Source organism: Oryza sativa, chromosome 1 (assembly GCF_034140825.1).
Source record: "Oryza sativa Japonica Group chromosome 1, ASM3414082v1".
Taxonomy (NCBI): Eukaryota; Viridiplantae; Streptophyta; class Magnoliopsida; order Poales; family Poaceae; genus Oryza; species Oryza sativa.
The window spans coordinates 7,240,891-7,350,849 of NC_089035.1; the positions used below are offsets into that span (position 1 = coordinate 7,240,891).

Sequence of the window (109,959 nt, forward strand, 5' to 3'; positions counted from 1 at the left end):
ATAAGTGAGTCAGTGTAGGGACAGAGGAGCTGTAACACCAGTTGGTCGTTTTCTGGACAGGCTATGACACCACTTGGTCTTTTTCTGGACAAGTTGTTTTCAGCGGAGAGTTATTTTTTGAGGAAAGTTATAAAATAAATTGACGCCGTTGACTTTTTTTAAAAATGTTTGACCGTTCATCTTATACAAAAACTTTTGTGAAATATGTAAAACTATATATATACATAAAAGTATATTTAACAATAAATCAAATTATAGGAAAAGATATAATAATTACTTATTTTTTAAATAAGGAAAAAGTTAATGGCGTTAAATATTTAGAGACGAGGGAGTATTTCCATTCTCAAAGTGCCAAAGTGGAAGCTGGCATGAATTGCAGCAAATCCTGTCGATCGAACTCGAAGCCCACTAGTGGCTACACTAATAATTTTGGGACAATTACATCCATACCCCTACTTTCAAACACAATTATTGTTTTACCCTTACTTTTTAGGGTTTGCAGTTTTACCCCCCCACTTTTTAAATCCGAACCAGCCTTATGCCCCTACTTGTATCAGTCGGTTTGACGGTGTTAGTTGTAGAGCAAAAGGACATTTATATCCTTGGTGGTTATTGTAATTTTTGCTCCTATTTTTTTCAGCTGGTGTGATTTTGCCCCCATTGTATGATTTTAGCTTGTGTGATTAACAGAACAGCAAGCATTACAAAGTGTCCCCATACAAATATAGTACATTAGCTACTTTCTCAATAAACGTCAATTATCAAATACATATTGTTGGGTCTATGTACTCCATTCAAGTGATGCTAATATAGTTAATTGGAGGAGTTAGGAAGGAAATGGTAGTTACTAGTTCGCATCCAGCCACCACCTACCTCGTCGCATCCTGTGGCCGTCGCCTGCCTCGTCGCCTGCCGCACCTGGGAGTGGCCGCCACCGCGTGGAAGCCTGGGAAAGGCATCACGTGAATGGCTCGCCGGCTGGCTACCCACTGGCCGCGGCGCCTAGCTACCGCCGGCCCGCCCTCGCCGCGGCGGCCGCCGCCGGGCGCACACCCTCGCTGCGGCTGCCGCCATAGCGCGCACGCCCTCGCCGCGTACGCCGCCGCCGGGCGCCCTCGCCGACCCCCGCCCTCGCCGCGTCCCCTTTCGATTTCGATTCATGCACGGGGTGGGAGGACCTTATCCATTCCCTCAGGGGCATAAAGGTAAATTCATATTTTCTAAAACCTTTTTTTATTTCCTTTTGTATTTCTTTAACACAAAACATGGGACCCACCAAACGGCCGTTACAAGTGAGGATAGACGGATGATTCAGATTCAAAAGGTGAGGGTAAAACTACAAACCCTAAAAAGTGGGGGTAAAACAGTAATTGGGTTTAAAACTGGGGGCATGGATGCAATTGTCCCAATAATTTTCTTCGCAATCTCTCAAAGAAACTCCTCTTCAATTTATGCGGTTCTTCTCGTGATATCTGTCGCTCGCCAACTTTGTTTCAACTATGATCATCAGTATTTCTGGATTATATCCCTGTTTTCTAAGCGAGAAATTATATGGTTATATATTTAACACATGATATCATTTGACAATATGTTATATTTCAAATATTTGTAAATTTGTTGCTAAAATAAGAGTGACAAAAAAATTGCATATGAATAATGTCTGGTACCCAGTATTTAGGAAAGGATGAGTGTATATCAACACTGGGTGCACAGCTCATCCTTTACTTATTAGCTTATCAGCTACAACTAAAATTTAAATTTTAAAACTTAATTCTAAGAATTTTTTTATCTTAGTCTATTTTCAACACTGACTTTTAAATCATAAATAATATATAATATAGATATAAAAAATGTACCTATAAATTATTTTGTATTGATTCGTTTTTTTTCTTACGACTTATCAACCGTACGTCAAGCAATTAGACTTTTAATGCTGTCATTATTACAGTCACATATGGACTCATATCATTATGTCCAATTAATATACTACCTCCGTCCCCTAACATAAGAGATATTCACTATTTTCTCGTCACGTTTGATTACTCGTCTTATTCAAAAAATTTGTGCAAATATAAAAAGCGAAAAGTTATGCTTAAAATACTTTAGATAATAAAGTAAGTCACAAATAAAATAAATAATAATTTCATATTTTTTTAATAAAACGAATGGTCAAATAGTGCAAGCAAAATGTCGAAATCCCTTATATGACGGAGGGAGTATATATATATATATATATATATATATACATAGGTTGTTACTGTGAAATTTATAGGTTGTTATTGCGGTTTTTTGCAGTAACATCATGATGAAATTATAGTAACAGAGAACATATGTTAGTAACAGTACTACTACAGTACCACTACTTGTGCATAGCTTTTTTAAATCTCAATCTTGTACAAAATAATGCATGTGCATATGCATAGTCACAAGTTAACACAAAGTGCTAAAAGTACTTTTATTTGTCCATACAAAAATACATAGTAGCAAGTTTAGTACAAGTAAACTTTTAGAATTCTAATCTTTAAACAATAATTCAATTGGCTTGTTACTACACGATTATCGAGACAACATACTTAACGAAAGTAGATCCATCATGACTATTTTATAACACTGTTACTACGAAAAGTAGTCGTATTACTACATATTGATTATCGCGTTACTAGGCCGTACCCGCGAGACGAGAACTAAAATAAATAAATCTCAATCTTTAGAGAGCAATATCTCTCACGTTATATATTATTTTTCTAATCCGTCTGCACCATAATGTTCATAAAAAAGTGCTTAACAAAACTAGATCCATCATGACTATTTTTCGATATTGTTACTGCGAGAAAGTTGTCATGTTACTACACGATGACTGCTATGTTACTGCGAAATTCCTGCGAGACGTGAACAACCAAGTGGTGAGCGGGGGAGGGAGTCAATGGGCGGTTTGACTCGAGTTTGACCGGTGGGAGAGGGCTTTGACCAGCCTTTGACTGAGGTGGGAGGGGGGATTTAGGTCCTAGAAAGGGTGGGGGAGGTGGGATTGGCCCATGGGAGAGGGGGGTGTATAATAGTTATTCTAGGGGAGGAGTGTATCCTCCACATTCTATTGTCGGGAACAAGTTTCCGGCGGTCAACTTATCCACTCCTCTTTTCGTCATTCCCTCTATTGGCCTTTTGTTTCACTTTTCTCCTATCATGCATCTCATTTATTTATTTATCTATTCACTTCTCACTAGCAATTGATTAATAAAGCACTTTGCTCCATCTTAGTAATTCTCAACTGAAGGAACATACCTACCCATAATGCAGTAGTAAGATTTGAGAAATGCTAGCTGCAAAGTGACTTTAAACAAGTAGCTAGTAATCCACTAGCTATATATACTAGCAATGTGTGCAGAACTGCAGATCACACAGTGCATGAACTGCTTGCATCTAGAAGGTGTAAAATGTGCCGGCAGGCCGCACATGGCGAGGCTCTTTTTTGTATCAGAAAAATGCAGTGATCTTATAGATAGATGTTGTAGCACCGACATTCTTCAGATATCCATCTCGACGATCGGCGACGGACGACCGTTTTTCAACACCTGCAAGATTCGACTGATCATGTTCATATCGAGGCCCATCGTCCATCGATCAGTGCTAGCTGGGCCACACGAGCAACCCTAGCTTGTCGATCAATGGGTACAGAGGCTCCAATGCCATGTTGCATTGTACACCAACAGTGGTGGTACTGGAGGAGCTGCAGCTGCAGGAACATGATCTGCAGCTAGTGCAGCTTGCCTACTCTCATGCAGTGATTGAAATTTTGGAGTGAAATTTCAGAAATCCCCCCCCCCCCACTGGCAAGCGTATATTTCGCCTGAAATTTTGGGGTTTTTCTAAATTTTTTGAATTTGATCAAAGTTTATTCAAATCCATTTAAAATTTGTGAAATTTTCAAATAATTTCGGTTCTTTCGGCTCTCTCCAGCAAAAAAACATAGTTTCGAAATTGCAATCCCTGCTCTCAAAGCATGTTCCTTGTTACTACTTGACACTGCTGATCAAGGTGATTTTACCTTTTTTTTTTCTTTTTGGAGAAGGGTATTTTTTTTACCTAGTCTCTATATCCAACCGGATATATGCAACATTTTTAAATTAGGAACTTAGCCTTTAAATAACCCAATCTGAAATTTGCTCTTATGAAGATTTTAACTTAGGACTTTAGGGTACTACTAAGGAGGTCACTGTAACCACTAAGTTACACCTCCTTTCACTTGTGATTTTACCTTATACCAATAAAGACTTTTAAAACTACGATGTTTTGGTGAATCCGTGAATGTAAGTGTAATAGTTTTATGTAGCATGCAAAACACGTTGGAAAAGATGATCCTTCAAAGTTTTATATCCGGTGTCAAGTTAAAAAGGAAACAGAGAAAGTAGCCAGCATCTCGGCTGCACGCCATGATCGACCAGGTGCTCTCTGATAAGGACGTGTACTAGCTTGTGCTGTGCACTGAACCAAAGCCCATTTGTAGCTAGGCCGGCGTCCCAAAATCATGGCGACGACGGTGTCGCCTGGATGGATGGCTTCCGAGTTCCGACGCCGGCGCCGACGATGGTGGTGCGGCGAGCTCGATCTGCTCGGATCGCCCGGTGGAGGAGATACCATCCATCTAGGTCCATTTGAATTCACAAAGGTGAAGTTAGGGCATGTAAAACAATAAAGATATTAGTGTGTGATTAATTGAGTTTCAATTATTGTAGACTTATAAAATTGATTTATTTGATATTTTAAAACAATTTTTACATAAAAAATTTCCGTATAAAACACATCGTTAAACAGTTTGAAAAGCAAATACTAACAAAAATCAAGGTAAAATCTATATTGTAATAATATCCGTAAAGACGTGGGATGCAAATTCTCTGCACTTTTTTCGCAGAGGTGTACAGCAGAAGTAAATATATTTTTGGGAGGGATGGAGGAAATATCAACAATAATCTAATCAATATATGCACCGCAACAAATTTACTGTAGCATAGATAGGAGTGTTTCATCAGTCGGATGGCTATGTGATACTTTCAGTATAGATTCTAGAGGATTTTTTTTTTCTAAAAAAAGTGATATTTGTAGGGAAAGATGTTCCTCTAAACATTTTTAAGAAGAAATTATGAGTGTGTTAGATATTGAACACTTAACTTAATTTAGAGTTGAGACCACACATTCCTTATCACTGCACTTGAAAGTGCATCTCTAGAGGATTATTTTTTCCTCAAAAGAAAATGTAGAGGATTGTTCATTCTCTGCATCAAACCTCTATTGCAGTGAGACGATTATACATGTCATCGTTTGATCAGATATCAGCCGCCGTGCATGATAGATCGATCAGAACGAACGACGTGGACGTTGAAAAAGATAAGGATTTCCCCTCATATATATACTCTCGTGAAGTGCTAAATTTCTTTTCGTTGACTTCCAAGTCTCTCGCTACCACTACCCTGATTCTCCGGCTGCTGCCGCCGCTAATTCCAACTTGCAATCGGTTGAAATTTAACCACAATCAAGTGAACCAACTAGGCATGACTTTCCACTCAAAAAAAAGGAAAAAAAACTAGGCATAATTTGATCGTTAATACCGCCTCGTGCGTTGATCCTGGCATGCAGTTGGGGAATGTTCAGAGAGCTGATTAAGGGTTTCTTTTTGGTTTGTGGCCAAACTCAACCAAACTAAAAAAAATTGGCACGCTAAAAATGTAGCCATCTATCTATCTAGTTGTAGCAAAAAAAGGCATTGTAAAATTATTTGGCTTAGTTCTACTACCTAAAATATAACATTGATAGCAAACCAAAAGAAAAAAAGTCTAGCCAAATTTTTGTACCAAAAAGAAAATAATTCCAATTTTAGCCATTGTAAAAAAACAAGAAGAAAAAAGAAGAAGAAGAGAGCTGAGACAAGGTTACAAATGGCAAAGAACTCAAATGGCCCATATATATATGTTTTTTAGATAATGAAAACTACATGCCCCATAAACATGTCGTCAAGTTTGACTTGTCACAAATTAGTGTCAAGTTTACATATGATGGATTGTATGGTGATTTGGTCTTAATTTGTTGGATCAAACGGTAAGGTTTGATTATATTGTAAAGTCTTTACTCTTTCCGTCCTAAAATAAGTATATTTTAGTAAGAAAAAATTCTTTTTAGACGGATCAAAAGTGGTTTTCGCGTTCGGACCTTCAGCCCATCTGCCTGGAAGGATCTGTGAAAATCCCAATTTTTCTATGCGGGTGGCGCACCCGCACGGAAAAATCGGTTTTCCGCGTGCGGGTGCTTATGTCGTCCGCACGCGAAAAAAATCTGAAAAAAAGAGAGTAAAAATCACACCCATCGGCCGCCAGATCCACGCGGGGGATGGCTGCCGCCGCCGCCTCCTCCCGCCATCGCCAAACTCCTCTCGCCACCACCTCCGCTATGCTCCTACCGCCACCGGCCTCTGGGTGGAGGACGGCCGCCACCGTCGGATCTGCGCAGGGGACGGCCATCGCGCCACTCGCCCACCACCGCGCACCCCAGCCCCGCCGCTTTTGACTCCTGCCGCGCCACGCTGGATCCACTGCCACCCGCCCGCCCGCTCGCCACCGCCACCGAATCCGCGCAGATTTGGGCGGGGGAGGGCCGCCGCTGCCGCCATCGCCCCTAGCCACCTTCGCCCCACGCCCGCCGGCCGCCGCCACTCGGTCGACCGGGAGAGAGTTTGAGAGAGAGGGGGGAGTATGAGGAGAGGAGAGGAGATAAAGATGAGGTAAGGAGAGATGCTGTGAGTTGAAAAATCTTGAAGTGTTAAGGAGGGAAAGAGGAGGTAACTCAGACTTTTGGGTAGACCTTTAAGATACCCGTATGTGAAAAAAATATTTTTCCCTCCAGCCACTTAAGAGGCCCGTCTGGAAAAATAGCCCTATTTTTGCATACGACTTCTTAAGAGGGCCGACTGCGAAAATAGATTTTCTTGTGCGAGTCTCTTAAGAAGTCATATGCGAAAATAGAGTTCGATTTTTGCAGACGCGGTCACATGTGATCCGTATGCAACCTATTGAGGTGCTTGTATTAGAAAATTATTTGTGTAGTAGTGTACGTCAGTCCGGTTGTTTTGACTTTTTTCCTAATCAGACATTTTTAAGTTTGTCTAAATTTGTAAAAAAAAGAGTATAGCAATATTTTTAACACAAAACAAATATATATTGTCAAAATATAGTAAACATTGGTTTTAATAAAACTAAGTTGTTGTTATAGACGTTGCTAAAATTTTTTACATATTAGGTGAATCTTAGAAATTTTTTATTAGAAAAAAGTCAAAACAACTTATATATTATAAAACGAAGGTAGTAGTATATTTCCCCGAATCTAGCCTTCATCGTTTCGACTCGACGGCGATGTCTCTGGAGCAACATTTTCTTCTTAAAAGACGTTGCTCCACAAAACCCATACTTTGAAATCCGACCTAAAATCCTTTGGTTTGATCTTTAGGGCCTGTTTGGCACAGCTCCAAGCTCAGCCAAACAGTTTCAGCTCCACCAAAACTGGGAGTGGAGTTGGGTGGAGCTCTCTCACAAAATGTACTAGAGTTGTGGAGCTGGGTTTAGGCAGCTCCACAACTCCACTCCAGACTCAACTCCTGGAGTTATATATAGAAGTTGGAGCTGTACCAAACAGGCCCTTACTGATTGGATCCGGCGACAACATAGAGCTCCTCTTTCAGGTTGAGATTGACAACCATGATCAGCACCAGAGCGCCGGCCGAGATGCATCGAATCGTATGCATGGGCGTCGCTTGGATTCATCCGCGGATGAACAGCTTCACTCCATGTGCGCCACATGCGGTGCTAGCTGTAGCTGCAGCTATCTAGGAGGGCATATATATCTGAATATGTTCATGGTCATGGCTGCAGTTGCTTGAAGGGCTGGACGAACTGCTAGTCTCTGGAGTTTCTCGCGTCAGGTATGGGGATGATTTAATTTGGGATCACGCCAAGCTATAGCTACTACTGTACTATCAAGCATATATCCACAGTGTTCTAGACGCTGACCGTGATGAACGTGCTGATGACGATCGGTTGGGTTGGTCAGGGAAATGACGAAATGAAACAGAAGTTCAGGAAGTTGCAGAGAAAATTAACTGACGAAACTGATCGAGATATGCAATCGCCGTTGCGTGTTAAGTGGGCTGTTTCTCAGATCTGTACATGAATCTTATCACATTACTAACCATTAGAACTCCAAATGTTCCATGTCATACGACACTGCGTTTCTATTAAATACGGCTATATCTACAATTCCAACAAATTAATTTCATATATTAGACCCACTATTAAATGTACATATTCAATATATTTTGTATTCTGATGAAAATTTTGCTATATTTTTATATAAATTTAGCAAAACTTAAAAGAAGTTTAACTTCAAAAAAAACTAATTAAAATAACTTATAGAGGGTGTAGAAACTGAAAACTTGGCAGGAAAGCACTAGCAGTGGTGGTGACCTGGTGGGTGCACTTAACATGTCGGGAAATTAAAATGGAATAGTGTGGTCTAGCTTATCAGTCCAAATCTGGACAAACACTGACAGTTACTTATCAGGGAGACGATGAGCTAATCCTTCCATGGACAGTCATCAAGAAATGTCAAAAAAAATAAAGCAGTGGTTTATCTCGACCGAGCAATTTTTTTCCCACAGATTACTAGCGATCGACATGTCACGCAGATGCATATCATCCTCAGGGAGAAATCGGGGTGGGAAGTGTTTATCGATCGTGCAGTGGTGGCAAAGCTAAGATGAATAGGACATACATATATTTGGTCACGTTTAATTTTCTTCAGGGTTCTATGATCAAGTTCAGTGTACTTTGGCGCCATTGGTTGTCAACGTACGTGTTGGGGGTTTGCACATCAGTTTCTGATGTTGCATCAAGTGAAATTAACTTGTCTTAAAAAAAGAGAGGTGGAATTAACTTGGATCGTGCATGCATACCGGCTGTAGAGATTAGAGAGGGTGGCTTGGCTGTGGCCTGTGGACTGCTACGGTGCTACCACATGTTGGGAAGGACTGGCAGATGCTGTAATCCTTCTCTACAAATTTCTCTCCGTCCTATAATAAATCAATCTATCATCTCTATCTAAAATATAAGATTTTTTTAGATTAAACATGTTAATTAAAAAGTATGTAGAATTAAATATATGAATGTTATAATGGGATGAGAAATGAAGGTAGGTACGAAAAATGAATAATGCATGGTTATAATTTATTGGAAAGAAAATGTTGGTGGAAAAGTTACTTATATTTTTGAACAAATCCTGAAGACCGAAAAAATTATTATATTTTAGAAAGAAATGAGTAATACAAAAATGTAACAAAGAGCTTAAAATGTACTCACATCTCATATAGAGGAGTGTTTGGATTCAGGGTGTAAAGTTTTGGCGTGTTACATCAGATATTATATATATGGTGTCGCATGGGGTGTTCGGGCACTAATAAAAAAACTAATTACAAAATCTATGAGTAAACCGCGAAACAAATTTATTAAACCTAATTAATCCGTCATTAGCAAATGATTATTGTAGCACCACATTGTCAAATCATAGAGCAATTAGGCTTAAAAGATTCATCTCGCAAATTAGTCACAATCTGTATAATTAGTTGTTTTTAGCCTATATTTAATACTTTATGTATGTGTTTAAACGTTCGATGTGAAAGAATGAAAAATTTCAGGGTGGAATAGGATTATCTTTTCGCTCTCGTCTCACCTATACATGTCGTAATGGGAACAGAAGAGAAGAAGCATCGGCAACAGAGCAGAAGCAGAAGCAGAAGGAAGGACGTGACAGGCAAAGGCAGCAGATGCGAGGTCGCAAGTAAAGCAAGCGAGGACGGAAGGGTGCAGAAGAGACACAAGCAGGGATACACACGAACAACCCTTCCTTCTTTTCCTTTGCTTTATGTCCTCGATCGGCCGACGCTGCAGCCTGACGCTTCGCTTGCCGCTGCCTTCCACCCGTGCCTGCCTGCCTGCACGCGATCGAGTGCGAGATCCTCGGAACTCATCGCACGCTGCTGCTGTGCTTGCGGTTTCGGCGGAGTTGGTCAAGTAGGGGAGTACGAGCGCTGCCACAGCGTACGTACGCTTCTGCCGGATTTGTGTTTTCTGCCGGCCGGCCGGCCGGCCAGCCGTACGGGAGGGGTATCGATGGATAGGAGTGCTCCAAGGTGGAATTGAAGTAATGATACTTCTACTTCCGCTGCTACATAGGGCGTGTTTAGTTCACGTTAAAATTAGAATTTTCTTTGAAATTGAAACGATGTGATAGAAAAGTTGGGAGTTTGTGTGTGTAAGAAAGTTTTAATCGCAAATGGGATCGCAGACGGGATATAAGTGCTCCGGCATACAAAAATCGTTCCTTAGGATCGGTTCAAGGGCCACATATAAAAATGTGTATTCGAGGTCCTGTGAAAATAGATTTATTTTTCCGAACAGACATCTTAAGCGGCATATAAATATGATCGACCATGTCTCCTCCCTTTCATCATCTTAAAATTTTCTCAAGTCGTTATCCTTATCTCCGCACCTTCTCTCTCACCTCATCTCCTCCTCGTACTTATCTCTCTCACTCGACTCTCCCTCCCATGCAGCGGGCGGTGGGCTCGAGCTCGGCGATACAAATCCACCAACTAGGACCTTGGCGATGGTAGGGACATCGAGCGGGAACGGGCTTAGCAACGGAGACGACAACTACGGCAGCTCTATATTCTCTCTCAAATCCCCTTTGGCGTGGACCCAGCCGCCGCCTTCCCTCCGCACAGGATCATCTACCATGCGGCGCTGCGACGGGATCGATCTGCCCCCAGGTGACCCTACGACAGACAGATCCACCGCCACCATCGGGGTGTGGAGGGGCAGTGCTAGAGGTGGTGGAGGCGCGAGAAGAGGCAACGACAGCCTCGATGATGATGAGCTATTGGGCCTCGGTGATGGAGCCACCGCTGATGAGCGGCGATAAGTCGCCGATGGATGGGAGCTAGGCAGGGGCGTACCTATGTGTAGTTTATAGGTGTCCTAGTACCCCGGGTAGACTATCTAGCTAATTTATGTTATGCTAATTAGTATAATCGGTCAATAATTAAATAATTAGTATGTTTGGGACCCCCGGTAAATTTTGTTATGGGTTCGCCACTGGAGCTAGGTAGGGTTTTGATTTTGGGATTTTCTTTTTTGTGATTTTTCTTGTCGCAGGCGGATGACATAAGCACCTGCCCATAAAAAGCTCGATACCGCGATTTTTACAGACAATTTCGGGCACACGGACGGTCTAACCACATGCAAAAATTGGTTTTAACCATTTGGGAAAATGTTTTTAAAGTAGTGTTCCTACTATTTCGTTTTTCCGAAAATAAATAAATTTAATATAAAATATGATACATCTTAATATCATGTATTCAAATAGAAACATATATAATACTCCCTCCGTCATAAGTGATTTTGACATTTTACTTACACTGTTTGACCACTTGTCTTATTTTAAAAAATTATGCAAATATAAAAAATGAAAAGTTGTGCTTAAATACTTTGGATAATAAAGTAAGTAAAAAAATAATAATTATAAATTTTTTTTGAATAAGACGAGTGGTTAAACAGTGCAAGCAAAATGTAAAAATCTCTTATATTAGGGGACAGAAAGAGTATTCGTGGTATTATAATATATATGGGTGTGTTTAGTTCATGCTAAAATTGGAAGTTTGGTTATGTGACGGAAAAATTGGAAGTTTATATGTGTATAAAAGTTTTGATGTGATGAAAAAGTTAAAAGATTGAAGAAAAAGTTTGTAACTAAACTCGGCCGTACTATCAATCTTGTTTATTTTACTATACGTGATGTGTACCAGTAAGTGCAGACTGTACTAACTAGGGAGAGTACAGACAGTGTTACTGGTGTTAATGGATGCTTGCCGGCCGGTAGAGCTACTAGCTAGTACTACTACTCCTAGGTGCGGGGAAAGGCTCGTCTTTTCAAGCGAGCGATCCTAGCGCGAGGCGCGTACTACGTACGTACATTACGTGTCGACCTGCTGGTCGATCGATCGATGCTGCCCCGTGCTGTACTACACGTGACGTCCCGCGCGCGTATGGTTATGAACGACCGTCTCCGGCAATGGAACATACCCTCTCCTTAAAAAAATCAGCAAAGTACTACTATGGAAAACGATTTTTTATGGCGTATGTCACCCTAAAATTTTCGCTGACGGCCGTATGCGAAACCGTCGGAAACAACGTAAAGAGGGTGTGGGGCTACGGACCGCCAGCAAAAACTGATCTAGCAAAGATGCTGCAGTTTTTGCTAGCGGCGCACTTTAAGACACCGCTAGCGAAGATTTAGCGGACGGGTGATGTGGGCCACTAGCGAAGATGAAAAACACTATTAGTCACCCGGGCTTCGCGACATCGCTAGCTCCACCACTGCCGCTAAGGTAGAGTTTTTTTAGATAAGTGTCAAAATACACTAGTCCTGTTAGGTTAGAATTGACTTTTAAGTTACATTAGGTTGTAGGGGTGAAGTTAGAGTTGAACTATATCTGTAACCTGACAACCCTTTAAATATAAAATAGAGGGACGTAATAATGTAACTATGTTGATGAAATGCAGTCCAGGCGTGCATGACGAAGAGGATGACGATGATACCATAGATTCTTAGTGGCTAGGTGTGCTCTATTGATTAGGAATGAATGTTTATAATCAAACTTCTGGGAATGTAGGTTTCGACTGAATCTCGTTAACAAATGCCGTATGTTCTTATGTCATCATTTAATATGTATGAGTTGATCCATGGTAGAAGTGATAAAAAAAAGGGCATGTTCACTTTGATGCCATTTTTAACCATACTATTTTTTAGCAAAATTAAAAAAAAATGGTTGCCAAATTTTGTCAATACATAAGAAATTCTGTTAAAATTTTGGCAATATTATCATCTTGCTAAAATTTTAACATTGCCAAAATTTGGTAAGATTTATTTTGGATATAATCTGAACAGGTCCAAAGTCACCGTTTTGTTATATAGGTAACTTTTATAAGTGGGGTTAAAGTACAGAACAAAACAACTCGTTACATCACGGATCTCAACGTGGATCCAACGGCAACTAGGCTAGGACCACATACACCTAGATGCAAAAAAGTCCTCCATGTTACAACACCATCCACACAAATAAGTATACTCCAGCAGCAGTAACATTTTGATTAGCAGTGCCACTAACCTTGATGATTACACAAAGACTTTCCATGCATGCATTGGCAGTAATTAAGTGAGTTTTTGCTAGCTAATCTTTCCCCACACGGAGCAACAAACACACACGCACGCACCGGAGATGAAAAGGTGTTTTGCAACAGCCAACATCTTATATAGTCTTTCTACATACTATGAGTATTATAATGGCAGACAACAACACACGCATGCATCTGCATGGGAGAGGTTAAAAAAAAGAAAAAAAGGAGCATGTACTCACTCTAGGTTTTGCTTTATCATAACTTTAATCCTTAAGATAAAAAAAAAGGCTAATCGTCTTATAGCAGGTACAGTAGACTATAAGCCAACTATAAACATATTTTGAGATAATAAAAGAGCAGTGGGCTACAGATTTATAGCCAGCTGTAGCATGAACTTTAAGATACATATGTGTATGGCAGGTGTAACCAGATATTGATTGTGTAGTATATATTGATAGGTAACTATTATATGAATTAGCTATTAAATTGACTAAAGATAATTTGAAGCCAATAGTTGGCTATAGTATTAAACTTTCTCCTAGGTATGTAGAAGGGCAAAAGAGGAAGCACTTTTCACTCTTCAAAGGCGTGCTGTTTTTACTGGCAATAGCTAGCAAGGCAGCATCCAACAACGACAGTATATTGTCGTTGTAAAGTTGTCAAGGGACTACTCGAGCAAGCTAATGCTCTCTCTCTCTCTCTCTCTCTCTCTCTCTTAAAGTGAGTGAGCAACACCGCATTTTGATGTTGTCTACTATACCCCTGCAGGAAGCATGAAGGAGAAATATAGTGTAAATTAAGTATTGTATCCGAAGGAGAAATGCTGTAATGTTGTATCTTGGATGCATGCATTGATGCATATGCGCACTAACCAACAATATGTGTGATTTATGTGCAACATGTGAGAATGTTATATGAAGCTCAATAATTAGTCAATTAGTTTTTCTTTTATGTCATGATAACCATGTTCGTTACATAATGGAATAAGAAGTTAATTACTTCTTTCGGCTCTTGGAGGTCGATTAGATTGGACAGGTGTTGCTGGTTAGACTGTTGGTGATTCGGTCTGACTGGGTAGCCTGACGGTTAGACCAACAGACTTTGGGTTGAAGTCAATTTCGGGTTGTTTTCATGGAATTTCTAGATTGCTTCATGCTTATGACTTTTAGATGGTTTCTATACATATGCGATACTATTGTGTGCTGATGTGAGTCAAATTGGTATGAACTTGTACTTGGATTTGGATTGGAGTCCAAGTTTAAAAAGATTGGAGTATAGAGTTTTATGGGGATTTATCCGCCGCTGTCGTCACAAAGACGTCGATGTCCTGCGCTCGCACTGCTAGCACTGCCATCATCAAGCAAGAAGATGGGAAGAGGGAAGGAATAAGATGGAAAAGGAAGGAGATGGAGGAAAACGTGATGGCAGTGGCCCAATTTTACAAAATTTCAATAGCACAAATACGAATATAATAACATTTATCTCAATAGCCACACATTTACAATGGTATGGATCCAATTAACCTATGAGAAAAAAATACTTAAATTGACAAACATCTTTGTTCCATGGGAAAAAAAAAAAGAAAAAAAAAGTACGAATTAACCCCCTGAACTATCGCGGTCGGCCGAATTACCCCCTAAACCTAAAAATCAGACATTATTTACCCTAAGCTTTCAATACCAGACGAATTACCCCCCTCGATCCAATCCAGAGCGGTTTTGGCCTATGTGGCGTACGCGTGGCAATCCAGTCAGCATTTTCTTTTTTTTAATGGTAGGGCCCACCTGTCATGTATACTCTCTCATCTCCACTTTCCCCTTTTCCCCACTTCCTCTCTCTCGGCGCACACGGCGGCGTGCTGGGGCGGGTGGTGGGCGGCGGCGCGCGGCCCACTGCAGCGGCACGCGACGCAGGTCAAGCGGCAGCGGGTGGTCGTGAGGGGACGCGGGAAGACGGCGCGGGCGCGGTCCTAGTGCGGAAGGGCGTCGCTCGGCCGTGCAGCGGTGGAAGGCGAGCGTCGCGTGGCGCGGCCGGGCGTCGGTGCAGTCGGCGGTGGCGATGCACGGCGGATGGTGCGGTGGCTGGCGACGGACGACCTTGTGTCGGTCGACGCGGCAGACGGCTGGGCTCCTGTGGCGCTAGGCGCGGACGCACGGCGACGGGCACTGACTGCCTCCCCGCTTTTCCCCTTTTTATTTCATATTCTTTTTCTGGTTCTTGTTCCTTTCCTCCCCCGGCTTGACGGTGGTGGTGCCGCCGGATGGCGCTTGGCACGGCCGTGCATCGGCGAGGCGTGGTTGAGCGACGGCGAGACGCAGCCAGGACGGCATGCGGTGCGGCAGCCGGACGGCATGCACAGCGGTCATGTCGATGTAGCGGACCAAAATGACGGCTTGTGCTGCTGCTCATTGGTTCTTTCGTTTTTTTCCTCCTTTTCTTCTTTCTTCTACTTCTGCTCGTTTTCTTCCTTCTCTCTTGCTAGCGCTCCACGGTATGGTGGCGTGGCTGCCAGTGCCGTGGTCGTGCAGGCGGGCGGGCACATGGCGGGGGGCCGCCGTGGACGCAGGCTACGACCATCTCGCGGGGGGCACATGGAGGGGCCGCCGTCGACGCAGCCTCCGTGTCCAGCACCGCCGCGGCCTCCGCGTCCCTCGCCGCCGCCGGCTCTTCCCACGCCACCGCCGCCGCCGCGGCCTCCGTGTCCAGCGCGACGACGACGACCTGTAGCCGCCGCGCTGTGTCCTCGCCGAGAGAGGGAGAGAGAGAGCGCGAGAAGGGGAAGAGAAGAGAGAGTATATGACAGGTGGGCCCCAGCATCTTTTAAGAAAAGAAAATGCTGACTGGGTTGCCACGCGTACGCCACATAGGATAAAACCGCTCTTGATTGGGTCGAGGGGGGTAATTCGTCCGGTATTGAAAGTTCATGGTGAGTTATGTCTGGTTTCTGGGTTCAGGGGGGAAATTTGGCTGACCACGATACTTAGATGGGTAATCCGTACTTTTTCAAAAAAAAAAAGAGAGATAGCGGATGGACTGTCGCGCGACCGACCGGCCATAACGTCGCCGTCAGTCGGTGCGTCGTTGTGATCTTCTCCGGCCGGTGAGGGACGACATTGCCTGCCCATCCCTACCAGCGCGTGTCCTTCGTCTTCTATACGCGATCGATTAATTATATACGTTATTACACGTACGTGACTCTGTATTTCTGATGCCACGTATACTGTACCGTGACAAAAAAAAAAAGGGAATGAACATTGTCGAGTTAGATCATCTCATTCCAGCCATGAATAGACAGGATTTGGATCGGGTGCAGTCGCAATAGTTGCGACTGCAACCTAAGCAGTAGCAGTTTCATCGTCGGATACATATCGGACGGCCTGGATCGAGCATAGCACTGTTCATGGTTACTGTAGCAGTAACACTGTAGCGCAGGTACTATTCACATAGCTACTGTAGCTTAGATCTGGACCGTTGATCATAAAAATAGACGCTCCACGTTGTGTGCAGTTGCTAATGTACAGTGACTGTACCTGATCGCAATTCGAATAGACACTGGTCGATCGATCACCACTAAATTTCAGTTGATATATTCTAGGTGTGTCATCTCTGTTGGAACTTGGAAAGCCAGCCCACACACACAGTTGTGTTAGCTACGAAAAGCCTCTGCAGTGTCTTTTGTTTGCTAGTTAGCTTATCAATGACTACCAAAAATTTAAATTTAAAACTTATTTTTTTTAATTTGAGTTTGGGAATTTTTTTCGTTCATTGCTTTATTCTTCAACCCGAGCTTTCAAACAATTATTTAATATATCTATTTAAAAAAAATATTGTACGTATAAATTATCTTTGGTTGCTTCATTCGTATCCTGATACCGTTACGCCTATTCAGTAGTGGGGCTATTTTGTCAGTATGGCCTTCAGTAGTGGGGCTATATATATATATATATATATATATATATATATATATATATATATATATATATCCCTTTGTTGTCTACTAGCTAGTTGTACTGCAACGAAATCAAGTTCATCAAGGCCTGATCAAGAAGCTGCACATATGTCCTATTGTTGGCGAGAGGGTCGATCCAATGTCCCCCTCCTTGTGAATTCTTATCAAATGGACAATGCCCAGTCGCATTCATCTACCAAATCTTCAGTACTTTCAGTACCAAACAATGTAGGCTGGGGGCTTTACAAGTTGTCAAGCCGAATGGGGCCAAAGCTGAATTTTGCATTGGCCTTGTTGCTTGTTTCGACCAAACCAGCCTGCAACATGCATTCATATGGTCATATAAAGGGAAATTGGAAGCCTACCTGTCTTGGTTACATCTACATGCATTTAATTGAGGCTGGAAAACCAGTACCAGTAGTAGCTAGAGAGCATCATGTGAACATGCTCTATCCGTTTTTCTATGTTTAACACAGTTGACCTTTCGACATATATTTGATCATTCATTTTGTTTAAAACTTTTATATATTTGTAAGTCATGCTCAAAGTACTCATGATGAGAAAACAAATCACAACACAATAAATAATACTTAGATAAATTTTTAATAAGACTAATAATCAAGATGTTAAACATTTAAAAGGAGAAAGTATGTAGCAAAAGATGGGGAAAAGATAAATAATATCTTTTGTCATGAAATTAATTCCTGTCGATCATATCTTAAAACCCAATAAATGAAACTATATTAACATATTTTGTATGTTGTCCAGACAGTTGCGGATCTATTGATACCAAAAAGAAATGGGTCTCCATACCGTGAGTTCTGATCTCTGGTATATAGGAATGTAATTCATATTTTCAAACAACCTTTGATATAAACTTGTTAAACAAGAGATGATGCAGGGAAAAAAACTATAAAATTAAACGAACATTTTATTTTGTTAACTTAATTAGGGGTGTTCGGCTGTTGATTATATTGCAGCGCTGTTTCACAGCTAGTGCTGCTTAGAAGCTACTCCCTCCATCCTATAAAAAACCAACCTACGAATCTGGACATACATCTGTCCAGAGTCGTTGTAATGTGTCACATCCAGTCTTAAATTCACTTTTATGGAGGCGGATGGAGTACATTCCAGCAACTGGCCGCCGAACAAGTCCTTAATTAAACAACTTCTAAGTAATAAATCTAAAATCCTCAAAATATATCTAGTTTCCCGACCACCGTGGATCATTTAATAATTAATATCACACTTAGGTTTATTTATTTGATCATGTTTCGATGATTTAGAATTAAGCATCCAACAAGTGCTCTATTTTTCTTTAAAAAAAAAGATTGTCAAGAAATGTGGGTAGCATAATTGAACTAGCATTGCCACGCTTGGCATGATTAGTTAATGTCACGACATATATTTACCCACGCCTATATTAAAAGAGTACTACCAGTTTGCCTTGCGGTCGGGTCACTGCCTCACTGGCCACATAAATTAGTTTTATAAAATAGTAAGCTGTCAAAGAGTATCTTATAATAATGTTCTAGAAACAATTATAAACATGCCACACCTATCTTGTACACCATCATTTCGAAAAGATATCTTATACTTCCTCCGTTTCATATTATAAAACTTTTTAGCATTGTTCATATTTATATATATGTTAATTAATCTAGACATATATGTGTGTCTAGATTCATTAACATCTATATGAATGTGAGTAATACTAGAAAGTCTTACAACCTGAAACAGAATGAGTAATTGTGATGACGATGAATCTTTCACCTAAAGAACTGTATTATAAATACATTTTCATTTACTAATTCTTTATTTATTTTAATATTATAAAACAGTCCTTTCTTTATTATTTCATCACTAAAATACAGCTTATTATGTAAAGACATATCTACATAGACGGATTGATTAAAAACCTCACAATTATTTCTTTTCAAACATTATTCTCCCTCTATTGTAAAATATAACAAATTTTAGCTATGTATATGTATATAATTTTTTAAGGAAGCGTAAAAGAATTTATCTAATCATATTTATTTGGACAACGATATGTCCAGATACATAATTAGAAATTGCTATATTAGAGAGTAATTCATATGTATCAAAGCAAAGGTATTGAGATAAGTAAATTGGACACATAAAAATAGTAAGGGACCCTTTTAAATCAACAAAGGATTAACGAAGGAATTTCATAGGATTAAATTAAATCATATATGATCTTTTTCTATTTGGACCTTTGATTCAAAAGATTAGAGTTTTCTAAATCCTATAGAATTCCAACGAAATGGTTCATTGCATGTAGGAGAGAGTTTAGGAAGAGGTTCAACATCTTGAAAAATTTAGTTGAGTCTAACTCTCATTCAATTCTTGTGTTTTTCCTATGACCTAATCTAACGATCATTCATATATTTCTCCTCTCTTTTTCAATATTTTGTTTTACACTTACATTTCTATCAGAATCATGTGTTTTTTTAATTCTTTTATTTTTTTTTATTTGTACGATTCAAAAGACACTGGAAGGATGTACACTGGTAAAAGATTAAACAACAGTGAACAACGAGCAACAGAAGCATCAAGTAGGCAGCACAGCAGCAGCAACCTCTCCACTGTCCACTCTACTCTAGCCTCTCCCACCACCACCACCACCACCACCACTACACACTTTGCTCATCTCATCTCCCTCCTTCCCTCCTATAGGAATCCAAACCCGCCGCATCCCGGTTCATGTCCTGCCGCTCCCCATGTCGCCGCCCCTCGAGCTCGACTACATAGGCCTCTCGCCTCCGCCGCCGCCGCCCTCCTCCTCCTCCGCCGCCGCCGCCCGCGCGGACGACGTCGACCTGAAGGGCACCGAGCTCCGCCTCGGCCTCCCTGGCTCCGAGTCGCCGGACCGCCGCCCTGCGGCTATTGCCGCTGCCGCTGCCACTGCCACCACCCTTGAGCTGCTGCCCGCCAAGGGTGCCAAGCGCGTGTTCCCCGACGAGGCCGCGCTGACGCCGCCCACTGCCGCCGCCGGGAAGGGCAAGGCGGCGAGGGAGGGGGAGGAGGTGGGGGCTGAGGAGGAGGACAAGAAGGTCGCCGCGCCGCCGCAGCCGGCTGCGAAGTAGGTGCCCTTTGCTCCTGCGGATTCCGTCGATTCTTCATGTGTTTTTTCTTGGTGCCATGTCGTGTTCTTGGTGGTGGTGGTGGTGGTGGTGGTGGATGCTGCCTTGCTGCTGGTCGGTGTGGTTGGAGCGCGAATGGGTGATGAGTTTGAAGGATTTTTTTTCCTTACATAAAGAGATTTTTTTTGTGGGGGATTTAGTTAGGCCTGCCTGCGAGAAGGTGAAATTTGCAATCTGTGCCATGTTTATTTGAGGCAGCTCTTTTGTGGATTCGCAAAAGAGACTTTTTCCGTGGAAATTGGGTGGCAAAATTCGCATTTTTTTTTGCTTTTTTCATTTGTTTCTTTTTTAACTTTGTGGCGCGTTTTGGATTTAGCTTGATCTCTTGTGTTTAGAACCGTTCAAAAGTTTTTTTTTTCAGCTTTGCGTAGTTCCTTTTCTAGTTCCCTCTAAAATTTATACTCCTTTGCCCCCAAAGATTAATTGTGAGTGCGTGCTCTTCCTCTCTTTTTTTTTCTCATTTGAAGGATTAAAATACTTGCGATAACCTGATATTTGAAAGTTTGAGCTGGCTACCTTTGAAATGGTCAAATTTCTTCCTCCCCTATTAGATCAAAGTTCACAGAAAAATCAGTTGTGTGGTCGTTTTCAGTTTTTTTTGTCGACCCACCGTTGAACAATTATTGCTGATTCTTCTTTCTGGTATTGATTTTTTTCTCTTGTTCTTATACATTTATACTGAATTATTACTTTGCAATGATGTGCTTGTGCAGGGCTCAGGTGGTGGGATGGCCACCAATCCGCAGCTACCGCAAGAACACGATGGCAACCAACCAGATAAAGAGCAACAAGGAGGATGTTGATGCTAAGCAGGGTCAGGGTTTCCTGTACGTCAAGGTTAGCATGGATGGTGCACCATATCTGAGGAAGGTGGACCTCAAAACTTACAAGAACTACAAGGACATGTCTTTGGGTCTCGAGAAAATGTTCATTGGCTTCAGCACCGGTGAGGTTTCTCGGGTGCTATTTTGTTTAAGCTGCAACATAATTTAATCTTGATGGGCTGAAACTCACCTCCACACATCATGTTAGATGGAAAAAACAGTGGGGCTTTCGTTAGTATATTTCGAGTAAATTTCAGGTTTATTAGAGCACATGAGGATTGTTTTCAGTGGCATGCCAAACATTTGACTGAACCTGATTTTGTTTATTAAAGCAACCAGCCAACCATTATGTAGGGAATCCCTCCAAAGTTTGACCTTGCTAGTTATCTACGAATATAATTTGCATGAGATTTGTAGCATATTACGTATAATGTGGCCCTTTTAGGATCTTTTCTAGTGATCAGGTGGTGCAAACTAACCACCGGAGTACTAATTCTGCATATTTTGTAGACGAAATACTTACGCAGATATGCTTCTATTCTAGTTTTCATGATTTATTTTGTTTTTCTGTGATATTGTAGACTAGAGTTTGTATCTGGATTCATGTACCATAAGCTGATCAGATCTTGATGCAGACAACCTGTTTTATTAATATGATACTTGCTGTTAGATTTCTCGTTTAACTTATCTATCTTAGAGTTATACAAAGTGCATTTCCTCACAGAATAAAAAGTACTGAGGTGCATAGGATGCATTACCTGTATTTTCAGCATAATCATCAATGAAGGGTAAAACATTATCTCAGTTTATTAATGGTAAATTCTGCATGAGCAGTTGTATCATACCATCACAAATCATGAATATGCAGGTAAATAACAACGCTATGTAGGTTTTGGTGGATTTTAGCATGAAGGAGCCTTTGTGCTATTTGTTTATTTGGACTGACAGGTAGTAGTTGGTCTAATGTGATACCAGGTAAGGAAGGTGCTGAGAACCAGAAAGATGGTGAATATGTGTTAACCTACGAAGACAAGGATGGTGACTGGATGCTGGTTGGTGATGTTCCATGGGAGTAAGTACACCTGTACCATCTAACTAAAATAGCAATTCTGGCTGTGAATATGATTGTTAGTGTTGCTCTTCTCACTGAATTTATCATTTATCTGTTGTCTTACTTTTGGTGCAATCACAGGATGTTCACCGACTCTTGCCGGAGGCTCAGAATCATGAAAGGCTCAGATGCAATTGGACTTGGTAAGTTCAAATTGCTATGTAGATTTCCTCCCTTGCTCTTAGGGAGTTAATTATTTTTTATCATTTCATTTTTTTACTTTCTTTCTGTCTTTAGGCTGTTCTCAACTAAGGCTTGTTCCATTATTTGTGCCAAAGCTTTAGACCAGAAAATTTTACTCTCGAAAATAACCCTTGGTTGGACTTAAGATGTTCTAGTAAGGCTTAAATATTTTAAGCAGAAAAACATTAATCGGTGAGCACTAGTTTCCTTGTGTTTCTTTTTTGTAAAGTTATAAATGTTTCCAAGGTTTTATAAAAACAGTAAAACTCTCTTAATATTTTTTCCATTTTCATTAGGGTTTTCCCCTCGTTCTAAAAATAAAGTGAGGCAAATATGCTCTGGAACATTGCTGGGCTAAAATCCTAGATAGCCATGGATTTGCTGTTATTATACTGGATGCGAGTAATACCATGGCTGCCAGCTCTAGTTGAGAAAGCATGTCTTGCGAAAATGTTTGATACAATCTAAGATTTTATCAGCAACTGAACAATGCCATGAAAAGAACAGAGTGGCATGCAAACAGTGGTTATCAATATTTCAGTTGTAAATCAAGACGATGGAGCCAAATAGTGCCTTTGCTTGTTCCACTCTGATCATTTAATGGAGTCTCATTGACTGCAACCTAAATAGACACAGTTTATCAGTATTAGGATAAAACAAAGTAGTACATATAATCTGGTTTTTATTAGGGAGGGGGGGGGGGGCAAAAACCATGATTAACAATCTGGAATGGGAAAAGCTTTCTGAACATCATCCTTTTTTTACCAGATAATAGCAATAATGATAATTTACCTTGAGATACATAATTTATTTTGTGCCTTTTGTCTTTCCTTTTTTCAGCCCCAAGAGCAGGGGAAAAGTCCAAGAACAGGAACTAGAATGGTTATTGCCCACAGTTGAAAGCAAAACGGAGATATTAATTAACTGCAGGGCAGTTCCTCAAAACCATAATTTAATAGTTTTACAGGATCACCATATGATCTGTATTACATGGTTTGCTATTCTGCAAGTAAAAAAAAAAACTCTTTTAAGACTCTGTTATGTTAGGTTTGCAACATCTCCTAGAGATGTACGCTCTATTCGGTTGCACGTGTCTTTGTATGTGTAGTATTTCCATCCATGTAAATGGTTGGTATGCAGTGCGCTACCGCTATTATTGAGCACTCCTACCTATCCTGCAAGTGTTGTCCTGAAACGTATGTTCCCGTCACGTAAGTGTTTAAATGTTTTTAAGAGGTTCCTGAAGATGTATTATTTATATGACTTCATTTGGAGCACACTTATGCTAGTTTGTTTTTGCACCACACCTCAATCATACATCCCTATTTCGTTGATCATGATGTTATGTGAAACTGATGAACTAGTCCAAGTTTAGCAAACCTTATGGTTACTTTACATTTCAAAACTAGGCATTAGATGGTAAAGCAATGATTATTTGCCAGCTTTGATGTGTTGTTGCTGAGTAGGGACATACATGCACGGGCTCATATCATTATCTTTTGAAGGTTATGATGGTTGCTCTATACTATGGTTTAAAAGGGCTTCCTCAACCATCATTCAGGTTGTATAAAAATACCATAGCTCAATGGTTAATGATGGCTTATGATCCCTTAGAATCAGGCTTTCTTTCCCCCCTCTCCTTGCCTGCAGTATCTGCTGTTTCTGCTTCCCTCCTATAGAATTGATGCTCCACTCTGTCCTTTCTTTGTGTTCCTTTTCCCCTTTCCCATTGCTAGTGTCTGCTAGTTGGTGTGCATGTAAAGCTGGGCAGAATGTATTCCATGAAACACATTTTGAGATTTAATTATAGTGATCATGCCTTAGTTTTAACTCCAAGTGCCCATATCTGAATTTTTCCTATCCTCCTTGTAGTAGATTGCAAGATGTTGCAATTTCTAGTGCTGAATTTATTCCATGCAGAGATGGTGGTGACTACCCCTCCTAGGGTTTACCATCTGTTCATTCCAAGTGGCTGGTGTGAGAGAAGATGGATGTGGAGCATTGCATATCATTCATTCAGTTAATCTGCTAGTGTGTGTGGCAATGTCAATTCTTTCCTTATCCTGCCTGCCCCTGGTATTGCTGTGTAGTACTTGTTGACATAATACCAAGCAGAGCAGCATCCACTACTAGTAGTACCTAGTGATGCCTACCAAGGCACTGGAATAATAATCCTTTTGATGAAAGGTCAGTTTGCTTGCTTGCTTCCTCTATGTGGTCCTGCCCTGGCACTATCAATGCTATGCTTTAGCCTGCTGGATTTACAATTCCAAGCCAGCTTGTGATCATGTTAGCATGTTGTGAGTGTATAGTACTCTCTGTTTTAGTGTTTTTGACTAAATATACGACATTGACTTCTGGATATGTGTTTAACCCATTCTTATTTTTAAAAAAACCATTGTAATTATCGTGACTTGTTTTATCATCAAAGATACTTTAACCATAATTTATTTCTCCATATGTTCATGCATGCATATGAGTCAACCACCTCTTCTGCACCTGCAAAGTTTTTCTCTCCTGCAAAGCACAGAGTTTCCTTCAGTGTTCAGAGTATTCTCTAACCATGTGTTTCTGTACTTTTATTTATTCTATTTTTTATACTGCCAAAGATTTGGCCGTGTTATTTGAATGAAGTTTCTGCTAGTGCTAGGTACAACTACATACTCCTGGAACTGGAATCTACATAGCCTCTCCTCAACAGTTCAAATTCCTATTCTTGGTACATATAATTTTTTTTGAGGGAATGGTACATATAAAATTTAGAAATAAACTAGAACGAACTCCAATTTTTTCATGTTCTCACCAGCTAGATACTCATCTCTCCGCTTATATCTTACCTGATCCTCCCTACCACACACGAACATATAAACTTTCACATATGGCTTAAATTTCAGAGCTACTCGACTACTCCCTATGTCTCATATTAAATCAAACCCTAGCATCCCAATGCAAAAATAGTGGGGAGTGAAAATGACTAAAATGTTTCTCATTATTGAAAAAAGTAGTAATGGTGATAGGTAGGTAGAGGGTATTAAAGGAATAAACTTCTCGTTTTACGTGCTGAGGGTATGTAACAAAATTTAAACTCTAGAAGTTGAGTTTTTTTTTGAACGGAGGGAGTAGAGGCTAATAATAACTTTACCACAACTCAATTTACCGTGAGTTGACGAGTAACATAAAGTTGGTCGATAACTTATAAGCCATAAATGTAGCAAGCTTTGGCTAAATTTTTGGAGCATGACATGTGGGACCAATGTACTACTATCTTCATCTCAAAATAAGTTTATTTTTCATCCATCTTATACATACCAATACAAAACAAAAGGATCAGAATACTCATATTTTATCAAATCTCAATGCAACTATTTATCACTTTATTTACTCCAATATAGTTATTTCATACTTTTGCAAACTCTGATGCAATGATTACCTTAAAAATAAACTTATTTTAGGATAAATTGAAGAAGTTAAAAATGAACTTATTACAGGATAGAGAAAGTAATAAAAATATGGTATGGCCCGCCAATGATATTTAGGTTGAGTTCAATACGGATGATTTGTTAGGATTTCTACTGGTGCACGAAAACAGAAGCCATTTAGTGTATGATTAATCAAGTATTACTTATTACAATGATACAAAATGGATTTATTTGAATTTTTTTAAAGAAAACTTTCATATAAATTTTTTTTACAGAAAATGAGCCGTGTATCGGTTCAAATAACTCGAAATTGCCATTTGGAATCGTCCTTTAGAACTCAGCAGCAGCGTGATAAACTGTTGGCTGCCAACCAAAACAGTTCCTAGCAGCAATTCTCAAACTGGAACACAAAATGCAGCTCGCACTGAATTCTCCAAGTCAAACGAAAACATAACAACAGAAAAAAGAAAAAGAGAAAAAAAAAACAAAGAAGCAAAGATCGATCAGGGAAGGAGGCAAGAAATTATGAGCCGGGCCCACCACCCAGGGCCCTCGACAGCATCATAGAGCATGGCTTGCCCAGTGCCCCATTGTTTGCCTCCGACAGCCACCCTGGTGGGCCCCCACGCTAAAGGGACCCTGCCTCCCCTACCCCTACCCCCACGCACACGCCATGGCCCCACCCACGCGTCACTGACAGTGGGCCCGACAGAACTCCGGTCCCGTACGTCAGCCCCCCAGCTGCACGTACCCATGCCTAGGCTAACCACGCGCACCACTGTTCGTGGGCCCGACGTGAGGGCGAAAATGGGCGGGGTACACCTGCAGGTGGGCCCTACTCATCAGTAGCTCAGGAAGTACGGAGTAGTAGTACACCTGGTTCGGCGGGAACAGCGGGGTGGATTGAACTGAACGTGGGCCCCAGCGATGCCGACGTGGGAGCTTGTACCGCTGACTTGGCGAGCGAATCTGACCTGTGTGGGGCCCACACATTCTACTGTGCCACTAGGCCCCAGCTGGCGCCTGGCTGGAGCTTCCTCTCTCTCTCTCTTTTTTTTTTCCTTTTCCTGACAGAGAGAGAGATCTGAAGCCCAATTCGAGGCGAGGAGGCCCATCGTGATGAAATGTATCCGGAATCGGGCTGTTTTGCATGATGCAGAAGGAATAAGTCCACTTACCGTCCCTCATCTTCACATCGAACTTAATTGGCATCCCTAAATCGCAATACGGACGGATTTGAAAAGATGAGAGGTTTAAGGATGCTGATTAAACTCGATGTAAAGTTGAGGGAAGGTAACTGGACTTGTTCCGATGCAGAATCCACTACGTGGGCCAAATGTGTAGCTATCTTCCTGTGGTTTCGTTGCTAGTTCGGCCAAGAAGCCCATCAATTTCCACGCGAAAGAAAGCAGGAAAAGCCCGTCATTTGCCCACTCTAGTTATTCCAAAGTAACTATATTTATCACAATCTTATTTGTCCCAAAATAAGTTAACGTAACCATTTTATTAGAGTTTGTGAAAGTGAGAACAAATTAAATACATTGGAACTAAATAAGGTAAAAAATTAATTTTATTAAAGTTCGATAAAGCAAAAGATATTATTTTTGCTTTTGCATTGGTATATGTGAGATGGGTGAAAAATAAAGTTATTTTGTCCAGTTTTATATGGAATGTGATTTAGCAATACCCTTATATATATGTCGTTGGGTTCGGGGCTGTTTGGTTCCCAGCCACACTTTACCATTACTTGCCAATAAAAGTTGCCACACCTTGCCTAAGGTGAGGTGATCAAATTGTTAGCCACAACTTACTAAGCCTAAGGGAATCTTGCCACACTTTTTTGAGCCATTGACACGTGGGACCCAATTTGTTGGAGGGGAATCTTGCCACAACTGTGGCTACAACCAAACACCTGTCAAATTTGCCTAACCTTAGGCGTGGCAAACTGTGGCAAAGTGTGGCTTGCAACCAAACACACCCTTCATCTAGTTGGAGTATATTCTTGGGGGATAATGTACGTGTTCCGCCCCAGTTGGCTATAAGCCTATATAAGGCACTGTACTGATCGCATGGGCTAATCAAACAACTTGAATGAAAAGAAAAAGGCGAAACGAACTGAATTATCAGGTCAGAGAGCAAATACTACATACACACACCAGCAAAAACCACACTATACATAAATATATCGTTGTCATCTCTGAGTTGGATCGATCTACCAGAGATCTTCCAAAAATCGGCGCCCCAACCTGTAAACATCCTGAACTATCCCAGCACGCAATTAACAAAGGGTTCTTGATATCTGAACAGTGCTGCGAGATGCATGTTAAGTGGTTAATTAACAAATTCAGACAGCGGTAAACGTGCGAGGTAGCTAGCAGATCACATCGATCTCCCTCCCGTGTCCTAGGAAGATCACGTCTCGATCAAAACCATTCGATCATCCACCCAGTCGTCGTCGTTGCTTAATTAGAAAAATCGTCGCATATCAGTTTGAGATCAGCGAAGATCTCTGCCATAATACCAGCGAGATTACCAGTTGAATTAGTTTCCCGGACACACTTGCTTAATTTGTAGTAATCCGATGCTGATTTGCATTTGGCAGCACAAGCAAATTAAAGTTCAGTAGTTAACCTACAACGAGGCTGCAGCTAGTAGCTAGCTAAGCCAAGCTGCCACCGGGAAGCTTCGATTTGCTCTAATCACACACAATAATCATCATCGATCGAACGATCAGATGCTTCCGACTAACTGCAAAATTAAAATATATCCCGGTCAATCCCACGCGTATCTCTCCGGTCCTTGCATGAAATATTAGAAAATTAGCATTATATATCATGCATGCCCTGTAAGGATCTAGATACGATTTCATTTGCTTCATATATTCCCATTAATTATTTCTGGTTCAGAGCAGTGTACTATATATATTACGCAGTTGTTGCGTCAACTACACGAGTTGCCAATTGTTTAATGCCTGTGTGATTAGCAGTCTGAAAAAGGCCAAGACATGAGAGAGGCACGCACACACACACGCATGATTGATTGGATCGATCGATATCACCAAATTGATGATCCAGTTTAATTTGATCGATCGTTAGATCGAGAGATCCAATCCGTGCTGGATTTATACGCAGTTGGGGCTGCAATTTGCATTCCCGCGACATGCGTGGCCTCCTTGAAAATGTGCCTCACCGGTCGCATGGCGACTATCATATTGATATCCAAACTATAAATTATATGCAAAACCCCCAATCTCGCCTGCTACGGAGATCTCGCGAACTGGTAGTCACTGATATGTAGGTCAGGCTAACGACGGCAACATTACTGATCTACTCCCTCTGTCTCGAAATATAAGCACTTTTATTATAGTGTCAAGTCAACTATTTTTAACTTTGACTATTAATAGCAAAAAAAAAATCAAAAAAATCAATAATGTAAAATTGATGTAACTAGATTTATTGTTAAACAAACTATCGTAATATGCAACTATTTTTAATTAAAATATCTTATTTTTATACTTATTGTTAGTTAAAGTAGTATCTTGAAGACTGTGTAATAAAAAATGCTTATATTTTGGACGGATGGAGTAGCAAAAATGATATAGAAATATGCATGATTTGATGAGCTCCCGGTGTTGTAGTATTATATTTGCACATCATGTCGCAAAAGTCACCAACTTGCATTGCAATGGCAGAATGGTTTAGCTAGCTAGCTAGGTAGGGATCGTTCTTGGAAGTAGAACTTTGGGAGATTAGCGAGCCATAGAAAATCGCTGGAGCAGATCGGCCTGAATCTTTCTTAGGATCCATTAATCTCAGCTTAATTTGCTCTGACGACGTCCAGCTCTTCCTCCCATGTGGCTTCAGCTAAGCTAAGCTAAGCTCTGTATAAATAGGCAGCTGGTCGCCATCGCTGCAGCTACTACACCTTGCATTGCTCGAAGAGAGAAGACGAGAACGTAGAGGTTGTTGCAGCTGGTTGATGGGCAGCAGCCACGCCGGCGGCGAGATGTGCATGGAAGGCGGCGGCGGCGGCAGGGCGAGGCGCGCGGGGGGGAAGAAGGCGGCGGCGGCGGCGGCGGCGGAGCAGCAGCACAAGGTCGCCAAGCAGCCGCAGCGCGGGCTCGGCGTCGCGCAGCTGGAGAAGATCCGCCTCCACAACCAGATGGTGGCCGCCCTCCGCTCCGCCGCCGGCGGCGACGCGCCGTACTCTCCGCCGCCGCCGCAGCCACAGCCGTTCGCCTCGCCGCCCTTCCACTTGCCGCCGTTGCAGCAGGATTGCTACGAGGCGGCGGATCACCGGAGGATCGCCGCCGGCGGCGGCGTGCAGCCGTACTACGAGGGCATGCTGCCGTACGGCTCCGGCCGGCTGGCGGCGGCGTCGCCGGCGTTCGTGGCGTATGAAGTGAAGGGTGATCATCACCACGGCCAGTATGGCTCGTCGGAGCAGCAGAGGCAGCCGCAGTACTACTCCTGGATGAGCTCCAGCTACGACGGCTACTCCGGCGGCCGGAGCAGCGCCGGGAGCTCGTCGGAGGAGCTGGATTTGGAGCTGAGATTGTAGTAGCTGATGGATTAACCTATAGTTTATTACAGCAATTTTTTGTTAGTTTCTGATTAATTAAAGAATGTTGTGCATGGGCGAAGCATCATGCATGGATGGATGGGGAGCTTAATCATGCACAGTAGTAACCAAGAATTACTAGCTACTCTTACTAGATTAGAGCATCTCCAACATCCTCTCCAAATCAACTCTCCAAACACCCATATAGCCAACTCTTCATCTAATTTGGCTAGTCCAACAAGTTGTTTATTTCAACAGCCTCTCTATCTACCATCTCTATTACAAATAGGACCCATATATCAGTCTCTACCACCCTTCTTCCTCCTCTTCCAACCCATTTTTCTTCCTCCTACTAGACTACTGCATCCACCCCACACCATCTCCTCCAATGCGGCGAAGGTGGACGGCGGGCACGCGAGGCGACGACGGGCAGGCGGAGAACAGCGAGCGGCGGCGGCGGCGCCGAGCCTCGCCACGCGGAGGCCGGCGGCCGCGGCGAGCCGAGGCGGCAGGCTGCGCCGCGCGGAGGCCAGCGGCCGCGGCGAGCTGAGGCGGCGGCCTGCGCTGGCGCCGCGCGGAGGCCGGCGGGCGGCGCCCCGCGGAGGCCGGCGGGCGGCGTCGAACGGAGGCGGCGCCGCGTGGAGGCGGCGGTCAGCGCCGCACGGAGGTCGGCAGCCGTGACGGGCCGAGGCAGCGGGCGGCGCCGAGCGGAGGCGGCAGCCGGCGCCGCACGGAGGCCGGCGGCCGCGACGAGCCGAGGCGGCGGGAGGCGCTGGGCGGAGGCCGGCACCTGGCTTGCTGCGGCGGCGAGCGGAGGCCGGCGGTCGCCGTGACGCCGTGCTCGTCCTCATGCTCGTGCTCCTCCCGTGCCTCTGCCTGTTGTTGTGTGGGGATGGGAGGAGGTTGGCTATGTGAGCCCACCATTGGCTAGCCAAATAGAGTGGCCAAATTTGGCTAGTGGAGGGAGGGTTTTTGCCAGTCGGATGGCTGAAGAGGCTCTTGGAGCGCGTTTTTTTAGCTATAATGGCTAAAATTTGGCTTAGAGAGGTTGTTGGAGATGTTCTTATTAGTTGCTTCTGATTTGATTAGAGGCGCTGTTACATTGGTACTCTGTTAATGATGCTAGCATGTTCATCTGGATTACTACTGGACGTGGTAATGTACTGCGCTATAAATTAATCTTGATTAAGACTGTGTTCTTTCCTGGGGTGATCTGAGTGAGTTTGTTTCGTTTTCCGCGTGTACACTTCCCAAACTACTAAACGGTGTGTTTTTTTGTAAAAAATTTCTATAGAAAAATTGCTTTAAAAAATCATATTAATCTATTTTTGAAGTTTAAAATAGTTAATAGTCAATTAATCATGTGCTAATGGCTCACCTTATTTTACGTATCTTTCCAATCTCCTTTATCTCCTCTCCTCAAACACATCCGGAAGAACTATACTGTTCGTCATGTAATTCGAACACAACTCTTTGTGTTTCTCCCTCAGAAAAGCGTATTTTCAATGCCGATGTTTTCGCTTAATTTCAGGTCTCCAACGAAACAACGAAACAGTCAGGGTAGCTAATCAACTAGTAGTTGAAACTATTGTAAATTTACTTTCACACAAGTGCATGTATATCTCTGGTTAATTGGTATCTCCGGCCCTCTCGCCGGCCGTCGCCTTTTTCCCTCTTCGCGTGCGCTCGGCTGCGAGAAAGGATGGCCAGGAGGGAGAGAGGAGACGCTGGTTGCTCCTCTCCCATCGTCCGTGGATAGAAAGGATGGTGGAACCTACTGATAGGTGGGTCCCACTACTTTTTTCTTTTGTCTCACTGACATATGGGCACTATGTTTTGTTTTTATTTTAATTTTTTATATTTTGCTTCTAGTGTCGCATCACCGTTACGTAGGACGAGGATAAGTAAAACCGGCCATGTAGACGCCACATCAGCCAAAATCATCATTAAAACTGCTGAGAGACCTGCTTTGTACGGGTTTTGATAGTTGAGGGATCTGTTGTATTTGATTTTTGGGTTGAAGAACGAAAATCGGATTCGTTGACAAGTTAAGGAACCTTCAAGTGAACTTATTCCCTACAACTAAACATTCCTGCCTTAAAACTCAAACCAATTTGGTCCATGCCGCTAGAATGGGCCATCCAATTGCTCGCACCAGCTGCAAGCAGAAAAAGTACACCGAAGGTCCCTCAACTTGTCAGCGGGATACAAAATCGTCCTCAAACCACAATACCAGATATCCGGCGTCTCTTAACTAATAAAAACCGGTCACAATAGATCCGTCGGCGGTTTTAATTCCGGTTTTATTCTACGTGGCTGCTGAGTCAGGACCCACGCGGACCCCACATGTCAGTATGTCCACCTCAGCCTCCTCTCTCTTCCCCCTCTTCTCTCCCTTCCTCCTCTCTCTCTCTCTCTCTCTCTCAATTTTCTCTCTGGGGCTCTGGGCTGGGCAACCGGCGGGTGGGGAGGAGACTGACGGGGCGAGGCGGGAGAGGAGGTCCGGTGGCCGGCGACGCCGCGGCGGCGGCGGCGACGCGGGAGCAGGGGAGCATTTCGCGACCGTTTTCTTCCGCTGAATCTGGTATTTGCGGCAATGGCGTTGGTGGCGGCAGCAGCGGCGAATCAGAAGCAGCAGAAGGCGTCGATCGGGAGACGAGCGTGGCGACTGCTGCGCCTGGCGGTGCTCTGGGCGAGGAAGGGCAGCGCGGTGCACAGCCTCTGCCTGTTCAGCAACCTGCGGCGCGCCGGCGTGGGCCTCGGCGTCGTCGGCGGCGGCGGCCGCAGCGAGCGCCTGCGGTACGGCGAGCCGGAGTACTAGATCGAGGAGACGTCGTCGGCGCGGGTGCTCCGCCTCATCCCCTGCATCGCCCCTGCCGTACCGGACACGCCCGGGTTCTACGGCGACGAGGACCGCTACTTCTTCTGCCGCTGGGACACGGAGCCCGAGTGCAGCGGCGTCGGGTGCTACGACTACATCGAGAACGACGTGCTCAAGACGGAGCAGATTGTTCAGGTTGTTAGACCAACTGACCAGCTTGATGCTGAAAAATGCAGGATTTTCGGTGTGTGACTGGCGAACACCTTCGCCAGTGCTGTTCTTGATGCAGGTTGGACATGGCGCTAGAGGGGATGTGACCATCTTGCCGACGCTGGTGATCAACAATATGCAGTACCGGGGTAAGAACAATCAAGATTCAGATCAAGATCACACTGAATTGTGGCTAAGATCATTGTTCGATCAAAGATTTGGAGTTTGCTTTTGTCTGAAACAGATTTGTTTTGCTACGACTACAATGGCGAGCCGAGTGAGTGCGGCGGCGTGGAGGACGAGTGCTTCCGCGACGGCGCAATGGACGAGCAGCTCCTCGAGCTGTCCATGCCGACGCCCGCATCCGCCCGGCGCTCCGCACGCTGAAGCAGAACCTTTCACTGCTCCTCTCCGTGCTCGTCGACCGCGCGCAGCCGGCGGCGGAAAGCATCGTGGCGCTCATGGGGCAAACGGCGGAGTAGCTCGTGGAGGAGCTGAGCATCGCGTGCGAGTTGAACGGAGCGGCGAGCTCCGCCGGCCAGAGGATGCCGGTGCCGGTGACGCGGCGGATGCGGCGGCGGAGGAGGAGGAGGACGCCGACGACCACCGGGAGAAGCAGGGCACACACCGTCGATGCGGCGGTGGAGGAGGAGGACACCGGCCACCGTGCTCACCCGCCTGCCGCCACCGGCGCTCCGCGCCTCTGCTCCACTCTGCTTCGCCGGCCGCTGCTCAGCACCGCTCGCCGCCGCCTGTTCCGTTCTACCCCCCACGCTGACCCAGCCGCCACTTAGAACAAAACCGGTGTCAAAACCATCAAAGACCTCGGGTGACCGGTCTTGTATAGTTAAGGAATCTGCATATCTGATTTTGCGGTTTGAGGCCGTTTTTTATCCCGCTAACAAGTTGAGGGACCTTCGGTACACTTTTTCCGCTGCAAGCCCACTACCAAAGTCCCAACTACGCGCAGGCCTGACACAAAGGAGGCCCACTGGGCTTCACTTCCAGTCACAATGACGTGGCCAGCCGCGCCACCACCGACACCGCCTAAAAATCTGCCCGCGTCCAGGTGGCACCTGCCACGTTTCAACCCCCACCCACAGAGGCGAAGCGCCACGTCAGGATACGAGAAGCGCCACGCCGCCACGCACCCAAAAATATAATACTACGAGAAGTACAATATAATAATTTAGCCCTGTTTAGATCTTATCTTAAAGCTTTACATCCTATCACATCGAACGTTTAAACCCCTATACTCCCTCTGTTCCAAAATAAATCAACTTCTAGATTTTAAATTTATCTCAAAATAAATCAACTCTTAACTTCCTACCTACCATCGGTCCGTAGATCGAGAAATTTTATTCCTTCAATACCCATTACTTAACCATAGACCAATATAACTTATCTACTAATTAGGGATATTTTGGTCCATTATCCTTCTCCCTAATTCTACCTGGGGAAGCTAGGGTTTGATTTATTGGGGGACGGAGGGAGTATAAAGTATTAAATATAAACTAAAAAATAACTAATTGCACATATTGCGACTAATTTGCGAGACGAATCTTTTAAACCTAATTGCTCTATAATTTGATAATGTGGCAGTAAATATTTGCTAATGATAGGTTAATTAGGCTTAATAAATTTGTCTCTATGTCTCTATTAACGTATTTTGTAATTAGTTTTTTTATTAATGTCCGAATATACGACGCCCTTTATAATATCCAACCGCCGAGGAAATAAAATCGGCACCATTTCCTTCTCGTCCTCTTCCGAGTTTCCGACCCGGCGCCTGCCGCGTCGCTCACCCTCCACCAGAAATAAAGGCAGGAGGCGGAAGCAAAAGCACGCATGCGCGCGCGCCGCCTCCACCTGCTCTCTGCTCGATCGCCCCGCTCCGCTGCGACGTCCGCACCAAGCAACAACCGCGCGACGCCTGCGCTTCCCCCTCCCCCTCCTCGTCGTCTTCCTACTTAGCCCAATCCCCAAGCCGGAATTCCTCGGGGGTTTGGTTCACGCGGCGCGGGCGGGGAGTGGGAGGGGCATGGACCGCATCGTCGGCGGCAAGTTCAAGCTCGGCCGGAAGATCGGGTGCGGCTCCTTCGGGGAGATCTACCTCGGTAAGAAGCGGCGGCCGCCGCTCGATTGATTCGTTTCCGTGGCGCGGCTAGGGTTGCGGCGGCGGTTGGGGTTTTTTACTGCGTGTCATCTGAATCATCTGATGATGTTATTGTTGTTGTTGTTACTGCAGCCACGCACGTGGACACCTACGAGATCGCGGCGGTGAAGATTGTGAGTCCACTGAACTTCTGTTCGATTTTTTTTTCGATTCGGTTGCTGTTTATTCTGCCGTGCGATACGAATTAGTGTTCCGATTGATTTTGATGAAAATTTCCAGTTACTAGTTGGTTGTTTTAGCCTTTGTAGGTTGCTGATGATAAGATTGAAAATGCTGTGATGATAATTATGCGGTTAACAACTTTGAACGATCGAGGATGTGTAACCGCTGCATTTACTTTTTCTTAGTTTAGTTGTACGGCTAGCTACTTGGCCTATTCTCTTACGTCATGATGATTGATGAGCGTGGATGGAGGTTGACTACTTGACTGGGTAGGCCATGATTACGCTTGGCGTAGTGGAGTTGCATTGGTAGTGCTTTAAGCAAGAGCTGCGACGAGGAACACAGGGGTGTGTGTGTGTGAGAGAGAGAGAGAGAGCCAAAAGTTAGTGTTGCTTGAATCAGATTCCTTCTTTGATGAGTACAAGTTGTTTGTGCTTTTGTCCTGTTCAATCCTCATATGCTTCTTTGATGGCTTATACCACACAGTTGCATGCTATGTTTGTATGTAGTAGAAGATTAATTTGATTGCTCGTTTTATTATCAGGAGAGTAGCAAGACGAAGCATCCCCAGCTGTTTTATGAGGCGAAGCTCTACAACGCTCTCCAAGGAGGAAGTAGGCCCTGAATACAGTTCTGCATAGTGCAATTGTGCACTCTGTTTTGATGAGATCATGAGTTGATTGGAAAAAAAATTATGGCATCCAGGTGGCATTGCGAATGTTAAGTGGTGTGGTGTAGATGGAGAGGAAAATGTCCTCGTCATCGATTTGCTTGGGCCGAGCTTAGAGGATCTGTTTGTCTATTGCGGCAGGAAATTCACTCTGAAGACAGTTCTAATGTTAGCAGACCAGATGGTAACTAATATTTTGCATTGCTTAATTCATTTTATTCCAACTCATTATTGATAGCGTGGAAAAACTTGGAGAATGGCAACATTCTTTTCAGAAGTTTGAATACTAGTGAAACTGTGAATTTTACTTATGCAACAATTTTCATTTTGGATGATCAGTCTCACAGAAACAAAAGGTTTATTGGTGAGAGTTTTTAAATTTCTTGGATAGTTCCATGTTGTCTTGTTCTCTCACAATAGTCATTGAACACCAAAGTTCATTTCTAACAGTTATCTGAAATATTTCATTATAAAGTTTCCCAATCGCCATGCTGATTCAACAAAAAAGAACAAAAGGAAGTGTATCTCTCTTTTGACATGCAAAACTTAGTTTTACAACTTATCACCTGCAGTTGTCCTTGTACCAACTCAATCCTTTTCTTTTTCTCTTCTCTGCATGCATGAGTTGAGCACTGTGAATGATTAATTTAAGACTTTTTCTGTAAATAATTATAACAGATTACTAGAATTGAGTTTATGCATTCCAAAGGATACTTGCACAGAGATATAAAGCCTGACAACTTTCTGATGGGCCTCGGTCGGAAAGCAAATCAGGTACTGACTACTGAGTGTGACAACATTCAAGCTCCTTGTAGGGATTAATATGCTATCTAATTTTGTTTCCCTACTCTTGATTATCAGGTATACATAATTGATTTTGGACTTGCAAAAAGATACCGGGATTCCACTACAAATCGTCATATCCCTTATAGGTACTTTTGCATTTGTAAGATTTACTGCTTTATAACGTTGGTTCCGCTTCCTTGTATCACTAGTATATACAATTAACTGTGATTCAAAAGATTATCATGATGGCCTTTTGCAGAGAAAATAAGAACCTGACTGGCACTGCACGCTATGCAAGTTGCAACACTCATCTTGGGGTTGGTAAGTTGTGACCGGCAGTTGTCAAATCATTTTGAAAATTTGAATTTTTTTTTACATCATTGTTGGATTTTATTGACAGAACAAAGTCGGCGGGATGATTTAGAATCTCTTGGTTATGTTCTTCTATATTTTCTCCGAGGAAGGTAAGCATATCTTTTCTGCTTTCTAGCAAAGTATGTCAATGATCTTCACATGTGGTGAAGTGTTCTAGGCTAGTATCTGAGTGTGTAGTGCTTAAAGATATTTATTTACAGTGAAATAATAGCACAGGGCAGATGTTTTTGATATATTTGGTTGCTAGATAAATATGATATCTTTAGAAGTTTCAAGCGCTTACTTTCTGAAAATTCTTTCAGTTACAAATGCAAATTTTGTCTAGCAACTTTAAAGTTCCAACTACAGTATCTTTAAAGTATGCAAGGACACTGCTTTTTTCTAGGAACTAGCTGAATGCCCGTGCGTTGCAACGGAATTTTGGAAAGGAAGAAATTTATTATACACATTTTAAATACCTCAAACAAAATAGTCACATTCTTTTTCTCTAAATCATCTAGCTGCTTTTGCCATCACCTTCACACGGGAATTTAAAAGACACACATGTTACGCCGTAACAACAAGTAGCCCACCTATTAGGGAGTGGTAGGTGGTGGGTGGCAGATTCACCACTCACCATCACCATTGGAGTCTTTTAAAATGGTATAGAAAACTGTAGACCTCCTCGGTCACCAGAACCTCAACACCAGCATACCTCATCAATCATGTAGCAACTATTTGACACTAGAAGGTGGGAACCTGCTCTTATTTTAGGACCAGATATATTTTGTTAACACCTGCAGAGTATTTACACAAATGATTAATGCAGTATGAAGTAGTTTGCTAAAGTTCCCCTGCCATATTTTTGCCAATTTCTGTCTAATCAATGCCATGCTTCCACTCCAGATTAGTTTAGGTGCAATATCAAAGATATCATAATTTTCTTTTTCAGATCTAAGACAATATTCTTATGCTAACCATTTTAACGCACTTCTCTGTGAAGCCTCCCGTGGCAGGGACTTAAAGCTGCAACAAAGAAGCAGAAGTATGACAAGATATGTGAGAAGAAGATTTCAACACCTATCGAGGTTCGTATCTCATAAACATATCAATAAGGTTATGGCAAATGAATACTGTTTAGTTTGTTTCTGACTGACAAACACTTCTATTAGGTGTTATGCAAATCCTGTCCAGTGGAATTTGCTTCTTACTTCCACTACTGTCATTCCTTGACATTTGATCAACGACCTGATTATGCCTTTGTGAAGCGCCTTCTCCGTGACTTGTTTACGCGGCAAGGTATTAAGTGGTACCAATCAGTATGTTCAGAATTCTGTTGTTCCAAGCTCCAACATATTATGATTGACTCTGTATGTTTATTAATATCCAATATTTTCTTCATCTTTTACAGTCTATGAGTTTGATTATGTCTTCGACTGGACTGTGTTGAGATATAAACAAGGCCAAAAGGTTCAGGTATATTGTCTTGGGTCAAAATAGCCTACTTAGTATCGATTTATTACCATTTGCGGTATGTTTTAGTTTACCTCCAGTCCATCATTCATCAGTTTTCTCAGCTGTGACGCTGTCAACATATGGTGTATTTGGGGCCTTGAGTGATTATCCGGCACTTGTTTGTCACTTAACTTTATGAACATTTATTTGCTTGTTGTATTGTATCCTAATTTTGTGTATTTGATATGGTTCTTATTTTCCAAAAAGTGCTATATTGTTGCCACATGAATGCTACTAATCATTTTAGTAATAAAATCATCAAAATTGAAATGGAAAGATAACGGATTTGGCTTTATGGATCAAATTTGTACCATAACTAACTGGAGGGTGTGGGTAGTGAGACATCATGCAACTATCAAGGGTTTTTCATAATGTTCTCGCGAGAATCTTCATGTGTTTTGTTATGGCGCTTTCGGTTTAGTTATATTCATATTTTTATTATTGTACTTTACTTGCTTTGGTTTGTGGGACTCATCTTGGGCTTTATGAGCCTACTGCAACTCACATGGGTGTGACGGTTGCGGTTGTTGTTTTTGTAGAACTGTTAGTGGTTCTGGAGAACATCAAAATCCATGGTCTATTTAAGTGATGAACTGACTTTTTCATGGCCTGTTTGTAGCATGGTTCCGGAGCGACTATTACAAGAGCAACCCCTGGGGACCTTGACAAAACAGCAGGTAAAAGAATTTTTCTGCCCTTTCATAATCATATGCCTATCGAGTTCATTGCCTGTTTGAATATGTAGTCCATACTAGAAAATATATGAAAACGATTTGATAAAATTTCTTAAAAATATGTAACTTCTAGGTGTAAATGGTGCTTTCCCTCATAATGAAGCCCGGGAGCAAACAGGGCCAAGCCATCTGGCAGGGTCAGCTGCACAATTGCAGGTGAAACGGTCAACTGAGAGAGGTCCCCACCCTAACATTCAGCATACTGAGAATATTGTAAGTCCACTAGACTACTAGAGTGCTTGCATGCAACTTGCTTTTATAGTTTGGAAAATAGTTGTATTGATACTTATTCACTCACATGAGATGTAATTGATTATCACTAGTTTTGTTTTAATTGCTTCTTTGGATAAACATTCCAGATAATTTCTGGAATTGTGGAATTTGAAGTGCAAGCACGAAACTAATCATTAACATTTTCTGTAATTAGTGCAGTGGTATTAATTGTGCAAGTACGATGCCATTAAATCTTGTTTGCAGTATTTGGTCATAATCTTCTGTTCTGTATAATGGGTTTATCATATCTTGCCAGCCTAGGAAGTAAATTAGTAGAGGTGCAAGTGCAACAAACCTTCATATGTTGTTAATTAGCATTGGTAGATCACACTTATGGGTTATTTTCTGAAATCTCTCATGTGGAAGAAATGACTTTGTAGTATGTGCGAAAAACCCATTTCACATAAATGATCTGTATAATTGTCCATTTCCCCTTCATCTGTTGATTTCTTGAGTCATCATTTTGTTCATAAGTTGGTTGATATCTTCAATTTCAGACACAAGACATGACTGCCAGAAAGCATCTCGCCGCATCTGTTTTACCTGGTGCCGAATGGAGAAAAGATGGTAACTCAAGGCAACTAGGGCAGCTTGATGCTTTACATCAGAAGCAGAGTTTTGTCAGCAATACTGGCTCATCTAGCGGCCGGTTTCCAACATTCTTGCATGATTCGCCTGCAAATTGACAGGTAAACTTTTAACAATATCTTTTTTGATCAATTCTAACAGTAGAGTTTCACTTATTCTCTTGTTGGTCCTTTACAAATTTCTGTTTCTGAATAGGTCATCTATTATATGAGGCAGCGGGGAAATGCTCAGAAGATGCTCCATCTATTTCAAGTGGTTCAGAGTCATGTATCTCAAAAGTCAATTAAGCATCACCATGCAACATGTATGTTAGAAAGGTGGCTGCAGATTTGTTTGATGATGATGCTACCTGCTAATTATGCAAGGTTTGCTCGCTGTTGTGATGAATGATCCAGCAGTTTGTTTAGACTGCTGCTTAAACATTTTATTTGTTACAGGATTCGATAACATGTAAATTGTTTATATGTTAATAGATATATGGTATGGGCATATTGCAATAATGATGATCCAGACTTCTTCAGTATGCACCATATATACAATTTATTTCTTGAAGTTGGCATCGTATTCTGAAATAATTTCAGCAATAGGTACTGAAGATGCTCAAGATCTGAACAGAGGCATATACTTAAGTTCATGGAAATTCCCTGGAAATTTTTTTAGTAGGTGATTTATATTTTTCGTAGTTTTTACTTCATATATTTGCATTTAGAAATGGGCATGTTGAGTTTCTCAGATATAATGCATCATCATCAGGGTATGATGCTACAAATGCTCTACCTTGGCCTATCCCCTGTCAACCTCCTGAACAGCCAGAAAGGAAAAAAGGCGTTGGCACCAGGAGATGAGGAATGAGTCAGGTATTAGCAAAGCCAAAGAAGATGTTCGTAAGTGAAGTCATTGGAGCTGGTACGGCCTCTTATCAATTTAGTTCTTGAAGTGTAAGTTACAGATATTTTCCATCTGGTGAAGCATCTACATTATGTCTATCTCATGAAATTATATTATACCAAAAAAGATCTATTCATATGGTTGAAAGATTAGGGTTCTCAGGAAGGTTATGTATTTTGTTTTCATCATGCTAGCATTTTGGTTAATGATATTTTGTTATATAGCAGTATGTAACTGTTCTCAATGTTGCCGAGATTTCCAGTTAAGTTTGTTATGATGTCTTTCATAGTTTTGGAACAGTATGTAACTTAACTTTTTATATTCAAGGTTGCCTTTCGGGTAGCAAACTTGTTCTGAAAGTATATTAACCCACTAGCTGATAATAGCTATGTAAAACCTAGTATCATGCACACAAGATTTTCCTCAATACTACTCTAATACAAGTCAGTATAAAAGAGGCACAGTCAAACACAGAATTATGCTGGATTGATATTACTGAACAAAAGTTCAATAATAATTAGCATCTTTTGCCGGAATGACCGAAGGAGGTCATTCAATGTAATTAAGATAGCAACATAATAATTAGCATCAGATCTCATGTTGTCTGTTATCAAAGGATTGTACGAACAACTATGTTGGTTTTATGTTGCTATGAGCATAGAAGAATTTTGTTTCTTTGATTTCATTGTATTGATATTTTGTTTGTTGGAGCATTGATGCCACTTATTTGACAGGTTTGCTTTTTGGTCCACAGCTCTGCTGTTCAATTTTCCTTGGACAAACTTGGATCAGGTTAGGTGGTTCATTCTTTGGCCACTCCAGGTTTTCTGTACCATAAACAAGGTCATTTACAGTCTTGTCCTGTGGTGAGTGGAATACATTAATCACATCCCCATATGTCGAATAAAATCATCGCCATGTAGTAACATAATTGTGACTTTTTTCTTGAATTATCAATTGTCGATGAATTTTCGCATTATTAATCTTCTGGTCACGGCTTGTACATATTCAATCAAATAGGGGAGGAGGAGAATTATGCTATCTATCGACAATCGACATCCGGTGCATTCATGACTTTGATTCTGCGCTACTGATTGGCACAGGAACCTCTCTTTTGGTATGTATGCTACACCTTTCTATTGCAGTGCAACCTCCAAGTTTTGAGTTTTGACAGCGTTTATTCGTCAATGCTGCTCTTGTTGTGCTACTCGCCGTTTTGGATCATTTCCAAGTTCCATGATAGTGATTTGCTAGTGGTACATTGGTACTTGCACCACCAATGTATTATGTATATTCTGTTCTTTTGTCCCCATATCCTTCTGTCTAATCCTTGGAAAAGGAAAAGAGGAGAAGAAGCTTTGTTCTTTTTTTTTTTTTGCTTCTGTTAATGGGCATGTATTTAGGGTTTTGTCGGGCAAACAGCACCTTCCACTACTGCGAGACTGCCAAAAGCATCTTTTCACTAACTATGTAGTGTCACTTTAATCTTTTGTTACACGAATGGCTATAAGTGTTGTGCTTACTTTATGAAGTGTTTATTCTTTTGCCATGTAAAATAAAGGGAATATTTGTAACATAGTTCAGTACAACCGGCATTATTTCGATGGGAAATACAAATTGCAAAATTCAAGTGCAAACAAGTTTGTCTCCTGCAACTTGATGTCAGAAAGCACATTTAGGATAAACACCATTTGCTCTTCAGCTTATCAGATGTATCCAAAATTTAAATTTTATAACTTAGTACAATTTTACAGTTGATTTTGATTTATTTCCATCATAGTTTTTTTTAGCATAGGCTTTTAAGTTGTTAATAACATATCTGTAAGGTTTTACCCGTGTTATTTTTTTTCGCTAATAAGATGTGACTAATGAATCATAATTTGCTGTTCACTGAACTTGGAAAAGAACATGCTAGAGCTTTTTATCAAACTTGATGTGACTGCCAACAGCATGATGAGTTGATGACATTGCTAAACAAGAAAACAGGCTGTAGATTTAATCTCTACGTTGCTGTTCGAGTGGAGCTTTAGCGGCCAAAACCATATTAGTCTGCCCTGGACACACCAAAATTGAGCAATGATTAAAAGGAAACACACCTCGGCTTAGTGCATAGCATCATACCTAAGCAACACTCTAATCTCCATAATTTGTCTGATTTTTTTTATTTTGTTGTCTTAAAACACTCTTCAGCTCTCTTTTCTGAGAGTCGTGGAGGGCCCTAAGGGTCAGTTTGGATTAAGGGATTTGGATCCGGATATATTTACAAAATCCAAAACTAGACCATTTATTTGAGAACAAATGTCCATTTAAGGTGGATATATTATTCACAATTGCGTACTCCCTCAGTCCAAAAAAAAAAGACACCCTGGTTTCCGTGTCCAACGTTTGACCGTCCGTCTTATTTGAAAAAATTATGAAAAAATTAAAAAGATAAGTCACGCATAAAGTATTAATCATGTTTTATCATCTAACAACAATGAAAATACTAATTATAAAAAAATTTCATATAAGACGGACAGTCAAACGTTGGCACGGGAGCCCACGGTTTGCCTTTTTTTGGGACGGAGAGAGTATGTTTTATAGAGTCATCCTAACCATGTTCACGCCCTATTGCACAAGCCCATTGGGTAAAAGAAATCATTTGGTGGGGGCAAAGTCCTGAAAGTGCAAAGTGTGCAACTCTAACCACCATTGTACATCTTTGTATTAATGTATTTGCAAAGCCCTAACAACATTACTACAATAATGAAGAACATATATAAACATTCAACAAAATTGATAATCTCATTCTGACTCCTTCCTCTCTTTTTTTCCCAACTGAATGGATAATTAGTTATCTTCTCTTGCAAAGATTGCAAGAGTCTTTACAGGAATTAATCAACTGCTATAAAATAACAAAATGCTTGTTTTCAAGGAGCATTTGCAATAGAAGAACGTCCACAATAGGTTCAATCCGTATCTCTTCTTTTCTTTTTTCTATCATTAAAGAAGATCCACAGTAGGTTCTCTTCATTCGATGAGCAAAATGCTTCGTGTGATCGAGCTGCGGAAAACCCGGATTGCAAGTGAATAATTTTTGCCTTACAAATTGGAATAAATTTCTCTGATTAAGAAGACAGATAAGAAAAAGAAGACCTGAATCATTATCTTTCTTTTTGAACTAAGGAATCATTATCTTTCCGTAAGCATACCAATCATGAACCATCTTTGTATCACAACTCCTGGGGTTGAAGCAGACAAGACCGTGTGATCTGATTAAACGCGAAATTATCTCTAGTTTATAAGCTAGTTGGAGAATCATCATAAGGCTGGCTAATTAAACTGTAATGCGCTTATTGCATGTCTTGGGGCTTGTCCATTTCTCTTTTCTTTCTTTCTGATGTTCTAGATGATATTGGCTCATATCATGGGCACTGCACTTTATTCTAGTATCTTGTTGCTACCAATGATTCAGATTATGCTTGCGCACGTAAGAGCATCATCACCCAATTATATACAGTAGCCGTATATACTTAGTATCTGTAATTAAAGTATTACACCATGCATTTGATCCTGAGTGAAAAAGGCCCAGTATATGGAATGCTTTCTTTCATTTATTCTGTTTTCTCATCAAGAATGATCATTCAGTAACTTGGGTTCAGTCTTTCAGAATTCAAAGAATATTTTAACTGAATTCTGTGAATTCTGTGAATTCTGAAAGAGTTCTAACTGAAATCTTGAAGACAGACAGAAATCCACGTTGGACTTGCTATGCTAATTGAGTTGCTAACCAAAATGGTCACAACTACATGTCTTGCTCAGCTATTCCTGTGATAATTATAATAAAACAAGACCGCATTTCTCAAACCAAAAGGCACAAGACACCAAGGTCTCCACAGAAGAGCACACTAGAAACAGTCCGTTCTTCCAAAGGCAAACTTTGAGCTCTTTTGTAGAGATGCCATGGAAATGCAAAAAAAAAAAAAAAGTGACACTTGATTAGAACCCACTAACTATTGCATGATCCCATAAGCACAATTAATAGCACTGCCTACCCCCTCTTGTCTTTCTCCTAGCTCCCATAAATTGGACAACCTGACAGTGTCCTCCCCCTGTACTTGTCTGAACTTTTGATTTGAGTTACTTCTGAAAGTGAGCTTATAATTTGATGCTAATCTCCATCCTACATTCCTACCTCCAAACTCAGTCCTAATCCTATCAAATCTACTCATCTACCATCAATTTCTAAGTGTGTGTAAGTTTGCTAAAATCTATATTCTGATTCTCCTCCTTAATTTGTTCTTGATATGATACACTTTTAGCTGCAGTTCATTCTGCATAAAGGCTACTAATTAACTTGTTGACATGTAGATTTAAGCTATAATCACCAAACACAATCAAATGGTTCTTGCTAATTTCCTCTTCACTCTTCAGGCAATGGAGCAATGCCATCATCATCAGCAGCAGAGCAATGGCCAGCAGCTGCAGAGGCTGGAGGGCATTGAGGAAGAAGGCGGCGCCGCCGAGAAGTGGCCGCCGCCGACGACTGTCCGGCCGCCGGAGACGCCGACGGAGACGATGGAGTTCTTGGCGAGGTCGTGGAGCCTGTCGGCCGCCGAGATCTCCAAGGCCCTCAGGGTCCTCAGCGGCAAGGGCGTCTCCGACGACGTCCACGACGCCGCCGCCGCCGTCGCCGGCGACAGGAAGGAGCGGAGGTCACCGGTGACCATGGACGGCCGCCGCCATGAACAGGCAAGCGAGGAGAACGAGGCAGCATCTATGGTGAAAGAATTATGAATCATCAGGTGACGTGACGTGCTGTGTGGTGCATGGCATGCAGAGAGCGGACGCGTCGTCAATGGCGGCGGCGGCGCAGGGCGGCGCGATGAGCCCGCCCATCTCTCCCCGTGCCAACCTGGACGTGAAGCTTCTCCGGGCGACGGCTACGGCGGCGGCGGCGGCGGGAGGGAGAGGCGGGGGCGGCAAGACGACGATGGGCACGTGGATCAAGGAGCAGAAGGAGCGGAAGCGCGCCGAGGCGAGGTCGCGCAACGCGCAGGCCTACGCGGCGACGTCCGTGGCCGGCGTCGCCGCCGCGGTGGCCGCGCTGGTCGCCGGCGCGGTGTTCTCCCCTCCTCCGGACCACCCCAAGAACGGCGGCGCCGCCGCACCAGCACCGGCACCCGCACACGCCGCCGGAGCGGCAGGCGCGAAGACGGCGGCGGCCATCGCGTCCGCCGCCGCGCTGGTGGCGTCGCACTGCGTGGAGATGGCGCAGGCGATCGGCGCCAGCCACGACCAGATCCTCGGCGCCATCCAGTCCGCCGTGAACGCGCAGACCAGCGGCGACATCATGGCGCTCACCGCCGGCGCCGCCACGGCCCTGCGCGGGGCGGCGATGCTGCGGGCGAGGCTCCACAAGGAGATCCAGGCCGCCGCCCTCCCCGGCGGCGGCGCCGGCGCCGGCGACATCAGCGGCAGGGAGCCCGAGAGGGACACGTCGCCATTCGCCTTCGTCTCCAGAGGCGGCGAGCTTCTCAAGCGCACAAGACAAGGCACGATAACAGTACAAATTCTCCCAAAAAAGAGCTTAAACTTTCAGAGATTTTTCACCAAAATCCAATCCAAATAACACTCCCATACGCGTCAAATTGCAGGCATACTACACTGGAAATTGGTCACCGTCTACATGAACTCCAACCTGCAGGTGATCATCAAGATGAGGAGCGCGCATATGGCCGGCACCTTCATCAAGACCAAGAAATGTAAGATCAAACTAAACACCATGATCGGAAATGGATTTTAATCAATCGAGGAAATATTTATTCCTCCATGTTGCATGTTATCCAAATATATCATAAAAAATTTAAAAAATTGATAAGATATATTAATATGTAATAATATATAATATAACTTTACAAACATGCTTTAAAAAATAACAAATTTAACAGTAATTTATATACATGTGCACATAGTCATATTTGTTTTGTTTTTTAAAATTTAAACTCAAATGTTTGTTGAGTGATATATCACATACTAATTTATCTGTTATTTTTTTTACTTATTTGAATAACATGTAAATAAACGATGGGATCTTTCTTCGAGAGATTAGAAGTGTTTGCGATCATATCCTCATTTGCTCTCACCAAGATTGATACGATGATTCATGTGTGTTTGCAAATTATTTGCAGTTGTTGTGCTTGACATCTGCTCGGAGATCCCGGCGTGGGCGGGGAGGGAGGTGGAGGAGGGGAGCCACAGGAGGGGATACTTCGGGATCAAGACGGTGGAGAGGATGATCGAGTTCGAGTGCAGGAGCAAATACGAGCAGCACAAGTGGGTTCAAGGGATCACCGAGATGCTCAACCGCCGTCACACCATGAAAAATTAGTTAAAATGTTTCCAATGTAAATGTCAAAGGAAACAATCGGTAGTAGTAACATTTTGTGTGGTTTGTGTGAGGATTGGGAGTGAAGATTTCCATGTTCTCTGTTATAACTGACATTGTTGTTATTACTGCAAATCCATCATCAAGAAAAAAAAATGTTCCCAGGATCTTCGATAAGCATAAGAATTCTTTCCCTAAGATCAAACCAGACGAGTAGGGGGGATTCCATCTCAATCAAGCGATCAAACAGCAAATCACTGAACTGGTACTCCACCGGAATCATGAAGTAAAGAACTACCGTGATCTCTCATGGCTCTGAAAGATCATCAGTGCACGGTCGATGGAGAAGTTATCAGAGTGATGTACAGCAGTATTATCAGCGCAAGTTACCTCGTGTTAATGGCCACATAATTTTTCAATTTTCATCAACTTCGTGTCTTTATCAGCGGCGTAGTTGCATGTTAATAGAGGACGCATTGCATGTACAACACCCATTAACATTACTTGATTACGTCAAGTCATCAAGTCTCTAATTTAGCATCCTACCTCAGTATGCACATCACCGCTAAAACTCCCTCATCATATCAGCTTACAAAGAACACCGTTTTTCAGACCAATCACTGCTTGAATATCTAGAAGTTGGTACTCCATTTTTTTTTAAAAAAAAAAGGATTTTCCATGTTCTGATTTTCGCATCACTTCCGACATCTGCAGTTGTTGCTAAATATAAATCAAACAAAAAAAAAGGAGTTTTCATGTTCTGATTCTTGTGTTTGACTCTGATTACTTACGTTGATGCTAAATGTCACATATAACCAAAATCTCAACATAAACTGCAAGTCACACAGATATAGCCAACATTCATGACCACAAATTATCTTATCATACTTAGCAGGTTCACAAGGCCTTCTGGTTCATGAGCATCAAACACCAAAACTACTGCAAGAGCATGAGCATCAAACACCAAAACTACTGCAAGAGCATGAGCATCAAACACCAAAACTACTGCAAGAGGACCATGACAAATTTGCTGGATATATGAAAGCAAAATCTAATCAAAGAGGGAGAATCCAAGGTCGTCTTCACTTTCTTCCTTCTCCTCTTCCTTCTTCTCCTCGGCTTTGGGGGCCTCGGCGGCAGCTCCACCAGCAGCGGCACCGCCAGCAGCAGCACCTCCAATGGCAGCACCACCACCAACAGCACCGATGATCACCTGCGAAAAGTCGAGGTCAGCACTACATAAAAATCGGTTACATATAAATGGTATGACCATATGTTGAGTGTCAATGCACTCCACAAAACAAAGGCACACAAACCTACCAATGGCTACTTCGCATATTTATAGATTACTTCCTGGCATAAATTGTCAACTAACAGCAAGAGAATTGACAATCGTAAAAATATAAGATCACAGAGCCACAGGCTGTAATGCTAAGAAACACAATAAATATCTGTAGATACCAATTTCTATGTCATAGCTAGTAGTTAGGCCAGATAGATAATTGGCACAACCAATGCCAACAACCCGTTTATCTATTTCAAATGTGAACTAGCAGTAATCTGGAAACGAGCACGATGTCTATAGATGAAATTTGGGCTAGCAGGCAATACCCCAAAATATTTCTTTTGCACACACGAATTGAAAAACTAGAAACATTGTTATCTGCTAAATTCCAGTTGCAATGAGATGTGCACTTGACGCCTAACTATCGAGGCCACAACAGCACCAAACATCAATCAAACATGGTACAACAAATTACCCATCAACACCACATATCTGACACTAAAGCAGCTTAATTATTGCCTATTTAGATCTAAACAGAACAATATAAACAGTCAACACACATGGATTACAATAGATGGATTTATACAGAATATCGAGAACTAAAGTAATCAACGCATCTGACGAAATAGCGCCGTGGCGACGTAGATCAGCAGGACAATGGCGAATCGAACAGCAGCAGCAGCAGCAGCGATGGGGATGTGGTGGGGGGGGGAAGCAGACCTGGAAGACGGCGGAGCTGGGGGAGACCATGGCGAAGGAGGACTGGACCCCGGCGGCCGAGTCGGCGGCGGACGCGGCGGCGACGAGGCGGCGCTGCAGCTCGTAGGGGGTGGCGGCGGAGGCCTCGAGCTCGCCCTTGAGCTGCTTGGCCGTCCACTCCTCGCCGGAGCTCCGGCACACGAAGGTGTAGACGCCCATGACGCGGCGGCGGCGGCGGCGGCGGCGGCGGAGATGGAGGAGGCTTCGGGAAGGCTTGCGAGGCGAGTGGAGATCGAAGCCCTAATCGCGGGGTCTCCCGAGGTTATGTAGTCTTCTGCTGCTGGGCCTACTTGGGCCGGCCTAGGAAAAGCCCATGATGAGAAACCGTTACAACTCGGCCCGGCCCATATAACTATGGGCCATAATTTTCCTTTTTTTTTCTTTGGATTTGTCATCTGGATGATCAGCTTCTCTCCCAGGATTATTAGTGACGCCGTGCTTAGTTCTAAAGTTTTTCCTTAAACTTTTAACTTTTTCATCACATCAAAACTTTCCTATATACACAAACTTTTAACTTTTCTGTCACATCATACCAATTTTAACCAAACTTCCAATTTCGGTGGGTCCTAAACACAGCCTGAACACTGATGGTTTGAGGACGAACCAAAAAAAATTGCATCTGTTGGGATTACTAAACACTGTTGTGCTACCAAAATGTGAACTAGAAATGCTATGCCTCGTGAACCCAAAATCATCGAACAAGCCCTGAAAATACATAAACCTTATCGTTCACTTCGTTTATGGGCATGTTTGGTACAGCTCCAACTCCTAAATTTAGCTTCAGAAGTTAGGTCTGGAGGAGAGTTGTGGAGCTGCCTAAACCCAGCTCCGCAACTCTAGTTCATTTTGTGAGAGAGCTCCACCCAGCTCCACTCTCAGTTTTGGTAAAGCTGAACCTCCTGTATGACTGAACTCCAGCTCAGAAGGGGTGGAGCTAGAGCTGTGCCAAATATGCCCTATGTATTTCTTTTAGTTAAGATATACATTATCCTGTTCTTTAATTAAGGTTTTTATCTTGGCATTGAAAGTGCAAGCAAGCAGATATATTTTTCTACAGAAGACCTCAACAACTTCATGCAATAATCATGAAAAAGGAAATATATTAAGGGCCTGTTGGTAAATACACAATAAATCCTGCTAAAATTTTGATAATATTACCATCCTACTAAGATTTATTTTGACTATAATCTAAACAGGCCCTAATATCACAAAACATTTAGACGATCAGTCACCATCCCAAACAAGAGGTGCTTAGAAAGAGAGAAAAACAAGATCTGTCCACGTGATTAAGCATCCGTGTTTCTCCGATGCATGAGAACTCTTGAGAAAGTTTTACCATGACTGACAAGAGCTTCAGTTCTACGATCGATTTCCTAATCAAGGCTGTATTTAGTTTGTGTGCCAAAATTTTTTAAGTATATAAACACACATTTAAAGTATTAAATATAGACTAATAACATAACAAATTACAGATTTCGCCTGTAAACTGTGAGACAAATTTATTAAATCTAATTAATCCGTCATTAGTAAATGTTTATGGTAGTACAACATTGTCAAATCATGACGTAATTAGCTCGCGATTTACATGTAAATTGTGTAATAGGTTTTTTTTCTATATTTATTACTCCATACATATGTCCAAATATTCGATGTGACGGAAAAAGTTATAAGTTGAAAGAAAAAAAGTTTGAATCGAAGAACCGCCCAAGCCTGAAAATTCAGCGGCATTTCAACACTGGAACCGCATGTACAGTTTGTAAACCTTGGGACCAGTTGACCGGCCGACCGAACGCCCAAACTGACACCGAGTTGCTTGCTGACGCACTCACTGTCACTGACGTAGATAGGCGCCGGCGAACTGCAGCCGCTAGCGGCTAAGGCCAAGGCTCACCGGCCAAATCGCCGCCGCCGCGTGGCCTTCCCCACCAACCACTCCGGCGAGCTCGCTTTCTTCTCCACCGACTCCCACTATGTCTGCTTTCCCTTTCCCCTCCCTCCCCCAATATATCTCCTCCTCCTCCCCTCCTCGCCGTCGCGGCAACCAGTAAAAATCCAATCTTTTCCTCCTCCGTAGGTGCTCCCCCCCCTCTCTCTCTCTCTCTCTCTCTCTCTCTCTCTCTCTCTCTCTCACACACACACACACACACACACACACACACACGCACGCACGCACGCACAGACCAATTTCTGATTCATTGTCGTCTTGCTAGGTTTAGCCTGGCAGCTGTTTGATCCAGAGTTTGTCAGTTGGGAGCTAGTGGTGGTGGGATTTTTCTTTTTTTTTTTGTTTTTATGGATTTTGTTGGGAAAAGATTATGTTTGGGGTTACATGTTATAAGCTGATTGAATCAACTATGTTATCATGTTAAAAATGCTAGTTATGTCAGCTAATCATGATTATCATTCTGGACCGATGAACTCATTCTTTGTTTCAGGCTGTTGACAGTCCAATGTCTAGCTTCACTCACTTCATCTCGCTTCCGTTGGGTATCCACCCACAACTTGTTGATAAGCTGAATGAATTCAAGAGGTCAATCCTGACTTCTAATGAATATAAAGGTAAGGATAGGGACCTAAGTGAAGTTCTATACTTCTATAGTTCTATGGATGAAATGTACTATTAACACAAGCAATTAGAAAGGCCTAGTGTTTCAATAGAATGCAAGTTCAAGCATAGGAGTCTGTCAGAGTAAAAGAGGATAATAAGGGCTTCTGCCCTGGTCTAAAATCTTTGCTGATTTTGCAAGTGCTTTATGTTCCATTTTGGATCCCCCCCCCCCCCCCCCGGATTTCTGGCAACTCTAGAAAGTCCACTTTTGGAACTTCCTAGTGTTGTGTCTGTGTCAATAATTGCATTTTTATATAAGTACTCCACAGCCCACACATGTGTAGGTTGTTTGATGAGGGAACACACGACCGTTTTAGGCTAAATAGAAATAATAGTAAAGAAGTTTATATGCATATGGATTTTTGTAAATACCCTCCAACTCCAATTGCGTGAACAAAGCATAACAGAGAAATTTGAAGATGGCCATGTTCTCATTTCTTTCAGTACAAATCAACTAACTAGGGTATGTTTATGAAGAAAGCAAGATGCGCAGCTTTAGTTTAAGTTGTCAATTCGACAGTTTTGTATCTGAAGTTCTGTTCTTATTCGTAACATACCACACTGTTGATTTTGGAAATGATAGATTCTACTGAATTGCTGATGTGAGATAACTGCACCAGTAGCTTGCTATTTAATAATGAAAATAATAAGGTGAGCTAGTGGAAATTATTGAAGTTTGGTGGGTCAGGAAAAAAGAAAAGAAACTCTTGTTTGCAGAACAAATCTTGTATCTGTATTTCGGTTTCTACATTTTTGTTGTATACCTGTGGCATCTTGGCAGTACTAAATGCATTGCTTGTTATACCATTTCCACATTACAAATTCTACACTCTTCAGCATTGAACTAAGTTTTTTTATCACTTGCAGCTGCAGGTTTCCGCATCGACGAGTCAATATTTGCTATTCCCGAATCACTTCACCTAACGGTTCTTATGTTGGAGCTAAAGGGTGAGAACATTGCTAAGGCTTCCAGTGTGCTCCAGGTATTTTTCATTTTAGGATTATTATGTTATTGCCTGAGACGACAGTAAGGAACTTAATGCGTTACCTGGTGGATGCAGTCAGTATCGGACAAACTAATGGAAGCCTTGAAAAACAGACCTATCTCCATACAGCTTAGAGGTCTGGTAAGTTGCCATTCTTGAACAGTTTTGGCTGTAAGCTCATTTGGGCGTATACATTTGGAAGAACAAATATAGATATTCGAGGCAGAGAACAAAGGATTTGTTCCTGAACACTTTGCTCACCATAGTTTGTTCTGAGAAACGTCCAGTGGTCTTCTGACTAGCTCCACAAGATGGTGGGCTAGCCAACCTGGGTTCGAAGCCTCACCCCTTCTAATTATTTGATATTAGGTCATTTCCTAATATTCGTGTTTTTTTTTCTCACCATAGTCTGTAATCTCCTTTGATAAAGATGCTATTGCTGTGAAGCACATTTTAATTAATACTAGTACCTATTCATAAAAGGTATATGCACCTTTTATCCCACTTTTTCCAATGATTCAAAGTTCCAACGAGAATATTTCATTCCAGGCATGCATGAAAGGCTCACCAGATAAGGCCTGGGTAGTATATGCTCCTGTGCTGGAAGTTGGTGAACAGGGACGCCTACAACAAGTTTGCGGTATCCTTTGAACTTCTAACAAACATTCTTGGGGACATATGATGTGAAAACTCATGTTTTCAATACAATCTTAATTACAAAGTCGCACCTGTACAGTTTGAGATGTCTTACTGATGGAACATGTTTTTTAGGTGGTAGAGGCCCTCATAAATCATGTATTCAACATGTGAGCCATCGCTTAACATACAGCCCACATGAAAAGCTTGCATTTATTGCACTTGTAGTTGATAAATTCCAATCTTTTTTATGCAAAATGTTGTTCCTTCACTTCCTTTTACTTAATCAGACATTATAATTGATGCCTTTACCAGCTCAAACCTAGCACCTACAAGTGATGAGAAGCGAGAACTGAAGGTTAGTAAATACTGCCTCCAACCAAAAATGTATGACGTTGGTTAGTATATTTTTAACTAACCAACATCATACAAAAAGAAACGGATGGAGTATATATATATATATATATATATATATATATATATATATATATATATATATATATATATATATATATATATATATATATATATATATATATATATATATATATATATATATATATATATATATATATATATATATATATATAAGCATTTCTCTCTTTCGTTTCCATGACATCAACATGTACTCCCTCCGTTTCTAAATATTTGACGCCGTTGATTTTTTTAAATATGTTTGATCGTTCATCTTATTCAAAAAAATTAAGTAATTATTAATTCTTTTTCTATCATTTGATTCCTTGTTAAATATACTTATATGTATACATATAGTTTTACATATTTCACAAAAGTTTTTGAATAAGACGAACGGTCAAACATGTGCTAAAAAGTCAACGGTGTCAAATATTTAGAAACAGAAGGAATAGTTTTTCTCTGAAGCTAATAGTTGTTCTGAAAGCTGTATTGTCTACCAAAATCATATTGAAATGGCAGATAACATCTTATTGTCAATAAAACTGTAGTCTAGTTCGACTATTGGATGAGTCTAGAATGCACATTTTGCACAATATTGTTATGTTATATTTTATTTCCAAAAAAACTTTGTTACTAACTTAAGTACTTCCATTATTGTTCTTGATTTTCCTTTTGTGGTTGTTTGGCGAAATATTAAGCATTTTACTGAAACAGCAACATTTGACGCTAAAATTGCCATCCTCTTCTCAAACTGCAGTTGCACGCTACCGTGATGAATGCAAGGTTCAGGAAGGGGTAACACAGTAAATCTTCTCTCTGCATCTTTATAATTCATCGTCTATGTACCACGAGCTTACCTTGACTACCTTGTTCTCTGCAGCTACTGTCCGGATGCTTCATTTGATGCTCGGAAGATATTCGAAAAATACGCGGAACATGAATGGGGCGAATATCTCATTCCCGAGATTCATCTTTGTCAGACACGCAGGTTTGATGAAAGTGGACACTACTACTGCTGCTCTTCGCTTCCCTTGCCCGGGAATATGCAAGCGGAGCGAGCCTCGGAATAACCATTTCATCCCCCAAGGATGAAACTGCGGTTTACTATTACTGAACCAATAATGTGCCATTGTTGGTGTGGCATTCTTGAGTGAGTGAGTTCATATAGGTCTTTTCTTTTGATAGTGGAATAAGCAGCCATGCATAATCCTGTGTGGCAACTCTTCGGTTTTTTTTCCTTCTTAATATGAAGCAGGAGCTACCTGCACTCCTTTATGAGGTTTAGTACCTCAAAAATAATCCTGTATGGTGTTGTAAACCTGTTGTTGGTCTGGACCTTGTACAATCACACTACTGCAAGTTTATTTCTCTGTTGTTTTTACTAATATATCTTCAGTTTGAACTCATCAATCATCTTAGCTCCCATGTGCCGTTTTGCTGCTGTTCTGGGCTGGAGGTAGCCGTGCTATTGCATGTTCAGCGTTCTTGAAATTCTTTTCAAAACTCAATCCATCATTTTGAGAGTGTTTTCGCGGCTGGCTTTCTCACTGGCAGGTGGGCCCTGGTCCTGCATGTCAGTGGGAGCATTGAACCGCAGAAATGAAATGTGATCTCCCCCTTGAAAGCCTTGACTCTTAGAGCTTCGATCACTCCTACGTGATGCTGCCTGTGGGTGTGATGTCTGACAGAGAAAGAACATCACCGGCCTACGAACCAAAATTTGCATATGTATGCAGAAGTGCAGAGAAAAAGACAGGGTTGCAGCTGTATCTTGTTAATTTGGCACCAGGAATTATCTTTTTTTTTCCTGCATCAAAGCAGATGTCAACAGTGCAAAAACATACTATCACTTAGCACAAGAGTGGCCAGAGTATGTGATGAGAGAATCATGTATATAAGAAAAAAGTTGGCAATGTTGAACTTATTAGAATGGCCAATCAACAATAGCACCGGTTCAAGTTGGATCGGAGTAAATTAGCGCGCACTATACAATTACAAAAAGGTCGGTAGCTAAGCTGATGACAAGGAAGAATTTCAAAAAGGAAAATATTAGATTGTAGAATAATTAGTATGAGATGATCACGGCAAGAACAATTTTTCGTAGCTGATAGAAAGAATGAGCTGATAGAAAGAATGAGAGAACCTAAGGCTATAGGCTAACAATTACATAGATTTACTCTACAAAGCACAAAGGTCTATAAAGGTATACGGTCACTAGTTTTTCTTGTCTACAGTTTGCCATCAGTAACAGATATCGGTACCTGAGAGAACCTAAGGCATTCTAATTTGAAGTCAAAATGCACCCTGCAAAATCATTGGTAATGTTAGGTTTAGTCCTACATCGATAATTGATGATGAGGGAGCACGACTTAAAATGTGAGTGTAGTCCTCACCTATCAAACTAGTCTTTTGGGTGTGTAGGCCCAGGATCTAAAGTTGTGGCTCCAGTTGGGCCTGTGGTAGAGCAGGCCCAATGTGACCTGGGTGGCCCACGGTTAGTGGACCAGGCTGCGGACTCTAATAGATAAAATAGCACTCTCATGTTCTAAAATATAAGATTTTTTTTATTGGATAAGACACATACATCTCTTATATTTTAGGATGGCAGGGGTAATAATTAGTTTCATATCAAAATTCATCGATAATGCACAAGTGATTAAAAAATTGAAACTATAAAAGTTTGCGTAGGTTTTTTGGCACTCCTAAAACTACTTAAACCTGCTATTATAAAATTTGTCATTGATGATAAGCACAAGGTCAATTTTACTATTCTTGAAAAAATACCGAGATGTGCACAATTTGGCCTGTTCGTTTCTTATGAAAGTGGGAGATAAACTTTTGGATTAAAATGGCACGCTTTTCAAACGGCTAAACGGCGTGTTTCGTGTGAAAATTTTCTATATGAAAGTTGTTCTAAAATATCAGATTAATCCATTTTTCAAGTTTGTAATAATTAAAACTCAATTAATCACACGTTATTAACACCCTTTTTACGTGGAATACTTAATCTTCATCCTCATCTTTATCTTCAGACATTCAAACACCACCTTTCTAGTGTAAATTTTGATATATCCAGATACTAAATATCGTTCCATATAAAAAAAATAGTGTAAAATTTAAGATACCGTGAGGTACTCTTTCAAGGACCATAAAATTTATCAAAGCACAAACCAAAATAACCCCAAAGCAGTGGGACATTTAATTATTTGCCACATATAGATCTTTATGTGTCTATGATACGTGGACGCAGTGGTAAATCCTTTAGAACCGCCCGTAAGAGTAGCAAATACTTCAGTTAATTATGGCGCCGTGGAGTCGCTGTCGCTCACCTCACCACTAGCGGGCACGGGCAGTCGGGCAGCCGAGCAGGCAGGCTAAACCGGAAGCCGCCGCCGCCGCCGCCGCCGCCGTCTCTGAGCCGCGCGGCCTCCACACCACCCATGTTGGCTTGCGCTTCCCTCGCAAGGTTCGTTATCCCTCTCCCCGCAACAACCTCGATCGAAGGAAGCCAGTAGAAATTCCAATCTTTTCCTCGATCGAAGCGCCCGGATCGTCGGGGGGGTTGCAGCTCCTCTGTCTCTCTCTCTTACCAATGGAGTAATTTATTTCTCCTGTCGTCTTTGCTAGGTTTAGTCGGCTCGCTCGCCCTCTATGCGCCGCGGGTTCCGCGCCGCGCTTCCTCCAGGTCCGATTCCTCTGCCTCCCCACGGTGTTCTCCCCCACAAGAAGCTTCCGGTTGTTTTATTTTTGTTTTGTTTTGTTTCGTACATACATTATTGATACGGATGGATAAATATCTGAGCTAGGGTTTTAGGAACCGATAGAATTTGTTTAGTCTAATTGAACCGCAGTGTGTCAATTGGGAGCTAGTAATGGGGATCTTTTTTTGGGGGATTTTGTTGAGAAAAGTTTATGCCTTGAGGGGCTTATGCTATCAATTGATTGAATCAAGTATGGTTTTGAACAGCTATGCAATTGCCATGTCTCTCTTGAGAAATTCCGTAGCTAATACTTTGTGTTCTACCCTCTGTATCGTGTTCATCTGCTGCGGTATGCTGTGGCGGTCCATGTTTAACTTAATGAGTTGTGTGTAGCACTTGGCCTGGCCTTGAGATCGAATGCCAACCTTGCAGGCCTGAAAATTGTCTAACTCTGCACGGTACCAAAATTTTCAGCACCTTGTTATCTGCTTCTACTAGTTCTTTTAATGCGTTTGCCTTCATCAGAGCTTCTGTGATACATCACCTCAATAGTCAATATGGTGTTTTACATGATAGTACTTTGACCGTGACAGGGATCTGTTAATCAAAATAGTATTCACTCACTTGTAATGAAAGGTGCACAAGGAGCCTCAAATAATTCGGCAAAACACAAGAAAAGAAAGTCTGCTGTGCAGAGATGGAGGCCAATCTCCACAGAAGCCGCTGCTCCAAAAGGTAAGCCCCATTTGCTACTTGCTACTGCTAATACCTTGACTCAAGATCATAGTGCATTCAAACCTGGATATGCCCTAGTCATGATTGGACGCTGCTAATCTATGATGCTGTAAAGATAATATCCATCTATCTCTAAATTTCCTTTCCTTAACTTGTTTGTGTATAGCATTGGGTGGCACTTCTGAATCATCCTATATTCCACATGATGCAGCTGACCTTAATGAGATGTCAGGTCCTGTAAGCAAACAAGTGGAAGAGAATTCAGCCTCAGATGGAACAACTAATGTTGTTATTGAAGTTTCCACCTACAACGCATCCTTGCCAGAAAATAAATTAGCCACAGAAGATACTATGGAGGATGCTAGCTTCAATAAGGACATAGATAGGTCCAATCTATCTGAAAAGTGTTCCTCTTCTGTTCAGGTATGCTCGGTGGATATGTATGACAATTAATGTATCTTTTCCCTGTAAAAAGCTCAATGTATGAGTGATATTTACTTGTATTCTTTTCAAATATTCATGAATTCTGTTCTTTTCTAGGTAGATGCTCCTCTGATGCGCTTTGTGAAAGGAAAAGGGTATTGGTCTCTTGAACCTGTTTCAGATATGCATTATCCTCAACTATCCTCAGTTGAGGATAATGCTGGCCTGTCTCTCTCTGTGACTGAGAATCAATCGTATTCTTTGGCATGCAGTGGAACCATGCAGAAGCAGATTGAAGATGAAACTGGGGTCAAAATTATATTTCCATCTTCTAAGGAGGAAACATGTGTTGGTAAAGATATACTGTTTATTTTTCAAATATGCTTGATGAAATAAGCTGTTGGTAACTTTGGAAGCTAATGTTTGTGCTATATTGATTATTTTCAGTTCTTGAAGCTAAAACTACTGAAGATATTAGAAAGGCTTCAGAGAAAATTGCAAAGGTTCTTGAAGAGGTACACGTGATGCACTTTTTTTAAGATAAAGGAAGCTTTATTGATCTTAAACAATTACATCAAGACAATACAATTACTCTAAGACCAGTCCCAGCCTCTGCATGATTAAGATGCACACGACTTACGATTATTACAAAAGAAAAGCGGCACAACAACAAATATCATGCCGCAGCGAACTACAAACACAAGCGATCTTCATACTTGCACGCATGTGGTGCACTGCTGCAATGGCTTATTATTTCCTGATACTCTGTGCATGTATCTATATTAGGCGTGGGCAGTAAAATCCCGAAGACTGAAAGCCGAACCGACCCGAGCCGAACCGAACCGAAGTGTCGGGTTTTTCAGGCTTCGGTTTATCCTTCGGTTTTTATTCTGCATTTGTTCGGTGTATGGTTTTTTCTGCGGTTTCCAATCCTCACGAACCAAACAACCCGAGAAAACCGAAACCACACGTTCACATCATATCCCAGCAACCCAGCCTGGTAACATGAAAGGCCCAACATCTCCTAAACAAGGCACAGAGCCCATTAGTTTAACACTACTCGTATCTTCTCAAGCGGTCAAGCCTATTCATCGACATCTCGACATCGATCTTTGCACGCGCATGGCTGGATTGGATGGCTACCTTAACGATGCTGCCGCTGCCACTGCATGCGTGGACGATTGCCTCGGGCAGCTGCATAGCTGCCACATGCACACATCACTCATAGCTGGCAGTTTGCTCAGATTGCAAGTTTTATGACTCCTACCATGTGCGAGGGCAGAAAGCAACTTCTCCCCTCTCGATTTTTATGAACCATCTAGCGATTCATTTGATTATCGTGTGCTTCGGAATTCATGGAAGATGTTCTCCCGGTTTGTTCGGTGAAACCGAACAACCAAACCAAACAAACTCGGTTTGTTCGGCTCGGTTTTTTACCTTTTCAATAGATACTTCGGTTAGCATATCTGCAAAACCGAACTTCTAACAAACCGAATAAACCGAGGAAACCAAACGCCCACCCCTAATCTATATTACTATAGCATAATAGTTTGTGGTGCTTATTACACTAACATTCTTATTCATTTCCTCCTGATCATTTAATGAAATATACAAGCTATGATAGTTATGAGTGTCAAAGTTTAAAGGCCTTACTATGTTAACAATAATATATCAAAGCACAAAAATTGATGCAGGATACCTCTTATATTTCTTGCAGTAGCACTAGACTAGTCCAAGTTAAAGTTGTCAAAAGGTGTAAAGTTGTGTCTCCCATCACCAGTGAGCTACTCACAAATATAATCTACTGCCACCTGATTTGATAAAGTCATGTTTGAAATCCTATTTATGTCAGCTAATCATGGTTATCACCCTGGACGGCTGAGCTCCTCCTTTTTATTTCAGGCCGTGAAAAGTCCAATACTAGATTACTCTCACTTCATTTCGCTTCCATTGGCTATCCACCCAAGCCTTGTTGAGAAGCTGAACCACTTCCAGTGCTCAATCCTTGGGACTTCTTCTAATGTAGATAGTGATAAGGGTGAGGACCTAAGTGAAGGTTCTATGGATGAAATTGACCATGAACAGAAGCAAGAAAGGAGCCCTAGTGTTTCAATAAAGATGCAAGCCCATGAGGAGTCTGTCAGAGTTAAAATGGATATTAAGGGCTCCCAACCAGGTCTAAAAGCTTTGCTGATTTTCCTGCTATTTCGTTTTATCGGAGTTTTCCTATTGTCAACTCTATAAAGTCCGGTTTTTGGAACTTTCTATAGTACAAGTCAATTACACAACTAAGAGGGCTGGTGTGTTTGTGAAGAGTTAGATGTGCAGCTCTAATTTTTAATCTGTCAAGTTGGGAAGTTTTGTATTTTAAGTTTTATTTCTTATTTTTAACATTCCACACTGTTGATTTTGGTGGTGAGATTCAAACGATTGTGAGTAATATTGCAGATGTAACATTTTCTAGTATCTCTATGTTTAACAATGTAATAAATAATAAGGCAAGCTAATGAATATTTGAAGTTTGGAATTTAAGAAAAAAAAAAGTTCTCTTGTTTGCCAAGCAAATCTCATATCTGTATTTTGTTTTGTAAATTTTGTTTGTACACCTGTGGCATATTGACGGTACTAGATGCATTGCTTGTTATGCAATTTCCAAATTACAAGTTCTATGCTCTTCAGGCATTGAACTAAGCTTTCTTATCATTTGTAGACTTCGGCATTGACAAGTCAATATTTATTAAACCCAAAACCTTTCACCTAACGGTTCTTATGTTGAAGCTATGGAATAAGGATCGCATTGCTAAGGCTTCTGATGTGCTCCAGGTAATTTCCGTTTCCAGATTATTGTGGTTTATTGTCTGAGATGACAGTGAGCAACTTAATGTGTTACCTTGTGGATACAGTCAGTATCGTCCCAAGTAATGGAAGCCTTGGAAAACCGACCAATCTCCATACAACTTAGAGGTCTGGTGAGTTGCCATTCTCGAATAGTTCTGGCTGGAAGCTCATTCATGCATACATCTAGAATAGCAAATGTAGATAATTCGAGCCAGAGAACAAAATATTTGTTCCTAAACACATTGTTGCTGCAAACCACATTTTAATACCTGTTTATAAAAGGTATCTGTACTGTTTCTCCCACCTTTTCCAATAATTCAAAGTTCCAATGAGAATATTTCATTCCAGACATGCATGAAAGGCTCACCAGCTAGGGCCAGGGTAGTATATGCTCCTGTGCTGGAAGTTGGTGAAGAGGGACGCCTACAACGTGCTTGCAGTATCCTTTGAAATTCTGATGATTGATGAGAAATCAGTCTATTTAATATGGATCTTTAGAATTTCCTAAGAAGCAATCTGTGCTTATAGATGTAACTTGTTAGTATCTGTTAATAAACATTCTTGGTGACATACCAAGTGAAGACCTGTGTTTGTGTACCTCTTGCAGTCACATGTGCACTGTTTAAGATTCCTTTATTGATGGAGTGTTTTTTTTTTTTTTTTTTGGGGGGTGGGGGGGTGGGGTTTAGGTAGTAGGAAGCCCTCATAAATCATGTATTCAACGTTTGAGGAGGGTACTGTAAAAAATAGTCGTGGTATTACTATATTAGGTTTTCATGACTGTAATGTATCCATCACTTAACATACTGCCCACATGACAAGTTTGCATAATTGCACTTACATTAGATGAGTTCCAATCTTCTTTATGCAAAATGGTTCTCCTTCACTTCCTTTCACTTTATCAGAAGTTATAACTGATGCCTTTGTCAAGTCGGGCCTAGTACTTGAAAGGGATGCGAGGCAAGAATTGAAGGTTAGTAAATATATATCAAAGCACTGTTCTTGTTAGCTTCATTGACATCGGCATGTAGTTCTTTGAAGCTAATTGTTGCTATGAAATCATTGGCAGCAGCGTTGTTCACTAAAAGCATATTGAAATGGCAGTAGCATCTGCTTGTTGATAACTGTAGTCCAGTTTGATTTCAATGATGAGTCTGAAATGCACATTTTATTTCTTATTTCTAGAAAAACTTCATGATTAACTTCAGCACTTCCATTACTATTCTGGACTATTTTTACAATTGTTTGAGGGAAATGTTATGCATTGCTCTGAAACAGCAATATTTGATGCTAAAATTGCTGTTTTCTTTTCAACTTCAGTTGCACGTGACCATAATGAATGTGAGGCACAGGAAGAGGTGATTCTCTCTTCATCTTGATAATTCATGGTCTATGTACTGCCGGCTTAACTTGACTACCTTGTTCTCGCTGCAGCAAGAGATGGAACCAAAGAAACGACTCATTCGATGCTCGGAATATTTTCAGAAAATATGGGGAACATGACTGGGGCGAATACCTCATTCCCGAGATCCATCTTTCGCAGCGATTCAAGTTCGATGAAAGAGGGTACTACTACTGCTGCTCTTCAATCCCCTTGCCTGCGGCGGAGATGCAAACGGAGTGAGTTTCATAATAAACACATTTTCAGTGTTTTCAAATCTTTCACCAGTATCATCATCCCATTAGGACGACTTCGCGGGTTACTGTTGCTGAACCAATAATGTGCCATGTGTTGTGCTTGTTTTGTTCTGGAGTGTGGCATGCTCAGTCTACTCGGTTGATATAGGCCTTTCTTTTGATAGTGGGATAGCCGGATAGGCAATTATGCATCATGCTGTGGACCTATGGTGTTGTCAATGGCAGTGGGCTCCTTGGAGTGGTTGATGTAAGTTTCTGGTCTGGCCCGTGTACAATCACGCCTGCAATTTTCTCTGTCGTTGCCCTGAGTTTCAACTCTACCAATCATCTTATTTAGCCCAGTAGAGTGAGTACGCTGTTGGTCTCCTCTACTGGGCTAAATTTTGTACAAGTGCTTTTGCGCTATTTGTATTTTGTCGTTCTAATCCTCTTGACTCGGATTGAAAATGGTCACAGAAATTCCTGATTGATCCAGCGCCGTTTCTAAATAAATGGTAGCGTTTCCTATTCTAGCCATATATATATATATTTTTTATTTTTTAAAAATTTCTTTCAGCGTATTGTTGTTGACATTGAATAGTTAAATTGATAAATGTGGTCAATTCCTGACCTTCCGAGAACGTTTCCAAAGAGATGTTACCATCTTGTGTGTCTCACTGGTATGTGGCCTTGCTCCCGCGTGTTGGTGAGAGGGCATGCATATGGTAGCAGCAAATGAAGAAGCAAAATGTGATGTCATCGTTGATTCTCTTGACAAGAGATAGAGATCCAACCCATCCTACACTATGTGCTGCTGTCTGTTGGTATGCGACTGTGTGACAGAGATGGAACATCACCGGCCTAGTTGCCCGTAGAGCTCCCTTTCCATTTTGTCTTAGATCCAGGCTTTATTTATGTTGTGTCAAATGTGTGACCCAGGCGACAAAAGTGTGCACGAAAAGCAGCTTTGTTTCCATCCAAAATTTCCTGTCCAAAACGTAAGGATACTACTAGGAAAACGATTTTCACAGACGAGATTCATTTCACGAATCGTAGACGAGAACTATTTCACTAAGAGCATACTTAATGAATATAGACTACCTTAGTATTATGGTGGGATCCACTAAAACATGTTATCATGTCCACAATGTATATGTCAAGAGTGGATATTAAGGTGGACCCTACAAACCCAAGATTAGCCATTGAGAGAGGGAGAGAAAGTAACACTGCCATGAGAGAGGAAGGAGTAATATAATTTTTTATTCCTTGTGGGTGGTTTTTATACATATGGCTAGCTCAAGCAAATGCCACCTATAAGAACTACTCTCACAATATATAAGGTTCACTTTAGAGGCTTAAGGTCTACTCTTATGTTCACATTGTGGCTGCCCTAAGTAGACGGGGCGAAACGGAGAGTGTGTGCGCCACACAACGGTGAGGATTTGGATGGACGACGCCATCCATCGCAGCTTCACCCTCCTGCGGTGCATGTCCGGTCAATGTCAGCCTCACTGACCATGGCGCAATATAATGGCAGCTTCGTGATAGTTAATTGACAGGTGGTGTTTGGATTCAGGGACTTAACTTTAGTCTATGTATTTAGATACTAATTTAGAGTATTAAATATAGACTACTTACAAAACTAATTACAAAAATGAAAGCTAATTTACGAGACAAATTTTTTAAGCCTAATTAATCTAGGAGTATAATTAGAGAATGTTTACTGTAACATCACATAGGCTAATCATGGATTAATTAGGCTCAATAGATTCGTCTCGTGAATTAGTCCAAGATTATGGATGGGTTTTATTAATAATCTATTTTTAATATTTATAATTAGTATCCAAACATCCGATGTGATAGGGACTTAAAAGTTCTAGTCTCATCTAAACAGGGTCTGATCCATTTGTTGCCAATATGGTCTCTGACTTGAGAGAGACTGCCTAGCCATACGATTATTATGTGTAGTTGTATTGTAGTTTCAGGAAGAGTAGCTTTGACAACTTGGGAGGCTGAGCTATGTACCAAAATATAGCTATTTCTTGAGTTTTTAGTAGCTTTCATAAATATTAAGGAGAGGGGTTAACTAAATATATTGTTCTTTATTAATTGTTCCGGTCGATAGGAAGCATGCCAGGTGAAGGGTTGTGGAGATGAGAGGCATTTTAAACATTTAATCACACAAACACCTCTTGCACTTTTAGAAGTATAGTTACTCCAATATAAGTGGCGTGGTAGCATGCTGACGTGGCTACATGTCTTCTGTAACGCCGGTGCATGTTGTTGTTGTATAACATGGTTAATTGGCCACGCCAACAAAAAGATTCAGATTTTAAAATAAAGTTTGAGGGGGACCTTTTTTTTAAAAAAAATATTAAAACAAAAGGGTTTAAATAATAAAAATATCACATACCACCTACTTACTCCTGATCCATTGAAAACTTATCTCCTCACGCAGAGCTGCTAGTGCGCGCACGTACACAGCAAATGCCTTCTCCGTCTTTGTATGCCACCACAAATCCACAATATATATGCATGCTGCTGTCAGTGTGGTCTCTCGTTTTCTGCCTCGAAAATGACCGGAGACATTGGTGTTTTCTCCGGTGTTCTTTCGATCTCACCACACAATATATCGAGCAATCCGTTCGTGAACGATGAAACCCAATCGGATAATACATGGTTCGCACGAACTGCGGGTAGAGATCGCCGAGATTGAGCGGAGTGACGCATGGTTCTTGGACGACGTCGATCTGCTAGTGCTAGCCCGATCGGTCCTGTAAATTAATTGCCCGTTCGCACTATAAAAAAGCATTTTTACGTACGGTAAAAACTATTTTTTTTCATGCAACTGTCTGCATGGAAAATAACGATTTTTTCATGCGGGTGACACATCCGCATACGAAAATTCGTTTTTTTTCTTTTTTACATGTGAACACAGTGCGCATGTTGTTCTGTTTGATGTTGCCCACTACGGTCTTTAGTTTGCAAGCACGCCTGTGTCGGCAATTGGACATGCTGCATGATTATTGTATTACATATTATTTCTTATTGCAATAATTCCAGTTTCTCTTGGCATTTGGCTGGACAACTCGAGGATGCTATAAAATATGTTCGTTGTAACCTGGACACAAATCTGTATGTAAGCTGTAGGTTGATAAATATTAGCTAGGCTTACTGAATATAATAATTTTATGTATCAATTTATTCCATCACCTCATTCTATGCTCGCTAAAACATATACCATTGCTTGTTTGAGTTGTATTATCAAATGTTACCGTAGTGTTAGCACAGATAAACTACTTGTGTGTTTCAATTTAAGGGCTTCTTTAATTTGTAGGAATAACATTATGGAGGACTTTAATCCTATGAAAAAATTTTCTATGAACGTCTTTGATACAGAGGATTGAATCGTGCCTTATCCTTTAAAATTAATATGGAATAGATAATTCTGTAGAGATTTTAGAGAAAACTTATTAAGAGCGTCAATCTCGAAAAATTTTCATTGAGCGTCAATCTTTTCATACAGTCTAATCAAACGAACATTCATATGTATTTCATGCGTTTTGCAATCCTCTGTTTAACATTTGTATTTCTATCAGAATTCTTTATTCCTTCGTTTTTTTTCATTCGTGGGATTAAAACGTCCCTAAGATAATATGTTTTGAATCTAACGTTTGGCTACCGATCGACGAAAAGCACGTTCTATTTTTCTCATCGCCTCACCATGTTTAGTTTCTCTAGTCACCAACCTTGCTAGCACTATATATCTAGGCGTCAATTGATACACTCCAGCATCCAACTCACCATCTCCTCCTGTCCTCCCTCGCGGGAATCACCTCACCTAGCTAGCTTGCGAGTGACACGTCACCCACACGCACGCACGCACGTACGGCGCGGACATGGCGAAGCTCGCGCTCGGCCACCACCGCGAGGCCACCGACCCCGGCTGCCTCCGCGCCGTCGTCGCCGAGCTCCTCCTCACCTTCCTCTTCGTCTTCTCCGGCGTCGGCTCCGCCATGGCCGCCGGTAACCTGCCTACTTCATTTCTTCTCCTAGTTTTTCTTCTCATCTCAATCAAGATCGACATTGTCGTCCTTGCGTCGGTGCAGCCAAGCTGGGCGGCGGCGGCGACACGATAATGGGGCTGACGGCGGTGGCGGCGGCGCACGCGCTGGTGGTCGCCGTCATGGTCTCCGCGGGGCTGCACGTCTCCGGCGGCCACATCAACCCGGCCGTCACGCTCGGCCTCGCCGCCGGCGGCCACATCACCCTCTTCCGCTCCGCGCTCTACGCCGCCGCCCAGCTGCTCGGCTCCTCCCTCGCCTGCCTCCTCCTCGCCGCCCTCACCGGCGGCGAGGAGGCCGTCCCGGTGCACGCGCCGGCGCCCGGCGTCGGCGCGGCGCGCGCCGTGGCCATGGAGGCCGTGCTCACCTTCTCCCTCCTCTTCGCCGTCTACGCCACCGTCGTCGACCGGCGCCGCGCCGTCGGCGCGCTCGGCCCGCTCCTCGTCGGCCTCGTCGTCGGCGCCAACATCCTCGCCGGCGGGCCCTACTCCGGCGCCTCCATGAACCCGGCCCGCTCCTTCGGCCCGGCCCTCGCCGCCGGCGAATGGGCCGACCACTGGATCTATTGGGTTGGGCCTCTTATAGGTGGGCCTTTGGCTGGGCTGGTTTATGAGGGCCTCTTCATGGGCCCGCCCGGCCATGAGCCGCTTCCTAGGAATGACGGCGACTTCTAAGTTAATTAGGCCTTAATAATAACTTTGATCTCGAGCTAGTAAAAATAATGAATGTATGAGAAGTGATTGGTTTTTAGGTGCATGTAATTTCTACTCGTTTGGATTATTGAATAAGAATTTTAGGTTAAATAATTAGCATTTGGGCTAGATTTGGTTCTGGGTCAAGCCTTCCATTGGTTGGGCTAAGAATGCTTAAAAGGGCAGGTCCGGCTTGGACTGTGAAATTGGGCCGTCTTTATCACTCTCTATTTGAGTTTCCTGTACTACTAGTATGAACCAATGTTGTGCCATTTGATTTTTTTTTTCAAAAAGATGCCATTTTTTAAAAAGAAAGAACTGCAGCTATAAGCCTATATGCTATTTCTTCAATACTATAATTTCATTTCGCGTAAAACGGTGGAAACATTTAATGAAGGCCGTATATATAGTTGAGCAATCGGAATCGGTCTTGATAGTCCCTGAAGAACATTGACGAGCTATAGAGGTGTCACCGTGACACCGTGTCAGTGAAAAAGGAGAATTCCTCATATCGATTTGTCCGCACGCACCGACGCACGGGCTGATCCAACAGCTGAGCTAAACGGAGACGGTCCACCACTCGATTTTCGTAGATAGCATTCGTTTATACTGGAGATAAAGTTAAAACATGGAAAACAAAACGTTAATACATGATTAATTGATTTTTAGTTGTTATATTATTTTTAAAAAGAAATTATATGCTGATTTAAAGCAACTTCTATAAAAAATTTCGAAGAAAATGAATCGTTTAGCGGTTTAAAAAAATTCTAACGGAAACCAAAATATACTACTCCGTCCAAAAAAAACTAATCTTAGCAATCAATCTGAACACGCATGTATCCAGACTCGTTGTTAGGATTAGGTTTTTTTGACAGAGGGGTACATCTTAATTAGATAAGAACGAAACATTGCTACTGCACTTAACCTGGATTTTTCATATTTTGGTCCTTTTAAAAAACTTATTTCGCAAATAGACCCCTGGAAAAAGTTATCCTAGAAATGGTCCTTTTTGGGGCGCCAGAGTGGCTGGCGCCGTCGTCCAACTGGACGGCGTCAGCTTCTCTGGCGCCGTCTCCCTGCCGACGTGGCGGGGCGATGCTGAGGTGGCTAGGGGGAGCGCGCCAGAGTGGCTGGCGCCCCTCCCCCCTCCCCCGATATTTTTTATTTTTCTTTTATTTTTTTTATATTTTTTCACTCTTAGGGACACATAAGAACCAACCATAGAAAAAATGAACTCAAATGGACGCAATATGTGACCTGTAGAATTTTTCCTCTCCTCTCCTCTCTCCGAACTAGTGCAAAGGAGAGAGATGTGCAACTTTTTTATTTTTATTTTATTTTTTTTTTGATATTTTTTTCACACTTACGAACTCACAAGAACCAACCATATAAAAAATAAACTCAAACGGACGAAATATGTGGCCTGTGGAATTTTCCAAAGCTCTACCGAAAAACTTCTCTCCTCGAAAACACAATCTTGCAAGCGGAATTCGGAGGTTTTAATATCGTCGAACCCGGATATGTATGTCAGTGGATATATTATTTTCCTGATTCCGAGTCCGTATGAGAAAGTTACGCATATTTTAATGAATGACATATTTTGTCCATTTCGGTAGAGTTTTGAAAAATTCTACAAGTCACATATTTTGTCCGTTTGAGTTTATTTTTTATATGGTTGGTTTCTATGTTATCCTAAGTGTGAAAAAAATATCAAAAAAATGAAATAAAAATAAAAAAAATTGCATCTCTGTATATTGTTTAACTTATGGCTATCATTTCATGTGGTTATATTTTGAATTAAATTAAGTAATTTCATATAGTGATAGAGTGAATTATGTGTAACATGTTGATCAAAGGGTTTTACTAAAGGAGTTATGGTCTAATTTTAGTGAATGTGCAAAGTAGACTAAGTGGTATGCTAGCTATTTTCAGACTTAGCTAAGTGGTAGTTCGAGTTTAAATTTTTTTTGTGGTTGGTTGTATCGTGATCCTAAGTGTGAGAAAACATCCGAAAAAATAAAACAAAAATGATACTGTTGCAACTCCATACAGAGAAACAGGAATGGAGGCGAGGGGTGGGGGGCGCCAGCCATGCTGGCGCCCTCGTCCTGCCACGTCGGTTCGCGTGTGCCACGGTGGCAGGAGGACGGGCGCCGTCCCGTTGAATGACGGCGCCAGCCACTCTGGCGCCTCAAAAAGGACCACTTCTGGGATAAGTTTTTTCAGGGGTCTATTTGCGAAATAAGTTTTTTAAAAGGACCAAAATGTGAAAAATCCAGGCACTTAACAGCAGAAGGACAGGACATGAAGCACATGCAGCGGCCTCAAAAAGGACCACTTCTAGGATAAGTTTTTTTAAGGGTCCATTTATAAAATAAGTTTTTCAGAAGAACCAAAATGTGAAAAATCCAGGCACTTAACAGCAGAAGGACAAGACATGAAGCCCATGCAGCCAAATTGGCCTATCCGGTTGCTGTCAGCAGTAATCTAGCTCCAGTGGAGAGTGACACGACGATCACCAGTACTCGAAGCATATTCTTTTTTTTTTTTTGAACATTGAAGCTTATTCATTCGTGCAGCTATTACTACTACTCCATCTTGCATCGATTGGTCGATCTCGCCGAGCTCCGAAACAATCAAAGACTGATATCTCAACAAGATACACTGTAGTCTATAGTACTACTATGTTACTGTATATCAGCTTCCGACAAGTTGGAACAGGTTAATTAGTGCCTGACAACGAGATTACGATCGAGAACGTCACTAGACCGACGTCGAGATCGAAAGAATTCAACTGAGTGGAAGCAGAGACGTGCGAGCAAGCTTGAGTACGAGGAGCGCGACTCACTGGATTCAGATTCAGAGAACTCAACAGAGTGGAAGCAAAACGTCAGAATATTTCTTGTCCCTTTCCATTTTCATTTTCATTTTCGTATTCCCTTTTCTTCCTTTCAATCTTTGGAGAGAAAATTGAGATTATTTGCATCTGTCTGTCTGCTCTCCTGGCCTTGGATCAGTAGGAGGAAAGGAAAAGATCAATCGATTTGAGCAATCCTGGTTCGACAGATGGCAAGTTTACCTGGTCATCGTAATCAGTTTATTTGCTCGGAGACAAATCACAGTGAGGTCCACTAAGGTGTCATATGTCATGTAGTCACCTCTGCATTCTGTCCTGAAGATTGGCTCCAGAGTTGCATATTCACAAGAAATTCAGTTCTACTACTAGTAGAGGAGAGGGTGTAACCAACTCTATCAGCGACACGCAACCTGATCGATTCCCCTGCAATTTATACAGATCGAATGGCTTTGCTTGCTCAAATCTGGCAGATCACGATGTTCACCGCCCAAAAGACGTCCTTGCCGGCATACATGGATAACGGCGACAATGTTGCATGTAGAAGAAAGCAAGCAGAGAGAGAACGGAGATTGAGATGGTCGGAAATTTAAACAAGACGCTTTCTTGTCTTTCGAGAAGTAATTAAGAGACATATCGCTAAGTACATAATACTACTACAATTTGGTGTGACAGTGTGCACATGTTCGTGCAGGCCGCAGCTGATCGATGCGTGTACGTGCATGTACAGCTCCTCCTTTGCAGTAATCCAGTGCGTCGATGCAGAAATTTCAAGCTCGCCATTATGAGCTTTCTTGACTTGTATGAAAAACATATCTGATCATCTCCTCTCAATGCTCTCACTATATATAAAGCTTGTTAGCCTTTTTCCTTTTTGTCCATGGAAAAAATGGTTCCCAACTTTCCACCGATCGCTTAGCTTAGCTAGCTAGCTTTAGTGGCTTGTCTCGATCGATCATCTATTCATCTTATTGTCGATCAGAGACCAACCATTTCGGCATATCGTTCGATCTATCGCCTAACTTTGCTGCTAGCTAGCCATATATATTTGGATTTATATTGTTGTCAAATACTATATCAGATTGATCGATCGGTGATCGGTCTATGCCGTTGCTGCCGATGACGAAGCTGGAGCTCGGCCACCGCGGCGAGGCGTGGGAGCCCGGCTGCCTCCGCGCCGTCGCCGGCGAGCTCCTCTTCACCTTCCTCTTCGTCTTCATCGGCGTCGCCTCCACCATCACCGCCGGTAAATCGCTCACGACTCTCTCTGTACTAAAATATAAGATATTTTAGGTCAAGTTTTTATTCGTCTTTGTTATTACAAGAACAACATTAATCGATTGTGTATGATGAGTATATCCGTATTTACCACGTGCGGTTAATTATTTTTTTTTTCAGGGAAGGCGGCGGGTGGGGCCGGCGAGGCGGCGGCGGTGACGGCGGCGGCGATGGCGCAGGCGCTGGTGGTGGCGGTGCTGGCGACGGCGGGGTTCCACGTCTCCGGCGGCCACCTCAACCCGGCCGTGACGCTCTCCCTCGCCGTCGGCGGCCACATCACGCTCTTCCGCTCGGCGCTCTACGTCGCCGCCCAGCTCGCCGGCTCCTCCCTCGCGTGCCTCCTCCTCCGGTGCCTCACCGGCGGCGCCGCCACGCCGGTGCACGCGCTGGCCGACGGGGTGGGCCCCGTCCAGGGCGTGGCGGCGGAGGCCGTGTTCACGTTCACGCTGCTGCTGGTGATCTGCGCCACCATCCTCGACCCGAGGAGGGCGGCGCCGCCGGGGACGGGGCCGCTGCTGACGGGGCTCCTCGTCGGCGCCAACACCGTCGCCGGCGGCGCGCTCACCGGCGCGTCCATGAACCCGGCGAGGTCGTTCGGGCCGGCGCTGGCCACCGGCGAGTGGGCCCACCACTGGGTCTACTGGGTCGGGCCGCTGGCAGGTGGGCCCCTCGCGGTGGTGGCCTACGAACTCCTGTTCATGGACGTGGAGGACGCCGGTGGGGCCCACCAGCCGCTGCCGCAGGAGTGAAGTGAAGCCGGGGAAGGCGCGCTCACGTGAGGTCCACGTGGCTTCGGGAGATTGCACGGCCGTGTGCGTGCGTTTTCGGCCGTTGATTGGTGTAATCTCCAGATGGAATTATTTTTGTACGTTTGATTTTTTTTTCCATTTTGTTTAAAAAAAATGGGAGGCGTGCGTGTAAATTTGGGGTTTTTTTTTGTGTGTATGTGCCGGTACAAGTGAGGTTTTGCTCGTTGAAAATATGATGAATAATACGTATTTCAAATATTGTTCGTGTCTGATACAATAACATATATGAGATGAGTCTCTTCTACAGTACTTTCCTTTGGCGTGAGTCAATGACATATAGGCTCGCTAAACATGAAGCCAATATATCATACACGAACAATATATTAACCTGCTGGAAGTGCAAAGCTCAATGTAAATGCAACTTACATAAGTGAAACTGGTGAAGCAAGTGCTAGGATTATCATTAGAGATTGCAGGGGGTTAGTGCTCTTGGCTGTGTATAAAACTCTGCACCAGTGTACCTCAGCAGCTGAAGCAGAATCTTTAACATGCTTAGAAGGGCTAAAAGAAGCAATGAAGTGGATTCATATGTCGATTATTCTGGAACTAGACAACGCTGAAGTTGTTCAGGCGTTAACAAAGCAGGTGGCCTCAAGATCCTCTTGGGCGATGACAATTGCAGAAATCAACAGTGTGATACAATGTATCTAACGGGTGCAAGTGCACAAGATTAAGAGAGAAGCAAATAGGGTTGCTCATGTTTTAGCGCAAATGGCAATGAGTATTAGGTCGTGTGGGGAGTGGAGGTTGTGTGCCCCCTCACCAATCCTAGACTTGTTAAACCAGAAATGTAATTGTGGCCCGGAGACACGGTCGAAGCATGCTCGCACCGTGTGCGTCTTTCACCACATGCTCTGGTCCCGGGTTTCTTCCTGTGGTCTTCTAGCGTTAGAAGAAGTCATCTGCAACGTCCCCTCACGCTGTTTTTTGGGGGGACAAACAAAGATCAGGAAAAGACAGACCGAACCCATTCGGTGACTTTCGCGGTCATCCTCACTGAACCGACTTGGATCTGAACTACGATTCAGATCAAGTCTTACCGAAATTTGATTTCCTTTTCATGCCATATGTTGTTTAGACTTTACTTTTTCCCCCTTTCTGTCCTTTCCTCTATTTGGTTGATAGGGTCTTCGTTCTATTCTAATTCTAAACCCATTGTCGTCCACAGTTTTCTTGTCAACGCGAAGGGGCAAGCAGCCCCCAAACAAAGAACTCATACCGCGGTTGTGGCTTGAAGGCCTCGCTATTTAGCCATTAATAAAGTTTCTCTCTTACCCTAAAAAATATCAGTCACTTTTTTCAATTCTAAGTGGGTTATTGATGTTGATCGAGGATGATTTGGTGGATAGCATCGTGCCAGTAATCAACTATCAACATTATGCATACATGACGACGGTGCAATGGGACTATCATTTGTGCGACGTATATATACTACGGTTTGGTATGCTATTATTGACTAAAAATTGGGCAACAAAACTTTCGATTTTTCGATTTGTCTTTGCGGAGGAGAAAAATTCTAATGGCCGCACGATGTACTTGCGTACGTTTTTTTTACACATATATTTTATACACTCTATAGCTATACAATATGGGAAGGGCCTACGTGTCGGACACCCGATGCTTTGGGGAAAAATCGGGCGCTGACGTCATCCGATTTACGTGCAAAAACTATTTTAAACTGATTTTTCTCAAAAATTACTTATCCAAATCATGATCCGATTGCACCATTAAATTCGTTATAATTAAATCTTCAAAACAAGATCACACATGGATATATTCCGACGAAATTTTTTTTAGCTTATTATTGAATTATTTTTAAATGTTGCACGATGTTCCACCGGGTATATCGGAATTGTTTTACTAAGTAGATCGGAAATGTTTCACTCGTTTAAATCGGGTGTTGTTTCACCTTATATAAAAACAATGTTTCAGCAAATAGCGAAACAATGTTTCAGTTCACTGTAACATTTGATCCATACATAGTGAAACATTATAAGTACACTAGATGAAATATTTTCGGTAGAAAAAAAAATAAAACGAATTTCCTTAATAGGGGGTTTCTAAAATATGTGGGTTTTTTTTGTTGCAATGGAGTATTTCAGTTCACTGCAACATTAGATCTATACATAGTGAAACATTGTGAATACACTAAGTGAAACATTTTTGGTGGAACAAAAAATAAATCAAATTTCCCTTAATAGGGGATTTCCAAAATATGTGAGTTTTTTTTTTTGCAATAGAGTATATGGTGAAGATATGTGGCAAGTAGTAAGGACACATGGTGGGTGTCAGGGTTATGGATACCACATACCTAATAGTAGTCGACTAAATCTCGGCAGGACCCACCACATACCGTGTCCTATACGGAAACAATCTTCGGATATAGGAGGAGTTCCGATAAGGAAAGGCAACCAAAGTTCTACATGGAAACGATGAGAACTACTCGGATTGTATCCATATTGGTTTCCCTAGTTCTACTTGGACAAGGGAACACCTATGGGTATAAATAAAAGCCCCCCTAGGAGGAGAGGGGGCGATTAACGGAGGATCAACACTCAACACAATCAACATAGAGGCCTACATACGCCAAGACACGCCGCCGGATATTGACTTCAGGGATAAGCACGGCTAGTACCCTACGGTGTCTCCGGATACTGTCAGGAGAGACAAAAACGCTATCTCTGATCTCGCCGGGCACGGATTCGAGGAGGAAGGCTACCCTGTTGTCGACTACGAGTCAGATCGTCAGACCGCCATGTCGACAACAGTTAGATGGGCTACCCCAAATATTATACTGGTGTGATTATCATGAATAAAAGCAATACCGGCTTCGGCCAACAGAATGTACGGTTATTACCTGATAACTTAGGGGCCTGAACCTGTATAAAAATCCCTGTCTCCGTCTCTTTTACCTCAGTCTCGCGTATATCCTAACACCAACGATCCCCATACTGTCCAAATACCGTAGTCGTGACATCAAACGTCGACAGTGGGGTCCCAGTAGAAACACATGGGCACGTCGTGGAGGGAGGGGGGAGCGCCCGATTTTCTCCTCCTCCTCTGGGCGACCGAGCGGCAGCATTTTCGTACAATATGAGTATACTACAGTCTACACTTATATTTGACTTTTTTTTGCGGATTTTCTAAGGAAAGTTATATATCTCGTCGTTGTATTTGGTGTTTGCGGTACTCATGCTTTGTGTATACGGAGTACTCCCTCCGTTTCGAAATGTTTGACGCCGTTGACTTTTTAGCACATGTTTGACCGTTCGTCTTATTCAAAAAATTTAAGTAATTATTAATTCTTTTCCTATCATTTGATTCATTGTTAAATATATTTTTATGTAGGCATATAATTTTACATATTTCACAAAAGTTTTTGAATAAGACGAACGGTCAAACATGTGCTAAAAAGTCAACGGCGTCAAACATTTCGAAACGGAGGGAGTATTTCGTAGCTCCATAATATGGGAAGAAGAGGAACATAAATACGTAATCATGCTTTGCGTTGACATTTAGCCGGAGAAGTCGATTTAATTACACCCCCGCGCCTGTGCAGATCGAGGAGAGGTCCCCCGGCTCCGTATATTCGTCTAATGACTTGCTGGGCCGCCCTTTGCCATGGGCCAAGCCGTACATTGCCTCTGCCCTTTTGGAGTAATTTCTTGTGCAAGTGTGTGCGATGGGACAACATGACAAGGCTGTACGCGTACCTTCTAAATCTAGCCTGGCTCCAGAGACCTGGACCGTCCAGCCCAGCCCACAGGTGCGTCCTTATATGCTCTGGTCCACCAACCATGTGCGCGTGGGCCGTACGGCACAGAGGGAGACCAATTGGCCCTTGCCCCCACACGATCTCACTCGTCTCTTCCAAACGACCCTATGTCCTGTTTTGGGAGCTTAAAATTCTGAGAAACAACCGGTGAGAAGCTAGCTGGTGAGAACCTGGAGAAGCTGGAAAACATAGCTTGTGATTTCTAGTTTATTTTTTGGATTCTACAACTACGGATTCTTAGAATTCGAGTGAAAATCTGGACTGTCTAACAGTAGTGGCTTCTAAAAGAATCTTCGGCAGGCAGAAGCTATCCAAACAGGCCATATAGTGGTGAAACGTACTTATGTTACTACCACTACTATTTACCAAGCAATTCAACACTGTAGAAATTGAACAAAAAAAATTAATCATCAGCTGGAGGAACAGGACTTGCTAATTAACCACGATCAAGACCGAGCTGGTTAATTAATTTACCATGCATGGCCGTCATGGCCGCCTCCTCGTCGTCGTCGTCGAGATGTACGGTGTCACCCTCGGCTCGTCCGCCGCTTCTCCACCCACACCGGCGACAGCACCGGCGTCGCGCCGAGCCCGACCACCACCTCCGCCTCTTCCTCGGCGACCACCGCCGCCGCCGCCGCCGCCTCGTCCCTCGCCTCCGTGTCGACCTTCCCTGCAGCTGTCGACATCGTCTCCGCCGCGTCCTCCTCGCCGACGACGACGTCGACGTCGTCGTCGTCCAGGTCATCCTCGTCGTCGTCTTCCTCCTCCTCCTTCCCGACGACGCGTATCCTCCACACCTTGACGCTCTTGTCCAGACCGGCGCTGTACACCACCATGCTCCCCTCCACATCGCCGGCCTCGCCGCCGCCCACCGCCAGGCACCGGACCGGCCCGCGGTGGCCCTCGATCACGGCGAGGCAGGTGTGCGACGTGCTCCCGCCCTTGCCGTCGCGCCGCCACACCCGCATGGTGGCGTCCTCCGACCCGCTCACCACCACCCGGCCGCCGCAGCCGGAGGCGAGGCAGAAGACGGCGAGGCGGTGGCCCTTGAGGAAGCCGGCGTGCGCCGGCCGCCCCGCGCTCGCCTCCTTCTCCCACACGTTGACGTACCCGTCGGAGGAGCCGGCGTAGAGGAAGCACCGGCGGGTGGCGCCCGTGGCGGCGGCGGCGTGGCAGAGCGTCAGCGCGTTCACCGGCGACAGCTCGGAGCGGAGGGCGATGATGAGGGCGTGCGTGGTGCCGCCGTACACGCGCCGCCACATCTTGACGGTGCCGTCGGCGGAGCCGGTGAAGATGCAGCCGTCGGCCTCGTTGATGAGCATGGCGTTGATGGCGCCGTCGTGGGCGACGAACGAGTCGGCGCAGCTGCCGTCGGAGAGCTTCCACGCCTTCACGGTGTGGTCGTGCGACGCCGTGTAGAGGAGGCCCGCGACGGCGTGGAGCACCAGGCACGACACGGTGTCGCGGTGGTGCGGCGGCCGCCGCTTGGTGAAGGAGAGGATGCCGCCCTTCGCCGGGAGCGTGGCGGCCTTCTTGGCGCGGATGTGGTCGCACACGGCGGAGGCGCACACCGTCCACACGCGGACGTGGTGGTCGCGGCTGTGGGAGGTGACCAGCGTGCCGCCGCACGCGGCGATCGCCGGGACGCGGCCGCGCCCGACGTCGAGGTACCCGCGGTTGAAGCACCCGGGCGCCGCCCACGCCCGGACGCGGCCGCTGTCGGACGCCGTGAACAGCACCCCCCTCGCCACGGCGAGCGCGTGCACGTCGCCGTCGAGCCGGTGCAGCGCGGAGAGGCAGTGGTAGATCGCCGCCGGCGACGGCGGGAACCGAACCCTCCCGTGCAGCGGCGACTGCACCCACGGCGAGCACATCCCCCCGACACCACCACCACCACCACCACCTCCCCCAACTCCGACCAACCCCGGCAGCTCCACCCCATGCACCGACGAGAGGCTCAGCCTCGGCGGCGTGTGCGGCGCCGCCTCCCTCGCCGGCGACCGCGCGTAGTGGTGGTGCACCGGCGTCCGCGCCGCCGCCGTTGGCCGCGCCTTCCAGTCCTCCTCAAAGAAGCTAAAGCTCTTCCTCCTCCCAAACTCCATGACTAGCTCTACCTCCCTGATCCTCTCCCTGCACCACTAAACCTCCAGCTCAGTACTCTACCACCTACCACCACGATGACGACAACAATGGCGACGACGACGACGACGACGACGAATTGATCGCATCCATGCTAGTAGCTAGCTATACTGCCCACCAACGCCACGTTAAATCGAGGTATAAATCGAGGTCGATGAAACGAAGGAGTGGTGGATGGGCGAGCTAGTCGTCTACGTGGACGGCGAGGATATGCAGCGGCGCGCGGTGGTGGTGGTGGGGTACCACGGCGGGAGCGCCATTACTCGCCGGAGTTAAGGGGGGCGGAGTAAATGGCGCGTACGGTACGAGGTGGGAAGATATGGGCAAAGAGAGGGTAAAGATCTCGATGTATATCGCGTGCACATGCGTGTACTCGCCGGAGGTAAATATGGCCACGGCCACGGCGGCCATGGCTGGCCGGCGGCGAGCGAGGACGACGTCGATCGGACGGTTGATGAGAGGATCTTGCAAGATCTCGATCGCGAGATTGATGGCTGTCAGTGTGTGGATGTACGTACGTACGGCGCGCGTGCAGGCAACGGCAAGCTAGGCCTAGGCTTAGCTATAGCTACAAACGTCGACGTCGTCCCGGCAAGGAACTGCATGGTTTAGTTACTGCAGTGTGTACTGCCGTAAGAAGCGGCTAGTGGTGAATTTTGGTGGTGTCATCTCTGGTGGGATTGTTGCTTTGTTTCGGCCATGGACAATGCGCCACGCTGGCGAGTACCTTCGTAGGATCCACGTAGCCCGTGGAGGAGAGAGGGCCGTGTCTTCGCGCGGGGTGCTCATGCCTTCTATGAGACACGAGTGCCCTGCTTTGGAAGATGCCCAGGCGCATGACACCATGGGGGATTGGCGATGGCCCTCCTCGATCGTCCCGGCATGCTTCACCCTCGACACCTCGCACTATCTGTCGCGCTGAGATCCTTTACACAGTTACACCATCCGCATGTCTTACCATTGTCAAGGTTGTCGTTGGTGCCGGTTGCCCTGATCTTCGTCGCCCCCGCTGGCTTGATCTACACCACCCGCGGCTTGGTGAGGAGGAGGGGATAATGGCGGCAACGCCTATCTAGTAGGAGGGGAGATGCGACTCTAGGTGAGGGGAGAGTCTGCTAGAGAGGGAGCTCGTCACGGTGAACACACATACACACACACACAGAGGTCAGCAGTGACAACGCTCATTGCCGAGGTTTGGAAGAGGTAAGACGCTGGCGGCAGTGGTGCTCATTGTCGAGGCGGGAAGAGGGGATAGGCCTATAGTGGGACTTGATGCCCGCGATGGTAGGGAAAGGGCTTATGTGTGTTTATACAATTTCTCTTTTCTATTGGGGGTACTATATGCATAATTTTGGACCAAAAAAATAAAAAGAACTAATTGAAGGACTAAAGCTCAAATAAGAAGGTGGTAAAATAGTATATTACTATGGATCCCATCAACAATAGCTTGCATTGTGGAGAAACTATGTTGAAATTAGCCCCATGCTTATGTGGCATGCTATCTCACTTTAAAATCGCACATCAGAGGGGCTTGCATTATTCATACCCTTGCATAATAAATAGATTTTGAGGATGTTCTCTAGTAGAGTACCATTTTACTTATCAAATATGAGTACAATATATATGGATAGTTACAAACAATTCTATAAAAAATGGTAATGTAGAGAATATTGATGTGCAATATTTCACAAAATTGTAAATCGAAACTCAGTTTACAAAGCGATCGAGTTTAGATTATAAAAGAGTTGGGAAATTTTTTTTAAAAAGAGCCCAAAGATTAATCCAAAAATCGAGTTCTAGAATTCAAAATCACTTTTTAATTATAATCGATATATTGATTGGCTGAGTAATGGTGGACCGGCCATGTAGTCAAAGCGAAGTTGTAGCAATAAGAGGTGATGTATGTAATTTTATCTTTTATCTTATGCAAAAGCTATCTAGCTATTAAGCCTTTTTTCCTTGACCCACATATAACTCTATCACTCTCCCTATCTTTTTCCACTAACAAGCTAGCCTAGTGTTACTATTGTTGTTTCTCCATTTGCTCCGTTAAGAGTTATTTTCAACTATTTGTGTCCTACATCTCTGACATCCTTAACTCGTAGCCTCTCAACACTACCCACACCAAACCCATTTGCCAAATAAAAACACACACCACTATACCATTTCCCCTATGGCTTTGGTGGCATTATGCATCCGTACCTCCTCTTCCCTCCAACCCTTGATCCCAACCTCCTCCCACCCCACAAAACTAATGCCTCCTTTGGAAACACGGTTCATCATATCAAAATCATACGGTGATTGAATTGAATATAATTCCCACATAGAAATTCAATAAAATTGTTTGAAATCAGCACGTTCTGAAGGACCCCTAATTAACCATGATTGTCACACCGCCTTGCAAAACAACGACAAGTATTATATTTTATCTCCATATCTTAAAATAAGAAATTTTAGCTCTGCGTTAATTTGTATTGCTAATCCCTTATAAAAATATTTTTTAAGACGAAGAGAAGTACTCCCTCCATTCCAAATTATAGGGCGCCTCATTTTTAAGGAAAATCAATCTCGGTAGCTTTTGACTAATAATCATACTAATTATATCTATACTAATTATTTTGAAGTACTTTCATGTGATGCTAATTTCATATTTGTTGGAATCATAGAATGAAATAAAATACTTGTCAAAGTATGTTATTGAAAACCGTGTAAAAAAAATATAGCCCTTATAATTTGGGACAGAGTTGAGTAGCAAATTAACTCCCATATTTTATTGCACAATTACTGATCATTTAACGTATACGTGCATGCAATTATATCAGCCGGCTGGCCACTGTTTGCTCGATCTACCTAAGGGGTACAGCAGGAGAGTACAGGCAATGAGGTAATTCAAGTAGTCCTGCTGCTGCAGACGAGGTATATCCATTCAGTACACAATATATATAACTATCGGAGGCCGTACGCACGACTGATCAGTCGAAGCGATTTGTTCATACGGCTGCATTACAACATGTCGGTACTCGGTTGATGATCAGTTTAGACGGGAATTGAAAAAACAATGCAAGAACTGTTTAGTCTTGTACTCCTAAATAGTTGAAAATAACTTATATTATAGGATAGTTGTAGTATCTAAGTATTGCTTAAAGTATATTAAATGAAACAAATGGTCAAATACACACACAAATTAATGGCGATATCTATTAATTAAAAACCGCAGGAGAAGTAATAGTTTCAACGCAAAACAAATATACCGAATAAAAATAATGGTAGATTTAGTGAATTTAATGAACTAATTGATTTGGTGGTGTATTTACATCTTCTATAAATTTGATTAGACTTCGTAGAAGTTTGAGTTAAGACAAGTCTAAAATGACTTGTTGTACTCCCCCAATTTCAAAATATAGAGTGCATTTTGTTTTGTGAGAATAAGACTCTAACCAACATTTACTTTTGTAATAATTTTTTTGTGAAGCAAAACTGATGTTATTAGTTTCATATTCAAAATTACTTCCGTATGATTATACTATTGTGTCACATAAATAACATATTAAGAAAGCAACTATTAGTCAAAACCTCATCTAAAAAAAATAAAATAAAATATGCAATATATTTTGAAATGGATGTACTAGAATGAAAAGAGTAATTAATTAAGCCCGTTGTAGATCGCCTGAAAATTATCGTTTTGACTAACATAATCGCATGTAACAATGCGCATAAATATAATTGGCAGCTGTTACCTACGTCCGTACGTGCCACTTAATAGGCTTATATATATAACTTAAAATTCGTGCTCCTGCTGTCGCGTGTCATACGTCGATAGTGGCGGACCCAGAAAAATTGTACCGGGTGTGTTCATTCTAGCGATCACTCCACCATATATTTTTTTAAAAAGAAAACACCTAATTTTGATGGAAAAATTTCGACAGATTTTGGTCGGCTTTTTCAAAATTCTATTCAAATATGGCCCATAATTCATGAAAAATCAATAAAATTCAGAACAATCAATCCCATGTCCTAATCTATATATCTAGCTGCCCCCCCCCCACTGTTTCTCTTCATCTATTCCTTTCCTCTTCCCCTGATTTGATTTCTAAACCGTGATCATTGTTATATTCTATTTTCTGAGAGGATTCCATTTTTATGTCATTTGATTTCATACTACATCCTAGTATTTTTTTCCAAAAAAATTGGGTATGCCGGTGCCAACCCGGCACACCCCCTAGGTCCGCCCCTGTACGTCGGCGCCTTTTTTCCCGGCGCCGATTGATATCGATCGACGGCGGGGCCCTGGCCGGCGGATCCCAGCCGTATTAAGCTTCACTATGAGAAAAATCATTTTTACAAACGGACCAAAACGATTTTTTCAGATGGCCATCCACTCCTGAACTTGAAGGTGTGCGAAAATACATTATTTTTATAGGCGGGTCTAAATCTAGAGGTTCTTTGACTATTTTTGCAAACGGTTATAAAAGGGTTTTTTTTGTACGCCTGTAAAAATAAAAAGCCAACGTTGGTAAAAAATCGTTTTTATAGTAGAGCTTCATATATGCATGAATAGAGCATTTCTTGGATCTCGCATGCTGCATAGAGAAGGGATTAGAGATGCGATACATGTAGAAAATAGGAAAAATTATACTGCAATTATGAGGAAGATGCATGTGTAAGAAAATCACACTAAAAATACAAAATGATGCATGAAACATGAACAGAGCACGTACAATCTATTTCTTGACTGGCACCTATTCTTGGCTGATTATATCAGTGGCAAAACATATGGGCTTCTAGAGAGGAATATATATGTTCTTGATTCTTCATCAAGCTCATGCATGTGAAACTGAAAATGAAGATAAATGAATGGGATAATATTTAGTGGAAACCACATATTTAGTGGAAACTTGGAAACTACCGTTGAATCGAAAAATGAATGTCTGAGATTCCTCTACGTCATCTCGAGTAAAAATTTTACTCATGGATGTACTCATGAGTTTTAACTCGTGATTACGTGGACGAATTTCGGACGTCCATTTTTTGATCCAACAATAGTTTCCAAGTTTACACTACATTTGTGGTTTCCACCACATATTTTTCCTGAATGAAATGGTAAGGGTGGCTTAGAATTTACGGCATGGGTGTCTATTGGTTCCTGGATTAAATAGAGAGAATAAGAAGAAGGTCAGTGATTTATGGCATCCCACTTCAAACAAGAGTATCCTATATAAAAAAGTAAAGCTATGCTGCAATGATATATGTGGAGATTATGGATACCCCATACCCATACGGCATGTATATCCGACTGGGTATGGGGTGCCATGTATAGATAAAATAATATCTTTACAGGGACTCGGGTTAAATTCTAAACGTATGTCAAGGAAATACCCGGGATCCTAGTCGGTTACAATTGTATCTTATCTGTAACTACCTATTCCTATTCCGTTAGGGATATGGGCTGTACTACGGACCCCTTCCCCTATATAAGGAGGGGTCCGGGTGCCTCTTGGGGCACGATTTTCTCCCAGATCATACGATCAATAATACACTCGGCGGATCAATCCCCGGACAGGAGTAGGATATTATTTCTTATTAAGAAGGCCTGAACCTGTATAAAATTCATTGTCTCTAAATCCATCCACTTTTCTAGCTTGATAGCCACCTCCTTTTAGTATTGCCGAAATCTTGTTTCGACAATATAAGTATCCAGTGATGCTTAGATTTAATAGAACGATATGATATTCATATATCGCACATACTCTCTCATCTAATTGCTGATATAGTAGGGTGACGTACGTGGATACACCTAACCACAATTAATAGGAATACTTATATAGGATTAATTTATAGATAAGTATTAATAGGTTTATTCAGTAAAGTTTAAGAATAAGATAAAGCTAGATGCAAAGTCGTCTAATTGGTTCAATTTTGAGTTTCTTGGATTCCCTTTTTAAGCACTGATCAAACAATTATAAAAGTGCTCACATTATATATTGGAATTATTGTCTCAGAAATTGAAACGGAGGGAGTAGCAGCTAGCTAGCTGCAGATGCATATCATATGCGTTTAATTAAGTGTGTTCATATATATATATATAGGACGATGAATCGAGGACCAGAGACTCTACTATTCGTAGTACAGATCGAAGCGCGTACAGTTAATGGTGGTACACACACAAGTGTAAAAGCGATCTATGATCTGTTGTTGCATTGGTCTTTAGCTCTATCTAGCTTCTGCTTCGGTGGCCGACTTAATTATAAGCGTGGGTTTAATTTATATTTCATCTATACCCTGTCGTTTCGTGATTAATTTTTCGATCTATATACGCTGTCGTCTCGTCTCTTGATTAATTTATTGAACCACCGTGATCGTCGCTAGCTTATGTACGTACAAGAGATGTCGGCAACGGCAAGCGTGTTGTTCACTTGTCAGCATAGCTTTCGGCCAAGGTAAAAATTGCGTAAATTAACTATCTCAATTATTAATTATCACTTTAGTTTTAAGTTTTACCCTATGATTTATTTTGTTGTAAAAATTAACTATGCTCAGGCCTTCTCAGTGTTCACCGTCGTCTTTCTGCTCTGAATTAGCCTGAGAACTAGCTCGAGTCGGACTTATCACTTCATAGTCACGCTAGTGCTAGACGCACGAACCCAGCTTGATTGGTATATGGTCCACTGCGAATTCACGTCGATCGGAAGAAATCATTCAAATAACGAGCTATACTCACATGTATTGGGTGATCACCGGTTTTTACTACAAAATATGCTATGAGGTAGAATATCAAAAGTGGCAATTGAACGATCCTGTTAGGACCAATTTTGTGGCGTGGAGGGCCTACAATCGAATTGAGCTGGGCATGCCATTGTCATGCATGTTCCCTTGCGAAATTATGTGCACAGTACCGTTAAGTTGGGGCCATGGTACAGTACACTGTACACTGATCAGAACACTATGTATACATGTCTTCAGTAAGACCCTGTTTAGATGAGACTAAAACTTTTAAGTTCCTATCACATCGGATGTTTGGACACTAATTATAAATATTAAACGTAGACTATTAATAAAACATATCCATAATCTTGGACTAATTCGCGAGACGAATCTATTGAGCCTAATTAATCTATGATTAGCCTATGTGATACTACAGTAAACATTCTCTAATTATGGATTAATTAGGCTTAAAAATTGTCTCACAAATTAGCTTTTATTTATGTAATTATTTTTTAAGTAGTCTATATTTAATACTCTAAATTAGTGTCTAAATATAGAGACTAAAGTAAAGTCCCCGGATCCAAACACCACCTAAGCGAGTCTTAATAGGAAGAAGAAGAAGAAAGGAAGAAACAGATTAAACATGCGCACTGTGCAGGTAGCCGACACAATTATATTATGCATTGGCGTCATGGCGGAGCAGAGAAGCAACCCTAAAGTTTTGGATTATGTCCTCGTTCCGTTTCTGTGCATGGTAGCTAGCTAGCAAATGTGCGCTGTTAATTTGTGTCCTTGCTGTGTCTCCTTGTGTTAAATGTGTTGGCCTTGTACATATGTACTACCCCTTCGCAAGGATATCAAAATGTATCATCAGTAATGTACTAATTGAAAACACACATGGGTGATGGTTTTAGTGAGTAATTAATGTCGGATCTAGAAAATAGTATCGCATGAGCCACTGTTCATGTCAAAAAATAACATGAGCAAATTCCTATATTTCCAAAGTGTATTATTATGTTGGTTGATCTCTGCTAAATAATTTGATGAGGCTTAGCCGTGTGGGACACTGTCAGCCCAGCTACCCAGCACAATCACGCTACGTCTTTGCTAATATTTTTTTCTATATATTGACGTACCCCAGCCCATATAAGAGAGATCGAGAACCATGTGCAATTAACTTCGCGCATACACTATTACAAAATATATCATAGATATTGATTCATAGGTGCAGGTTAAATTAAAATTAACCATGCCCCCCTCAACTTGGCCGCCAAGCACACCATGACCGTGGAAGGGGTCAAGAGGATGAGAAGGGGAGAGGGGTAGAGAAGGCGCAAGCGTAAGCGGTGGGGGCGGAGGCGGCGGCATACGAGAGAGAGGCGCAAGCATGGGAGGATGGAAGGATAGGGGGTGGCGGAGAGAAGCACGCGAGAAAGGCGGAGACTAATATAGAGAAACCGAGTGGATAAGGTGTTGGGTGTGTCGGTGGACTAAAATAAAAGTACCAGATCAGCTCGGCTCACTTTCGTTGGGTGGTTCGGCTCAGTTTTGTTGGTGTCACTTTTTTAAAAGAACCGGCACCTATATTATACAATAGGTGCTAATTTAATAAAAACCGACACCTAGATCATCTATAGGTGCCGGTTCTTTTTTATAAACCGGATATTGATATCGGTTTTTCCTTAATTAGAACTGGCACCGGTAATTGTTCAAAGGTGTCGGTTCTATATTTTTTTTTTCATTCCGCAAAGGTGGGAAAAGATCAATAGGGTGCCGATGAGTCGGTGCCTATGAGGGGTTTTGTAGTAGTGATCTGGATCGGACTAGCGGTCGTCTAAATTTACAACTAAACATGCTTATATTTTGAGACGTACGGAGTATACATGAGTAGCACAGCTAGCTGTATATTTCGAAAAAAAAAACATAACAAATCATGAATGCAACTCGTAAAACTGATGAACAGGAGTGTGAACCGGCTCTCCGATCAAATCGATCACTTGATCAGTCTCATCGTATCAGACCATCCTCATGGCAGTAAATAAAACGGCATTAATATTGATTGTGTCAGGAATTAAACACCTAGGCCCCGGCCGTTTATAATCCCTGTATCTCTGTCTATATATATAGTTATATACATGGAATAGTTACAAATTTTTTAAACACGGTATAATCCGAAGTGCTCAAAACACGTGCACAGTTACCTCTGTGAATACACATGCACACACCTTATTTCTATGAATACGTACCTTTGAAAACCTATCACTAAAAAAATAATTAGCCATGAATATAAGTATCCGTGTCAAATCTAGAACTTAAAGTCTTAAACTCGGGTGGTTGATCCCACCACAAAGAACCTAACAGGTTGAGCTACATTTTTTTAATTAGGTGACAATTATTCCCAATTTTTTTCGAGGGGCCTGCCTGTCCTAGCTTTTCTCGCGAGCCTGCGCATATGATGATCCAGATAATGCATGCAGTACGTACGGTGAGATATAGCTAGGGGCTATTGAGCCGATCCTAGCTTGTTCGGTGGAGCTGATAATATTTGGAAGAATTATTTTGTTTTTATTTTAAATAAAATATAAAATCTTAAATACTACAATTTAACTTATAAACCCCATACCAAGCGTAGATATATGATCTGAAGTTGTACTAAACAACTAAAATACCAGCGTAGAGTCGTGGATATATATGATCTGGAGTTATATCAAACGGAGGCTAGATTTCCAATTTTTCAAGAGTCAAGTACTAGTACACATGTGAATAATAAAGAAGCTATCTTTTCCTTTCTCCATAACTCCAGATCCATTAATTTTATATTTGGAGGGCTACAAGACAAGCCTAGATGCAAATAGATAGATGTATGTGTGTAGTGGCCAAATATAGGGAGGGCAGCTTGTTTGGCGTAGCTAATTTTGATTTTTAACACTAATTAATTGGATTTTCACTCTAAATCTGGAGTATGTCTATATAGTATAAAGTTCTATCCTAAAATTATGTTTCTTTATTAGAAATCACAACTTAATTAAGGGCATGTTTATATTGAAGCATTTTCATAGGAATTTAGAAGCATTCAATCCCAAAAGGAAAATAAAAACTAAAGAGCCAATTGGAATATTGAAGGAATTGGAGCAAATGAAAAACAAAGGAAAGTTTCCCCTTCCCTCCATCCTTAAGTCAAAAATAGAGCTTTGACCATGAGAGGAGAGGGAGGGAGAGAGATGCAGAAGTGGATAAGAGGACAAGGTAGATAACAAATAAGGTTAAGATACCCCTTCAGTTTTTAACCGATGGCGCCATTAACTTTTAAGCATACGTTTAAATATTAATATTATTAAAAATATACAATAATTATTTATTATTTATTTGTTTATCATTAAAGGTACTTAAAGCATGACATACTTTTCCATGTATTTACACAATAATTTTGAAAATGAGATGAGTGGTCAAACATACGTACACAAGTCAATATCTATCATGTATTAAAAAATGAAGGAAGTAGTCCATAAAAAGAGATGGGCATAGGATTTCATGTTATTAAGGTTCTTAGAATTCTTGTGTTGTATATCTATATTTTGTTTTACTCCTTCCGTTAAAAAATATAAATATGAAATAATTGCTTATTTACCATTATCGCATGCTCTAATCGTCCCTATAATAGCTTAGCCAGCTTTAGGAAAAATTAAGGTTAAGATAGAAAATGGTTAGGATCAATTGAGATGAGAAATTAAGCAATTAAGTGAAGAGATTAAATGATAAATATAGCTTTGATTGGTTGAAATAAGACAATAGATGGATAAATACTTATTATGCCAGAAAAACTTTGAATATCTCTAGTAGCTTATACAAACAGAGGGATCAGTATGTTTTCTTTTTCCAATATATAGTTTGTTTTACAACTGCATGCATTATCCCTACACATTTTCTTCCCTATATATGTTCCATTCGAGTGACTAGTTTTCATGCGTTCAAAGCAGCCCCCAACAATTATATATGCATGTTAGTAGTAATAATTAAGCAGGCCCATGATCATCAAATACTAGTAATGAATATATATCCAGCGGCAGGAATATTCACAGCGGGACATCGATCGATCTGTCAAATCAAAGCTTGTTGGTGTGGTAGGGTGGTTGCAAGCAAGCAAGCAAAGCAGACTACTACTCCTATATTACTATTTACTCATATACACTCCATGCATGTGTATGCACTTAATTATGCAGGCATTCAACGCATTATTAGTGGCTTCATGACTACTCCAGGTTTGCAGGATTTGGTGAGGAAAATGGGTGGCCATCACTGCAGCGGGGTGCCACTGCTGCTGCCACGGCTACTATTGATGATATATACTCCATTAGTTCCATTTTAAGTGTTGTTATAATTAAGTTTTTTTTTCTAATTTTAATCGTTCGGCTTATTTAATTTCTTTTTTAAAAAAATAAAAACATAAGTCACGTATAAAGTAAAATTTATGTTTTATCATGTAATAACAATAAAAATATCAATCTAAAAAATTTCAAATAAAACGGACGATCAAAGTTGAACATGGAAACTCATGACTACGCTTAAAATGAGACGGATGGAGTATATCAAGCGGCTCTGTTCTTTTCTCAAACAAAAACTGGATAAACTTTTAGATAAAAGTGGCATGTTTTTTAAACTGCTAAACGGTGTGTTTCGTGCGAAAACTTTCTATATGAAAGTTATTCTAAAATATAAGATTAATCCATTTTTCAAGTTTATAATAATTAAAACTCAATTAATCACATATTATTACCATCTTATTTTGTATAAACACTTAGTTTTTATCTTTATCTTCGTCTTGGAAGATTCAAACACTATTGTATATAATCAATTAGCTACAGGATATATCAATCATTGATATGTGACTAGCTAGTTAATTGTGCCAACCAGCTGCATTCATGCTTAATACTCCCTCCGTCCCATAATATAATATAAGGGATTTTGACTTTTTTCTTACTGTTTAACCACTCATCTTATTAAAAAAATTAGAATTATTATTTATTTTATTTGTTACTTACTTTATTATCCAAGTTACTTTAAGCATAATTTTTCTTTTTTATATTTACACAGGCTTTTAAATAAGACGAGTGATCAAACAGTGTGAGAGAAAAAAAAGTTAAAATCTCTTATAATTACATAGGAGTAATATGGCTCGATTAATTACGCGTGCTGAGACATCTAGGTAGGTGACGCATATATGTACGCCGGCCCGCGACGTTGGGAGCGGCGGCGGTTAGCCGTCGTTAACGTTCTCGTGTTGGTGGCCGGCCGGCCGGCCCCGTCGTCGATCGGGGGGCCGCTCGCTCGCTCGGCTTGCACCAACGTAACGTACGGCCTCGTCATATTGCTCAAGACGCGTACTACGTTGTTGGGACAGGCTCACAGGCAGGTGGATCTTTAATTATCTCTCCGTTCCAAAATAAACGCAGCCATGAGTTTTCGTTTACAACTTTAATCGTTCGTTTTATTTATTTCTTTTCTAAAGAAAAAACATAAATCACACATAAAGTACTATTCATGTTTTATAATCTAATAATAATAAAAATACTAATCATAAAAATTTTTTAAATAAGACGCGCGATAAAAATCAGACATAGAAATTCATGGCTGCGTTTATTTTAGGACGGAGGGAGTCATCGATAACTCCTCTCATTTTGTTGTGACGTATCGAGCACGACATGTCTCAAATAACTTCATCTCTAACGAGTTATAAAATGACATATTTAAAATACTACAGCATGAAAAGATCTACAATAATTATCATAAGGCTCATCTCAGCTGTGACATGTATATATAGTTTTCAACCAGCAACCAAGCGGTTAGACTAGGCTTCTTTCCAAGGCAACAACCTAATAATTTTGCTATATATTTGTTGATAAATTTTCTCTCAAAAATTGACATATGCAAATGTAGTACAATTGTTGTGTAATTACACTGTAACTTGTGTGTAACTTTCATATAATTTTGAATCGTTCGATTTGCTTTAACTTTCATACAAGCGAGGAAGGAAAAAATCACTACGGCGGCGCATATGTGAGGGGATTTGGTTCCATGACCACCATTTTAAAGGAATAGCATGTTAATGAGGGATTTTTTAAGTTACATGTAAATTACAATATAATTATATCATGATTATACTATACTTATATCTGTCAATTTTTTTTAAGAAGAGTTGTCGACAAATATATAGGTAGTCCCACAACCTAACTGGACAACTATTTTAGATGGTGTTTCAAAATGTTATACAAATTTTCATCACTTGGCCAAGAATTAATTATATCAATTAGATGTTTTATCACTCGCTAAAAAAATGTTGCAACCAGCTAATACAATATTTAAAAATACTGACCTGCAACATCAATAAACCAATAGGTAAAGCATAAAAAAAAAACTAGCTGCAACATCAAGAATAAAAAAAAATTGTCAATGAGCAACTCCAGGACAACTGAGGGTGTGGTACACGCCTTTAATGCAACTGTGCGCATCATCTGCTAGTATACATATAGCGGAACAGAGAACACCACTCAAATTAATACTTATGAGAAAAATGCAATAAATCGTTAAACTCTAACAAGAGCCTATAGTGACTTTTTTCTCTACTCCAATGTGACCAGATCCACCTTATTTCTCTACAACCTCCTTGAGCGTGGATCTTAGACGTCTAGTTCTACGACGCCGTCGCCGACCTGCTACGCGTCGCCACACCTGTTTGAGCTTGTACTTGGGATTGTTCTTCTCGGTGACGGTTCTGCATGCATCGATGTTGGCTTTGCTCTTCTCCTTAAGGGCCTTGTGGATAGGGCCGGCATGCGCGGAGGAAGATATGTTTGATATGGTGGCGACAACACAGGCAGATCTAGGGAAAAAAAGTAAAAAATATAACTTTTGGGAAAATTTTTTTTGCTCTAACCCAATGTATATATATACATATATGATTTTTTTTGGAAAAGTAAAAAAACTTCCTTGTTAATATATTATAATGCACATCTAATCAATTTATTATATACTCCAAACTTTGTTATATTTAGGGTACTTTAGAAAAATATATAGGTTGGACTAGCCACATAAAAATTCTAAAATTCTAGATACACCACTGGGCGACTGTGACAGCATGGGCAGCCCAACTTCTCTTGGTTGGGCCATGTCAGGATGAAAGCCGGTGTAATGGTAGGTCTGTGGGCGGGCACGGTGAGAGTGTGAGAGAGAAAGAGATGGGAACATGAAGGAGGGAGGAGACAAAGGAGTAGAAGGCGTCCAATATCTGGGCTCGTTTTGAACGCCCATCCACAAGCATTTTCTAACCAAATATGCCCGCGATCGATCATTAGGGATACATTGTCAATAATTTTAAGCACATGCCTAAACTCACTGGTAAACAAACAATAAGGGATAACCATAAAATTCTCAAATACTCGTACGTTATCTATCGTTACACTTGTCAGGGCTAATTTCCGATTTCCATCAATTATTGCAGAACATGCATGGATAGATCGGCAGCAGAGGCCAGCAATGCAGCACTAGCAACAAAGCATAGATATTACTGCATAGTAAGCCCACTAACAGGCCCGTTAGGCCCAAGACCCTACTAACCAACCAAAAGGTTCAAATAATCTAACCTCAAATGTTCCAATCTAGATTTCAAAGATTTAAAAATAACAAAACGACGGTGTGAAGGATGAAGTAACATAAAGAAAAAGCTAGTAATGTGGAATGACCTGTGTGAATATCTGAAATTTACTTTATTATCGTGAAAAAAGACATCGAAGAAATAGTTCCCGTAGATTGATCAAATTATTTTGTTATGACTCATTGGCTGCCAAAGAGATGGTAATATAGGCCCTGTTTATGATAGCTCGAGATTTTAAGAAACAACCTACAAGAATATGACAAACATAAATTTCCTAGCTGTTGACTTGAAGTCTATTTTTTAAATTCGGTAGCAACTTACGGTTAGAATCTAGATACAATTTTAAATTGTTTGGAGGACCTAGAGATTTAGGAGAAAGTGGAGTTGCTAGAAGCTCTCTAAACATGAACATAATTATAATAGATAAATGTAAAAATACTTATATAATAGAGTTTACGTGCGTCTTATGTGTAATTAAGAAAAAAAAACTTGACACGAGTGTTCGTATTTACACCTAATTAGTCTTTTAGTGATAGGCGAAGTATCCGTCAACAGCAAGGCGCCCATGGTAATTTCATCAATATCATGATATGCCGGTTCAGCTTTTCGAATGTGCCTATAAGAGTATGATATACGTGTGTGTTGTGAGCGCCTGCATTTTTGTAACTTGTTACTATGAAAAAAATACTTATGGAAAATTTGCAAGGGCAACCAGAAGGATGATTAGGCATAGTTCCGGATTCAAGATTTTTTTGAGCTAAAATATTCCTAACTCCACAAATCCACGGATTTATATCCATAATTACGTTGATAGATTTTGAATATATCATTTTGTTCTCATTTTGGATAAAACTTAAAATTTTGAACCATTATAATTTAACATATAAATTTCAAATCGATTATGAATGGATATGATATTTATGGCCTGTTTAAGAAGCTTAAAATTCTGAAAAGCAGCTAGTAGATAATAAACTTCTAAGAATCTAGTAAAACTGGGTTTCTCAGCTTCTGGCTTCTAGTTCATTTTCTGGATTCTATAACTACATCTTCAAAGAATCTGGACAAAAACTAAATTTGTTTAGGGAACTTCTGATTCTGGGAGAATCTGTAGCGGCATAGCCGTGCCAAACCGGGCCTACATGTACATGGAGATGAGTTAGATCTGGAGCAAATGACGAAAATGCCCCTCACCCCCGTTGCCCTGCTGCTCCCCCCCGTAATCCATCCGGGAGCTCCGTCCCTCGCTTCGGCATGAGGCCTCCGCCCTTAAACCCCTGAGAAGAGAGGAGGAGGAAGCCATGCCGCAACTGCCCTCCCCTCTCCGCCGCCTCCTCCCGCTCTCCCAAACCCTAGCCGCCGCCACCCCGGCCCCGCTCCTCCACCTCTCCCGCCGCCTCTTCTCCTCCTCCTCCTCCCCCTCCCCCTCCCCCTCCCCTCGCGCCGCGTGCCTCCGCGCCCTCGCCTACCGCGGCGGCCAGGCAGGAGGAGGAGGTCGCCGCGGCCACCACAACAACCTCCTCCGACGCGGGAACAGCACGCTCGGGAAGAGGAGCAAGGAGAAGATGGGCGGCGGAGGAGGGGGAGGGGGAGGGGGAGGGGAGGCGGAGGTGGCGTTCAACAAGACGCGCGCGGAGGGGAAGGACGGGAGGAAGGGCAGGAGCATGGAGCTCAAGAGCCGCAAGCTCAACCCCATCAACACCATCTGCTACGTACAGGTGAGGGATTTTGCCGATTTCTCCCCCCACACCACGCCACATTCCCGATGGTCTCGTTATTAAGCCGCTCTGCTTTGCGCCTAGCTTTCAGTTCAGCTCGATTAAAGCGGGGATTGCCTGCTTTTTTTATGCTACATACATTTTGTTTCCTAAGACGCGAACGATGTCGAGCAACAAAATGATAATATGATTATATATATATGCCTTTTAGCACAAGGTTAGTACCTGCTACAATCCTTTGATGGCGATTGTGCATGTTGGTTTACTTCATGACTTAGCAAGCACATTTAATTCCTGGGCTTACTTGGGATACAAAACATGCCCCATTGGAGTATGGCGCGATATCTTTTGCCTTGGGTTTCAGCATGCCGGTTATAATTTTCTTTGCTTTGTAAGAATGTGCATGTGTCGCCTTTCTGCTGACCTAACTGTGGGCATAGGCTAAAATGTTATCCCAAATTGATTGCGATAGATGTCTTACTTAGGTTTAAAGGGGGTATAGCATCTGAACCAAACTTTAAACCATCGTTCGCTTATTACCTGCGTGCTAAGAAAATTATAAAATAATAAATTTTGTCACGATGCCAAAGTTCATCGGAGGATATACATATTAATGCCACCCGCTACCAAATTGGTAGAAATGATTCAGAACATCAATGCTCTGATGATAACGATGTTGATAATCACTTGTAGGGTGTATATTCTGGGTTTCCTTTACCTGTTGAAGACCAAAAATACTATGTTGTCAGGGTCTTGTGGATGCTGCAGTTGCTGGCTGGCAAAGCAAGCGATCAAATCGAGCTAGTTTAGTAAGAGTGAGAAAACTAGGTATAAGCACCCCTAGAGGCCTAGAATGCAATCATTCCAGCTGTTTTTGACTTTTTGTGTCACCCCCCTCAGAGATAGTTGTTCAGTTAATCAACCCCCTCACTTAGATCAACTCATGGGAACAGGGACAAATGCCTTTGCCAGTGATCTTACCCCTTCGTTCTTGGCTTCTTGCTGTGCAGATACTTGGTACAGGAATGGACACACAAGATACTTCACCTTCCATTTTACTCTTCTTTGACAAACAGAGGTTTATATTTAATGCTGGCGAGGTATCTGCAGCACTTGTATTTATTTGATCACTCTCTCTCTCTCTAAAACATACTTATGTTTTTAATTAATGTGCTTCTTAAGTGCACAAGTTGTTCCTAAACTCTAGTTGCCTTAGGGGCAAATTTGTAGCTCAGGTCTATTGAGTTCCGTTTGTCCTGCTTTTTTGTGTGTATTGCTCTGTATTTTATTTATCTAATTTTATCATCCTTAACCAGTTTGTCATGTCTTATTTTGGTGAACTTAATGTGCTAAATAACAACCTTGCTGTCTGATAGGGTCTTCAACGTTTCTGTACTGAACACAAGATAAAGTTATCAAAGGTATGAGGTCCTTCTCGCCAATGCATTGATCATATTTCTTTTATCCTTGTTTGATTGTGTTTGTAAACCAGCAACTTGCTTAAATGTTGATTCTCCACCTCCCAGATTGACCACATATTTTTGACTCGTGTATGCTCAGAAACTGCAGGGGGCCTTCCAGGTAAATTTGATCACTCTATGTACTGAACTACTGTCATTATTTGCTGAACTGTGATTATATCTATGACATAATTGTTTCTGTTCCTTCTTTTCATTTTTGCAGGACTGGTTCTGACTCTGGCAGGCATAGGAGAAGAGGGCATGTCGGTGAGATCACATGATTTCATCATTCCCTTCTTTTCAGTACCTAATTGCCAACTCATCCTGTTATACCTTTTCTGCATACTGATTGTATTGTTCCCTTTTATCTGCAACATAGGTGAATATATGGGGCCCTTCTGACCTAGATTTTTTAGCTAGTGCAATGAGATCCTTTATCCCAAATAGAGCAATGCTTCACACACATAGCTTTGGTGTGGAACAAAATGTATCTTCTTCCCAATCTAAAGATGCTACTGTCATTGTTGATGACGAAGTAGTTCGAATATCCGCAATGTTTGTCAAACCAAGATACAATAAAGAAGCCAGTTGCTTGAATGACTCCAACTTGAAGCCTGGCAATACTGCTATCATTTATGCATGTGAACTGCCAGAACTTAAAGGAAAGTTTGACCCTGCTAAGGCTGCTGCCCTTGGTCTCAAGCCTGGACCAAAATATCGTGAACTTCAGCTCGGGAACTCTGTGCAGTCTGATGCATTCGATAAAATGGTTAGTACTGAATACTGAGATATTTAAACTGTAATCTATTTGTAGGATTATAAATAATATTCTTTCATGTATTTGTTTACAATGTTTTTTTTCATTGATTCAAGCTTGAGCCTATGCCACCAGGTAGATCAGTGCTGCCCGTTGGGAACCTAACTTTTTCTTTTGGAGGCTGTTGAGTCCGCTGTTCAGTGATTCATCTGTGGATGGGGTGGCACTATATATTTTCATGAATAGATTGCTGATGTAATATTTTATTAGTCTTTAAAGATGTTAAATACTAAATTAAATTTTATTAGTCTTTAAAGTTGTTAAATACTAAATTAAGCAGTGCCGCTTGACTATCTTCTGTCCTTTCCTTGATAACATAATTTAATTTTTTTTTCTGTAATTTAAGCTTTTGATATTACTTCAGATATAAATTGCACGCACAAGATAACTGGATGAAAATTTCTTGTGTACAGCTCATTTAGTTTGCCAATTTCTAGGTTCATCCAAGTGATGTTCTTGGCCCGTCGATTCCTGGACCTACTGTACTTTTGGTGGATTGCCCTACAAAATATCATATGCACGAACTATTTTCCCTGCAATCTCTTATACGCTTTTATGAAGATTCTTCTGAGCAAGCAGGGAGTCCCAAGAAAGTAAATTGTGTAATCCACTTGGGCCCATCTTCTGTGACTGAAGCTCTCGATTATCAGAACTGGATGAGAAAATTTGGTGCCACACAGCATATCATGGCAGGGCATGAAATGTAAGATTCAGTTCTGTTCACTGTTTTATGTATGCTTTTCATGCAGCCCCAATTATTGGCTTTTCTAGTTTGAACTTAGGTTAAAACTATTGTTGTTAGTAAATCTGAAGTTAGCTTTTTTTTACAAAAGAAGTGAGAAGTTCCATATTGTAGAAATGTTTAACTTGGTGGAATTTATCTGTAACTTCCAGGAATGAATTTATACGTCGTGATTGCATATTGTGAAGTTTTACTTTGTCACTGTATTATCTTCGTCAGTTCCTAATTGATAATTAGTGAAGTTTTGCTTGATTTTGCTACGGAACATTGTAACTTGTAAGGTACTTCTTGATAATATTCCACCTCGGTAAAACACCATTTTATTAATTTTATTATTGTATAATATCTGTTTTAGGATTTTGGAACCCTCAGTTATCACCATAGGTTAATTTTTCAACCTAAATGCTTAAATCATTCACTTAACATTGTCTAACTTTTTAAATCTGGCTTAAATCCAATCCATGTGATGATATTTGTGGTGTTTTTGCCACGTGTGCTCACTTTTATGCTGTTTTAGCGTTCTCATGTACAGTTGTTGCTACCAACTGGGCACATGGATTGCTGACACATGGATGAGTGAACACAAGTGTGGTGCATCTGCATATAGTAGGATCTGCGCGGCAGAAACCACTACAAATACTGCCATCTTGTTTGTAATGATCCAGTTCTAATATTTGGTCATGTGATGGGACTTTTTCCTCCTATGTGCAGTAAAAACATGGAAATTCCTATCCTGAAGGGTAGTGCAAGGATATCATCACGTCTTCATTTTGTATGCCCTCATCTCTTCCCATCCTCTGGATTTTGGCCTGTGGAACCTATAAATGATGTTGATTCAGAGAAGAATAAGGTAGCTTCCAGTAAGATACATAATACCAGATAATATAAAAATGCATTCTGCTTATATACATGAAATTTTCTTACCACTTTTAGGTTTCTTCATTGCAAGCCTGTGAAAGTGTGTCAGCGGCTAATCTTCTAAAGGTATGGCTAACTCTATAACCATACTGTATTTCCCTGTTAGCACTTATCACACGAGCGTTTCTGTTAATCTATCTGGTATTTGTATGTCTGGACTTTGTGATGAAAATGGTTTCAAATATGGATGTGAAAATTCAACTAATAGTTTATGTCTCGAAACTTAACGTGTCAACCTACCACACTATACCAATCTTTTTAAAGCAGCATGACTAGGATTTTCCCTTCTATGCAATGCAATTGTAAAATAACCTGCTGTGACGAATGTCTTGGTCATTATTTATTGATGATCTTTGCACAGACAGTTACTTTTTGCCCTACGTTAGTTCTGGTCTTGCTTATATTCTCTGAGCATGGGCTTGAATATATGCACCTTGCAATTATTTTCCACGCCATGCTATGGCACACAATTACAATCTAGAAGCTGAGAAGGAGAAATTCTTCTCATGAAAGATACTACATAAAAATGAAGCTGACAGGAGGAAGGAGAGATAAATAAATCATAAGAATTTTGCATCATCTATGTGACCAGTTGCTGGTTAAACTTTCTTTAGTTCAGTGCAATGCCGTTTATTACATTAGTGGGTTCTCCTTTTCAGTTTCATCTGCGTCCATATGCTCAACTGGGGCTGGACAGATCGTCTATACCAAGCCTTACTACTTATGGAGATATTGTAGATGAGCTCTTGTCGGAGATCCCAGAGATTAAAGAAGTTCCTGAACAGATTAGCAAGTTCTGGCAAAGTAATTCAGTTGGCAAGCATATGCTCATGGTTGAAGAGCCATGGATTACTGAGAATTCCTCTGTTTGTAATTTTGTAGACGAAAATAGTAATTCAGGTAAGTTACAAGATGGCACTCCATTGAGAGCAAGTGGCTGGAGAAAGCACCCAAAGGACACTCCTGATATCCCTTGCTGTGTGGAGAATGCAACAAGAGAAGATATGGAAATTACCTTTTTGGGTACGGGTTCATCCCAACCTTCAAAATATCGGAACGTAAGTTCCATATATATTAACCTGTTTACACAAGGAGGTATACTTCTTGATTGCGGTGAAGGAACCTTAGGGCAATTGAAAAGAAGGTTAGTTCTTACATACTTCTTTAGGTAATTGAGAAATGCATGTTATTTCATATTTGTCGTCATGACACTTTCTCTTTATAGGTTTGGTGTAAGTGGTGCTGATGATGCTGTGAAAAGTTTGAAGTGTATTTGGATTTCCCATATTCATGCTGATCACCACACAGGTGTAGCTAGAGTTCTTGCTTTGAGGTCTAAATTGTTAAAAGGGGTACCTCACAAGCCCTTACTTGTTATTGGACCAAGACCACTTGAAAGATTTCTAAATGCATATTCAACACTCGAAGATCTTGATATGCAGTTCCTAGACTGCAGGCAGACTTTAAAGCCTAGTATAGAGGCTTTTCTCAGTGACAATGCTACTGAATCTGCCACATCTCAACTTGGAAGCACTATATTTGCTCCTGGAAGTAAAATGGAGAACTACAGCCGGAAGCCTGCAAGTCCAAGAGATACTACAGCTCTAACTAATTTGAAAGATGTCCTACATGAATCAGGTTTGGAAGTTCTTTACAGTGTCCCAGTTCTGCACTGTCCACAGGCGTTTGGAGTTGTTCTGAGAGCCAAGGAGAAGGTGAGCAGTGCTGGAAAAGCTATTCCAGGATGGAAGGTTGTTTATTCAGGTGACACGAGGCCCTGCCCAGCTCTTGTAGATGCGTCCAGAGATGCCACTGTACTAATACATGAGGTAAGATGAACATAAATCTTTTGGACAACTAATTCCATTATTACCAACTTGATATCCACTGCCATTTCCATGGTGGCTATGATTCTATATTCCTCCCTTTTGAGTGCTTGCCATCACTGCTTATGCTCCAAGGTGGTTTCCAAAAGTTCAATATATTATTTGAGTTATCAGTTCTGTTTTTTCTGTCTGTCCTAGTGTCCTGTAGTAAAATATTTCACTCTCCAATTGATGTGGACGACAACTGGCCAAGTGCATCACCAACTAACCTTGCATGTTTTTGTATACTGTTAGCTGCAGAATGTTCTCTTCTAATTATTGATGATATTAATCACTAGTTAATGGCAATAATGGTATTGCGTGTCTAAACTGTGCAATACTCGTTTCTCCAGGCAACATTTGAGGACAGTATGAAGGATGAGGCGATCGCTAGGAACCATAGTACAACAAAGGAGGCCATAGCAGTAGGCACATCAGCCGGAGCATACCGTATAATCTTGACCCACTTTAGCCAAAGATACCCTAAAATCCCAGTTTTTGATGAGGTTGATATGCAAAAGACTTGCATTGCGTTCGACCTGATGAGTGTGAATCTGGCGGACTTGCCAGTACTGCCAAAGGTTCTTCCTCACCTGAAGCTCTTGTTCAAAGATGAGATGGTGGTTGACGAATCTGATGAGATCCAGGAGGCTGTTATGTAGTACTGATATAAGATAGAATAGTGTACAACAATTTAAATAGAATGATTTTTGACCTGAGAATCCAATTGTAGACAGCGCCATCCATGCGATATGTTACTAGTGAGGCCAACCACCCTGCATTCAGATACTAGAATAGCTGTACTGTCAATTTTTGGCGTTGTCTTGTGCAATAAGCATTGTCGGCAATTTGCAAGTCTCGTGTGCGTTGAAAAGCAAGCGTGCGACCTGCCCTTCTAATTTAGTATTTTGATGGACAGTTAAGGCTTTGCCGTTACAGATGATGCGTTCAATTACGTGTCATGTTAATGTTAGTACTTGGGGTTTCAGTGTTTCACAGAGTGAGTCCCATTTCAGCCTCACATATGTTCCACGTTTCTCACTCATCAAGGCACCATCCAAACCCCAATTTTAAATTGAAGATACACTTTCAGTTTTAAATTCTTGAATTTGTTTGTTTAGTTAAAAATACTGGACTGAAGAAGTCTTTGATTTTAAAAGGTCCTTAAATTTCAACTTTAAAATCCCAGTGGCTTTGTCCCAGGCTTTAACTGGGTGTGCGATGAATTTCCATTTGCAGGAAACCGACAATCTTAGGAAATGGGATCCTCCACATTAGTTTACCCATTTGTGCACCATTTGCTCTGCGGTGACCATCTCGATCGCTACTGCAAAAATAGTATAACAACAAAATGTCACTGTTTGTGGCATCAATCTACTATGTTACTCACAACTATAATGAACCGCAGAGAGGATCCATATCAAGTGGTATGTAAGAGATTTAAAACTAGTAGAGGAGAGTATTGCAAAAGTACTCGCGACACTTGTCTCTATAAGCACGCCTATATAGATTGAGACAATATAAATTGAGGGGCTGTTGATGCCCATACAGATTGGTGAAATTATTGTCGATATCTCGTTGTTGATGCACATGACATCTAAACTAAAAAGAACAATTAGCAGTAAGTACAAAGCATTACCCGTAAATACAAACATTGGTATTAAGTCAAATACTCTAATTAACCATAAATATAAGCACTAACGTTATGTCGAGACTTTTTTTTAATGACTCGCACTAGATAGTGTGAAGTTCATAATGATAGAGTAGAAAAAAATTACAAGATTATAATCATGTAATGTCGTAACAAGGAAAACGAAAAAAGAATACCACCATCCACGTACCGATAACATCAACACATAGACATAAGAGAAAAGCTAGCACCGAACCGGCCATCGCTAATCGTGACCAGCCGCCGCTAGGCCAATAAAGGAACTACAATCAAGATCGCCCAAAACCCAACCATTACAACCGACATGAAACTTTGTTCTATCCACATCTTTGGGATCAAAAAAGTTACGTCGGAGACTTGAACCCATGATAGCAGGTTCTACCGAAATGATTTACAATTTTGGCCGTGTTTAGATCCAAAGTTTTTCTTCAAACTTCTAACTTTTCCATCACATCAAAACTTACATGCACAAACTTTCGGCTTTTCCGTCACATCGTTCCAATTTCAACCAGACTTTTATTTTTGACGTGAACTAAACATAATCTTTGAAAAGTTTGATTTTGAACACGGTGGCAGCAAAGTGACACGAAACTTTCCAGTGCGACTAGTAGCAGAATCTCGGGTTTTGCCGCATTACCCCTCTGAGCCTCAGCCTCACTCTTGGCCTCTCCCCTCCCCTCCCGTCGTCACGAAGGAAAGCGAAACGGTTATCGCGTTAACCACCCCGCCCTTCCCTTCCCCGACCTGACCCCGACCCGCCACTAGAAGCTTCCATCCACCCCGCCGCACGTGCCGCTCACCCGCGCCGCCCACCTCCCCTCCCCTCCCCTCCTCTCCTAGACCCGGTCCACCGCCGCCCCTCTCAGATCCGCCGTTGCCGCGGCGGCCTCGGCAGCTCGGTCTCCCCCCGCTAGGGTTTCGCCGTCTCCGATCGGAGGGGCGCAGCGATGGATCAGAGCAGGCGGGCGGTGGAGTCGTACTGGAGGTCGCGGATGGTGGACGGCGTCACGGCGGACGACGACAAGGTGGCCCCCGTCTACAAGCTCGAGGAGATCTGCGAGCTCCTCCGCGCCTCCGACGCCAGCGTCGTCAAGGAGGTCGCTGACTTCGTCCTCAAGCGACTCGACAACAAGAGCCCCGTCGTCAAGCAGAAGGTTCCCCTTCTCCTCCTCTCTCTCTCCCCTTGTGTGATCTCGGGTGCGAGGGTATTAGGTGGGTGGCGGCGAGGTGGATCGATCGATCGATCGATTGAGTACTTATGGATTGGTGTTCTTGTGTTCTCATTGATGATGATGATGATTAGTTCTGTGGCCACGGTTCTTGTCGAACTCTGGATGGTCGAAGGATGGCGCACGTATCCGGGGAGTGATTTGAGTGGGTGACTGATGATTTGTGTGATTGTTTTGAGTTCATGCCTGCCTCCTGGATTGCCGATCAGTTGAGGGGAGAAGAGGCTGTCGAAGATATAGTTCTGTTTTGGCCTTCTGGATGTGGGTTTAATAAGGGAAACGGCGAAAGTAGGGAATTGCAGTTGTTGAATGAAATAGTTATTGGTTGTGCGCCACAGCCCCTAGCATAAAAGAGCAGTGCCTTGGTGAAGGTGTAAGGGAGAAACTGGCTATATATTTTTGTTCTTCACTACTAGGTGGCAACAATATCTTGCTCACAGCTCACCTGGAGTTGATGGCCTGTTACCGTGGATTCAAATTAGCTAGAATGGATTCATGTGTCATAGTCCCTATCAATTGAAATTTAAAACTAGCCTACTGCTTCTTGAAGAGCTGAGAATATTCTCCACATCCAACTATCTGGCATGTAACTGTTCCATATCGACTGAGACCTTAGTGGCTTGTATGGTTGTTTTTGGTGAATGCTGTTTTATAGAGCAGAAGCCTTATGTGGCTAATGAACTACAACAATTGTTATAGCTATGGACCAATGGAAGGTGTTTTTTTGTAAACTATGGTGTCTACTTTTGATTTGGATTTAAGGGATGTTTTTTTTTTTTGGGGGGGGGGGGGTTTAATGCTGAACCAAACACATACATTTGAGGTTGTTTAGTGAACTTGAATGTGAATTCAGATTTCAACTTGTGACAACTAATTTTAATTTTATAAATGAATTGCTTTACATTCATGGCATGTTGCGTTCTGACTCCTGATCTCGTAATGGTAAAGCTCATACCAGCCTTCTGAGTAGACTCTCTGCGCAAAGGAAATGCTGCTTATGGGCATAATATTTGCTTTGCTAAGCATTTGTACTGAATGTTACACGTCAGTCCTGAGCAGTGGCACATTGCACCTTTTGCAAACATGGTGACCCCCACATATATCATAGAATGTACCCTAATGTTTTTGATGGAATTTTTAGGCTGTCCTAACTTATGTCTAACATTTAAGTACAGTGGTGTTTAATTATTGAGGAGACTAGCTTCTGTTCTTCAATTCTGTACTAACCTTTTCAATTGCTCTTTTCCAGGCTTTGCGGTTGATTAAATATGCTGTTGGGAAGTCTGGTACTGATTTCAAGCGGGAAATGCAACGGCACTCAGCAGCTATGCGCCAGCTTGTTCACTACAAGGGACACCCTGACCCCTTGAAAGGGGATTCTCTTAATAAGGCTGTCCGTGAAACTGCAAATGATGCCATTGCTGCTATTTTCTCCACAGAGGAACCTAAACCTGCTGTTGCAACAGAAGGTCTTGGCAAGCGCATACAGGGTTTTGGAAATACTAATTTTGAGCCATCAAGAGATGACAAAAAATCTTTCCTTAGTGAGCTAAGTGAAGTAGTGGGCATTGGCAGTGCTTCCATTAAACAGGGTTTGAGCAACTTTGCTGCTTCTCATTCATCAATGATAACAAATGATAATGGTGGTCCGTACAAGAGCCCAAACCTTCGTAGGTCTCTGACCACAGAAATGGATAAATATGGCAGGTATGATCCAAGTGAAATTCAAGGCGAGAGCCGTTCTTCATCTGGTGCTTCAAAGAATGTTAGTTCTGGTTCATGGGGTCCTAGTCCATCCAGTTCTGCACCAACTGATGATACTGGTTCAAGTCAAACAGGGGTTAAGACTCGTGAAGAGAGACTTTTAGATACAATTGCAACTTCAAGTGGTGTGCGGTTGCAACCAACTCGAGATGCTCTGCAAATATTTCTAACAGAAGCTGCCAAATTGGACGCAGTTGCTTTGAGCCGTGCCCTTGAGAACAAATTGAATTCTCCTTTATGGCAGGTGACTTTACGATGTTCTTTGTTCATCTACTTCAACCTTACAAGTTACAATAGTTTTACGGCTATGGGATGGGGTACCTTTAGTCTATATTATGGTTTACACTGCTTCTGGCAAGTGACTAGTGTATATTGATGCACAAATCGATATTTTTTCTTATTCCGCAGTCAAATGGAAGTACTTTGGATATCTAATATATAGATACTTTAAACATATGTTTGTTCAAATTTTGACAAGTGCTTATTGAGATTTCAAACTTCAAAAGTAAAAACACTATTTATGAGTTGACTTGTGACCATTCACATATACTTTTTTATGGTAAAAGTTCAGAGCTGTATATATAATAGTGAGTGGTATGTAAACATATTGATGCTTAACTTAGCTTCCAATTTTCAGGACAGCATAGTTTATTTGAATAATAAATTAATAACATGTGAAAAATACAGTTCCGGCATGAACTCTTTGCATGTTAAAAGTGCTTAGTTAAGGGCTTTTACACCCGCCTCCCTACTTTGCGGTTTAGGACATGTCTTAGCGTATTTAAAGATTTACCCAGTAGGCAGCATACTGGTTCTGAAAAAAATATTAGGCAGTGGGCAGCATATCCTTTTAACATGGTCAAAGGAATCAAAATGTTTTGCCTTGTTATACATTCCAATTATCAATGGAAGTCCACCTAGCATCTGAATTTTAAAACCAGGCATCTAACTTCTCAATACTTCCATAAAACCCCCTGAAGTGGTTTTGCATGGTGGTTTCACCTATAACCCCATGAACTTTCATTGGAATAAGGTTTATTTCTACTAGGGGTTAGCAATACGGAGTATGTTCAGAATTAGTGCATTCATTATCTATGATGTTCTCTGACCTTTTCTTATATTTTTGATACAATATTATCTCACATTATTTATATACATGATTAGATCATATTTATAATACCATTTTATCTTGACCAAGCACTTCCACCATTGTTTTCACTTTATATATTCATAAATATTCAATGCATTTGTTCTACTTCAGGTTCGCATGAAGGCAATTTGTGTATTGGAAGCAATTGTAAGGAAACAGGATACTGATCCTTATTCAATCATTACTTCATATTTCTGTGAGAACAGTGCATCTGTTGTTAGATGCTGTGAGCTTCCGCACGTTTCTCTCAGAGAAAAGGCTTCGAAGGTCAGTAAAGTTGCAAGCCATTAATAAATAAATTTGTATAATGCACCATTTATTTTCTGCAAATTGCTATGTAGAATACATGCTTTGCATCTCTTTGATTCTATCTCTCTCTAGGCTATAGCTATTTCCACCTCCAATTATTACTATATAATAAACCGTGCCATTTTCTTAGGTCTTAAATCTGCTGGTTGGGGAACAACCTACTGGAAGCAATAATTTTTCAGAAACAAAGACAACAGTACCTGCTGCACAGATGCCTGATTTGATTGATACAGGGGATCAAGATGACCCAGGAGCTCAAAATTCAGCTCAGGAAGGTAGCGAGAGGATAATGGGGAATAGCATGTTTACTTCTTCGGTTGATGATTTGCTGGGTGGTGAACCTATTGCTGATATAAGTACCACCACCAGTAATGGTAATGGAGGTGATCCGTTTGCAGACGTTTCATTCCATGAGACAGCAGATACTAAGGATACTAACGACCTATTCTCGGGGATGACGGTAGAAGAAAAGGCAACAGCAGCCTTGCATGATAGCTCATCAATAAACAAAAATGAATTGTCAGATATATTTGGCAGCAGCCCTGAGCCATTCTTCCAAGAAAGAGTAGAGGATAAAGGAACCGTGAATGATTTGATGGCTGGTTTGAACCTTAATGGAACTGCCCAAGCTCAGCCTGGGATTAAAACAGAATCTAACAATACTGTCAATGTTTCACAGCTCTTTGACATGAACAGTCAGACAACAAATGTGGCTAATTCTGCAGCAATGACTGGTATTCTTGGCCAAAGCTTTTATCAGCAACAGCAGGTTCCCTTGCAGTACAACTTGCCATCACAGATGCTGTTAAATCCAGCATTTGCTGGGCAGCAATTAAACTATGGTGCTATGAGTGTTCTTCTTGCTCAGCAGCAGCAGCTGCTGCAAAATCTAGGAAATTTCAATGCTGGGTTGGGACATTCGTCTTTGAATGCAATGAACAGCGGAAATGCATCTGTGCTTCCTGATATCTTCAATTCAAGTAACCAACCTCAACATGTTGCTGTGATGAGCAACTCAAAGAAGGATGAAACTAAAGCTTTTGATTTTGTTTCGGTATGCGCTTTCATCATGTCCCTAATTTATTCTTATTTCATTTCATATATAGACGTGCCAATATTACCAACTGTCATAATGCGTGGGCAGTATGAATCTATGGCTCTATGCTAGTTGCATAAGATGTTACTTCAGTTTTTGACATCTGAAGCACCATCCTCTGGTGTTAACAGTCCTAGTTTTCTTTCAGGATCATCTTGCAGCAGCTCGTGGTTCAAAAAAGTAACCCGAGAGCGATGGGTATGTTCAGAATGTAGCAACAATGCATTTGTTTGGCTTCACGCAAACTTCACTCGTACTCCATCGATTAGCTGGATCAATCTCAGGACAGGTTTTGCATGTTGTGCTGCAACAGATGACCCAAGAAAGAAAGAAAAGAATTCACGACGGGGGATTGTGTTGTATCATGTATCTAGACAAATGTCGATTTTTATGTTGAAATAAGCTGTACTTATCTTCTCAGTTTCTTTTGATGCCTTGCCTTTTTTTTTTTCTTTTAAAGAGTCGGACATTGTAGATTGTTCTCGGGCGGGATTTTGTTTTTGCTGCTGTACAACAGCATATTTGGTTCTTTTGACGGGAATTGTAAAGCTTGCTACGTTAATAACAGGTGCCATACGGGAATAATGATGCCTCTTGAACCATACTGCTCACATGTTGAGTACATTATATCTACGAACTATCTGCATTGTGCAGATTATGAATTACTCCCTCTGTTTCGAAATGTTTGACGCCGTTGATTTTTTAAGCACATGTTTGACCATTCGTTTTATTAAAAAAATTTAAGTAATTATTAATTCTTTTCTTATCATTTGATTCATTGTTAAATATATTTTTATGTAGGCATATAATTTTACATATTTTACAAAAGTTTTTGAATAAGACGAACGGTCAAACATGTGCTAAAAAGTCAACGGTGTCAAACATTTTAAAACGGAGGGAGTATGTATTAGCAGCACTAGTATCTAGTGAGATAAACTTTGGAAGAAAATTACTGACAAATAGACTTGTAGCTGAGTTCCACATTGTTAAAACCTTGTAGTAATGATGCTTATGGTTGTAAGGTAATTGCGATTTAGAAGGAATTGGAATTTATTCTTGCATTGTGATTAATATTTCTCGGAAGAATGTGTTAGGTAACTTCATCAATCTCAAGATATGTTGGTCCAGTTTTTCGTAGATGTTCATAAGGATAAATTGTGCGTGTGTTCATAAAAATAAGTGTACATGTACTATGGACGTCTGCGTTTGTACCGTGTAACATTTTTTTCTC

At 41.9% G+C, this 109,959-nt stretch overlaps 12 protein-coding genes and 1 pseudogene across 28 annotated transcripts; 10 read left to right on the forward strand and 3 right to left on the reverse strand.

The window, feature by feature from the left end:
- Window positions 1-15,046: 15,046 nt before the first annotated feature.
- LOC9269785 (uncharacterized) lies at window positions 15,047-16,056 on the reverse strand. The gene has a single exon (XM_015766470.3). It carries the CDS (start codon window positions 15,678-15,680, stop codon window positions 15,186-15,188), a length of 495 nt encoding a protein of 164 aa, XP_015621956.1. The 5' UTR covers window positions 15,681-16,056; the 3' UTR covers window positions 15,047-15,185.
- Window positions 16,057-19,852: 3,796 nt separating this feature from the next.
- Window positions 19,853-23,839, forward strand: LOC4325890 (auxin-responsive protein IAA3-like). The gene is made up of 5 exons (NM_001401528.1): window positions 19,853-20,326; window positions 21,101-21,333; window positions 22,187-22,283; window positions 22,404-22,465; window positions 23,346-23,839. Exons 1-5 carry the CDS (start codon window positions 19,965-19,967, stop codon window positions 23,381-23,383), a joined length of 792 nt encoding a protein of 263 aa, NP_001388457.1. The 5' UTR covers window positions 19,853-19,964; the 3' UTR covers window positions 23,384-23,839.
- Window positions 23,840-29,613: 5,774 nt separating this feature from the next.
- On the forward strand, window positions 29,614-31,673 carry LOC107278458 (uncharacterized). Its single transcript, XM_015766471.3, has one exon. It carries the CDS (start codon window positions 29,903-29,905, stop codon window positions 30,482-30,484), a length of 582 nt encoding a protein of 193 aa, XP_015621957.1. The 5' UTR covers window positions 29,614-29,902; the 3' UTR covers window positions 30,485-31,673.
- Window positions 31,674-32,938: 1,265 nt separating this feature from the next.
- LOC136357548 (uncharacterized) lies at window positions 32,939-34,400 on the forward strand (annotated as a pseudogene).
- Window positions 34,401-35,286: 886 nt separating this feature from the next.
- LOC4325891 (casein kinase 1-like protein 3) lies at window positions 35,287-41,273 on the forward strand. The gene is made up of 15 exons (XM_015762845.3): window positions 35,287-35,632; window positions 35,764-35,804; window positions 36,398-36,467; window positions 36,559-36,707; window positions 37,202-37,297; window positions 37,385-37,455; window positions 37,569-37,630; window positions 37,710-37,773; window positions 38,667-38,751; window positions 38,836-38,962; window positions 39,075-39,139; window positions 39,798-39,855; window positions 39,986-40,125; window positions 40,683-40,874; window positions 40,969-41,273. The coding sequence occupies exons 1-14, from the start codon at window positions 35,557-35,559 to the stop codon at window positions 40,869-40,871; spliced, it is 1,293 nt and encodes a 430-aa protein (XP_015618331.1). The 5' UTR covers window positions 35,287-35,556; the 3' UTR covers window positions 40,872-40,874; window positions 40,969-41,273.
- Window positions 40,989-48,208, forward strand: LOC107277850 (VAN3-binding protein). 4 transcript variants are annotated; one of them, XM_066312924.1, is made up of 9 exons: window positions 40,989-41,138; window positions 41,355-41,432; window positions 41,507-41,679; window positions 42,416-42,527; window positions 42,682-42,778; window positions 46,075-46,392; window positions 46,481-47,195; window positions 47,298-47,405; window positions 47,832-48,208. In XM_066312924.1, the coding sequence occupies exons 3-9, from the start codon at window positions 41,622-41,624 to the stop codon at window positions 48,029-48,031; spliced, it is 1,608 nt and encodes a 535-aa protein (XP_066169021.1). In that variant the 5' UTR covers window positions 40,989-41,138; window positions 41,355-41,432; window positions 41,507-41,621; the 3' UTR covers window positions 48,032-48,208. The 4 variants fall into 4 exon arrangements, with proteins under 4 accessions (XP_066169021.1, XP_066169023.1, XP_066169027.1 ...); XM_066312926.1 differs by lacking the exons at window positions 40,989-41,138; window positions 41,355-41,432 and having other exon boundaries at window positions 41,520-41,679; window positions 42,396-42,527; XM_066312930.1 differs by lacking the exons at window positions 40,989-41,138; window positions 41,355-41,432 and having other exon boundaries at window positions 41,572-41,711.
- Window positions 48,209-48,879: 671 nt separating this feature from the next.
- On the reverse strand, window positions 48,880-50,306 carry LOC4325892 (large ribosomal subunit protein P3-like). The gene is made up of 2 exons (XM_015762853.3): window positions 50,034-50,306; window positions 48,880-49,241 (listed from the first exon to the last, which is right to left on the reverse strand). The coding sequence occupies exons 1-2, from the start codon at window positions 50,229-50,231 to the stop codon at window positions 49,080-49,082; spliced, it is 360 nt and encodes a 119-aa protein (XP_015618339.1). The 5' UTR covers window positions 50,232-50,306; the 3' UTR covers window positions 48,880-49,079.
- Window positions 50,307-52,029: 1,723 nt separating this feature from the next.
- LOC4325893 (uncharacterized) lies at window positions 52,030-56,122 on the forward strand. 3 transcript variants are annotated; one of them, XM_026024162.2, is made up of 8 exons: window positions 52,030-52,146; window positions 52,508-52,631; window positions 53,548-53,663; window positions 53,742-53,807; window positions 54,216-54,306; window positions 54,593-54,660; window positions 55,474-55,511; window positions 55,597-56,122. In XM_026024162.2, exons 2-8 carry the CDS (start codon window positions 52,523-52,525, stop codon window positions 55,784-55,786), a joined length of 678 nt encoding a protein of 225 aa, XP_025879947.1. In that variant the 5' UTR covers window positions 52,030-52,146; window positions 52,508-52,522; the 3' UTR covers window positions 55,787-56,122. The 3 variants fall into 3 exon arrangements, with proteins under 3 accessions (XP_025879947.1, XP_015619255.1, XP_066159370.1); XM_015763769.3 differs by having other exon boundaries at window positions 52,030-52,142; XM_066303273.1 differs by lacking the exon at window positions 52,030-52,146 and adding an exon at window positions 52,180-52,335.
- Window positions 56,123-58,122: 2,000 nt separating this feature from the next.
- LOC4325894 (uncharacterized) lies at window positions 58,123-64,359 on the forward strand. Of its 11 annotated transcripts, none has more exons than XM_015765945.3 (15): window positions 58,123-58,182; window positions 58,344-58,401; window positions 59,011-59,152; window positions 59,319-59,575; window positions 59,693-59,730; window positions 59,848-59,927; window positions 60,023-60,090; window positions 61,478-61,751; window positions 62,286-62,398; window positions 62,479-62,544; window positions 62,762-62,852; window positions 63,319-63,386; window positions 63,734-63,771; window positions 63,848-64,033; window positions 64,216-64,359. In XM_015765945.3, the coding sequence occupies exons 1-15, from the start codon at window positions 58,157-58,159 to the stop codon at window positions 64,229-64,231; spliced, it is 1,521 nt and encodes a 506-aa protein (XP_015621431.1). In that variant the 5' UTR covers window positions 58,123-58,156; the 3' UTR covers window positions 64,232-64,359. The 11 variants fall into 11 exon arrangements, with proteins under 11 accessions (XP_015621431.1, XP_015621434.1, XP_066159387.1 ...); XM_015765948.3 differs by having other exon boundaries at window positions 59,364-59,575; XM_066303290.1 differs by having other exon boundaries at window positions 59,364-59,575; window positions 59,697-59,730.
- A 3,370-nt stretch (window positions 64,360-67,729) lies between these two features.
- Window positions 67,730-68,903, forward strand: LOC4324276 (probable aquaporin TIP4-3). Its single transcript, XM_015765952.3, has 2 exons — window positions 67,730-68,056; window positions 68,140-68,903. Exons 1-2 carry the CDS (start codon window positions 67,930-67,932, stop codon window positions 68,766-68,768), a joined length of 756 nt encoding a protein of 251 aa, XP_015621438.1. The 5' UTR covers window positions 67,730-67,929; the 3' UTR covers window positions 68,769-68,903.
- A 3,643-nt stretch (window positions 68,904-72,546) lies between these two features.
- On the forward strand, window positions 72,547-73,920 carry LOC4324277 (probable aquaporin TIP4-2). Its single transcript, NM_001428079.1, has 2 exons — window positions 72,547-72,886; window positions 73,039-73,920. Exons 1-2 carry the CDS (start codon window positions 72,745-72,747, stop codon window positions 73,665-73,667), a joined length of 771 nt encoding a protein of 256 aa, NP_001415008.1. The 5' UTR covers window positions 72,547-72,744; the 3' UTR covers window positions 73,668-73,920.
- A 3,890-nt stretch (window positions 73,921-77,810) lies between these two features.
- On the reverse strand, window positions 77,811-80,055 carry LOC107276826 (protein JINGUBANG). The gene is made up of 2 exons (XM_066308927.1): window positions 77,977-80,055; window positions 77,811-77,882 (listed from the first exon to the last, which is right to left on the reverse strand). The coding sequence occupies exon 1, from the start codon at window positions 79,605-79,607 to the stop codon at window positions 78,030-78,032; it is 1,578 nt and encodes a 525-aa protein (XP_066165024.1). The 5' UTR covers window positions 79,608-80,055; the 3' UTR covers window positions 77,811-77,882; window positions 77,977-78,029.
- Window positions 80,056-95,242: 15,187 nt separating this feature from the next.
- Window positions 95,243-109,339, forward strand: LOC4324278 (tRNase Z TRZ3, mitochondrial). 2 transcript variants are annotated; one of them, XM_015757095.2, is made up of 16 exons: window positions 95,243-95,709; window positions 96,720-96,809; window positions 97,086-97,130; window positions 97,236-97,290; window positions 97,393-97,436; window positions 97,549-97,938; window positions 98,424-98,689; window positions 99,440-99,578; window positions 99,662-99,712; window positions 100,306-100,790; window positions 100,872-101,475; window positions 101,865-102,164; window positions 105,659-106,417; window positions 107,435-107,590; window positions 107,763-108,686; window positions 108,877-109,339. In XM_015757095.2, the coding sequence occupies exons 1-16, from the start codon at window positions 95,293-95,295 to the stop codon at window positions 108,910-108,912; spliced, it is 4,761 nt and encodes a 1,586-aa protein (XP_015612581.1). In that variant the 5' UTR covers window positions 95,243-95,292; the 3' UTR covers window positions 108,913-109,339. The 2 variants fall into 2 exon arrangements, with proteins under 2 accessions (XP_015612581.1, XP_025879959.1); XM_026024174.2 differs by lacking the exons at window positions 95,243-95,709; window positions 96,720-96,809; window positions 97,086-97,130; ... (7 more) ...; window positions 100,872-101,475; window positions 101,865-102,164 and adding an exon at window positions 103,927-104,334.
- Window positions 109,340-109,959: the final 620 nt, after the last annotated feature.

Excerpts from the sequence above, each read along its gene's own strand:
- LOC4325891 (XM_015762845.3), top strand. The coding sequence starts at position 35,557 with ATGGACCGCATCGTCGGCGGCAAGTTCAAGCTCGGCCGGAAGATCGGG. Across the intron at positions 37,298-37,384 it reads TCGGTCGGAAAGCAAATCAG|GTATACATAATTGATTTTGG; the intron begins GTACTGACTACT and ends CTTGATTATCAG. Across the intron at positions 40,126-40,682 it reads TTCAGCATACTGAGAATATT|ACACAAGACATGACTGCCAG; the intron begins GTAAGTCCACTA and ends CTTCAATTTCAG.
- LOC9269785 (XM_015766470.3), bottom strand. The coding sequence starts at position 15,680 with ATGAGCAGCAGCACAAGCCGTCATTTTGGTCCGCTACATCGACATGAC.
- LOC107277850 (XM_066312924.1), top strand. The coding sequence starts at position 41,622 with ATGAGTCAGGTATTAGCAAAGCCAAAGAAGATGTTCGTAAGTGAAGTC. Across the intron at positions 46,393-46,480 it reads ACGGCCGCCGCCATGAACAG|AGAGCGGACGCGTCGTCAAT; the intron begins GCAAGCGAGGAG and ends CATGGCATGCAG. Across the intron at positions 47,196-47,297 it reads TCTCAAGCGCACAAGACAAG|GCATACTACACTGGAAATTG; the intron begins GCACGATAACAG and ends GTCAAATTGCAG.
- LOC107278458 (XM_015766471.3), top strand. The coding sequence starts at position 29,903 with ATGGGCAGCAGCCACGCCGGCGGCGAGATGTGCATGGAAGGCGGCGGC.
- LOC4325892 (XM_015762853.3), bottom strand. The coding sequence starts at position 50,231 with ATGGGCGTCTACACCTTCGTGTGCCGGAGCTCCGGCGAGGAGTGGACG. Across the intron at positions 49,242-50,033 it reads CCAGCTCCGCCGTCTTCCAG|GTGATCATCGGTGCTGTTGG; the intron begins GTCTGCTTCCCC and ends GACTTTTCGCAG.
- LOC4324276 (XM_015765952.3), top strand. The coding sequence starts at position 67,930 with ATGGCGAAGCTCGCGCTCGGCCACCACCGCGAGGCCACCGACCCCGGC. Across the intron at positions 68,057-68,139 it reads CGGCTCCGCCATGGCCGCCG|CCAAGCTGGGCGGCGGCGGC; the intron begins GTAACCTGCCTA and ends GCGTCGGTGCAG.
- LOC4325893 (XM_026024162.2), top strand. The coding sequence starts at position 52,523 with ATGTCTAGCTTCACTCACTTCATCTCGCTTCCGTTGGGTATCCACCCA. Across the intron at positions 53,664-53,741 it reads AGGCTTCCAGTGTGCTCCAG|TCAGTATCGGACAAACTAAT; the intron begins GTATTTTTCATT and ends TGGTGGATGCAG. Across the intron at positions 54,661-55,473 it reads ATGAGAAGCGAGAACTGAAG|TTGCACGCTACCGTGATGAA; the intron begins GTTAGTAAATAC and ends CTCAAACTGCAG.
- LOC107276826 (XM_066308927.1), bottom strand. The coding sequence starts at position 79,607 with ATGGAGTTTGGGAGGAGGAAGAGCTTTAGCTTCTTTGAGGAGGACTGG.
- LOC4325894 (XM_015765945.3), top strand. The coding sequence starts at position 58,157 with ATGTTGGCTTGCGCTTCCCTCGCAAG. Across the intron at positions 59,731-59,847 it reads CGCTTTGTGAAAGGAAAAGG|TGGAACCATGCAGAAGCAGA; the intron begins GTATTGGTCTCT and ends TTTGGCATGCAG. Across the intron at positions 61,752-62,285 it reads TATTAAGGGCTCCCAACCAG|ACTTCGGCATTGACAAGTCA; the intron begins GTCTAAAAGCTT and ends TATCATTTGTAG.
- LOC4325890 (NM_001401528.1), top strand. The coding sequence starts at position 19,965 with ATGTCGCCGCCCCTCGAGCTCGACTACATAGGCCTCTCGCCTCCGCCG. Across the intron at positions 21,334-22,186 it reads GTTCATTGGCTTCAGCACCG|GTAAGGAAGGTGCTGAGAAC; the intron begins GTGAGGTTTCTC and ends ATGTGATACCAG. Across the intron at positions 22,284-22,403 it reads GTTGGTGATGTTCCATGGGA|GATGTTCACCGACTCTTGCC; the intron begins GTAAGTACACCT and ends GTGCAATCACAG.
- LOC4324277 (NM_001428079.1), top strand. The coding sequence starts at position 72,745 with ATGCCGTTGCTGCCGATGACGAAGCTGGAGCTCGGCCACCGCGGCGAG. Across the intron at positions 72,887-73,038 it reads CGCCTCCACCATCACCGCCG|GGAAGGCGGCGGGTGGGGCC; the intron begins GTAAATCGCTCA and ends TTTTTTTTTCAG.
- LOC4324278 (XM_015757095.2), top strand. The coding sequence starts at position 95,293 with ATGCCGCAACTGCCCTCCCCTCTCCGCCGCCTCCTCCCGCTCTCCCAA. Across the intron at positions 97,437-97,548 it reads TAGGAGAAGAGGGCATGTCG|GTGAATATATGGGGCCCTTC; the intron begins GTGAGATCACAT and ends TCTGCAACATAG. Across the intron at positions 97,939-98,423 it reads CTGATGCATTCGATAAAATG|GTTCATCCAAGTGATGTTCT; the intron begins GTTAGTACTGAA and ends GCCAATTTCTAG.